General features: G+C 46.1%; 1 protein-coding gene across 2 annotated transcripts; it reads right to left on the reverse strand.

Annotated features, from left to right (window-relative positions):
• Positions 1–332: 332 nt before the first annotated feature.
• Positions 333–116,672, reverse strand: Creb3l2 (cAMP responsive element binding protein 3-like 2). 2 transcript variants are annotated; one of them, NM_001012188.2, is made up of 12 exons: positions 116,092–116,542; positions 51,416–51,632; positions 34,369–34,544; positions 32,651–32,738; positions 29,562–29,746; positions 26,732–26,878; positions 25,808–25,866; positions 24,532–24,600; positions 9,250–9,349; positions 8,872–8,998; positions 7,480–7,699; positions 333–5,707 (listed from the first exon to the last, which is right to left on the reverse strand). In NM_001012188.2, the coding sequence occupies exons 1-12, from the start codon at positions 116,191–116,193 to the stop codon at positions 5,632–5,634; spliced, it is 1,566 nt and encodes a 521-aa protein (NP_001012188.1). In that variant the 5' UTR covers positions 116,194–116,542; the 3' UTR covers positions 333–5,631. The 2 variants fall into 2 exon arrangements, with proteins under 2 accessions (NP_001012188.1, XP_038963708.1); XM_039107780.2 differs by having other exon boundaries at positions 5,577–5,707; positions 7,467–7,699; positions 116,092–116,672.
• Between the last annotated feature and the right edge of the window lie 27,507 nt (positions 116,673–144,179).

A 144,179-nucleotide genomic window follows, 5' to 3' on the forward strand; every position in this document is an offset into this window, starting at 1 on the left:
ACACACACACACTATACATCACATACAGCACACACACACTATACATCACACATACAACACACACACATACACACATGCAATACATCACATACATACAAACACACCCCACACACTCTATTATACACACCACACACACACACACATAGTACATCACATAATCACATACACACACACCACATACACACTATACATCTACACACATACCACACATACACACACACACACACACTTACACATCACACACACACACACACACACACACACACACACACACACACACACAGGCAAATGCCTTTGAAACCAGGTTACCAGGATTTAAAGACTGGGCAACATTTGACTAAGAAAAATATTTATTTGCAAGAAATGGAAATACAAATGCATTACAATTTCATTTTTTCCCCAAACTAAGTACAAGTATACTACAAAGCTTTATTATTTTATTTTTATTTTATTTTTTGGTATTTAATTAGCTATGAAGAAGAAGAAGAAGAAGAAGAAGAAGAAGAAGAAGAAGAAGAAGAAGAAGAAGAAGAAGAAGAAGAAGAAGAAGAAGAAGCAGCAGCAGCAGCAGCAGCAGCAGCCATAAGACAGTTCAGGTCACAGACTTGTGATGCACTTGGATTTAAACAACGCTGACTTTAGCTAGAGTCTTTCAAAAGAGAGCAAAGTCGGTTGCCAGTCTGGGCAAGGAAAGCTCAGTGAAGCCTGCAGCACCTCCCGGGTTCTCTCTGCTCTGCGCTGTGTAGGGAGGGTCACCCACAGGGTGCATGAGTGTTGGTGTTTCCCACAGACTCATCATGGGCTTCATCTGTTGTATGTGCACAAAAGGCCTGTTCCTACCCTGCTGCTGAGAAAAAGACAGAAGCAGAGAAACGGAATCTGAACCTGGGTTCCCTTCACTCAGACACAAGGTCTGTGAACCACGCTCTCAGAAGACAGGATGAGACAGACAGGCAGGGCACATTTCATAGAGGCGAAGAGCTGAGCACAGTCAGTCAGGTCACTGCAGTGGGTAGATCTGTTTCTGCCCAGAGAGCCAGACGGTCTGTGTGTCCTCAGAAAGGACTCCAGAAACTACAGTACCTTCCATGGCATTTCCTTCTCCTGGCAATGAGTCACCCCTGCTTTCCATTTCAATCAGGTTCACAGGCCCAAAACTAACACAGCACAATCCTCAACCCCTTAGAAAAATACCCAGGAAAGCTTTCCTTCCCTTTAGGAACCAACAGAAAGCATGGCGGCTCCGAGTTTTAGGCTGTAACATACAGCACTCATTGTTTTTCTCCTCGTGCACAATGCTGGCCTCTTGGCCCAGAGACACAGAATGTTAATTTTCAAATGGGCTAGTAGTGCCTTTGCATCAAGAAAATGCCCTGTGGTAAGGATTTAGAATACCTTTAATCCTGCCTGGCCACATTTTTATGTGATTGAACTTCTATCTACGAAATGGGATTTTCCTAATGGATATAACCCCATTTCTTTTCCCCTGATGGGCGAATCTAATAGTGGCTCACTTTGAGGGAAACCACCTTTGTGTCTACGGAGAAAGCCCCCACCCCCAACTTCAACCTAATCCTAGACAGTAATATATGACACCTTCCAGGGACAGAGATTCCTGTCACCCTGGATCAGCTACAAGGCACATCGGAGACATAAGTACCAGGGGTTGCGGGGAGAGAAAGGGGAGAGACCTAGCATAGTACTTGGACCCTCTGAATGGCTACTAAAACTGGTTTTCCAAGTCCCTCTTATTCTCTTTCCTCAGGACACCTGTTCTTACTCAGTAAAACTGCAAAAACCTAAGGAGTGAATGAATGAATGAATGAATGAATGAATGAATGAATGAATGAACGAACCAACCAGAATCTGTGTCTGGCTCCCTCCAGCCTCCACCTTACTGCTCTCTCCACTCTCTCCTGTGACTGCCTTTGTGGGGTAGAAGCAGAACTTATCCTGTGGGCCCTGCTAACTGCCTCTGCTGAAGTGTTCTAATGAAGTGGTTCTCGCTAAGACCCCCACTGCTAATGGCTCCACAGGTCCTGCCAGGCCGCAAGTGGGAGTGCCAAGCTCTCATCCAGGTTTCTCAAACACTAGGCTCAGCGGAAACAAATTAGCAACTAAAAGCCTTTTCTCCCATTTCCGCCTCCATGTTGGCAAGGACCAGGCAGATGTCCACTCCTCAGGTGGGGACAAGATGTCTCCATTTCTCCGTGGGGGCTCACGTATACACCTCACAAGGCACAGGAGCTGACTCAGAGGCCCTCAGAATTCTGTTTTGCTTCTTCTGGGCCTGAGCACATGGGACATGAGAGGACATGAAGTGCTGCAAGGAATTTTAACAAGACCTGTGGTTACAAAAGATGGGCACGGAGGGAATCTGTATGGCATGAAGAGGAAGCCGTCGATATCCCTGCTGTGTGTGGACAATGCTCGTAGGGACTTGGGGGGGGGGCTGGTGCTTAGGGGGTATCTATTAACCTGGTGAGTGTAGTTTGTAAGTAATGCGGCCCCAAATCTGTATTCCCAAGGCACAGAATCATTTCTATGAGACGAATGGTTATCTAATTTTGCCTGCACTGATGTTAGATCCCACCCCCACTTTCTGCCAGGAAAGAGCAACTGAGTTCAGCTGTCAGATTTTTATAGAGCACTCTCTTTGCATGAGACACACTGCAGTCCTGACACTTCAGGGGCTCTTCCTCCATGCTGGTTGTGACTCCCCCGTTTACAAGGTCCTCTTCCCAATGTGAAGCTGGGAGCTGTGAAAAGATCCAGGAGGGGCGACTGGGGGAAAAAAAAGCCTTGTTCTCTAAATCTTTGGGAGACATCTCCATCACTGAAGTGATTTTAAATGGTAGGACCTGTTTATAAGGTAGAAAACACAACCAGCCGGATTTGTTCTGGCTTTCTCTAGGTCGAGCAGCCTTCTTCAAAAATTCTCAAAGCTTCAGTCCAAGCTGTTGGGTGTACCACTGTTTACAACCTTCAGACAGAACCGTAAGGTGTTGACTGGTCTGCAGGACAGCTCAGTTGGTGGGGAAGAGCAATATCCTAGCCTTAAACTTGGAACAGAAAGTGAGCACACACACATCCACTAACTACTCGTAATCGTCTTGTCTCATGCAACTCTGCTGGGTCCCTGGACTCCACTGAGCATCCCAGAGAGATCACTGGCTTGGTTCCCTTCACTTGCCGAGCCAGGAGTAAAAGGGCAGGGGTTCTTCTCTTAGAGTGGCAGTGTTGGTTGCTGAGCGCTCCTTTAAAGGGTTGTTTGAGTTCTCTGGCTTGTGTCCCACTTCTCTTGTTACAGATTCTATTCTGGAAGGTTAATTTCCCAGAGACAAAGAGCCCTGCTGTCTGGAGACAGTGACACCCAAAGGAGTAGGTAGAGAAGAAAATAAAGTCCTCAGAGAACTAAGGATGTGGCTAGACATCTCCTCCTCCCCCTCTTCCTCCTCCTCCCCCTCCCCCTCTTCCTCCTCCTCCATAGATGGTGTCTCAACCCAGCTCTCCAGGCACATCACAAACCCAAGGTTCAGCTCAGCAAATGCACGTATCAGTCTAAAACCCCATTTCCGCTCTTTACGGCAAACTCTTCCTCTCGGCAAACCCTTCCTTTCGTCATACAAACACTCCCTAACCCTAAGATTTTCCCTGCTTAGGCTCTCCCCGGCATTTTGTAAGTTTATGACGTATAACTGGCCTCATGAATGGGCCAGGCCCAGCAAGATCACGGGGAGAGAGAAGACAAAAAGGCAAAAGAGGAGGAGTAGGTCACTGGCCACCCTCTTAGTATAACCCATGCTTCTGAGCCTTCCATGTAAGGGAAGGTGACAGCCTCTTAGGCAGGAGGGCTGCTGGGATCACAGTGGCCTTGAGGCAGGTTTCACAGATTACAAAGTGAGCTTGGCCATCTGCCAGCTGGGAACCCACCATGGGAAGGAGGAAGGGAGGGAGGGAGGGAGGGAGGGAGGGAGGGAGGGAGGGAGGGAGGGAGGGAGGGAGCATTCCCTGTGATGCCATGAGCTGCTCATAGGGCATGATGGCAAACACTAATGACATATGTGACATAGAATGCAGGGCCATAATCATCCCCTTCATACAGGCTCTAATATTTCAAAGATGATGATGATGATGATGATGTGAGAGAGAGAGAGAGAGAGAGAGAGAGAGAGAGGCCAAAACTACAGACCTTTTAGCTGCTGCTAAAAATAAAATACAAAGTGTAAGCACATTTCTTACATAAAATCTTTTACAAGCTAGGGTGGAGGTGGGGGGAACACTTTAAAAGAATCTTCTGCCTCATACAATAAAAGAGTAATTTCCATTTCTTATTTGTATAAAAGAGGAAAGGAGTTGTCTTTTTAACTACAATTTCTACTTTTTAATCATAAAAAGAAAATGAGTTTGGGGTTTGGTTATGTCTCTTTGGGTGAGCTGCAAAGTTTCCAAACCTGACTGTAAAAGGTACCACTGTGGATGTACGAAAGGTACCAACTCCAGCCCCGATTAGTTAAGGCGGGTGCATGGAGGGCAGAGGGAAGGAGGAAGGTGAGGGAGCGGGGCAAGTGGGTGTGCAGGACAAGCTAGCAAGGTTGTCAGCAGTGCTTATTGTCCAGGACAGGGCTTCCCTTCTGTGTCACAGGACACAGAGAGAAAGCCATAGAGCCCAGAGCCCAAGCAAGAAGACAGTATTCTACCGTTCTCATGTATTTATCCAACAGGGGACACGTGCCTAAGGGGATTCCCCAATAGCAATTAATTTATAGGTCCCCAATTCTAAAAAAGAAAAGGAGGAAACAAGGCATCAGTTACAAAGGCTGGGGTCCCAGGTCCTGGGGGCTCTCCTGTTCCAAAGGCCAATAGAAGTCTTTGCTGGTTGGAAGGGGAACTCTTTTTCCTACGGTCAGCTGGGAGCTGTTCGGCAAGCTAATAAATACTATTTACAAATGGGGAGGGGAGGCCAGGGAGACAGAGCCACTGTCCTGTGGGGATGCAGGCTGTGCATGGGTGGGTGTGGGATATCCTACAAGCAACACGGTGGGCAGGGTAGCCTAGAGGAGAAGAGCCTGACGCCTTCAGGAATTGCACTTGCGGCCTGAAAATGTGGTGGGAGTCCCGTCTGCCTGTGCAGGCATTCAATAAGGACTCCGGGGTGCAGGGTGGAGAGGAGACTGAAATGACAGTGCAGGCAAGGGTCACACTGGAGTCCTAGGGAGCAAGGGAGCTCAGGAGTCAGTGCCTTGTCTCTCCCTGGCGTGTTTGTGGCTAGTGTCTGGGGTCTCAACTGAGCATGCGTCACGTCTCCTTCAGGAGTTGCTCCTCACAGGGAAGAATCAGGCACTGTCTTCTTGGCACCATTGGTGGAAACAAGCCTGCTCATCCCACCCCTACCTCACCCCTACAATAATTTCCAATGGCAGTAAGAGAAAGGGATGGAGAGGTACTAGCTCCCTTTTGTGGAGAGCCACGGGGACATACAAGCAGAAACCCCTGGTCTGGCCTCTCCTCTCAAGCCATAACACTAAGTCCACATTCTCCTCGAGATCCAGTGGTGAAGGGGGCACTTAAGAGCAGGGCAGGCTGGGGATGCACAAATGGAGCTAGGAGAAGAGGAGGGTGGAGATCTCCTCAGAAGGTGGCGTTCACTCTCCTCTCCAGTTCTACAACCTTGAGTGTTTCGTTCCCCTCTAGTTTGCTGCTGACCCTGTGAAGGCATCAAACGGAGAGAATATTAGTTACCACCTTTTGTTCAAATTCTCAGACACCAAAGCATGACTCAATTGTAGCCCTGAGGGCTGACCCTGGCAGAGTCCTTTAAACACCTAGTGGTGATTCTTTGCTCCCTGGATCTCCCACTAGTCACCTGCTCACTCCTGTATCTGGTCACAGAGGAGACCTGTGGTAGTTTGATGCTGACTTGTTTTAAATGGCTTTCGATGGCTGTTAGCTGTATATCAATGACTCCAGCATTTTAAGTTACAGGGGGGAGAAAGAAGGGAAAGGGCTGACATCTGCTCTAGAATTAAGAATCCAGACAATGACTTTTTAATGAATAACACAGAATATATACCATGAAATAACCACAAGGTCCAATTGTGTATCAGCTCATTAAATCTCCCAGCGCTATGATGGAGGTCAGAGAAGCGTGATTACTTAGGAGACACAGCAGTAAATGGGGATCAGGATGGGCTTCCACCCCGGAGCTGGGAGAGCAGAGTGTGCTGGGAGCCATGGCATCCAGATCCTCTCCCAGGGCTTCCAGACTGCCTCCAGGTTCTCTCCACAATGGGAATAAAATTAAGGCTATTCACCATAGGCTACTTACAGGATTTGTTTTGCTAGCACACTCAGGCATGGTTAGTGCCAGTGTTAAGTATGTGCATGTCACGTAGACATATAAAAGTACGTGTGATTGTGATCTCTGCTGCACAGAGTTGAGAGAGAAGTGAAATGAAGTCTTCGCTACTTATCCTGGAGCAGCCTCACTTCTGAGCCACCTCGGAGCACAGATTAGCTAACTCACCAGCTTCACCACACATTAGAGCTTCCTAGGCTATCAGCGCCCCCCAAGTGTCCCCTACAACAACAGTACCTTAAGATCGCACCAGCCATTATGTCTTAGAAAGGATCCCCTCATCCCCCACTGCTATCTGAGAGGAAAAACTTGTGCAGAATTGGAGACAGATAGTCTTTTCAACGTGAAGGAAAAAAAGTAGTGTGTTTCACCAGGACTGTCCCTCGATATAAGCGTATAAATGTATACAGGCTGAGCACCCCTAATCTCCAGGTTTAAACTCCGAGCTGTTCTAAGAACTAAAACTTTTTTACCTAGCAGATAAATTACATGTTTAGACTTGGGTCTCATTATGTACATGCAAATATTCTAGTACCTGGAAACCATTCCAAACACCTCTGGTCTGAAGCATGTCCAAGGGCCATTTCATCTGCAGTTACAGCTAATTCTTGTGCACTAACATATGAAATCATCAATTGTATTGATACCCAGCATAACATTATTTTACTCTCTAGTTAGAAGGAAATTATAGGATTGGATTGAAGGTACATTTGCAGAACAAGTGCTCTAGGTCACCGGGTAACTGTGACGTGAACTCACTATGAAGCTGAGGCTGGCCTTGAATTGTTGCTTTTCTGGCCTCTTCTTGCCAAGTGCTAGGACTGAAGGTATGTGCTACCACATGTGGCCACTCTGGGGCTGTGAGAGAAAAACGGTGATACTGAGGGGACATCTACTCCTGTTCTCTGAGGCCATTACTGCCAGCTCTGGGCTGATGACATGGAGACTAGACTAGCTCTTCCTAGACCTTCTTCTTGCTAACAGTCACGCACAGACTCTTCCCAGTGCCAGTGCTTAAGGTGAGTCCCGAGAGGGCCTCCAGGAGAGTGTCCACTCGCTCTCCTGCCAGGGCCGACTCACACTCCATCATCAACCACTAGGTCTGTACCTACGGGACTCACAGGTGCTGCTGAAGCTCCAACAGCACTGACTTCTCCAAGCTGGTCTCCTTGGAGATAATGAAATGGGGAAGATCCACCTCGGGCAGGGCCTCCAACCCGGACGACGCCCTGAGCAGAGAGGAGCCTCTGTCCCAGCCCCCGAGCTCTCCAGCCGAGGCTGGGCTGGACGACTCTTCCAGGGAAGAGTGTTCCTCATAGATTAGCAGGTTCCTGGATCTCACTGAAGGAAGAACAGAGCAACGGATGTTAGCAAAATACCACGAGGCCCACACACGTCCTTTACTCAGTGGGCACACTCTCGTCTCCTGGGATGGAGTGACAGCTGGGTTTGGCTTTCTGCAATGGCTTCAGGTTTCAGAGCTCATGCGTTAAAATGATACCAATTCTACAGGCCGGAAGGACACAAAAGTAGATAAATGCAAAGCCAACTCCCACCGTCGCTGTCTTTAGGTAAAACTTCTCTCACCCCTACCCATAACTCTTCCCGGGAAAACAACTCAAGGAAAGTGGGCACAAATATTTGAGGCTGTTAAAACCCAGCCAAATGAGGAGGCATCCCCAGATAGCAGGTCTTAGGATCTGCCGAGACAGCATAAGGCCAATCCAACAAGTCAGATGGAGATGACCACTGTTGCATTGTGGGAGAGTCACATAGACAACCCTGTAGCCATTTTCTTGGATATAGAAACTGCTCCCCTTAACTTACAAAATTGAAAGCTTTTTCTCTAGGGACAGAAAGTCCCCAAGAAGCCACTGAAATTATCTGAAAGGAATGTCATTTTGTCACCTGTCTGGCTTGGATATACCTAACTGCAGAAATCCACAGGCATTTTGAGAATGGCGAAACTGTCCCTTTCTCAAATCCCGTGCCTCCTAACTTAGTGTGTGTTGTTACTAACATAGCTGTGCCACTCAGTTATATGCCCTCCTTGTGACCTCTGTTTGCCAAATACTCAAAGATCATCATTGATCAAGGTGAGATCAGTACGTGCTGTCAAGTCAACACCTGAGCATCCCAAGTCTTGAGCGTAAGACGGACAACTTCTTGAATGTTGTTGCAAACTCTTACTGCAACAGCATTTAATTCCACTCAGACACACTGAGATATCAGGGCAAGCTAAATGTCCTCCTCACTTTCTGGTCTTGCACGATCCACATCAGCCCACCCCCGCCCCAAATCAGAATTCAAAAGTGGGTGTCAGAGCTTATCAGAGAGCAAGTACAGTAGGTACATCTAACAACTCTCGGTGGTGCTCCTGAGAATTCCGGCTGCTACAGAGGGAGTCCTGTGGTCACTCCCAGAACACCCCACCTGAAACAGAGACGCTCCACTTTTACAGTCGGATAAGACTCCTTGCAGAGAGCTTGGAACAAAACAAGGTGGTGACTTACCCACGGAGGCTGTGTATGGCTCCGACAGGGGGTGCTGGCTGGGCAGAGCCATCTTGGTGGCAGAAGGATACAGCCCGTAGCCTTGAAAGAGGCTGCCAAATGCAACCGCAAAGCAAAGCACAACGACCTGGAAGTGAGGAGAGAAGATGGGGAGCTATAGACCCCAGGCTGTGGGGAGCAGACTTTTGAGAACAAGCCACCTGGGAACACGGGACAAGAAAGAACACCGGTCCATCATGCTCTCTCAGTCATGTCCTTGAAATGACACGCCGAAGAGGAAGCCTTTGAACAGGATGCGTGGTCTCTCTGGTTTCATTCATTTTTATCGTTTTCAAGGCAGGGGAGGCTGGAGTTAGGAAGTCCCTTTGGGAAACTCACCATGAGGCAGGTGCCAGTCTGTGTACCAGCTAACTTGCAGGTTCGAGAGACCTTCCCCATCACCAAAGTCTGAAGCTTCTGAAGTTGCTGAAGGAGAGTCCTGCCGGGGTGACACATGAAAGCCAGGAGGGGAGAAGTGAGATCGAGATGCTTTGAATGAGTCTCCTGCAGAAATCATGGCAGCCTCACACCTGTGGCTGAGCAGAGTCTGGAAGTGCTGTTTCCTTAGAGGAAAGGACTACGCCTGCTGGTGCCATCAAGGCAGAACCCCCTGGAGCTTCAGACTCGGCCTTGACAATAGCTCTGCAGCCTGTCCCCCATCTTTAGCTGTTCTGGGCAAGAGAGGAGCCCCCAAATACACCCTGACAGGCAGAAACGTGTCTGTCAGCAAACGTTCAAGTTTCTGTGTCCCCTCTCTCCAAGTTCTTAAGTTCACACCGAAGCTGGAATATATCAGCAGTAGGCAGGGGTTGTGGGGTGAGTAGCCTTGGGAATGGAATTTTAATAACGGACGAGTGCCCATATGAGGGGCTAAAAGTACAGTTCTTCACTTCCACTACATGAGAACACAGCTAGGAGCTACCTTCTTTCTATGCACCAAAAGGCAGCCTCTACCAGACACCGAATCTGCCAGCACCTTCATCATCTTGGCTGTCTCAGCCTCCAGAACAGTAAGAAATAAATGTCTGTTGTTTCCAAGCCACTCCTTTTATGGTATTGTGTTACAGCAGTCTGAACAGACTAGGGCAGTGGTAATTACAAAGAGGCTCTTTTCACCCAGAGCTGAGAGACATTGCTCTAGAAAAAACAAAAACAAGAGAAGGAGGAAAAACAAAGGCCAGAAGAGAACAATCACAGGAGGGGCGGGAAGGTGGTGGCAGGACTGGAAATGGCCAGTCTATCAGTGAGCAACAAGTAAGCGCAGAGCACTCTGCAGAGGAAGGGAGGGAGAAGGAAAGAGGGAGAGAGGAGGGAAAGGGGGATTTTATTCCCAGATAGGACAACCGGGAATGTTCAGAGATGCTCTGTGTGATATCAAGATGTCTGTGAACTTCTCTGCAAACCCTCAGCCCAGTATGGCAGGGCATAGTAGGGATTTGGGAGCACAAACCTCGCCCCCACCCGATTACAGTGTCTCCCGGGAGATGTGACTAACACCAAGCACTGGAACCCTGCCTCATGCTTATTAGCTCTGCCCAAGGCCAGCATCTGTCCACGGAAAGGTTTTAGGAGAAAATACGGTCTCCTGAGTATAAAGATTTTCAGGAAAATGCATACCATGATGTAATGCTTGAGAGCCAGGCAAGAAGAATTCTGGGATTTCCTCACGGCTTGCTTCCCATCACAGCCTATTCCCTGCACATCTTTCCAATGATGAAAACACATGCACGCTTTTCTGAGGTTTGTAATCCTGTACTGGCCAGTGTCAAGAGTTCTCTTAGTTTAGGCAAATCAAGGGCCGGTGGCTTTAAGAATGGCTTTCCTTTCTGCAGGGTCAGTGTCAGTGCAATTGATAAAAGAATTTGAACAGTCCTCAGCACACATAGAGGCTTTCTAAGCTAAAAAATAAAATCTTCCTGTGGTCCTAGCCACTCTGCATTTTTGCCTTGTGCAATAATCATAGGACAGCGAAACGATATTTACTGTGGAAGGCTATTGTACTTAATCATACTTTTCATTTTGGTTATATAAAAGCAGGACCAGATGTATTTAGACACAACCTGTGTTTACTTACCAAAGTAGGATGTGCTTTAAAAGCACACTGTATGTTGCTCGAGGCGAAGAAACGCTGATAGCACAATTATTTCAAATTCCACTTTAAAAGTTCATAACCAGGAGTCCCTGTGCTGCAGCATCTTCTATCACTGAATTTACTTTCCTACAAAACTTCCTCAGAGCGCCTCTGCACTACGCACTGACACAAACCCTACGGTGATTTACTGCCTGGCCACTGGCTGAGTAGAACTCATTCTATAGGCTTGCAATTCTACCATGTGTGGGATAGACTGTCATCTGTAATGCCAACCCTGAGCCCCTCGAGAGGTTCTCCCTCAAGTCCTGGGACATATATACAAGCAAGCCCACAGACAGGACCACATCGTCCAAGGCATCAATCTTACGGTCTTGGCTGCTGCTAACTCCAGCAGGGGCCTCACTGCTTCCAGTGTTGGCTGACGCTTTCACTGGGTGGCTCAAGTCTGCCTTGAGCAGTGTTGAGCCAGGATACAGTCTCAGCTGTGATCCACACAGGGGTGGCTTCTCTCTACCCGGCCTTCAGCTAGAAAGACCCTTCCCAAGCTGTACTAATGACATCTACTTTGCTCATACATCCTCTGGTGTTTTGGAAGTAAAACCATCCTGGTTAATTTTTTTATTTTTTGCCTGTTTACCATCAAACATTCCACACTTCCTCTCTGCCCATCCACGGTCCTTGCCCAGTTCATATTCTCGTGAACTGCTGAGAAAACAGATTCCCCAGGACAGCAGAAATATTCCTCCCTTCCAATTTCTAGTTGAGACCACAGGGATTAGCATCCCCTTCCCTAAGACAAATATTCTCCAAAGGGACTTTTAGCAAGGAAGATGTCCCCGAAGCCCCTTGGTAGAATGAGTGCACAAGTTCCAAGCCAGACCTCCACTCCAACCCTCCCAGTTATAGGTGCCAAATGCTCTAAGGTTGGGAACTGTTGGAAGCCTGGCTGGAGGAAGCCAGGAAGACCAAGCACATTGACTGGAGAGTCTTCACTTGGCATCCGTCAGCTTATTCTTTACAGACTCAAAGGTGATCATACACTGAGTCACACGAAACTGGTTGTTTAATGAGTCCTGATTTCTAACGTAAAGGGCTGGTGTATAACCCAGCCCTTTACAATGAGCAATCATTGTAGTTTCAAACGCACGCTTTCAGTTTGGAATTCTGGCAGAAGGCAACAGATTGATGGCATGCAGTTTGCTGGGGCTTTTTCTGCTGGAGTTGGTGACAGCAGAATGAAATGATGGTGTGCAGGTAGGGGTGTGTGTGTGTGTGTGTGTGTGTGTGTGTGTGTGTGTGCGCACGAGTGTGTGCGTGTACGTGTGTGCACATATGAACAAGCAGCACTCCAAAAGCCCGACCAGTCTGCAACCCTGAAGCATCCTGACAGGGAGAAGCAGACTAACTCATCCGCCTCAAGCATTTGCATAAGGTCCTGTGACCCAATATAGTCTGGGGTATACATGTAGAATCCTACAAAAAAAAAATAAACCATTTGCCACCCCAAGAAAATAAAGAGTGGGTGAGTTCTAGGAACTGACTGTGCCACAACGATGAGTATTGGCCTCAGCCACCATAACTAGTGACCGCTTGGGCCAAGGTATCAACCCAACCCACCCAACTCTATAGTCTACATAACTTCCAATATGTACAACAGAGTCCTATTCAACAGCCTAGTGAAAGTCACAGTAAAAAATAATACAAATGCAATATAAATATAAAAAATAAAAATATAACATAATGGGATATAGACAACAGCCCCGTGGAGTGATATGTGCACCATTAGACACAAAATGTCACTATTACAAATAACCACAGAAGAGAGAACTGTGCCAGGACCCAGGTGACTACCAATCCAATAGCACTGAGGTTTGTACCAGCTAATGTTCAGTATTAATGACACGAATATATACATCAGGATACATGCGTGTATGTGTATGCATGCATGTGATCGTATGCTCATGTGCATTTGTGTGTACATGTGTAAGTGTATACATGTATGATGTGTGTATATGTGGATGTGGATGCATGTAGGTACACATGTATATTTGTATATATGTGTACCTGTTTGTATATGTATATACATGAATATGTATATATCTATGTGCACATATATGGGTATATGTGCATTGTGTCCATGTAGATATATGTATGTGTATATGTGTATGTACATATACAGGCAAGTATGTACATGTACATTTATGCCTGTGTATTTAGTACCTATGTGTATATGTATATATGTATGCCTGTGTGAATATGTGCACCTGTGCATATATGTATGTATCTGTGTGTACATGTATATACATATATGTACATGTTCATAATATATGTATCTATGTGTGTATACCTGTGTATATGTGTATCTGCATATGTGTATTTATATGGGTATATATGTGCATGTGTGTATCTATATATGAGTATGTATATGTGAATGTTTATATGTGCATATGTATATGTATGTAAATGTGTGTATGTATGTGTTTAAGTGCATGTATGTGTGTGATGAAAAGTAGGAAGGGGACCGTGAGAGGGGAGAGAGTGTAATGAATATCGGTGACTGGAAAGCAGAAGGGGACAGAGAACATGGGTTGAAGAGAACAAATAAGAAGCAAGTACAGTGAGGCATGCATGGAAATGATGCCACAGAACCCACTACTTTTCATTGAAAATTCATAAAATGTGCAGCAAAATAAACCCCTTGCGGAACATCTATGGGCGTATTAAAGACAATGCAAGTGGTAGACAGAGAGGCCCAGATGAGCCCTGCACAGCGTGAGGTGTCAGGAAGTCAAACCCAGGATTTATTTAGATAAATGGAAAAGATGAGACCTGTTCCTCTCTCAGGTGCCAACTAGATGGATTGCTTTAGTGATGCTTACTTAGCGGGTGCGTGAATGGCGGATAAGAAGATGGGCTGTGAACACAGAGGAGCCCGAGTTTAGACCTCACCATGACAACTCTGTGCCTCTAATCAAGTTACTTAAGCTGTGTGCTTCAGCAGCTCAGCAAAGCTAAGCAAAGCTTCCTTAGCCACAACAGCTAATGGGATCCTGGAAGAATCACTCTGCCAGGGGAATCTGGTTTGCTGAAGCAAATGCAGCTCTGAAAGGTGCTGCTTCTTCTTCAATGGCTGGTGTGTGAAGAGAGCCTCCTTCTCGGGAAGGCCTGAGAATGGATACATTAGCCTGAGGTGATGCAGGACACTCTGTGAGGTCACAAGGACAGCTGTCACCAAGTGCAGCACTGAAAACTTGGAGGCCAACCAGCCTGCAGGACCTGAGGTAAGGAAAGCTAGCAAGTAAACAGAAATGCTAAAACTATGACACCTTCTCTAAACAGCCCAGTGGTGCCTCCAGAGCTCCACGTGCTGCCCATTGCTGTTGTATTTTGAATTTTCAGTGAGCAGGGACAATTATGGCTTAATGGATTCTTGGACTTCTGGGATCAAGGTCTTAATTTAGAGGGGAGAAACACTCTTAACACACATTTTTATCTAGGCCAAAAGATTTTTCACAACTTGTTAAATCTGAGGGTCCAGCTTGATTGAAAATGTATATTCTTGTCCTAAGGTAAAGCATAAAAATAAAGTCAGTGGCTTATCTTCATATATATCCTGGCAAAACAACAATCAAGGGGAGCTACAGCCTTGACCCAAATAAAGCACCACACAGCACATAAAACCAGACAAACAAACAAACAAACAACACCTGAGAAGGGCATTCAAAAGCTTCAAGAGTATGAGACACACTCTTGCAGGAACTGGAAAATACATCAATGTTATCTTTATATTTGGCTTAATTTTGTTTTCTTCTATATCCTTCATTTCCAAAATAGAGAGGGAGCAATAGAAAGTACAGCAGTGTAGGTAAGCCTTTGAGTAGTCAAGAAGCTCATTTCCCATTGGAGTCAGAAATCAGGAAAATGAATACACTGATAGATCCCAGTTATGGGGTGGGGGAGTCACCCATGCCTTCTCTGTGTACACACGTCCCATTAGATCTCCTAGTGCACCTTAACTCTCTAGGTGAGTCGGCCGGCCTCCTTCAGAAAATGACGAAACCTTTTGTTTACTTATTTATTTATTTATTTATTTATTTATTTATTTATTTATTTTATTGTTTATTTTTAATATCCTTATGAGTACCTGGAGAGATGCCCTCCAGATTCTTAGTAAGACACGAGATCAGTTGGGTTGTGACTGCTGTATCATTTTACAGCAATGAAATCAAACAGAGAATACAGGACAGGGGACAACTGACAGCAACTAACAGTAGTGGATAATACATACACATTAATTAGCTATAGCATATATACATACAAGTTTATGTGTTATGTCTGCCATAGGTGAAGTGGGTTTGGCCTAATGCTATTTGTGCTACGTTAATTTTGGTCTCCAAAACTGTTTACATGAGTGTCTACATTGAGGGACCCTGCCCCGCCCCCATTGGTTCTGATTGGTAAATAAAGATGCCAGCAGCCAATGGTTGGGAAGGGCAGACAGAAGTGGGATTTTTAGGATTCCCGGGCTTGAGATGGGAGAGAAAGAAGGAGGCAGATTCATCATGAGTCAGAAGCAGAGGGATCAGGTTTAGGAGCTACAGAAGAAAAACCACCCAAAATGTAGGTGGAAGGGGAAAGCGGCCCTGGGGTGGGGGGAGCTGCCCAGAAGGTAACAGGGCAACAAAGATAAAAAAAATTAGTAGGTGTTAAGCCAGGAGTACCAGAGGGCTAGCCATGCGAAGGGCTAGTCCTGAGCTAGCCAAGGCATATCAGAGAGAGAGAGAGAGAGAGAGAGATAGATAGATAGAGAGAGAGAGAGAGAGAGAGAGAGAGAGAGAGAGAGAGAGAGATTCATTCTTGAATCCAGACAGCTCTATGGGCAGGTGCAGCACGCACATGACTTGCCAGGAGCTCAGAGTGGGTTACCTAATCCACTGCTATAGATGGCACCCAACATGGGGCAAAAAAAATCACTTTTAAAAATTATTTAGGGATTCTCAGACAAAATACACACATGCCATGTTGTTAGATTAAGATTTGGAGGGAACTGGCTTCTTAATAGGCTAGAAATTTTGCCCAGGCTACATGGAGATTTCTTCCCATGGTTCTAAACTATACAAGATCTTGAGCTCAGAGATGCTGGGAGCCCCTGCTGAACAGAGAGGCTGGCCGCTCAGAGAAAGACAGAGAGAGACAAACAATAGAAGCTGCCTGCCTCCCACAACCAGATAAATAAAGGATAGAGATATATAAAATTTGATTTAATTGTTCTTAATGATAGAAGGGAGTATAATGGTAGATTTACCTCATTATAAATCAAATTATAAAAATAAAGTATAATGGTACTGGAATAGACAAATATGATGGAGTAAATGCTAATTGTATATACTTTACAATTTACATAATCGTTATGGTTATGCTAAATTTATGTCTGAGAGAAGAGTTGTCTCTGCTGTTGTTTTTATTTCTACAGAAAGGGTGAGATGTTGGGAATTGGTCCTAATGCTTTGTCTTAATTCAGCCCCCCAAATTGGGAATCTGTGTGTCCAAAAGCTGAAGGTCCCTGTCCCCAATTAGTTTTTGACTGATCAATAGTCAATGGCCAATGGCTGGGCAGGCTTAAAAAGGTGGGACTTCTAGGTCCCCGGGGAAAGAACAGAGAAAGAGGGGATCCGCCGTGAGGAGTAGGATGGACCACACCAGGGAGGAGGAGGAGGGAGAGACATCTGAAATGTAGTATAAATGGAAAGCAGGCTTTCCCATTTGTGGGGTGGGGGATGGGGGCTGTCCAGAAGGTAAGGGGGCAACAAAGATGAAATGTAAATTTAGAGGGTATTAATCCAGATATACCAGGGGGCAGTGTTTGCTATCCGCCATCGAGCTAACCAAAATTAACTGCCAAATGTGTGTGCCTTTCATTCTTGAATCCAGATAGCTCCTGGGTGGGCACCAGGACTCTTAACCAATTTCCACAACAGAGGTTAATATAAAACATGAAGAGATTTTACAAAGAAAAAGTCTCAGTGTGCATTAACTAGTGAGTGCTCTCTCTCTCTCTCCCCCCCCCCTCTCTCTCGCCCCCCAATGAATCAGCGGCTCATTGGAGCAGATAAACACCCAAGTCTGTTTAGAGCAAACCCACCTGCAGTCATCCAAGTGTTGCTTTCCCCACACGGCCTCTGTCCAGTCATTCAAGGTCTGAGCCCCAGAGAGAGGCCAAAGGCCAAAGCACCTACCCCATTCATTGGGTGAGGAGATGGCAGGACAGAACATTAACAATAGGAACCTGAACTATCTCACTAGTTTAACAACTGCAGCCGATGCTCTTTTTTGGGTATGGATATCTTGCCTCTGTTTATGTTGTGTATCACATATGTGCAGTGCCTGTGAAGGCCAGAAAAGGACATTGGATCACCCGAATCTAGAGTTACAAATAGTTGTGAGCCATCATGTGGGTGCTGGGAATCGAACCTATGTCCTCTAGAAGAGCAGCCACTCTTAACTCCTGAGTCATCTCCCCAGACCTGAGGATTTCTATATTATAAGATATTTGTTTTACAAGTACCAGAGAGCATTTCTGAATTATAATATCACCTACTGCCCTAGGAGCATACAAAAGAGAATTTTAGAATATTTACCAGTTCTATGAGATTTCTAAATTCACCACTAAGGCACAATAAAGCTCCTGTCTGATCTCTCTGGGGGCTCTATAGCAGAGCTCTTAGCAACTCTTTGAAGTCTCAGATATTTCCATATGAAAAGGAAACACAATGCATACAAGGGTGTAGATACTGGAGGAATGAAAAGTGAATTAAACCAAGATGAAAGTCTAGAGAAATGCAACTTAGGTAATTTCTCTGTCCTCAGTGACTCCTCTATATATGGCAGAGGGTGGGCTCGGCCAGTACCTGGTCCAAAAGAGATGAGAGGAACTTAGACACAGAAGGCACAGTAGAGTGCAGGGAGGAAGATCAAAGACAGTACAAACTAACCAGGCTTGTAACCTTAACAGATACCCCAGGAAAGGCAGGACCCAGGCAAACCCTTGCAGATTTAACTGAAAAGACCTGTGATAGGAGTTTCGTTTTGTTTTTCAAGACAGGGTTCCTCTGTGTATCCCTGGCTGTCCTGGAATTCACTCTGTAGACCAGGCTGGCCTTGAACTCAGAGATCTACCTGCCTCTGCTTCCTGGGTACTGGGATTAAACGCTTGAACCATTCAGTTCATGTTAGGGATTCTTACATAGGGTTTTAAAGACCAAGGAAAATAGACGTAGAGGACTTAGGAAAATAGACTTAAAGGAAAGGATAAAGAGTAAAATTGGGTGATTCCCACTGCTGATCAAATACTTATCCCCACCTCCCTTGGCCTGAGGGAAGGGTCCTGCACATCCTGTAAGTCTTAAGGCTTTTTCTTGAACTACTCTCAAGTGGGACAACTCTGTCTGTCAGTGCCTGCCCTTTGTGGTTTTCTCTATACCGTGTGACTTTGGAATTCTTGAACTCCCGTTTGTTACCCCAACATCCTAAACCTAGACCCAAGTGCAGGCTGCTTCCCTTTTCTCTCCACCCTGGACTCTACCCCGCAGCACAGCACCGGGAAAGGACAGTACTCTTCATTATCCTGAAGAGACATTAGGCATATAAGTCATTCTTCAATGCCAACCTGACTAGAGTCACTTAGGAGGCACCTCTAGGGGTGTTGAGAAGTCTTCCCAGAGAGTCTTAACTGAAGTGAACCACCCTGACTGTGGGCGGTACCAGCATGTGAGCTGTCCAAGGCTGAAGGAAAGGGGGAGACGTAGAAGACAGCAAAGAGCCACCTGCCTCACCCTCTTACCACATCTTCTTCCTGTACCACTGCATTGTTTCAGACCATGGGCCAAAATTAAACCTCTTGTCTCAAAATGGTTTCCTCAGATATTTTGTTACAGCCAGGGAAAGTAACTCCTTCAGGAAGGGAACAGATGCTGTTCTCTGGCCATGCCAGGACCAGAAGGTCTATCTGCCATATGGGCCGATTCTCAGGGCAACCTAACAACGGAAGCAATCTCTACCACTGGGCAGAAAAGCAGACTTATTTACTTATTTAAAGAAGGAGGGAATCCTCAAGCCCCATGTCCTTCTTAGCCCTAGGCACTGGGAGGGCAATGCCCACCTGGATCTTTTCTGGAATGCGGTTTCAAAAAGAATTAATACAGATGTGTCGGTGGTCACACCACCTGCTGTGCTGGGCAGAACAAAGTCTTCTTGGACTTGGGAACCTCAGATCTTCTATAGGAAAGTGAAATGAAGTCTCAGGTCTAACACTGAAGGAACAACCCTCAACCTCTCTCCCTTCTCTCCCTGCCCCTCTCGATCCACCCCCTACACCTGCCTCAGCTCCAGTCATACACACACAACCTTCATAAAGATTGGCCTCAGGGGTCACTGGTCCCCTAGTTTACCCATCAGAGAACAGACTTGGGGTAGAAGTCCACACAGACTTGGAAACGGGTTAAGTGAATTCCAAGACCTGGGTACCAGCACATAGTGAAAGCTCTGGGGAGACCGAATCCTTATGGTCTTGCTGACTCTTCAGCCCATGGAGAAGGTGTGGCTAGAGAAGGGAAAAGCAGTCTTCTAAAACAGAGGCCTTCTGGGCCAGATATAAAGTTGCCCCATGATGGGTAGAGGAGAGGGCAGCCCAGCAGCAGGGAGGGGCAGGTAGAGTTCAGGAGGAACGTCAAGTGCCTGAATTCCAGTCCCCTTTCTACTTTCAATTATTTTTATGACTTTAACCTCACTGGACCTTATATTGATTCGCAGGAGAACAGGTTCTCCAAGATGCATTTTAAGACCAAGCTCTTAAGAGTCTAAAATCAGGGCAGGAGGAGAGAGGCTGCATCCCATAGCCTTTTAGAGGTAGAACAAAACAAGCGCTAAATGGTACGAACACCTTCCTGTAACGGGCGGGATGGTAGATGGGCATCACTTAGGCAGAGTGGGGATGAAGAACAGGATGTCTCGGGAGTGAGACAGGGGTGGGCCTTCCTGAGATGGCCTGCATCCTGAGAGCTCACACTGAGAGGTCAGTGACAGCCCAGCGCAGCAGAGGAGGCTCCAGCAGCCCCAGCTTACACCACTAAGAGCAAATACTCTTGCTAACTGAGCTAAGGAGGAAGGGTCCCCTGGGACGCCATCTTACTTCCCTCTTCCTTGATGGCAGGCAATTAGTGGATCATCATAGTGACGGTGTCATGAAGGTGCCTTCCTGCCATGTGTCTGTCAGCTCTGGAACAAGAAGGCACGGGGATCCCTGCCCCGTCTTGAGGTCAGAAACAGGGGTTCTTTCCTCTAGAAACCAATAACAGGAGTCTCTTGCTGTGCAAATGAGTCTAGACTAGTATTCCTTATCTGGGCATCTTGGTTAGGAGAGGTGACTGGTACTTCTTATCTGGGCATCTTGGCCAGGAGAGGCGTTGATCTCCTCCAGTGATGAATACTCACTCACTGTGTCACATTATCTGCAATGAGGTCCCTCTATATCTCCCACCCACATCTTGCAATCCATGTCCCCATCCACATTCGTCATCTATTTTGACTTCTGTCCAGCTGTCTCCGAAGGACAACGGTAGCACAAACACAGCTGTGTGTTCCTTTGGGCTAGGCCTGTGCTCAGTTCAAACACCATGTGATGTGACTACGGGTCCAGAAGCTTCCCCTGTCACCTGCTTTCCTGCAGCTGGTGCTGGGGCACATGGTTAGTGTTTACACCATAGTCGTTTTGGTTACTGTGGGCTTCTAAATAAGGGGAGGCCCTTGCAAGAAACAGAAAAAGGAGGGCAGAAGAGAAGAGATGGGAAGGCAGCACTGCCTCTCCCAGCCCATGCTTCAGCAAGAACAGCTCATTGACACATTTTCCTCCTAAGCCACAAGGCACGAAATATGTGTCCTGGCTATGATGACCAGAGGAGCTCCTGGGTAAAATTATCTGTGGGAAGATTATAAGGAGCCGGGCTCCAGCTATTACCACCATAGGTTATCCCCTAGAAGTTAAGTTTGAACCAGAAGAGGGAAAGAGCACACAGAGGCTTGGAAGGGAACCCATGAGGGAAGGGAACCCTCCTGGCAGGCATGAGGCTCACAAACTGGGAACAACCAGCATGGTTCCCTGTTTTAGAAGTGAAAGAAGCTGGTTAGAGACAAAAGAAAAATACTGTGGCACTGCTTATATACAGAATGACTTTAAAAAGTTCCAACTCAGAAAGATTGCAAAATTGGTTCACAGGGCTGGGGAACTAGGGAAGTAGGGAGATGTTTGTTCCGGGCTTTAAGATGAAAAGGTTTTCTTTCTATGAGCTGACAGTGTACAGCAGGTCACTGCAATTAATGACAGGGCAGTAAGGCTTCTGCTAATCCTTATTTTGATCTAAAGCACTTACACAAGAGGAAGAGAGGTAACCACATGTGGGGGGGGTGATTTACTCGACTCTAGTGATCATTGCACAACGTGCACATATATTAAATGATGGCCCTCAAAAATATACCGCTTTATCTGTCAGTTACACCCAGGTAAAGACATAACAAAAGAAGCAGAAGCCTTTCTCTGCTTTGGCCAATGCCAATATACTAGTCTTGACTGTCTTCATCGACAGTCACTGTCAGGGAAGGGCCAAAACACCAATGTCCTGAGGGAATTATGAAAACGTTTCCGATGAGGAGTCAGAAAACATTTATGGAGGATGGGCCCAGTGCATGTCGTTCAATGAAAAGGTTTTAATTAAGAAATATGCATAATGCAAACACATATGAAGGATCCCAGAAAGTAATGACAGATCCAAATCAAAGAATTTTGAGGTTTACATATGTATTCTATATATGTTGAGTGTGTGTGTGTGTGTGTGTGTGTGTGTGTGTGTGTGTGTGTGTGTAGGCCAGGGGTGTCATCCTCAGAAGATGTCCACCTTGCTTTTTAAGACAAGCTCTCACTGGCCTAAAGCTCATCATTCAGACTAGGCTGACTGGTCAGGGAGCCCAGGGATCCATCTATCTCCTGCTTCCCATCAATGGGAGTATAGACATTCATCACGGCATGGGTTCAAGCCCAGGGGCAAAGGGCTTACTATGCAAGCATGAGGAGCTTGGATAGCTGGTGCTCCTTTAAAAGGCAAGCGTGGCTATATGCTGTGGGTGGCTAAGCACTGGAGTTGGGAGTGATGGTGGATGGAGAAGAGCAGATCTGGGGGACAGCCAGTCTACAGAAATGGCAACTCTACAGGGTCCGTTCAGTAGGACTCAACCCTGTTTCAAAAAACAGGGCAAAGAACAATAGGCAAAGATATGGATTTCAGTGGCTGGCCTCCATTCCTTCCCCAGCCACATGCATATACATGCATAAATCCCCCACAACATTACTAAATATAAATAGCCTGCTAACAAGTGAAGAAGAAATGGAGCCTAAATTCCTTATGTATTGATCTATCTAGGTAATCACTAGAAACTAATGATAACCAGAAAATGAGTGTTTATATTCTCTCTGAGGAGGATGAGAGAACCCAAGGAAGAACTCACAAAACTTGAAAATAAAGCAAGGCATTCCGCAGTAAACACAGGACTGTCTAATAGCACCACAGGCATGGCGGACTTGGAGGCCAGAGGGATGAATAGTACCGACATGGAAGAGAATCTGTATGTTAAAGATAAGAAGGCTCGCAATGGATGCCTTGCCCGTTTGTGTGCATGCCTGCCTGACTGAGGCCAACAAGAAAAAAAAAAAAAAAACCCAAAAAACCAATAACAAACAAACAAACAAAAACAACGCTCCAGTCTGGCTGTGGGGGGTGCACACAGGAACCCCAGCACTTGGGAGGTGGAAACAAAGGAGAAGTTTTTAAATGTTCATGCCAATGAAGGAATAAACAGACAAAGCCACCAGAAGGAGGGGGGAGATCTCCTCCCAGGCCAGGCGGCCTGTGAACCTTCCTCCACAACAGGCTCCTTCTTGGTCCCAGCACAGCCCTACTGAGGCTTTGCTGCACCCGTGTGGCCAACAGGAGGCCTAGCAGCAGAGCCAGGACAGACAGGCCCCAGGACACAGATGACAGAAAGATCAATGCTGATGGGTTTCTTCCCGCCTCTTCCCTAGCTCAGGGCTAAATCTGTTCAGACCCAGAGCATCCATTGCAACAAGGGAAGGGCTGGAGACAGAATGCTAAGGAAGTGGCTGAGAAGTAGGAGTCAGAGAACCAAGAAAGCCTTTAAGTCACCTGTGCTGCTCAGAAGGTGGTCAGAGATGGGGGAGGGGTGGCGAAGAGCAGCCATCGGGATCCTGGGTAATGTCTGCAGCGGGGAGAGGAGAGGACACTCCTGCCTGGAGGTCTGAGGTCACAGCAGTCAGGCAAAGGGCACCTGATCCCCTCCGAAAGTGCCCTTCCAGATTACCAAGAAGGAATCTAGCTGATTCACACAGACAACAGTTCAAGTTCTCAACCTGCTCTTGAAACCATAAGGCACAGAGGCACAGGACTCAGGCTTCAAAGGTAAAGTTGCTGGTGACAGCATGTGACGAGATCTAATCAGACACCCTACGTAGCCTTTGACATGTTATTAGGCTGACTCCCATAACGGCTGATCCGTATTTTCTTAACTCCAAATGAAGTTTTTTCTGCTTAATTTATTGGGCCTATACTTCACCGAACCTGTACTTCGCTAAGGGTGACAGGAGTCTTTGACATTTGGCATTGATGGCATTCTCAGAGCACAGGTGAACTCCACGTGAGCCCATGAACACCCATTCCAAATCCATCCTAACCCCTTACTCCTGAACCAGAGTGAAACCCAATAGGATCCTTCTCTGTTGAAATTCGCATGATTAAACTGGTGAGTGATCCTGGGCAAATCCCCTAACATCTCTGGGTCCCGGGACCTTTTCTGTACAATTGGGATAATCTCATACCATCTCCTGAGAAGGAGTGAGCTAAGATCTACAGCGTGACGGAAGCTGTAACCGACACAGAAAACGCCAAAAGAATTAACTCAGAGCCACAGCTAAGTTTTCAAAGTGGGACCGAAATGTAAGTCACTAATTTTTTTAAAAACGGGCTTACAAAAACACCATCTTTTAAACTAATAAGCAGTCGTGAGTAGGATTAACTAACCCTACATCCCCGTGCCTCCCTGTCCAGCCCTAAACCCTTCATTTTCAGGAGAATCAGACTTAGGGATTTAATTTATTCTGCTCCAAGCCTCCTCTTAAACATTTCTTCACTAATCTGTTTGTTGTGATGGTGAGGATCGAACCCAGGGCTTTGTGCATGTTAGGCAAGCACTTCCTATGACGGAGCCATGCTCCCAGTCCAATCCTTTTCAACTTCCTTAGAATAGTCCTTGCTATGACCATCCTACCTGCCAACCATTAAAGAGTAAGGAACATGCATGTGGCCTGTGTGTGTGTGTGCTTACAGCTGTGTGTATAGGGAAGCCCAGGAAGCAGGAACCGGGGGCGGTGGCCAGCTACTTAAATAACCCCTTCCTCTGGTCTTACCCACCTGTTGGTGTTCTCCAGCACCTCCACCTTCTTCCGAAGCTCCAAGTTCTCGGTTGAACAAGACTCCACTCTGTGGAGAGAGCAGAGAAACATTCGGTTACTCCCCACAGGGTGATGGCTCAACCGGGGGCTTTTGGTGTCACAGAGAAAGGAGTGGCGTGGTCAGTGAGGGAGAGCTGGAGCAGCCCAAATAGATAAGACAGTGAGGGTCCACAGGGACGACACGGCAGGCCGGGGCTCTCTTCAGGAAGTAGTGTGCACTGGACATGCATAAACCCCATCAGGCATCTCAGTCAGGTCCCCCACCTCTTCCTGCTGCTCTCCTCCATCACTAGACCACAGGCTAGAGAGTCACCAGGGAGCTGCACTGCTGCTCAGATCTGATACAAAGCTTGGAGCTTGAGTAAAAGGCAAGCAGGACCAGAACCCAGGGCAGTGAAGTGCTGGTGCACACAAGCCCAGTGAGACAGAGAAGAGAGATCATAGAAAATAACCTTGATGGTGAATACCTTTAGGGCATGATGAAACGCAAGAAAACAGAATGAAGTCCTTAGTGCTACCTTGCCTACTCCTAAACCAGCTCACAGAAGGATGACTTTCTGTAGAAGCTTCTAGAACTAGTTAAAAGCCAGCAAGTACTCTACCTCACTCGTACAAATGAGAAAGACTCATTGGTGGGTCTTCCTAGGGCCTCCTCCGTACCTCAAAATCACACCAACTGGTCAGCTGGAACTACTCTCTAGGGCTGGTAGAGATGGTCCTCAACTCACACAGTTCTCTGAGCCCTCGGGGCATTCCAGGACTTTCAAAAGAACAAAGGTTGCCTTCATGTGTGTGTGGGTTTTTTTGTTTTTTTTTTTTTGTTGTTGTTTTGTTTTTTTGTTTTTTTTTTTTTTTTGCAAAAATTCTGTCTGCCTACAGCATGCATTACAGAGTACAGGAAATACCAGTCTTATTTGTATCATCTGAGGCCAGTAGGGACTGGTTAAACAACACCGCTCCTGTAGGCTGAAGCTGGGCATCCATGTTGAGGGGTTGCCGGAATGTCAAAGTCTAAGGCTTGCTCAAGCAGCCTGGAGGCACTCAAGATCTTGGTCAGTCAGAGAGCCGGGACTCACAGAACATAGTTATAAGCAGTTCCATCCACATGGCCACTAGGGGGCAGGCAAACACTGCCGATGCGCTGGGAGGGGGTTTCACAAAGCCAAAGGGAGACCCTCTCACCCTACTGGGTGAACCCGGCCTAATGAACACAACAGGCCAGTGAGCAGGCTTACTTTTTCTCCAAGCTATCCATGTATTCTTTCTTCTTCCTCCTGCTTTCTTGGGCAGAAATCTGTGAAATAAGGAGGGAAGGGGGATGAATTTCCATTTTTGAAAGAAAAACAGGACTGAATGGAAGGAGCACGGGGCCAGCAACGCCGGCCTCGCTCACGTGGCCAACCCCAATCCCCCCTCTGTTTAAACTGTGGACTCCCCCTTACTTATCACCAGCTCTGCTTCCGGCCCAGACAGATCCTCCCACCCCGCCGACAAACCCCTGGGTCGCAGACTGATGGTTGGAATAGTTCAGAAAAATGATGTCAGCTCCCTGGCCCTCAGCTGTCTCGATTATATAAAACCAGCCAGCTGGGCCTGGATATGTGTAAACTGTCTGCTGGCTCTACATGAGGGCGAAGTGGTGGAACTCTGGCTTTTTCTCATGTCTTCTGCTCTCTCTGCCTTCCTCCCCTGCTCCCTTTGTCTGCCTGCGTCACAGCTCTGGACGCAACAGAGACTTAGGTGGCTTCCTGAAGTTTGTTTTTATCACAGACCACTAACAAAACAAAACAAAACAAAACAAAACAAAACAAAACAAAACAAACCCAAGCTTTTGAGTAACCCCCGCATAAAGCTGTATTTGCTTATAAGTTAACATATAGAACAATGAGAAGAAAATATTATATACGTCATAAAAATGGAAAGACTGAGATTCTTTTTAAGAAAGATAAAGAGAGGTTCCTGTATCTCCTTCTGCCTCTGAGCAGGCTATCATGCAACAAGGAGTATACATGCTGGTGTGAGGTTGAACCTACGGTAGGCAGACAGTGTCTACACTCCTGACCTGACTACAGGAAGTCTCGCTGTGGACCTTGCGGGTTGGGGCTTGAGGGCTCAGTTCTCCTGTCTGCCACAGAAATGCCTAGAGGGGGACAGCTCACCTTATTCTTGATCTTTCTCCGGATTTTCTTCAGGGCCTTCTCCTCAGATTTTGTCAGGGGCAGTTTGGTTGGAATGGGATAGCCCTCGGCAATCAAGGTCCTCTTCTCTTCCTCTGTCAGGACCAGTGGGCCCGACCCCTGCAGTTTCTGTGCAGACCAGGGAGCACAGAAAGGTCAGAGAGGAGTGACTGAAAAACAACCTCAACATGGAGTGTGGAGAATCTCACGGTGCAGAGAAAGGGGGCCTCTTATTCACTGGGTCAGACATAGGTGCTCTGAAGTAAAAGCAAGGATAGAGAAGGTGTGCCCGAGTAGGTGGTCTATCTCTTTATTTACTTGTGTGTGTGTGTGTGTGTGTATGATGAGTACTGTGTGCCATGTATGTGTGTGCATTCATGTGTGTGTATGTATGTATGTATGTATGCACGTATGTATGTACATTCATATGTATTCATGTGTGTATGTATGTGTGTATGTATGCGTGTATGTACATACATATGTATGTATTCATGTGTGCATGTATGTATGTGTGGTGCATACATGTAGGGTACATGTGCATGTGCTTGTGAACATATATGGACACTAGAACAGGATATCAGGCATCTTCTATTTCTCTCTGCCTTTTTAGTGAGGCAGAGTCTCCCACTGAACAAGAAGCCTGTTGTCTTCACCTAGGTTGGCTAACCAGTAGCTCTCGGGATCCACCTGTCCCAACCTCCCAATGCTGGTGTTGCAGATACAGGCCTGGCATTTCTATGTGGGTGCTTGAGATTCCAACTCAGGTCTTCATGCTTGCAGGGCTAGTGTTCTGACCCACTGATCCACCTCCCCAGTATCTCAAAGGCAAAGCTGCAGAGGCCTCCATCCACTGCGTCTCCCAGGGAATGCCCCACTATTCAGCGAACACAAAGTAAGAGTATAGCATTCACACCCCACACCTCTGGAGGCATAGGGTTAATGGGAAAGGGCTTGAAGTCCCTTCCTTGTAGCACACCAGCAGGCATCTTCCACAGAAGTTCAGGCTTCCAAGAGTCCTGCCCATCAGCAATGAAGCTGAGAACCACAGTCCGTTGCCTTTAGCGCAGAACACAGTGACGTGTTTATATTAGTCACACAGGCTGACTCACTAGTGCGTAACCTCCATGCTCCCTGCCACAGAGGACTGAAAACAGACCCTATCTCTGGAGTGGCTTAGGATCGAGATGGTGGGACTGGAGTTTTACCCATGAGACCTTGAGGGCAGTTCAAGGCTAAGCTTCTTGAGATGCTGACTGGGGTGGCATTCAACTTTTAGAGAAAGAGGACCCTTGTGAGTTTATGGGATGAGAGGAGGATCGGAGGAGGAGATGAGACTTGAACGCTGCTTTCTAGAGGGAGGTGCTTGAAAGGACAAGGCAGGTAATGTGAGCAAAAGGTGATGCTGTACTCAGAAGAGTAACTGGAGACGCTCCAGCCCAGAGCAGGTGAGCTCAGGAGGCTGAGATAGCAAAGGGGAAGAAGCTACCTAATACGGGCAGAGGTACTGGGGCTCCAGGGGCCTGCAGACAGCAGGGAGATGCTTACAGGAATATGGGGTGGAGATACAGACACAGAACATGAAACACAATTTTAGCAACCTAAACAGTGAAATCCAGGCTTTGAATTGAGATGGCAGGGATGGGAAGTGGAGGCCTTTGTTCTCAGTAATGGTGGCGTGCTGTTAAAATCTAAAACATATGGGGGCAAGCGAATCTTCTCAAAACTATCCACATTATGCTGATAGTTCCTGTTCCTTCTTAAACTATTCCATTTATATTGGTTAATCCTATACATTGCATGCATGAAATTCTCAAAAAGTAAAATACTCTGTTTAAAATTTCTTACTCATGATAGTATAGTTTAAAAAATCTGCTTGTAATTCTCAAGACTTCGTAGACATCGGATTCCCTCTTTACAACAATAAACTGTGAATGCTCTACCCATCCTCTTTACCTGTGTGTGCAATGATGACCTGGGATTTTGTCACAGAACCCTGGGTTAACATCCCCCAACCCCCGAAACACACACAAAGATTAAACTGCTTTTGAGCTTTTGACATCAAAGAGCTTAATCTCCGAGAGGCTTTCTTTTCAAATTTCACCCAAGAATGCTTATCTAAAAGATGAAAGGCACTTTCTAGCGCCCATTAAGTAAGGATCTCCTACATTAATGGCAAATGTTTGTGTCGTAACTTTGAGGGGGAGAGAACAGAAATGTTATGCCCGAGGCTTCCAGCCCTGGAAAATAAACACGAGGATCAGAATTGTATCTGCATTTGAAAAGGGAATTCCTGAGATCTGTAGGCAGGTCTTTGTAAACGTGTTCTTTAGGGTTCTTACTATACTGCTTGGTCCTATGGCTTGGATCCAGTCTGTCCCCAGCTGGATGCTTGGTCTCCAGGGTGGTACTGTAGAGAGGTGTGGGCATTAATGCCCTTCTGCAGGAGTGAGCTGGGTCGCACAGGACCGACCGGGCTTAGTTACTATGGCAGTGCTGCTACACAACCTCCCTGCCTCCTTTTCATGTGTCCTTCCCACTCCCTGCTTCTTCTTTCTGTTTTTCCGCCACACACAGAGCATCCTCTTCAGAGGCTAAGTAGATGCAGGCACTGAGCTCTTGAGCTTCACCACCTCCTGGACCATGCACCCCAACAAACATCTTTCCTTCCTAACGTACTCAGTCCTGGGTATTTTGTTACAGCCACATAGCACGAACAGAGACATCGAACCATTAAACAAAAATTTCATTACAAGGATGAAAAGTTAGACTGAGAGGATCCCTGGCCTCCCGGAAGGGGTCCCCAGATACTTACATGTGGAGCTGTGAGGAGAGGAGATGTGGACAAGGCAGAGGGGCCCCGGGGCATGGCTCTGCCGGGGCTGTGGGCCTGAGAGAGGCTGAAGGGATGCAGACGTGGGTTGGGGCTCAAGCTGCCCTCAGAGTCACTGCTGTGACTACTGGGTGGTGTGGGTGGTAAGTGCAGCTGGTCCACGGAGGCTGTGGACAAAGAGAGCTCATTTCAGCCACCACAGAAGACTCAGGGGCCGGTTAAACACATAACACATGTCTCCACACTGGGAGCTTTGGGGTAGGTGCAGAGAGTGGGAACTCTCAGGGTGACCTAGAGACTCGCCGTAGTGAGGAGAGGAGAGCCAGGTGCAGAACAGTGGATCTTGTTGTATGGCAAGGGAGAGAGAGAGTGAGCACAGAGTTACACTTACTAGTCCTAGCACAAAACTACCCCGGGCACACATGGGCATGAGACACCAATAAAACAATGACCCCAGGGATAGCCTGGGATGCTGGGAACTCCTGACATGGTGCTGACATGGTTTTTACTGTGTTTATTGTTTTATTTTTTGTAACATATTTTGAGACAGGTTCTATGCATCATCCCAGTCTGGCCTTGAGTTCTGGACAGCTGAGGTTGCCCCTGAACTTCTGGTCGTCTTGCCCCCACCTCTGTGATGCTCAGATTGAATGTGTGTTCCAGCACCGTATCAGGTTTAATACGGTACTGGGGATGGAATGGAAGGCTTCATGCATGTGTGCAAGCACTCGGTCGACTGAGCTATACACGATGTCCCCGCTGCACTCTTTTCAGAGAGTTTACACAGGTTGACATACAAATCATGTTAGTAGTGTGCAGTTGTTTTTTTTTTTTTTAAACAATCTTTTAGGAAACTGCCAACCTGAGAGCTCTTGTGGAATTCTTGGAGAAAAGCCCCCTTTGTTTCTGGAGGAATGTTGCTGGTGGGGCCTGCAGGCAGGCAGGAGGCCAGGCATTCTTTGTTCAGAAACCCTACATCCACCATTAGATAGATAAGTAGTCATGGGAAAAAGAAGTGGGGGTGCAAGATGCTTTCTCCCTGAAAGCCTTTCTTCGGGGCACATTACCAGGGCTGAGCACACCCAGGAGGCATCCAGCTAATACCTCGAGGTGGAATGAGCTTCTAAAGGGAGATCTTCACCTGGGTCCTCCTGCACAAAGTCCCGGTGGGCTCCCTCTCTCTCTTTTCTGAACAAGATCTTTCTGTTCTGTCAGCCACTGTTGCTGAGGGAGATGACATTTGTGGGCCCCTCATCCCAGCTGCATGCGGCATCTCCAGATCTACAGGGCACGTGCATGTTGTACAAGGGTAGCCTGAGAATGCCCCTCTGACACACCTGAATGGCTCAGGGGTAGCCTGAGAATGCCCCTCTGACACACCTGAATGGCTCAGGGGTAGGCTGAGAATGCCCCTCTGACACATCACGCACTTGGCTAGAAAGTTGACATGTCTTAACATATTAGTAGGTTTCCCCTATGCCATGAGTATATGACGCTATGTTAAAACCAAAAATCCAGCAAAAGCAAAAAATTCAAGAATCAGATTTCTCCACTGGGGAGTCCAGCTGAATTCCCATGGACACTGAAAGTTTCTCTGCCTCCAGGCCTGGCACAGACTAAGCTATGCCTTTTTCCTTTCTAAGCAGCCGGTAGCCCACGAGAGAGAAGCAGACAGGAAAAGCCTGCCCTTCCGGCCACAGGTGCCTCAGGATCAGATTTCTAAACATCATTTGCAATGCTGCTCCCAGGCTGCAGAAGGGGCAGGGGACAACAAGCTACTCTGCCCAGAAATTATGATGTACACAAGGATATTCGATGTCTTCATCTGTCTTTATCCAGGATAATGTGTAAGGACTGCCATTCCTCCTCCAAGGACCCTCGATCCTGATGACACTATGGGGATCTACTGTTTGGGTTGTGACACTTTCTGAGCCACATCACAACATACTGGAAAGAACAAGGTACATTTGGTGGTGGTGAGCAGCCACAGAGATGAAAGAAATCGCTTGGAAGCAGACTATAAGACTCAAAGGCATGGATGTGGGCTGCTTAATGCCAAGAAACAAAGGCTCAATGTGGATGCAGATGGAGAATGTTACCTTTTATAGATAGTAAAAGGGCCAACCCTGATTTAATGGTCTCGAATCCAGCCCTGAATCAGGTCCTAAAGGAACGAAGGTAAATTATACTCCATGCTCACACAACGTGTGCGACTTTGCACACTGGCGCATGCGTCCTCTGTAACTGTGTACACTGACTTCTTTGTTGATCATGCAGTAAACTGTACATCTAAACATGTGTTGAACATGTAAATAAAAGGTGTAGCACCAACAGACACAGATTTAAGAAGAGTGGGCTCCAGGTTCTGTATAAATATGATACTGAGAGCTTCCTGTGCCCTCCTAAGGTGCAGAGACTGTGTCCAGTCCCAACTTGGTCTCCCGGGAGAACTCAGATGAAGAAGTCAAAAAAAGTAAAATAAAAGAGATGTGGGGAATGAGCAAAAAGCAAACAACTCCAAGAATGGAGCGATTGGGTTCTAAATGAATGGCAAGGAGCCCAAAGATGTGCATCATCATCAGGGCCATGGATATCACCAAGGAAAGGAGCTCATCACGACTGTCACTCAAACAGAGCAGCTAAGAACACACCCTGGTTGTGCAGACTCATTACAGCTTCATTTGCAGAGGATGGCAACTCAAGTTTCAATTAAGCCAGTGCCACTGTGGACTGCTGTGTAACTGTGGGGTGAGAGTGGGTTCACACTAGGAGGGCGTAAGGACAAGTGAGTCTCACCAACCACACGCGTGTCACAGCACTCAATGATGGATCTAAAGCCCATCCTTGGTAAGCATCAAACCACACTAGTGCTTAGCTGAAAATAAAGGGCAGATAGAGAAATAATTTTATTAGGTAACTCTTCAGAATTCAAAATACTGTTTTGGGATTGAGCGTTTTAAGAAGAGGATCGTTCCATACAGCCTGCTACGTCTATAATCCTGCCCTCTACTGTGTTCCCTTTCCTTTAGAAGGAGCCCCTGGAGTGTGGGAGGGACGGGAGATGAGCTCACCCTCTTTCGGAGAGAAGTTTAAGAATTGATCCACTTCATGCGGCTCCAGCTTAATCTTAGGAATAAGTGTCTGGCATGAGGAGTCTCCCTGGAAAAGGAATTTCAAACGTGAGTCTTGGAAGAGCCTTGATGAGACAGAAGCTAGTTGTCAAATGTGTCTTACTTTAGAGTCAAATGCTGCATCTTCTCACAGCCAAACCTGGGACCTGACACCTCTAGTTAAAATCTAAGGCCTACTATTATTACTGCTGTTGTTGCTGTTGCTGTTATGATAAAGACATTTATGGTAAAATATTCTGGGAAAATTTCAAAGAATCACAGGCCACCTGTTTGTTCTGAAATGAGGCAACGTGCCCCAGGATGCATGATCCAGACTCCTCAGTGACTGATAACGATATCTAACTCTAAAATATCCACCAGGGAAGAGAGAGAAGGGAGCAAGAGGAGAGGATCCTGAACCATTAGTTACATACATACTGCAAAACCAACTGAGGTCTGAAGAGGTGGCTGAGCAGTGAAGAGCACTTGCTGCTCTGACAGACCCGGGTTCAGTTCCCAGCACCGACATAGTAGCTCCCAACTGCCTATAACTCCAGTTCCAGGGAATCCAATACCCTCTTCTGATCTCAGTGATTTCATGTACACATGTGGTAATGTGGTACATTTACACACACGCGCACACACACACACACACACACACACACACACACACACACACATGCACAAGTGAGCCAAAATCTTGTGGTGTAAGAAAACCAATACAGACCTTGAAATTCCTCCCAGGACCCAGAGAGGTTTTGAGAAAGGAATCCAAAGGCCAACTGCAACCCAGATCTCCCTACTGAGGAGACCACTATGTGTTTGTGCCTCTCCCTTTACATTACCTTTTCAGGAGCAGACAGACACTGCATCTTGCTGACAGGAGATGTGACTACATGGATATGTCTGGAGTCACACAAGTGGGGCTCTAAACTTAGAACTGTTAGATATGCAAGCATGATTCTGGTCTGTTACCCATCAGGCACTGAAAACACCCAGGGAGAGGTAGGGTGGTGTTAACTTCTACTTTCCACAGTCATGGGCTTAAATTAAGCAAGGAGAAAACTCCTGCCCTCCTATGATCTCCACCAGTAACACAGCGTGTATGAATCAGCAGGTGGGATATTTCTGGGCTAGGTGAGGATGGCTCATCAGGTGACTGGAAGAGGAAAAGTCTATGTAGAACCAGCATCCGTGGCACCAAATACTATGGACTCTACTATAACCTCAACCATTCCTCTCCCACTGCAATAAAACTCAACCCCACGGACAACCTTTCTCCTTTTACTGTGGCTATGCCTCTGTGTTTTTAATCTCATAGAGGCAATTACAAAAAAAATGAAATCAGGTTTGCTACTGCTTTTTCTACACAATGCCTTTGAAATTTGTCACAGTGTTGATAACAACATAATCTTGATACAGTCACATTTATATACACACATGAATGCATGCATACACATACAGCTATTCTCCCTCAAATTCATGTACCTCCTAGGATAAATTGGAGACCAACGATCTCTACTTCTTTTTTTTTTTTTTTTTTTTTGGTTCTTTTTTTCGGAGCTGGGGACCGAACCCAGGGCCTTGCGCTTCCTAGGTAAGCGCTCTACCACTGAGCTAAATCCCCAGCCCCTCTACTTCTTAATATCTCTATTTATAAGGAAGAAAACTGGATATACCCCAGCACTCATATCCAGAGGGGACTCTTCTTTTTCAAACGGAGTGGAAATGGCTGTGATGGTCAGAGTGACAGAAGGGACAAGTCCTGGGGGCTGCTCCTCTGTGATGGGCTCTGTCTTGATGGTAGCTGAAGGAAACTCTGTAGACAGGTACCATTTCTCACTCTCCACCTCCTCTGTGGGAAAAGGACAAGCCACACGTGAGCACGTTGGGGCATCAGGTATAATTGAGTCATGTGAGCACTGACCACACCTTGAGCAAAGTTCCAGCGAAAGACTACGGAGAGGAGAATGAGTGGAAATGCGTATGCGTGGGTAAGGAATTGAGTGGCAAACACAAAAGCTTCTGTTTGTGCCCACCCGGCATGATGAGCCTGAAGACCTGCCAGAAGAGTTACATGGACAGACAGACAGAAACCCAGTCTGGTGGTTTGCGTGAGAATGTCCTCTACAGCTTGGACATTTGAATACTTGATTTCCGGTTGGTGGGAGTGCTTGGGGCTGAGGACTTGTGGCCTTGCTGGAAGAAGTCTGTCCCTGGGGGTTGGGGGAAGACATGACATTGAGGTTTCAAAAGCACACACCACTCCCAGGGCACTCCTGTCTTCTAGCCTACAGTTCAAGATGTAAGCTTTTAGCTCTCAGCTGTCCCTGCTGCCAAAAAATCTCTGGAACCGTAAGTCTGAGTAGAGCTTTTCTTCTGTAGGTTGTGTTGGTCATGGTGTTTAAAGTATCACAGTAAAGGAACAAGAGCTCGTACCCGGGGCTCCTTGAGCATACCAAGATGGAAACTAAGTAGATGGAGAATATACAGCAGAGGACGGCCTGTTGGGTACCAATGGAAGGAGAAGCCCCTGGTCCTGCCAAGGCTCGATGCCCCAGTACAGGGGAATGTCAGGGTGGGAAGGTGGGAAGGGGAGGATGGGTTGGTGAGCACCCTCACAGAAGCGGGGTGGGAGGGTGGATGGGATAGAGGGTTTATGGATGGGAAACTGGGAAAGGGGATAACCTTTGAAATGTAAATTTTTAAAAATCCATTAAAAAAGATGAAAGGGAAGGTTTTTCAAATGTGTTTTTAAAGGTTTTAAACATGATCCAGGCAGTGGTGGCGCATGCCTTTATTCTCAGCACTCAGGAGGCAGAGGCAGGAGGATCTCTAAGTTTGGGGTCAGCCTAGTCTACAGAGTCAGTTCCAGGATAGCCAGAGCTACACTGAGAAAGCCTGTTTTGAAAGAACAAAACAACAACAACACTTCCAAAAATGTTATTATACTATACTTTTTGGTTTTTAAACCAAGTAAATATGCTATCTAATACTATATAAAAATATAGTCAAAAATACCTCAATCCCTCTCCTCCTCCTCCTCCTCTCCCTCTCCACCCTCCCCTTTCTCTCTCTCTCTCTCTCTCTCTCTCTCTCTCTCTCTCTCTCTCTCTCTCTCTCTCTCTCTAGCATTTCTAATTCCTAGATTTGCCCTTCTGCTTCCCTACCTATGCCTTACAAAACACTAAACATCAGAGACATTGCACAGAGCCCCCGGAAAGTTCTGAGTTTGTTTGGCTAATACTCATCTATGGAGGACGTAGGGTCTTGGTGAGCCCAGGCTCTGTCTTGTTACCAAGGCTTTTTAGATGGGCCTGGGGAGAGCCGACAACGGCTAGGCTAAGCAGTGAGACAGAGCCAGCGGCTCCTCACTGGACACACACTGCCCTGGGGCTTAAACTGCACCAAACAGCAGCAGAGCAAATTACTCAGCCCAGCCCTGCAGGAACAAAACGGGTGGAGTGAGAAGGGAGAGCCAAGAGGCTGGAAACAGGCAGAGGAAAAGGAAGAGCTCTCAGTCAGGACCTCACTGGACACCAGCTTTACTGAGACGGGGCACACACAAAGCACACGTGTTCCCTGCTATCTGAAAACAAGCCCTGCCTGCTCGGTGACCCATAACTGCTTAGGAGTGCAAAGGGAGAACGCGTACTCGGGAATACGACTCCAACTTCCTTATTAATTTTTTTTAAAGGTACCAGAAAAACATCATACAGGAGAGCCGAGGAGGGAAGCGTGGGGAGGGTGGCGAGAAGCAAAAGTTCACAAAGATAAACTTGAGCCCCCATAAACTACTTCCTCTGAGCACAGAAAAGATTAGGTTCCCACTCACAAGGTGGCGGTCTGCTTTCAGAGCGAGCTCCGTACCCTGCTGAGTGTCTGCTGTGATGGGGGGGATTTCCATCACGGGGTGTGGGCGACATCCTGGACCAGGAGGGGCTGGTGGGGGAACAAAGGGCCTTTTAATGGATGCCAGAGGAGGAACACCACACTGTACTTGACACCTCGCTCTGCCGGCCAGATGGGCGCCCTGCTCAGCTTATAGAAACAACTGAACCACAGGTCAAATGACTAAGGCCTCTCTCACAAGGAGGCTCAGAGCTAGAAGACTGTGCACAGCAAGGAAGCCACAGGGAAGACATGCTAGGACAGAATGGGAAGGGAGGGAGAGGCAGAGGGAGGGTGGGGGTCACGTAGGACAGGGTGGAGATGGGGCAGAGAGAGGGTGTGGATCTCTTTATTCACTCGGCAGTGAGGCGCTCGCTCTTCTGTTGGTAGAAATCACACTCACAGCGCAGACTGAGCACTGCCTGCCCGCAGCAGAGGCTAGAAGGGACATAGAAATGACATTTAGCCCTGGGTATAATCAAATAAAGAGGAAGGAGCACCTCTGGGGAAAACGGCCCCGCGCAATGACCAGTAAATCGTGAGGTAAGGTCACACGTCCTGGTATTACAGTCAAAGTGACTGTGATCCAGTTTACCCCACAACAGGCAAAATCAGTGCAGAAAGGACACTTGAACTGGAAGCCCGGAGGAAGATGAAGCTCGTTGTTCTGCTTGAACAAAACCATTCTCAACAGACAGGAGCGGGTAGGAAACAGGAAAGAGCAGTGTTTGCTCTTCATGCTCGGCCCCTGGTCCTATCTGAAGACCAATCACGGCTGCACTGGGAGCAGCGGCTAGAGATCTAGCAATGATAACTAGAAAGGAAGTCGGCTCTCTTGAGGACTACAGAAGTCTTCTGAGTGAAAAGTCCACGGCCCTGCTCCGCCGAGCTCAGAAGAGGACAGGCAACTGGTGTCGCCTCTTGCTTCCAACCCAGGGCTGCAGTGTAGTCCTCCATCTTGAAGGTGTTTTGAGTTAAAATGAAGCTCAGGCTCAAAGGTGTCATTTTTATCAACAAGGAGACTGGTATCTAAGTCTCCTACATTGCCACCTGAGGTCAGACCCTGGGCCGCTGCGTGCCTACCAGCATTCGTGAAGGAAGCAAGTGAAGGCGTCTACCTAAATAAGCTCACCACACTCTGACTTACAAAGGCAAAACACAGGAAACAGCCATCCATGAACGAGGGGAGGAAGATGAGGCGGATTTTGGTCTATCTATACAGTGGAGTATTTACATAGACATCCACATTATATTTACAAAGCCCCTTTGATAACCAAGGAAAGTTCCATAATATACTAAGGAAAACCGAGGTGTAATAGTATACTATTGATGAGGAGAAGAGACAGAGGAAACAGCTTGAACAGCAGATACAGATCAAGACAATCATCCAAAACGCTGTGGCTTTTCTTACTCTTTAACATTTTATAGTATTGTAAAAGCCTGTATTTGAAACTATTAATACAATTGCCAGTTATCACATGCAGCCATGACCTCCTTTGCCTCCTCTGTGGCTTCGGTGGGGGCGGCAGTTAATGCACAGATTCTGTAGTGGCCGAAAGGGCCCATTGCTGACTCCAGATGGCTTCTCTCTCTCTGTACTAGTTGTGACTTGAAATTGACGTGATAAAATATCCCAACCCAAGCAACTTAAGAGGCAGTCACAGTTAGAGGGAAGCCCGGGTGGGGAAGCCATGGTAGTTAGAGTGACGTGGATAGGGACATCATACTCATGAAGCAAGAAGGGATGGGCTAGCACTCAGCCGGCTTTTTCCTTTTTAGGTAGTTGAGGACCCCAACCCAATGGGGGATGGTGCTGCCCATATTTAGAGGAGTATTTTGCCCGAAATAATCAAGAGAATCCCTCACAAGCACGGCCAGAAGCTCCTTTCCTAGGTGAGTCTTACTCTAGTCAAGTTATGTGAATATCAGCCATCGAACCCCCTAATTGTGCCTTTTGCTGTGTGTACTCTCAGTGCCTCCAGCTTGGCCATGTAACTGAACCTAGGCGGTGTGGGTTAGCTTCTCAACATAGTAGAATCTTGAAATGTGTTAGCTGAGATGGGCTTGATGTTCTCACAGTTTTACTGTCGCCTAAGAAGGGTGTGTTGGTATAATCAGTCTCTTGGTCCCAGGGGAAGGAGCACAGCCATACAAATCAAAGGCAAGATAAGCAGAGCCAAGCCAAGTCGTCCAACTCCCTGCTACCCTTAGGGATACGAGTGAACGTAGCTGGAATTAGCAGCCACTTATCTGACCCTCCCCGCCCCCCACTCCCATGTCAATCAGCCAATCCCCCGTAGCGGAGGTGCATGAGCTCAAGTAATAAAACGATTGCTACCTCAAGTACTGACATTTAGAGCTTGGCATTTAATGTAGTTGGTGGAGTATTTACTTAGCATATGCTTGGTCCCTAGTACCACACAAATACCAGTGATCCTAGTGTTCAAACTCTGGAGGTAGGGGCAAGAGGATCCAATGTTCGAAATCATCCTTGACTATATATTAAATTTGACACCACTTCGGAATAGACGTTGCCCCCACAAATACACAAAGCATAGATGAATGAAGGTTTCGGGTAGCATCAAATACAGCACAGCTAGCTAATACAATATGGCTGGTGTTAAGATATGAGAATCTCTTGCAATGAGATAACTGCATTGATTTTCAGAATAATTCATCTAAGACTGGAGATTGTGTCAATAAATATGAGTAGGGGCTGGTGAGATGGATAAGCAGGTTAGAGCACTTCCCTCACTAGCTTGATGACCTGAGTTCAATTCCTAGAACCTACATAACTGTGGAAGGAGAGAACCAACTCCCCCAAAAAGCTGTCCTCTGACTTGCACATGAATGATTAATAAAAATACATAAATATTTGTAGACTGGCCAACCAGACCTGCCAGATACATCACGAAAAAGCTGATTGCAAATGAAAGAAGTGCAGTTAATAAGAAGTTTGATGAGACCAGCATTCCAGTGTGGTTGAAATTCTAGTGTGAGAAGACAGCTTGTATTCCCAACTCTTGGCTGTTGGCCTATTCTGTGGCCGAGGGAAATAAATATCAAGCTGGAGAAAACAAAAAGGTAAGTGTAACCTCTAAGGCAGGAGGTCAACACAGGGTAGGTTGAGAAAAGGAGTAACCTTTGCAACTTGCCCAGGGCTTTAGTCTTGCAGGTGGATTTTATTGGCAAAACACATTTACAGGGCCACCGAGGCTTAGAATCAGAGGCGTCCTCAGCTGTCTATAGATACTATAGATACTATAGTTTCTAACTTTTATAAACCCTGCGGTTTAGACTTTAAATGAAAAGGTGTTCTTCTGAATCACATCTATGTACCTTTGAAGTTTCATTTCAAATGAAAACCACCCTCTCCTAACTTTAATGGTGTATATTCCAGAAGATAGGTGCCCCCCTGTAGCATCAGATTTTATTTACACAGCTTCCTCTCAAAGGTCAAATCCCATAGCTGCGCCTTCTCAGTGGCGCCCTTTGGCTGTCGGCAAAGGTGAAAAGAAGCCACTGTCTCATGATAGCGGGCAAGTCCTGCACACCTGAGCTCAGGATGGAGCAAATGTCAACACCACAGACGCTAAACAGACTAAACCATCAGGCAGCCTTGGAGAGCAGAAGCGTGGATCTGCTTAAAGCCAAGGAAAGGACAGCCTCGGGAGTGCAGTCACAATCATTTCCATATATACCGCCAGGTGACTACAGTGGGAAAAGACCAAACCTGAACTCAGTCTTGTATTTTATAAACACATGTGCACGCATGTGCTTGATCACGTGTATACATACATACACACAACGCAGGAGGAAGCAGACATTGTTAAGAGAAATCACTTGGTCACCATATCGTCTAGTATGTATATATTATCTAATTTATCCTAGTTTCTTATGGTTCCTCCGGACCTCCTTTGCTCTTTGAACATGTTTTTTTAAAAAATTGACAGATCTTACTTTTTTCCCACATAAAAATCTCCTCGCCTAGAGAGATGGCTTGGTGGTTAAGAGCGCTGGCTCTTCTTCCAGAAGACCATGGTTCGATGCCCATATGGCAGCCCGTAAAACCATCCGTAACTCCAGTTACAGGAGGATCTGATGCCCTCTTCGGGCCTCCATGGGTACCAGGTACCCAAAACGTGCCTGCAGGCACAACACCTAGACTAATAAAAACGGAATAACACTATCCTTCAGTAATCCCAAGGTTGAGTTCTGGAAGGCAGAATCCTGTGGGACAAGGATTCTGTGGAACATGGTCAGAACGGTGAAAACTGTGACCCACTGCATGGGAACCAGTGACCCATCTGCCCATGGTGCCCTAAAATAAAGTGAAGAGGTGTCCATGATAGAAAACTCAGCAGCACCATCAGCGTTGCTATGGGCTGGGTACTGTTCTAAGTACTTTGGAAATATTAACTTAGTCCTAAGCATAACCACAGACGTTAATACGACCATTACTCCCATTTGAAACACAAAAATCCTGTGAGATTAAAAACTTACCCAAAAGTGTACAGTTGGTACTTCACAGACCTGGGACTCAGAAAAAGGTTCACATCATAGAAATGAGTCCCATATCCTGGGCTCACTGTCAACTGTGTACACTGCTTTCCAAGGGAGCAATGGTTCAATACAGGCCTAGCCTAGACGTATTCATTTTAATAAATGTTATTTTTGAGCCCATATGTATGCATAGAAAAAACAAAATATGGGTCACTCCTAAACTACAGACCACCAAACCAGTGTTTCTGATATGAACAAACATGGTTTAAGGCCAACCCATAATAGCTAAAACGCATTGTCCTTAGTCTTTGGGTGGACCTCTGAGACCAGCATGGTTTCTGTCTCCCTGTGTTCTTCCCACGCCTGTGTATAGAGATTCCTGTCACTCTTGTCAAGGGCACTTGGTAAATTACCTGCTTGATTATAGAGCAATCCACAGAAGAACAATAATGATAGCAGCGTTCACTTATTCGGTGCTTGCAAAGGGACAGGCACTGTTCTAAGTGCTCAGTAAATATGAACTCAGGGAATCCGTCCTGCGATGTTGTGGGTAAGCATTACGTTTTCATCTTAAAGATCTGTAAGGTCAGAAGAGGACTGAAACAGCTCGCTCAGGATCAAGCCGTTCATAATTTGGGCAGAGCCCAGACCCACAACATGACTCTAGAGATCCATGATGTACCTGAGTCAAGACTGCTTTTAAACTCACAGTTTCTCCTGCAGGGCGTGGTGTTTAGAGCATGAACCACATAAATGTCCACGGGACGAGAGACTGATTTGGAAAGGCTGATTCTGTATGCTGATGTACACAAACCTGTCACATACAGGGTATGTTTCTTCATCGGAGACAGGGAGCTGTCATGAGTGAATAATCAGAGTGGCTTTGCTCAGTAAACAGTCGTCATCTTTGCTGTTTTGCACTATTCTACACTGCGATGTGTTAAGGGAAGCCATGTTACCGTGTTCCCCTGCCTGTCCTACCCAAACACAAGCTGGGGGTTCTCTCGTGGACCCGCCCCCAGCAGAGGGTTCAGTATGGAAGCAGATGAGGAAAACATTATCCTTTTAACCCACTCTGGGATGACGCACGCTGATGCTCTCGACATCAGCTCAGAGGAAATGTGATTAGCTATTTATCTCATCTCGGTGCCTTTTTCTTCTCTGGGTCTCACTTCCTGGGAACACGTCAACACCAAGATCCCGCTAAGGCTACAGAGCCGAAACCTAAGTCACCTATGAGTCACCCTTACCCCCTCCCCCCACACACAACCCTGTGTGAATCCTGCTGCCTATCTCTCTACTCGTTTCAAAAGCCACCCTTTCTGTGCCATCTGTGTAACACAGCTGCCTGCCTCTCTGTAGGCAGCTGTGTGCGTGCACCCCTTCCCTGCTCGAAGCCACGATTCCCTCCTTTGATTCTACAACCAACGCTTCCCTCATTGCTCTAAACCTGCTTCCCAATCATGCCACAGTCCTTCTCCTCCTGCAGCAGCTTATCTCATGAACGCCATGTGACTTCCCACCAGCAACAGCTTCCTCACTGAGGACTCGCTTTCATTTGTAACTGTGAAAACAGCTCCATAAATTCAAGGTGTCCATACTTAGCCCACCCAGCTACCTCCAGCTCCTGTAAGCCTAAGAAGGCCCAATGGATTTATTCATCTGTCTGTGCTCTATAGACATGGGACAAGCAAAGACAGACTTTATTTTATACAGACAGATTTGTAATTTATTTTTATTATTACTTTTAAAATTGTTTGTATAGGTATTGGGGTGTAGGTATGTGCACATGAATGTAGTACCCATGGAGGCCAGAAGAGGGTGCCTGATCCCATGGAGCTGGAATTTACAAGTGGTTGTGAGAGATCTCATACAAATGCTGGGAACCAGACTCTGGACCTCTTCTAGAGCAGAACGCACCCTTAACCACTGAGCCATCTTTTTGATGGCCCCTAGGTACTCTCTTAATCCAGCCTAAATAAGTTACCTTGGCACAAATCCATTATACATCACTTTTGATTAGCCCGCTGATACTGTATAGACTTTAAAACCCCATTCTTACACAACCTCAGAGGACAGAGGCCATACCAAGTTCTCTCTCAGTGCTGCAGGCTAGCACTCTTGAGTTTCTTCTTGGGATAAGCACTGAAACAAAAGAACAGAGTATATGTGTACCTTGCGGTACACTTCCCAGAATGTTCACCTGCAAGTCCCACAACTGAAGGTGGGAATCGGGGCTGGTCAGGTCACCGGAAAAGGCTTCTAAACACGCAATGGACAGAAAGTAACTCAAAATCAAACCCACACTGCATCGGAGGGACTTCTGGCAGAGCTCGCCCTGGGTGGTGCTGAACAACTTTACCGTGGCTTTGGCTCTGAACGCTGCACTGTACAGAACGGCTACACCATGCACCGCCAGTCATTGGCTACACCATGCACCGCCAGTCATTGGCTATACCATGCACCACCAGTCATCGGCTATACCATGCACCACCAGTCATTGGCTATACCATGCACCGCCAGTCATTGGCTCCACCATGCACCGCCAGTCATTGGCTATACCATGCACCACCAGTCATCGGCTACACCATGCACCACCAGCCGTCAGAGCCCAAACCCCTCAGGTCACCCCTCAGGACCACTGCACGTCACGGCCTACAGTGTTTTCAGTGTCCATACAAAATTTCTTGCTCCTATAGAAACGGAATAGTTTAATCATAGAAACCAAGGGCTTTTAGTATCATTCTAAGATGATATCATTTTGGATATCATTCTTCAGCCTGTAAGTATCAAATTATTGCATCTTTGGCGTCCACTGTGTCAGAATGCTTGATTTTAAAAGCTGCCATTGGAGCTTCTAACTTAAGTTTCATTTTTAAAAAAATGTTAAGATGAGTTTGAGTTGGGATTAGGACAGAGTTTCCAACAATTTCTGAAAAGGCCCCAAACATACTCTTGCCATGTTGTAAGTACATGCAAAACAGCATCCTTAGTGCTGGTGATTTTAAAACCAGACTATTAATCCACTCCGAAGACACCGAAGACACACTATACCCTGTAGTATCCAATATTTGTCCAAGGTTAATGCTTTATACAAAAATAAGTGTAGCCATCTGCCTAACTGGATGCTTGCTTTTGCCTTCAACTAACGGTAGAGTTACGCGTATGCCAAAGAACCGTTCTAAAATCCATTTATGATTTCTTATAGTAAATATCTGCTCTATAATCCTATTTTATAGACCTATATACCCAAGGGTCATGCAGAATTTTCTTGAGTAAAGAGGTGTCTTAAGAGGAAAACGTTGAAGAAGCCCAGCTATGGCGTGGGTCTTAAGCATCTTCCAGTATGGTCCCCAGTCCAGCACTCCTGGAAGTGTAAACCTAGATGCAACCTAGTGGGAGGTGTGGAGTCAGTGGGTGTGTCCTTTTCTACTTTCTGAACCCAAGGTGAGCAGCTTTGTTCTACCGTGAACGTCCACTGTGAAGTGTTGCCTCAGCACAGACCCTGTCAGCCATGGAAGACACACCGGACCCTCCAAAGCTGAAGGACAAACGTTCTCTCCTTAGGAGGTGGCAACACCAACATCTGCTATTGGAATAGGAAACTGAATAATACACCCAACATCCCAATTTGATTACAAAGGAGCATGACCCCCAGTAGGCACCAATGGTGCAGACTTCCCTGGACTGACCTTCAAGGTTTGCTCTTTTCAACATAAGCCTGTATTCCTCAGGCCATAAGCATATCCAGGAACATTTCACTGGGCTATTTCTCTTAGCCTCTTCATTTCTCTCCTCTTTTCCCCGTTTTACGTTGTTGGCTGAACAAGCAGCACCCTCAGCATCTTGTCACCAGCCTGTACCTGAGAAGAGGTGGCCGAATGGGGTGGAGACTGACTCCAATGGCTATGAAGGGCAACTACAATCCTGGGCTTGGCGGCCCCCATGGCCTGAGCCCCATAAACCTCTGTGGCTCCAGTGTTTCAGAGACATTTCCAGCTAGTCAGTCTTCAAATGGATGGGTCCTGTGATGTATTAGAGCAGGGTTTCTTAACTTTCCATTTTTAGGTATAGAATCTCCTGTGGAATTAAGAAAAGTTATCGAAGTCCACAGTGTGGCTCGGTGGGTAAGGACACTTGCAGCTAAGCTCAGTAGACCTGGGTTTGATCCTCAGAACCCACGGAGTGGAAGGAGAAAACCAACTTCCACCTCAGCGTTTGTGGAACATGGACATGTGCATACCCTTACATAGACACACACACACACACACAAGAACATGGGCATGCACATAATAAATACATAAACTAACTAAAGAAAGTTATAACACCTCTTACCAGAAAGTTAACAAATGTAGATGGCACCAAATTTTGTTTTTAGGAACCCAGAGTCTACTTGACAGGATGCAAACACACATTTGCTCTGCATGATTACCCTGGGACTTTAGGGGTGGAGGATAAGGGGAAGTGAGGAGGAGCAGGGAAAGCAGAAAGAAGGATTATGGGAGGAGAAAGGAAGGAAGGAAAGTTAGGAGGGATGGAAAGGGAAGATAAAAGGGTTATGGTAGGTAGAAGAGAGGGAGATGAATAAAAAGGAGACTCCTTCTAAACCAAGACTCTACTCAGATGTACGTGTGCGCACGCAGGTGCTGCTTTCTTTCTTTTTTATTTATTTACATTTCAAACGTTATCCCCTTCCCAGTTTCCCCTCCACAAACCCGAGGGTTCTGCTTTCAAGCTGGGGAGCAATTGCCGAAGAACAGAGTTTGCTCCAAGTCAAACTGGACAAGGAGAGCTGAATTACTGGCTTTCCCACGAACTGTGGGAAGCTCGCCATCCACCACTGGAGGTGAGGGCTCGGTACTATTTCAGTTATTGCTTATTAAGAGGTGAGGAATGCTGGGCTTGGTGCAAACGGCTCTTCTTAAACACTCCATGCCTGTGTGCTGTCTAAAGTGAAGTCGTACTTTATTAGGATGGTCATCTGCTCTCAATGCCTGGGCTTGGAGGGACGTAAGGCATGGTTTGAGAGAATGAAACCATACTGTCAAACGTCTCAAACAATCCCTATCCCATATCCATCATCTCCTAGTTATGTACTTGAAAGAAAATCACCAGAACGTCCATGAAGATGGACTGTGGGAAACGCCCTTTGCAAAATCCATCGGAACTCCCTCTGCTTCTTTTCAGCAAATCAGTGGCATAGCCTGTCACACTGTGAGAACTACAAACAGAACGAGGTGCCACCTGGGGGACCCCCAACAGGGTATTCTTTGGTTTTAAGATAGGAAAGCCTTCCTCAATAAGATCTGTTGACTATTCTCCTCATACTGAGGCTTAGCTTGTGTGCACTTACGATCCCTTTAGTCAAAGGAATGTGAGTCAAAGAGGACATAAATGGGACCCTAGTGGTTGTTGTCTTGTAGTCTTTGTGTCTCTTTGTGTGCCTTGAAAGTCTGTAGGCTGAATGTATCTCCTGGTTTTACACCTCCCCCCTCTTTAATTTTATTTGGTTCTTTTGCTTTCTGGGAGTCCCCGAAAGGGATGTCTTCTCCATGACTCATTCCCAAACTACCAATAATCCATAATGAGACCCCAAATTACCAAGACAGCTGAAATGTCCATAGTCCTTCTTTTTACAAGAATTAATGACTAGACAGAAGATGACTTAAATCAGTAGGTGCACTAAAGAAGTCTAGTCCCTCTTCACAAGACAGTCTGCAACGTGAGCGAAATAGTCAACTGGGAGAGGAAGTCCAAATACAGAGAAAAAAGTCATCAAGGAAATTGACACGCTGGAAATGAACCAAGCACAAGTTCTGTAATTGAAAGAATCAATCAGTCAATTAAAAACTACAACAAAAGTGTTGGCACAAGAAAAGACCACAGGGAGGAATAAATTTCAGCCACGGAGGACAAAGTAGAAACAACAATAAACCCAGACGTAGACACAGGAAGACAACTAATGAATGGAAGAGGAAGGAACCCGGAACCTTTGGAAATCTGTTCTGTGAACAATCTTTTCACCAGGGATCTTGTTTTCAAAGCACCGGAGTCCTGGCTCTCTGCTCTCCATCTGTGGCCCTGGAGAAAGCTCCAGGGGGCTGACTCCAGGCAGGGAGCCAAGGCCCAGCTGAAATCCTGCTCTTCCTGACCCCTCAGTGGGTGTGCTCTCTCTCTCTCTCCTGGAAACTCCTACAGTTTAATTTCCTCTTGGAACACTACTCCAGTTCTGCCTGATAGAGTATTAGGTACACTGTTTCCATCAGACTCTGAGTTCCTCAAGGCAGGGTCTACATGTTACTTGGTTCGTAAGTATATAAGCTAGAGTCCGGCACATAGTAGGTGTACAACCAACATGTTGAACTGAAGCAAAGTTAGTCTACTGAATTTCATTAGGCCAAATCCAACTTGTGTGTTGCCCACAGCAAACTGTAAGTGTGAGACATACGCCTGGTTCTTCCCTCTTCCGCTGGTCTCTGTTCATGCCAACTATCCCCATTCAAATTTCAGCCTCTCTCCCCTCCCAGAAGCTCCTCACCCTTTCTGCTTTCCATATCTCACTGACTGGCAATTATAAGGTAAGGGACTAAAAGACAAGACATGAAATTAATTTGAATATGAGCCGTAAAACATTAACAACACACCTCCTGCTCTTTGGCATATTTGATCCTGCAAATGACAGCTGCTATTAGCTAGGCGCTAACACGGGTGAAATCCTGCTTCTGCGGTATGTACGGAGAGGCCATGCACCAAGCAGAGCAATGGTTTCCACGGTTCTGCCCCGCAGGGCAGAGATGGATGCTCCTGTGCTGTCTTTTTAAACAACTGCTCTCTTCAAAGTACCAAGCACAATGCTAACTGCCAGACCTGGAATGGAACTTGCCCTCCCTCAACTGGAAATATAAAAAAAGAGACCCAACAGCTACATGGATACTTGAACATAGAAGGGTAACTAACAATCCCCATGCAAAGAAAAAATATTACATTTATAGTTAATTCCTGTCCCCTAAACAATTATAATCTGGGAACATTCTGTGGACCTAGCTGTTATATAAAATGCAAACGAGGAAAAATAAAATAGCCCGCTAATAAGTTAGACTGCTAAGTACCCACTAAACTCCACTGTTAAACATAGGCTGGTAAATTGAGAGGTCTTGCATAGGAAGATGGCTCATTAGGTAATAGCACTTTCGGCTATACCTGATGACCTGAATTCCATCCCTGGAACCGACATGGTGGGAAGAGAGAACCAACTTCTGCAAATTTTCCTCTGACTTCCACATGTGCATGCTGTACGCACACACTCGTGTCCCTCTAAATAAATAAACGTTAAAATAAGTTTTTTAAAAATCTTCTACAAAGTCTTCCTGAGGGCCCTGTCCTCTTGCAGATCTTAGTCGTACATAGTGACTGTTCTAGAGCCAAGAAGAAGCAGAACCTCTTCTTCTTGGAAGGCAATGAACTCTCTCATCCATCACACTTAATCCTCAAAGGACAATGAACTCTCTCATCCATCACACTTAATCCTCAAAGGACAACATGAGACCTCGTTCTCACCTTAGTTTCGGACCCAGGGAAGCTGGGCCACAAAGGTTAAACGGCCCTCGAGGAGCTGGTCGGTGGTAATGCAGCATTTGGAATGTGTAGGAAGTGTATGAATGCAGAGTGTGTCACTTCTACTCCGGCTGGCACATCACAACGATTCCATAACCAGTCACATACATCTGTAACCCTCCCCTCCTGATAAATCCCGTAGTGCCTTGAAGGTAAGCTTGAGAGCCGCTTGGTGAATAAAGAGAAACAGTGTGGCAAACAAGTAAAGGAACCGACACAAAGAACTCACAGAGTGGCTGTCAGCATCCAAGAGGCCTCCAGCACCAGCGCCTCCTCAGAGCTGCCTTCCTGAGCAATCCCCTCCCACTACTAATCAGTGCTATCCTCTGTGAGCCGGCTGTGCCAGGAAAGATAACTGAGAGCCGCATGGAAAGACCCACACAAAGGGCGACGAACTCACCAGCAGTGGCTTGTTGCTTTTAGGGTAGAGCATCTAACCCTGAGAACGTCTCAGCCAGCATCTGAATCCAATCCCATGGTAAATTATGGACCAAAATTATGTAAGTGAATCGCTTTGGGGCACTAAGGCACAGAACTCATGAGGAAACAAATGGCCACTCTAAGTCATTAATGTTGGCAGGGGTTTTTCCCACACAACGTACTTGGCTAATACAAAACACTGAGGGTGAGTCCACAAATGAAGACGGGCTGGAGAGAGAGACGTCAAAGGAAGCAGGAGGCGAATACAGGCAAAGGAACGACCAGAACAGGAGGGAACCTAGAGTGAAGGTGAGTAGAAGAATCTAACAGTCATTTGTGCAGTCATTCATTGAAGGCTAAAGTTCATTTACAAAACAATTAAACCAACTCAGGGCTTGAAGGAATGTAACCTGAAACCTAGACAACCTACGTCCTCAGGCTGGCCTACACGTGGGGACACAGCAACAACAAACACGTTATCTGTAGTTCGCCTTCCACGGTTTCAGTTATGTACGATCAACCGCAGTCTGACAATCTTACATGGAAATTAGAGAACTGAGTAGCTCATACGTTTCAAATAACGCTTCAATGGTATGTTCTTATAATAACACATCAGATGTAATTAGGCTAAGGGGAGAAGAGGGTGCCGGTCACATCAGAAGTCATCCCCTGCAGCTGATCTCAGGGCATTGCTGAAATGAACTAAAGTTGAAGGAGGGGAAAAGAATTGGGAGTGGAAAATGATTGGCTGAGAAGCTGTGTGGTAGACATTGCTCGGAGATTTTTAAACACCTCGTTTTAAACCCCCAAACACCATTATGTCCTCAAATTAGCTCAGCTCTCTTTTCCTTTCTTTCCCAGAAGGTGAAACACCTCATCCTACTGATCTAAGGCCGGGACAGCCGACAGACTACAGGAAAGGGTTAACTCCTCATGCTCCTAAACTCTCCATAGAAAAAGCAAAGTCAGAATATCTATGTGGCTGAGGCTCTAGCAGGCAGAAAAGACTCCACTAGCAGATTCACAGCACCCTTTTTCCTGAGTATGTAAGAACACACCTTCCTCATGTTGATTAGTGTGCCTCTTCGAAAATTAAAAAAAAAAAAGCCAAAAATCAAAAAAACCCGTATTCTAGAGAAGAGTTCGAATTTTCACACCCACAACATTCTGAGTCCTGAGAGAAGTTAATTATTTTGGAGGCTAGTAATGAATTACCCCGGAGGAGCAGTCACTTCCTTATGTATCTGGATACAGGCGTTGGCCTTTAACCACAGAGAAGCATGAGGAATTATGTTATATGGGAGCAACCTGTAAAAGACACTGCTGTACATACACAGTATGTAAGTAAGGCATGGCAGAAGGGGGCTTAGAGCAAAACCCAAAGGGGTCCATTTTTGACCACTGTGTCAAGGCCATGTTAAAAAAAAAAGTCATATGCTGGAATGAGAATAGAGACCAAGATCTTTAAAGTTTACTCAAAGTACTTAAAATAACTGGCTATCCCTCTAAGAAAATAAAACATAGTTTAATTGTGTGTGTGTGCGCGTGTGTGCGTGTGTGCGTGTGTGTGTGTGTGTCTGTGTGTGTATATACGTGTCTCTGTGTATGTGTATGTGTTTGTGTCTGTGTGTGTTTGTATGTGTGTCTGTGTATGTGTCTGCGTGTGTGTGTGTGTGTGTGTGTGTGTGTGTGTGTGTATGTGTGTGTGTGTGTGTGTGTAGAATTGGGCAGATAGAAAAGACGGCAGACAGACGCTTATATAGAATAATGGTCAAAACACCTCAGCGTCTTAGTTAGAACAGCCCGCCCTTCCACAGTGACACACATCAGTGCTGTTGAGGAGAATGGGTACAAAGGGGAAATCAACAGGAGAGTCCAGTAATGTTCACCAAGAGTGTAGGGTCAGTGTAAAATGCTGGAGAAGTTTTTCTAGATAAAAATGATCATAAAAATCCTTTGTCAGGAAAATGGTTGATGCCTTAAAATAACTGGCCTCACACACCGTCTGGCACCATTAGTTAAGAGGCCAGTGTGATCACAAATGGCTGCTCTGCTGCCCAAGACCCAGTGTTAAAGAGAGCACCACGATTCCGTCACAGGAAGTCCCTGAGAGGTAGCCTAGCATAGGAAACGTTCATGCTGCCCCTCTTGCCATTTACCTCACCACCAGGCCCGCCGGGCAGCGGGTGTGTGGCTAATGTGGATGCTAACAATAATAGAGCCTGCACCATGTCTCCTCACAGAGCTAGAGTCCCAAGGTTCGAGGTCCCCAGCGGTTTCCCTGCTCTCCGCTTTTACCGTCATTGAAGCCATCGCTGGCAGCCACGTGGGTAAATGGTGACTGAGCCCGGGGCTCCTCGCTCAGAGAGTAGCTGTGTTCAGCCTGGATGAGAGGTGCTGGTGATGTGGGAGATGGCTCCACCTCCATGGACACGCTCTTCTCTGAGAGGAAAGGGTCATTCAGGAGCTGACCCAAGACGTTCTGGGAAAACTCATCCAGGAGCTCTGAGAAGTGCTGCAAGAAGAGGAGGGAGAAATCAGCTTCTCTTACTCTGGATACTGGCTCTCCACACACATACCACAAGACAAATAGAGATTCGGTCACTCACGAACCTGTCTCTGTCCACCAAACCACTGCAGTGGGGCTGGAGAGAAGGCTCTGTTGGGAAAATGCTGTGCATGAAGACCCGAGGTTGATCCCCAGTGCACACAGGAAAGCACACACACGGTGGCACACGTCTACAAAGCCAGTGCTGGGTAATCAGAGACAGGTTGACTCCCGGGGCTCAGTGGTCAGGCAGACCTAATCAAGGAACCCCAAAGACCAGGTGAGCATGCCCTAAAAAAGACACCCGAGCTGACCTCTGGCCTGGGCACACGTATACACATGCAAACCCAACCAACATTTACTGGTTTAAAGTAACCATAATTTATCACTCTGTGATTGACTGAGGAACTGACTTTATCTAGGTGCCCTGGTGCAGTCACACAGACCTGCATGCTTGACTAGGGGTTAGGCTAAGCAAGCCAGACACCTGGGCTCTCATTCAGGGAAGCTAGGTGCGGCTCCTCTACAGAATGGTAGAAATCTCCCATCAAGAACAACATGAAAGGTGAATGACCTCAGAATCATACATTACTGTTACACAACATCCCGTCTCCCTGGACTCTCTAGCCATGGCAATGACGGAGAGTCAGCCTAGGGTCACGGTGGCACAATACATCTCTAATTCCAGGGAGGAAAAACAAATGGTAAAATCCACTGCAGGTGACTGTGAGGGAGGATGGTGTGACTCTCTCAGGGCCATCACTGCCATGATCAGCCACATTCTGCACTACTACCGTCCAACCACTACCGTGGGGCTGGAGAGAAGCTATCCTTTATTTCCACAACACGAGAGAGTGGCTATCATAAGGTGCCCGAAATAGAAGTAAAGCTGTTAGCTTGGATCTAGACTGTTGCCCCAAAAGTCTGTATGTCAGAGATAGGGGAACCTTTAAGAGTGTGGGTCCTAGCAGGGGGGCTTCAGGTCATAGAAGAAATGCCCTTAAAGGGGATCCTGGGATCTTTCTTTTCTCCTTTTCACTTTTCAGCCACAAAATGAGCACTTCTGTTCTGCCATGCATCCCTACATAAAGGAATGCTGGCTGGCCCAAAGCAACAGCATCTGCATAAACCAATCAAGCAAAGAGATCAATTATGCAAAGTGGCCAATTATGCAAAGGAATCTCTACAACAGAAGCCAGAGGAAACCTTTTCTCTTTGTAAGTTGACCAGATCAGACAAGCAAGCCTTGCAGTAGTGGTAAGTAACTAACAGCCCACTTCACTCTGTTCTCTCCGGTTGCAGAATAGCTAATCCAACCCCAAGATTGTGTTAATTATTGAAAAAAAATGTTTCTAGTTGTGGTGTAGCTCAGCCTTAGCACACACCGTTAATCCCTCCAGCTGGAATACAGTCACACCCTTAGCACATACTTTAATCCCAAACAATGAAGGTACAGTTAGTTCACAGAAGGAAGCACCCATGTTTGAAAGTGAGTGGCAGACAAAGCGATGAATCAGAGAAAGATTTGGATAGGATAGGGAGGAGAAAGGGAATCTACTTAAGGGACAGTGCAAAGAGAGAGAAAGGGGAGGGGGAGGGAATGGATGAGGAGGAAGCAGTTTTACTGGGACGGTTTTACAGAGACAGGGTGCAGAGAGAGAACAAGCTAGGCACAGGTCAAGACAGAATGGGACAGAGAATGAGCAGGAGATAGAAGATTAGAACATTGCTAGAGTTAGTCTGAGGCCAAGCAGAGCAATTCAGGAGAGGCTGAGAGAGAGAAGCCAGATTAAATTAGTTATCCTGGAGAGGAGTTGAGCCAGGAAAACTGAGTTGACCAGACAGCCAGAGCTCAGAAAGAACCAAGAAGGGATGAGCTTATTCAGCAGTAAGTCACAGAGGCCAAAATCATTCTAGGCCTGGATAACATTAATTGGAGGCTATTCTTTTAGTTCTGGTGTGGAGGCAATGGCAGTGTGTGTGTGTGTGTGTGTGTGTGTGTGTGTGTGTGTGTGTGTGTGTGTGTGTGTGTGTGTAGTTCTGTATGTTATGGAACACTTTACAGCATCCTGAATCTATACTGCCTACATGTCAGAAACACTCCCCCTTGGGTATGACAACCAAAAATTCCTCCCCAACCTGCCCGAGTGTCAAAAGCATCTCCACCTTGAAGCCATCCTCAGCATCTATAATTCTATACACACTTCCATTTTCAACAGGAAGCTGGCTCCACTCCCGCTCACTATCCTGTCGCTTATACCACATTTGTCCTTGGACACCAACAACGTCCTTTGAGAACAAAATTCACAGATTTCGCAGCTACCAAATATCAAACTTGAGGAAGACCCAGGGACATGAAATAAGTAAGACAGAAAAGACCCAGGCCTACCCAAGGCATGGCCACTTACGATAGGGCAAGGATATCTTAAATTTCTTTTTTTTTTTTTTTTTGTTCTTTTTTTTCGGAGCTGGGGACCGAACCCAGGGCCTTGCGCTTCCTAGGCAAGCGCTCTACCACTGAGCTAAATCCCCAGCCCCTTAAATTTCTTCATACACAGGAACTATCTGGAGAAACCGAAGATGGAGATTCTGAATCACACGTCGGCATGGGGACCCAAGAACTCTCTCTGCAACCAGCTGAGTCCAATGGGGAGCAGGGCAGTTGTACGGCTAAGATTTGGACCAGATTTCTAGCTATACAGTAAGCTAAGGTCAGTGGACGGTTGCCTGGGCAACCTACCCTTCTGGCCTGAAGGATGGTGACTATTGGGAGGTGTTTGACGGAGCTCCCTTTGAGGACAAAATCGCAGTAACAGAAAGAAGTAAACATTGCAAAGCTATATACAAAAGTGAGAACTGGATTACGGCCTGACCATTTCCAAACTGCAGTTATGTCCCAAGCTACAAGGTCACCTCCGGCCAGCTAGGCTGGCTCTATTAGACCTCTAGCCTCCAGTTCCATCTGGAAGCCAGGCGAGGCTGCTCAGGCTGGCCTGCTCCGTTGACACTGTGTGTTTTTTCTCTGGAGCAGCACTAATGAATGTTTTCACGAGCATCCTCTCGATAACCAATAATAAACCTCCTAGCTGTGTTTGCCCTCCTCGGGCTCCCCTACTTTGGATGATACGGTAATTATTATGTTATGAAACAATTTAGCCCTAATGACAGGCAGCCCTGAAAAACTCACAGTCATTAACAAGCGCTTCATCATAGCCTCCCCCTCTGGGGAAAGGGAGCTCCTCAGAAGCAAGGACTAACAGTGCCAAGCCACCCACCTTGGAACTTAACAAAGGTAACCACTGAGTGGGGTCAGGGACTGAAGAGATATGCTCCATCAGTCCCACCAGACGCCATCGCTCAGACCAGCAAAATGGCTCTAGGCAGGCCTACTCGCAGCTTTGGTCTTGGGGATACACCAGACAGATCAGCCTCCTCCTGCTGGTACAGGGCTCAGGTCAGAATCAGTGCATCACTAATGTCAGCCAGACAGGGAGGCATTATGGTCTGATGGTCCACTACCAGAGAAAAGAACAGAGTGGTCCTCAAAGAGGGAGTCCTTCTGGACCCTTCAGATACTCTAACAAGTAACTCAACGGTTATGTAAATGTAGTTTGTTTCTGAGAAAATAGCATACCATTTTACCACCCCGCCTATTAATTAACCAAGCTTTACTAGTTTACCTCCATAGCCTGCTCCACGACCATAGCAATCTTGCGACGTTGCCTAGCAACTCATAGTCCAATATCTCATTCATCTGTCACACGAGCTTGAACTAGGGTCCTCTTATTTCCAACTGATGGGACTTTTCCCACCTTGCTCATCCTAGGAAAGAGATATTTGAGTCTCATGGTTGAGATACATGGAAAGTTCCTCAGAGTAGCTTAGGTAGTGTGGTGGGCTTGCCTGAGGAACTGAGTGGTTGACCTATCAGATCTTCTCCTCCAAGAGAGCACACCTCTGGATCAATGAGAAAACTGTGCCTTATGATGCTTAAGTACTTTGTCTAGGGTTGTGCTATTGATGAAGGACGGAACTGAGGTTCAATGCCAAGCTCAAGGGTTTCCACACTCTGTGTACTTTTTATTATGCTGCCTGCTGCAGTGCCTCATGCTAAACAGACAGACTTCACAGACCGACCACCTCCTAATGAGCACATGAAAACTGTACAACTATGCCAAGAGAGTGTTCGGTGGAGCAGTAATGCCTTCGATGGATGGTAAGCAAAGGAGATGGAGACATTTTTGCTCCAGACCTCAGAGTCATCTGAGTCGCAGCTGCTGGGCTAAACCCCACTTCATAACAGGTTGTGTCTCATCCAGCTCAGTGAAGACACCAGGTGACTTCTTTTTAAAGAATTATAAATGGTGTCAACAATAATAAAGGCACACAGAGGGATGGCTTTTTTTTCTGGTCAAGAGGATGAAATCTCTGGCCTGGGTGGAGGCCTAACCTTCTAGCTGGGCAGGTCAATGAGCAGCCTATGAGACCAGCCCTAGGAAGGCAGCCTCACATTAAGTCATACTAAAAACATAGAGTAACGATCGCTTTACAGAGATAATGGACTTACTATTTCTTCTCAGAATTCCAGCCCCCACCTAGCGAAGCAGCTTACAGGGCTGAAGCCCTACGGCTCCTAAAGGTACCCCACTTTTCCGATCTACTCAGAAAAGTACAGTATTTCCCTTTCTTCTTCCTCTCTCTGTTCTAAATAAGCTTCTTCCTCTGGCCCTTCGGGCTTCTTTACTTTCCCTAAAGCTTGCTTTCCAGTCGTGTGGTCACTTGTCTACCATGTAGCTGGAGGACTTCCATGCCAGCTTAACTCAAATGGCATGACTTTTTCGTCCTGCTTCAGATGCAGATACATATGTGCCTAGAGCCTGAGAGCTACAGTAGTGGAGGGAGGGGGATTACTAGGCTTGTTGGCTACCAGCCTAGCTCCAGGGTCAGTGAGGGCTCTTGTCTCAAAGGGATAAGGCAAAGAATTCTATGCACTCAATGTCCTCTTCTGGTCTCCATGCATACACCAGTGTATGTACACACACACACACACACACACACACACACACACACACACACACGGAAGTGGGGGAGCAGGTAAGAAAGGTGACCCGATACTAATAAGGTCTCCTGCTCCAAGATTTGAGGTCATGAGGGCCAGGAGAAAGAAATGAGTTGGGAAGATAATCAAGGGACCCTGAGTTCAAGTAGGTGGTGCTAGGCTTCCTACTGTCTCCCTCAGAGGATTCACCCGTGAGGCCTCTCATCCTATGGGGCTTAAATACAGCTCTCTAGACAAGGCACCATGCCAGGTGAGGGAGGTAGGAAGGAAGGTAGAACTTTCATTGGCACAAAGGGAGCTCTCTGAAGCACATTCTCTGGCCCGTAGTCCTGGGTGCTCATAGCCCAATGAAAAGAAAGCAGGCTGGAACTCTGTAGCTGTCAGCCCGACGCCACATCTGTGTGTGCGTGTTGTATGTGTGTGCGTGGTGTGTGGTGTGTGTGTGTGTGGTGTGTGGTGTGTGTGTGTGTGTTGTGTGGTGTGTGGGGTGTGTTGTGTGTGTGTGTGTGTGTGTGTGTGTGTGTGTGTGTGTGTTTTAAGGAGAGCATGCTTGAGGAACTGTGTAGTGATCATTAGACTCAGTCAGTACTTATCCACCTCGACACACAGGGTGTTATAGGTTAAGAGATGGTAGCGTGGGTGATGATGGACTTGGTCCATACTGAGTATCTTGCTTTGAATCAAAGATTTACTGCACAATCTGGGACATGTTCTGGACCATCCTACCTGAGACACACCGGCAGCCACAGTCACACAAACACTACTTACCCGGGCTTGCCTGCTAGCCTGAAGTCTGTCCCAAATAGGAGAGGGATATTCCATGCTCTGAGGCTAAGCACTGCCAACAAAGATAATAGTAACCAGGCACAAATACTGGCAGGCCATGGTTAGCAGCCTACTCAGCTACGGCACTCTGTAATTTTCTAAAATGATGCAGGCAACATAAAATGAAGCTATACAGGCTTTTCGACTTAGGAGAAGGGAAAGTGCTCTCTTCTGTATTGTGGGTTTGTTTTATTTGACCCTGTGACCTATACCCTGGGGGCAGTGAAGCCGGTATAGCAGGTAAGGAGGCTCAGATAGAAGAACCACTGGGACAGCCACCCAAAACCCCCAATCTGCACTCACTAAGCATTCCATTCTCTGGGTGTGTGGACCAGAAGCTGGGACGGTCTTACCTATGAAAAAGATTACACTTGGACAAAAAAAAGGGGGGGGACAAGAAAAGGGGGGCCTTCGTACTTCAAAAATCAAAACAGATAGCAAGAAGCTAATACGTCTCTCTCTCTCTCTCTCTCTCTCTCACACACACACACACACACACACACACACACACACACACACACACACAGAGGATTTAGAAGACATGCCTCAAATTCACTTTAGAAACAGAGACCTCCTTCCAACAAAGCAGTTCTCCTGTGCTGGGATAGAAGGAGCTGTCCTCAGGCTCTAGAGACCACAGGGCTGCCCTCCCTGGCCCCTCCTCTGGAGGCCTTAGGCCAGAGAGGTTCCCACTCAGGCCTCTGTACACACCCCGCAACCAGAAGGAAGAAGGCGACACTGTCAAAATTATAAACAAACAAACAGGGCTGAAGAGTCAAACCTCATTACTAGAAAATTCCAAGTGTGCCCGATTTGTATCTGGCACTACACGTTAGGTAATTACAGATGTCTCTAAATAAAAATAATAATATTGATAAGGGCCAAGCATTGGACCTCTTTTCATTATAAAAGGAGCTGTGTGGGAGAGGATTCGTTTCATGGGTTTGATTTTTAATTGGCAAATGTAATTTGTTTTATTGAAATCGAACTAGTAGTAACAGAAACTGTCTCAAGTCTTACCCTAAGACACACACACTTTAATATATTGTATCTAAGTGTGCTTTTCTTTATACATAAAACGACATAGTAGAATTATAATCCGATTATAGAGGTGTAGGTAGATTCTATCTAAGACAGCAGGGGCACACCAGGATTGGGGGACAGTTAACTCTGGGCACTGGAGTCATGCTGACTCATGTCCACACTTGTCCACACCCCAGAAGGCTCAACACTGAGTGAAATCTAACATAAATTGCTGACCCTCGTGTGAAGAATGTGTCAGTGCAAACCAACTGTAACACTTGGGTCACTCTGACCCGGAGGTTGATCATGAATATAGCTGTCTGGGAAGTCTTTGGTGTTTCTTGTTCAATTTTGCTGCAAACCTCAAAATGTTCTTCAAGATTTTTTGTTGCCCTTCATTTGCCTATTATTATATAAATGTAAATTTTTACAGATGTTGTTTGCCTGGTGTCGTGCACTAGTACAGATGGCTTTTAAACTACATAACTTTTTGCCATTAAAATAAGAAATTATGAATGCAGCCCAACCCTTAATGGACCGCAGCAGCTCTTCTTTTATTTGCTGTGGGGAAAATGTACTGCTTCCTTTGAAGACTCTCTATTTTGTGTGTGTGTGTGTGTGTGTGTGTGTGTGTGTGTGTGTGTGTGTGTATGCACACACGAGTCTGTGACTTTCAGGTAAGAGTAGCCCATTGGTGGTCCCTGCAACGGGGCTCCAACAGTTTTGCTTAGCTTGCACAAACAAGTTCCATTTGCTTCCTGCTTGCATCATTGAGATCTACAGCTGCAAATGACCTCCAAACATGTATCTGAGTAATTTCTGAAGCCAAACCAGCCTCTAGGCCTGACCAAGAGCCTGTCCTTCTCCTGTTGGAGTAACAAGAAGATATAGTGATGTTTATCTTCCACGTTCAATGTTTGTAGCTTCTCTGAAGATAGAGAGCTCCCATCCCATTACTTTATCTTCCCAAGGCTAGGACAAGCCAGAGGGTGGAGACTACTATCCTCCAAAGGAACCAGGCGGGATTCCTGGTCTCTTACTTGCTTTCTGACACTTACAACAAAATCCCCCACCTCCACAACAGAGAGCTAGGAACTCAGATTCCTAATTTTTGTTTTTTAAAAAATGCTTTTAGACGTTTAACTCGGGGCCCCATCAGCAGGACCATCTCCTTGTGATAACAGAGAGAGCTCCTACGATTCTAGAGCAGCAGAGCCCTGAGAGACTGAGGAGGCCTTTGGGTTTATTTTGAGCCTGTGAGTCCCTTTCTTGCTTCTTCTACCTGAGCAGGCAGTTGAATCTGACCACCATAATGAAAGCCATGCAAAATCCCGAGGGACCTAGCCACTCAATGCCAGAGCTGTATGGAATCTGTAGTTCTAGTCTCCCCAATTATAAAGGGGAGATACACAGACTCGGGGTACGGAGAGCAGCTGTCTTCACAGCCAGCCCCTCCTTCTTCCTTTCTCTCCTTCATGGCAAAGTTAGACGGGAGTGTTGGCAACACAGAGGGGCCCCATGCCTGGTCTGTCCTATAGACCAGAGCCTAGAAAACCTGCATGTTTAACTCTTCCACAGTTAGCAAAAAGTCTCCAACACAGCTCAGTCCAAAGCCAGCTCACCCGCAGGTGGAGTTAAACGGATTAAAATATCTGATGCATCATCTTCTGCTAAATTCCCTTAAGCATCTCTTCCTGGTTGCTATTTGGTACCTTGTTGATATTCCTTCCTGTATTCTTTTAACCCCTTTATATTTTCATGATGTAAGTGAATAGGGAGGGAGTTTTGGTCTAGAAATATCTCCCCCCCCACACACACACACTACAGCTTTTAGGTTCCTCCTACTCTTGAACAGAAAGTGTACCCACACACCTCCACCCCCAGCTTCACCTATTGCTAACCTTTGGGCTTTGCCCCAACATTCCAGGGTGTTCCTGATATACTTCATTGAAGACACAGTTAAGATACTTGTTCTCACTATCTTGAGTCCACTTTAAGGGACTAATGTCTACCATTCCTGAACACCTGTGTATGATTACACAGCCTGGAGGCTGGAGACCAGCGACAATGACGGAAACTCTGAAAACCACAGGCGCCGGCCTGATCATCCCAACCTGAGGAAAACAGAGGCTGCACGTGGTGCCTGAATAAGGGTCCAGGCTGGACCAAACGCAAGGCTCGACAAACAAAAGAGGCCCCCAAAGCCACCCACCCTAAGTCTCCTGCCACCCTGGAATGCTTACATCTTTGCAATGCAATCCGACCTTTAAGTCAAGACCTAATGCCAGATGCCAGGTATGAAAAGGTGAAGGAGTTATGAAGTTTGCACATTCCACAGACTCTGTTTTATTTATGAGCCGACTACGTCAGAGGGCAGGGGTGTGTCAGATGTACAAGGTACATGTCTTGTTTAAGCGCTCGGGGAGTGAGTGGCTCCCTGCCAGGAGCAGCTCCGTCACCACAGATAAGAGCGCCAGGAATCCCACAGCTCTGGCGTGCATCCATGTGTTCTCTTGGTCCATTAGACTCTGCATATGCCACCCTTCCCTCTGGAATGACGGTGGCTACCACACATCAGGGGACCTTAGCCTTGTGGGCTCTCCATCTGCAAACCGGACCAACCGAGGACTGAAGCTGAAAACTATCAAAAGCAAACCAATGACCCAAGCAACCTATTTCTGTACCAAACATCAACAGACTTCTTTTCTTGCCACTGCTCCCTAAACAACACGATGAGCATTTATTTACATAGCATTATTCTGTAGGTTACTTGGAGATAATTTATAATACATGAGACGGGGTGTGTAGGTTTATGCAAATATTAAGGCACTGCGTAAAAGGCTTGGGTGTCTACAGATTTGGTAATCACAGAGGCAGACTGTTACCAGTCCTCCATTAGGTCCTGAGAGGTGGCTGTATTTTAAGATGGCTCTGTTATCCTTAGCATCCGACCTTGGCCAAGTCACTGGTACTTTCTATCTCATCTGAAAGTCAGAAATACAATCTGCCTTTCAGAATTCTGGTGCCAACAAATTCAACACATACGTGTTGCAAGGCATGCTATCGAGCTCCTGCTCTTCCTGACTCCACCTCCTAAGTGCTGGAATTACAGATCTGCATGTGGGGTACTCCCCCCTCCCCCACATACCACACAGAGGGGTCAGACCTACCACTTGTATATGCTATGCATCAAACCCACGACTTTGTGTGTGCTAGGTGAGCACTGCATCAGCTAAGCCACATCCCTGGCTGTCAGTCCATCAGTTTATAGTGGACCTTTTTTCTTTTCCCCTTTCTGCAAAAGGCCCACATCTCGGCTCTCTAATCATCTCTCTCATTCCCTGTGATTGCTTCTCCATAAATTAAATTTAATCACGCCCATTGTATTCCTTGGTTCTCTTCTAGCCAGAAATGATAATGCTATGCAAACCCCACCCACACTTTAAAATACATTTCCCTTTATTTTTACCATATGTACGTATGGGTGTGTGGGTGTTTTGCCTTTCATGTATGTGTACGCATCACATAGGTGCAGTGCCCCCTGGAGGCCAGAAGAGGGCCTTAGATTTCCCTGGGACTGGTGACAGATGGTTGTGAGTTGCCCTGTGGATGCTGGGAATCAAACCTGGGTCCCCTGGAAGAGTAGCCAGTGCTTCTAACTGCTGAACCATCCCTCCAAACTTTTGTGAGGGAACTGGCCAGAGCTAAGCAGCATTGCCAAATTCCTGTTTTGGTGAAACTGTTGACCAAAAAGACCCAGATGACCTGAAGCAACCATTGTGAAGCCTGAGATATACCCCACCCACTGGGTTACTGGGAACTCATGGCATAGCCCTGCACAAAGGACTGAACCACAACGACTTAGTAGAAAGCATCATGACCAACCAAAAGGATCCTGATTCTAAGCAGCAGAGATCACATTCATCTCTTTCCAAGAAAGGACATAAATGGAATCTTGGGAGGTTGTTATAAGAACAACCAACCAGAGGTATTCCATAGAGTCTGTCTGGGAAACATATGTAAGCATCACATGTTAAAACGTTGCCAAACAGTTTCCTTCCTTGAGCCCCTCCCCACCCGCTCCTGCGGAAGACAACCTGAGGTGCTGTTCTGTGTATGGCTCTTGGCTGAACCATGGTGGGGAGCTGCTCGATGCGGAGAGCTGCCTGCTGTTCCTGACACATTCTTCTCCCCCATCCACGCAGCCGATGGCTTTAGGAAGCGCCTGTGGCTTCGATGGGACCATGATGCGATGCCCTGGTGGGAACTCGGGGAAGAACTTAGAAAGGAAGTCAGCAAAGCTTCACTAATAAAGTATGAGGAGTCTGAGCGTGTACTGGGAAGAAGGCTCCATTTGGAATGTGAAGGCCTTTAGTTTTAGGCAAATTGTCACTACCTGCTTCTGTGACCCCAGATGAGTCCTTGGAGCTTTCTAGTCTCTCCCACCCTTGACATTCAGGAGGTGGTGGTGAAGCGGTTGCCCTGCGCTTCCCCTTACACCCGAGGAAATACACATCCTAAAAATAAATCTTTGGTCTGAGTCAGTCCTCCCTGAGAACCCCTCTCCTTGGCCTTTTCTGGGACTCCTGGCAAAGAATTTGCTTCCCTTCGGACAGCTGAGCTAACAGCTGGACAGTACTGACTGATTTCCACAATTCCCACAGCTGGCCTTAGAGACAAACAGCGGGAAAGGCGTTTATCAACAAAACAAAACCGTGACTCAACTTTTACAGGCCAAGTGTGGACAGAGACCTAAAAGCCCTGTACTGCTTCTCCCTGACCTACAATCCCATCCATGGACCACAATCTTCCTAGCCTTGGCTCGGATGAACCTTAGTGGGAAAAAGAGAGGCAAGGCAAATTCCAGGACAGTCCGGGGTCATGGTTTCATGTTTTCTACACCACTCCTCAGAAGAGACCAAAGGATTCTGAAATTGCTAGAATACACAACCAGGCCATGCTGTGAGTGCCCCCCTCAGGACCAGCCTACACACAATGGGCCTCTCATGCCTCAGGACCAGCTTACACACAATTGGGCCTCTGAGCATAAAATGCTATCAGAGTCCCTTTCTCATCAAGATGGCAACCAAAAATATCACCATATGTAGAGAACAGAAAGTCAAAAAAGTATACTGTCAAGATGGAGATTTTATACTGCTCAGTTGGCCGAGTCCTGGGTTTAATCTCCAGCACCACATGAAACCGTGTAGCACCTGAGTGTACTTGTAACCCAGGAGGCAGAGGCAGGAGGATAAAAAAAAAAGTCCAAGGTCATCCTTCCCTAAACATCACTTTAAGGCAAGGCTACGATGCATGGGACCAAGTCTAAAACACAAAACAAAACAAAACAAAAACAAACAAGCAAAAGGAAAAAATAAAAAATGGAGCCTCCGCTGGATGAAGATGTGAGCTGATGACAGTGTGTTCTGCCCTGCCTGAGGCCCCACTAGACTGCACATGCCACATTCCTTGAGGCCCTTCCTTCTCATTGGTAGAGTCAGGCTTTCTGTCTACCCTTTAAAGAAGTGCCACCACGATCTTCTGCTCACCTCTTTCTAACAGTTTTCTGCCCCAGCAGCCCATTCAGAAGGAAACAGGAAAGACAAACCCCCAGTTCATTGAACTGTACACAGAGTCTGTGTGTGGAACCAATGAGCTGCTGGACCACCCCGCCACCTTGTGATGTCTGCCACGCAGGGTCAAACTGGGAGACTGTGGTGGTGTTAATACTCCTGGATTCAACAAAGTGGTTTGTTTACTGGGGCTGCTAACTCACAAAAGAGGCATTTAAAAACTCCGTAAGGAAACTTGGGAACTGGGCAGGGGGAAGGTAAATACCCCGCAGGCGCTTGGCCATTACAAGCAGCAGGCAGACTGCACTGGCGAGCTTTGAGCTCTGGACCAACACACGGGACCTCAGCCACCAAGATGGGTCTCCGAATGGAGCAAATGACCCTGCACTGCCACCGACCTCCTGTGTGAGGTAAAAAATGGCCCAGAGAAGACTTCCTAAATAACTAAAAGGGTACCTAAGTAACTGTTTAAAATGCCACAGCAGAAATCCACTTGCTAACGTATTTTAAAACGCTATCACACACATGTATGCATTGAAAAACATGAATTCTCTGTGGTTTCTCAATGATTAACAAGAACAGGCTACCTATCAAAATGCTGGGAAGTAGGGATGTTCAGACAGGTGGTGAGAGGACAATATCTACAGAGAGAATCAGATGTGTGGTTTTCCTGGTCTATATTTTCTGCAACAAAAACTTTCAAGTTTGTGATAGCAGAGGAAAAAAAACAAACAAACCAACCAAAAAAAAAAAAAAAAAAAAACAACCAAACAAAAAACCGAAAAAATGAAAACCCTACACATTTTCCAGCCTTGCAAAACAGACTCCATTTAAAAGAATTAAGTGAAACCTGGTTTAAATAGTCCTGGGGGACAGAGAACAGTGAGGATACCTGACTAGAAGCAACGTTCTTTCTGTCCAGAGAGCAGAGACTGGATATTCCATCCTTGTTAAATAAGTAAATGAATAGCCCCCTGGGGACTGTGGGCTTAAAACACAGCCAGTCTGCAGAGCACCAATTCCCCAAGCCACTGAGCACCTCTACTCTGACAGGCTGTTAAGTGGACAGAAATTTCCCCCTCTAACTCCTCCCCTCATTAGTAGCAATCACGACTCACACCCTCTGAGCTGTGCTGGGGAAAGTACAGGCTGCAGGCAGCTCCATTTGGTAACTCTGCACACCAGGCTCTCAAGCCCAGCAAGGACCCTTTCCCTCACAGCTCCTCACCAAACAGGCTCTACCAGGGCCCCCAGCACCACTCTACCATGGACTCTCTTTCTTGTGTGAGTCCAAGTCTCCACCCATGGGAAGCTGGTGCTATTGAACTGTACTTGGCAGTAGCTTCTATGTTCTTTTGACTAAAAATTACCTAAAAGCATAGTTTTGATCCTGCAATCCAAATACCCACCCCATTACTGCCAGCTGAGGCACCAGACAGACCCTGGCCACTCACCTTCTCTCGTCTGCTCTGGTGGGCTCAATTCTAAGTGGACCCCCAACTCCCTGCTTTCTGTTCTACATTCTCTGTGTAGTTAGCCCCTTCCCAGGATGTAACCTCTGCAGGAAGAGTAGGGGAGAGACCGGGAGGTTACGATATGAGGGCGATTTTGTAGATGTAATTAAGGTTCTAACTCAGTTGACTAGTTCATTAAATGAGAGACCCTCCTGCCCATGTGTGCTGGCTACCTTTACGTCAACTTGACTCAAGACAGAGTCATTTGAAAGAGAGGGACCCTCAATTGAGATCTAGCTGTAGTGCCTTTCCTCAATTAGAGGACCAGACCCTTGTGAGTGGTGCTCTCCTTGGGTTCTATAAGGAAACAGGCTGAGCAAGCTGTATGAAACAAGCCAGTAAGCAGTGCCCCTCCATGGCTTCTCCATTGGCTCCTGCCTCCAGGTTCCTCCCCTGCTTGAGATCCTGTCCTGACTTTCTTCAGTGATGGACAACAATGCGGAAGGGTAAGCAAATAAACCTGTCCCTCTTCTCCTTGCTTTTGGTCACGGGCGTTTCACCACAGCAGTAATAATCCTAACTAGGACCCTAGGGCTATCCTAACCAGGAGTTCCTCCGAGTAGAGAGACCGTCCTCCTGCTGCTCTAAAAAAGACAGGCCAACTTCCCCAAAGTATACCCAGCTTACAACTGACTAGAGAACCCAAAAGAGGGGTTCTACAGAGGCTGAGGCCCCAGCTGCCACCGGACTGGAAGGTGGTAAAAAGACCGGAAAGGAGGCAGCTAGCCCATGAAATCTGCCCACAAGAAACAAGAAGAGATCAATGTGGTTCTTCTAATTGCTACGTTTGTGGTAACTGTAGTAATGCTAAAGACAAAAATCATCCCACAACTGTATTATCCCACAACCTCATGCTGGATCTCTCCTGCACAATATGGGTGGAAATGGGTCCTTCCGAAGGCTGTTAGGTTTAGATGATGTCACAAGGGAAGGGCCCTCGGGATATGACAAGTTCTCTCCTGAAAAGGAGCAGAAGAAATGCCTCCCCCAACCCCTAAAGTACTTACAGCACAGGTGTGAGGATCTGAATTTCAACGCCCCAAACCAATGTCAAAGTGTGGAAGCTGCTTTTAATCCCAACACTGGAGGGTCAGAGACAAAGGGGTTTCTGGAGCGTCCGGCCTAGCCTAATGGGCAAGATGTAGGGCAACAAAGATAATCCATCTCAAGAAACACGATGGACAGCACCCATGGAACACTCAAGACTGACCTCGGGCTTCCACACACATGCGTACAGCATGCACCCTCCTCCCTCCCACCCCATCTGTCTCTCTCTCTCTCCCGTCTCCTCCTTCTCTTCTTTCTCCTCTGCTTCCTTCTCTCTCTCTTATTCCCTTCCTTCCTTTCCCCTTATATTTCTTATATTTTACATTTCTCAGATGGCTACGTTTCTTCTTTCATTTTGTACGTTTTCTTTGTTTAAACAGTAGGGGTGGGGGCTGGGCGAGCAGGCACACCATGGAGTGCGAGTGGACGGTTTGCTTTCGGCAGCTGGGTCTTTCCTTCCAGCATGTGAATCCCTGCCGGCAGACTCCAGTAGTGGCGAGTGCTTTTACCTGCGAGTCATCTTTCTAGCCCCCTGTCCTTCCTTCTCTGAGAACACATTAGGTATCTATGAGCCAGGAACTGAGCCCTCAACCACATCCAACTACTCTGGCTCCAAGATCTTTCCAGCCTACACGTCTGTGAGAAATCCCCACTCTGAAGTCACCGCTGCTAAGGCGCTTTGCCACATGGAGTATCTCAGGCAGACAACAACATCACGCACCCGTCATCTGGCCTCACGTCTGCCTGCTCCTACACCTATACCCCCTCTTCTTCGTTCACTCCTGAAAACAGTTATGCTAATAAAAGTGAATCCTGCAACAAGGGTGGCAGCCGTGGGAGACTGCGTGCCTCAGACAGCCTCTAGCCTGGCATGGGAGGCCAGGCCTCCCCCTTTTGCAGACCTTCTGAACCTGATGTCTGCCTTCCATCCTGTCACTCACACCTCTGAGAAGTCTGGCTGGAACTTCACCTCTGGCCTCCTAAACGGCAAACCTGCTGTTCTGCCCTGGCCTATGTCTGGGGTTACTGGCGAGTGTCAGAGGAGGAGGGTGTGTCTTTCTCCTAATGGTTCAGGGCAGCAAGAAGTTGAGTTCCTTTAAAAGGAACATTCACAGGAAAAACTGAAGAAAGGAGACATATTTGCATAAGACATTTTGTGTTCTACCTTAAGACAGGTCACAACCCAGTTGACTACTGATGCTTCTGAAGACTGACCTCCACATCCACTCCCTCTCTCTGCCTGTCTTTGCAAGCTGACAGTGCACCAGCGGGTTTGAGCTAGTTCCCTGACTAGCTCTGTAACCTGGCACTTCCTCCATGTAACTGCCCTTCCAGGTCCTTCTGTGCTGGTTCCTGGTTACATGTAGGAACAAGATCCCCATGTGACCTCAACAAGGCCTCCTCTACACCTAATCCCGGGCACCTCTCGAGGCCACACTTGCTTTACTCACTGTCTTCAGGCCTCCACAGTGTGTCACTCTGTTCTCCAACCAGAGAACAGAGTCTTCAATTCAGAGAAGATAAATTCAGGATGTGTTGGGGAAACTAGACTGAGTTCCAGATATACAAAGAAACTGTCTTGCAGCACAAGGCCTACCAGGACACTTGTCCAAAAAATAGCCGCTTGTCCATTATACAGGCTGGTACTCTATTCTGCCCCAAATCCATTCAGGATCCAATTAATTTCCCCTAAGGCTTGATAACAGCCAGAGAAACACTAGGATGGGAACAAAAGTTACCTATAGTTTCTCTATTCCACCATCTCTCTACCTCTTTAAGGCAAAAATAAAATAGGTGTGTTATCGTTTTTGATGTCCCTACTTGGCTCCCACTAGCTAATACCCATTGCAACTACCAGAAGGAAACGTAAGGTTAACTAGCCTTAACCAAGATAAGTATTAAAACTTAAGAATGCTCGCTTTCCTGTTTAAAAGTGTGCCTGGCTCAACACATGAGTTTTCTAGTTTGAATCTTTTGACTGAACTGATTATGGCAGCACGAATACTAGTGAACTACTGAAAAGTAGCCCCATCACAGTAACTTGTTATCCTGTCCATTGCTTTAGACTACAAGATCCTAGACATGTGTAGACGAATTGTCTTGTCTTTGTTCTGTGGACTCCACAAAGCAATAGATGGGTATTAAAGGAATTACAGCACTCAGATCAAACATGGGGTACTGCATATGTCTACATAAGTGTGAAATATAACAGGACACACAAATATAATGGGAGATGTGGTGGGACTGTCACATAACATGGAAAAGAGACCCAATCAGGTCCACAAAGAAGTCCCTCTCCTCCCCCTAGCTGAAAAATTAGTCATCTCACCTCAGGGTCCAGAGACCATCAAGGACCCAGGTTATCTCTAAAGTCAAGCCAACGCAAACAAATGCCAATTTCTCTCCTGCAGTTATCAGCTATCAAAGTTCAGAGAGACAGAGCCACTTAGCATGAGACGATGACCTGTCGTCTTTGTCATTGTTAGGCTGACCTTATGACGTTCTCCAGTAGCTGGTTTCACCTGCTAACTTCACATAGAGCCTTTTTAAAAGAATCTCATACGTTAAAAATGAAGCTCAGTGACAGAGAACTTACCTAGCATACCAAGGCCCTGGGCCCAATCCACAGTACCATAAATAGATTTTTAAAATAAAGTATAAATTCTAGAACATGTCCTTATTAGGTATAAGGTGTAGGTATAAAGAACCATATAGAATCATGTGATTGCAAAATTATCATAAAAGGGGGGAATCGTTATGTCTCTAGTCTAGTGTCACAAAGACTTGGCTATTGGTCGGGATCCTGTGGTTCAAGCCACTCCTGGTAACTACACTTTTCCCTTGGTGAGACAGGTACCATACTGAGCCAGTAGCTGCCCATCCCCTTCATTTGTCTGTCATAGCAAGTGAGTGTTTTTGAACCCCTTAAACAGGGGACACAGAAAACCTGGCAACTCCTCCCTCAAGATTAGAGGGGGAAAACAATCTAAGGGAATCTTCCTCCCTGTTTACTCTAGAACATTTGTGTTTAGAAGGAAGAGAGTAAACAGTGATATCAGGTTAAGGTGTTTACTGATGCAGAAGCCAGAGGACACTATCGATGTGATAATGGTTCGGTTGGGAGTGATCCTCTCCAGGCAGAGCAGCTGGGAGACAAAGGTCACTGTCTGCATGATGACTCATTAGTTTTAAAAGGAAGCCACTGACGAACTAGCTGTCAACAAAGACCTAGCCATGGAGGCATAATGAAAAAGTGGCTAAATGTATTATTTCAATAAATCTTCACAATTGACATATATATGAGTTAAGTGATTTTCCTAGTCAGTTTACCAGTGAGAAAGTGTGAGCCCAGAGAGGATCTACAATGGACCCAAAATTGTGCAGCTCAGAAAGGGGCAGAGACAGAATCAACAGCTACTTCTCTGAGTCTAAGAGCCACGCTTTCCCCACTAGACCATCCTTCAGCGAAAAGTCAGCGTCCACAGCTGATTCATCTCCATGCTGAAGACACAGGAGGAGCATAAACACCATAAGCACACACAGCTTTAAAACAAGCGGAAAGAGAACCGTGCCTGTCTGTGCTGCATGGGCAACATGAGCTATGGTTTTCATGTATATCTATTCTTATTAGATGATAGTGGTCAAAGAAAAGATCAAGATTCACCATCATGGCTTCCAGGAGGTGGGGCAAAATACCTGTCAATTAACTTAGGTAGAGTTAGGCATGATTCCAGTAAACTTATAGCTCTATCGTGTTCTGGGCAACTAGTCCACAACACGGATATTCACACATGATGAAGCCCCTCCTATATGAAAGGCAATATGACTGCCCTCAATCTTTCTAAGATATATGGGGCTGTCTCTCACCTACCTCGGCCTTTTCAGCCTTTTCTTCTCCTCCTTGAGCTTTCAAGACTTGACTCTGTGAATAGAGCCACATTCATGGAAAGCCATTTACCATACTGTCAACCACCTACGACCAGTCAGGACAGTGGGATGCTCTCTACTTTCCTATCCACAGACTCCGTATTTGTGACTCATTTGCTTGCTACGGTTTACTTACCACCCCAAAATGAGTGGGAGTTCCATGGTCTCCTGTGAGTCTGTGCAAAGCAAGGAAAACAGTGGTCATCTGCTACTCAGGCTCCTGGTGCCAGCTGCCTGACTCCACCACCCTCACACCGGAAACAGTGTCCTCTGCAGGGTCTGTCCAGTGTCATGTTTACACATCTTTGTACTGTGGATGAGTATGCTGTTTGAAGCAGCTCCAGGCACCGTTGGGATGTGCCTCACAGAAAACATCCTCGGGACAGATAAGTGCCATTCAAACAAGGTATGGCGCTCTTGGCCATGGTCCAGTGTAAACAAGCCAGTAGCACACAGTGAATGAGGTGTCTCTAAGCAGATGTACACACTATTAAGACTATGTATCAACTGACTGATTAAAATGCTAGCACGAGAGGCTTATGAGAATCTTCACATTTCTCTCCTCTGCTAACTCAATGTCTTTGTCGGACATAACCACTCCAAACAGCAAGAAGCGATTATGAGAAAAATCTACACATCCTTATTATCCATCCTGTGACTAATACCATGCTAGGCTTCCCCCCCCAAAAGTCAATTAAGGCCATCTGGGAAACTTGGAGATGATTTGTTGTGTACGCTCTGCACGTCCTCTGTATCTGGATTTCTATCTCCTCCACAAGGCACCTCCTTCCCCATCTCCTGGCTGCTGATTCCAAATCCTTCCCAGGCCCTCAGCTGCCCATATCAAAAGTCAGCTCCAAAAGATGGTACCCATGCCTCCACTGGGGTCCCCAAACCCTGTTTTAGTATCCACCTTTGCTCTTGTCATTATCTGAAATTAATGTTTATCTGTTCTGGACTTTCTTATGTGACTCCTACTTTGTTGACTGATTGACAGTGACGCTACCCCACCTATAAAGGGAAATCCTCCACGTAGGAGGTGCTCAGTAAATATTTGCTGACGTTACCAACACTATGGTTTCCTGGCATCTCTTTCTCCTTTGACCCCAGGTCCGGCCACAGTCATTTATTTCCCTGCCCAGGAGCTTAAGAATCCTTCAGTCGTTTCAGACTTTTAAAAGTGTGCCCATTGGTGTCTCCTGACTCCATCATGATTTTTTCCTGGGAAGTAGCAGAATTCAGGGCTAGGGAGTTTGTCCCTCTAAGTCACTGTAATTGCTTTTAAAAGAGGACCAGCTCCTAGCATTGCCCTGCTGAAAACCTGCACATCACTGGGCTGATTAATGGCCACTCCACATAACACATTCCTGCACCATGACCAACTTGGGGCACCCGCCTTCTCTCTTCACACACACTCCAGCCTGGCTGAGCTCCGAGTAACTGGAGGATGAATAATGGTGTCTGAAATTTTTCTGTTGGTTTTGCTAATGTTCTTTAAAAAGGCCATTTACAACACAGAGTCTCCACGAAGGGAAGGTAATATGGGGTTGCGGAGGAGAAAGATTTGGGTCATCCATGACCACCCTGGAATGTTGACAACAGGCACAAGGGTGTATCCCATGTATGGGGTTCTGGCTTGACTTCCATGTACCTTAAGGCCAGGATATATACAATGAGCTACTTCTAACACCAACCTTAAATCAGAATGTACCTGTGATAGGAAGGAAGGAAGGAAGGAAGGAAGGAAGGAAGGAAGGAAGGAAGGAAGGAGAGAAGGAAGGAAGGAAGGAAGGAAGGAAGGAAGGAAGGAAGGAAGGAAGGAGAGAAGGAAGGAAGGAAAAGCCTTTATCCAAGCCTGTTTTCACATGGTGTCTAGGCAACTGTTGATGCAGACTAGCTCATAAACAGCTGGAGGTCAGACAACCAAGGAAAGGAGAGGTCTTCACTGGTAGTCAACAAAGAGGACCTTTGCAGAGTGGAAAAACATCATCAAGACTTTTCACACCAGCCAGAGATATCACACAGACATGCAACCTCATCAGGAGGAAAAACAGAGGTAGGTGTGTGTGTGTGTGTGTGTGTGTGTGTGTGTGTGTGTGTGTGTCTGTACGCAGGCAGAAAGAGAAAACAAAGCTGTTCTGGAGAGCCATGGGGTAAAAAAACAGAGAGAGAAGATCCCATCCAAGAGGCCTCTGCTGGGGCTTCTGCTATTTTCAGCCTCCACAGGATAACCAGGCGTTTGCCCTTTGACCCTGAGGTGCTAAACAGTATCTGTTATATTTACATAGAATGGATAAGCAAGATGATGGTTGAAATGGAGCCACAGTGTTGAATGATTCTAGGAGTTGGCACTTAGCGACACCTTGTCCTAACTGTGTATTATTTTTCCTAAAAAGAAAAGGCTACACAGCACTGAGGATATAACTGGCCGACTACAGATAACCTTCAGGCCTGCAGAAAGTCAACAGCTGCCCAGTAGAAGCAGCAGTGGCGGCAGGCAGGGATCATCTCTCCGGAGCCTGCTCTCCCTGAAAGGTCTTCAGCTCACTGCTTTCAGGAAACTCAGCAGGTGGGAAGGTTTTACACGGAGGAGCCAGGTGCAGCCCTCAGGCTGTCACGTTCCCACAGGTGCCTCACCTACATCCAAAGGTCGGAGGAGCACCCCTAGTTTTAAAGTGGAGGAGCACCCCTAGTTTTAAAGTGGATCGTTTAGTGCCTGTAACGCTGCACTCACAAACCTGTCCCACATTTGTTGGATCTCCAGCACCACAGATTGAAACAGACAGAGGGAGATGGAGAGAAGACAAGGACTGGGGCGGGGGGGCGGGGGGGAACAGAGATACAGAGACACAGAGAAAGATAGAGAGAAAGAGAGAGCTTTCTCAAAAAAGATCGTTTGGTTTGAACGAGCTCTGCAGGTCTCTCAGGGGTGAACGTTATTCTTAAACCTGAGAAAGGAGCCTGGAATGTTTCTGCCTTCTTTGGCCATGAGTGAGGGGAGAGGCAGGGAGGCTGGGGAGTTGGGTGATCCATTGCCCCGGTTTGCCCTCTACTTTCCTGGTACGCCCCACAGTCCCAGATGCCCAGGAGGAGACAGGCTGCAGATTACCTCAGCACCAGCACTTGGCCCTCCTCTGTCAGCAGATCCCAGAGGCAGGATGCTCTGCTCCAGAGGGACCCTGCTCTGAAATACAGCCTCACTCGACCCCTCTCCAGGGACCCGGGAGGCTGGGATCTTATTTGGCATTAAACAAAATTCTCCAGCTTTCCTATGGTCTTCACACCTTTTTTGAGGCAACTTTTCTTGTGTCGAAGGCTGGCCCTTAAACGTCCTATGCAGCTGGAGGCAACCTCGAATTTCTGTTCTTTCTGCCTCCATCTCCCAAATTCTGGGACAGGGTGTTAACCCCCGCCCTGTTTTGTACGTGGTACTGGGATCAAACCTGGGGTCTCTTGCCTGTTGGAGAGGCACTGTAACTGAAGTGCACACCTAGTCCCATTTAAACACACTTGAGGGCTGGAGAGATGGCCCAGTGGTTAAGAGCACTGACTGTTCTTCTAGAGGTCCTGAGTTCAATTCCCAGCAACCACATGGTGGCTCACAGCCATCTCTAATGGGATCCAATGTAGCTGTCTTCAGATAAATTAAAATAAATAAATCTTAAAAAAAAGTTTCAGTGTCTCGGATTGTGCACTAAGGTCTTTGATGGAAACACACACACACACACACACACACACACACACACACACACACACTTGAAAGATAATCAAGATAATCAATGGCTGTAATCAAGCAATATTCCCCTGACCTGACCTTTCAGATTTCCACCTGCCTTTTGTAAGTGGTTAAACACACAGTCACTAGACTCTATGTTGAAATTCTTGCTCACTTCCACTTTTGTGGTATATAGAGTAAGAAGCCACCAAATAGTTGCAGGAAGAGTCTATGTTCACTGGCATTTGCTACAACCAGTACTGACTGGCTGGTGGAGGGAAGCATCAATGACTATGCTGTGATTAACCCTTTAACGCTACCTCCTCATCGCCCTGTGAGCCCTGCCACCCAAACTAACGTGCTCAAAATTACTCAGAGCCTTAGAAATATGTGTGAGGGTACCTGGCCTTTTCATTTCCAACTGGGGTTAAAATCCATGCATTTTAATATTTAAGAAATTATTTAAAGTTCCCGGAACACAAGATTATCCACAGGCAGTGGGGGAAGTGCCTTCTCTTCTGTCTCTTTTGCCTCAATGGGAGAAGCAAGATGCCGAAAGGAATGTCGTGGTTTGGAGAGCAAAGATGTGCTGCTGTGACTCTGAGGCCGACCATTTGTGGCACGTGTGCCTGCCCTGCCAAGTGCAAGAGAAAGTACCACTGGGGCACCGAGACTGAGATAAAACACTACGGGGACTGGGCGGATGAGGCACCCCAAATTGCCCGTACCAGATTCCAATGTGCATTCCTCAAAGGAACACCTAAGCCCATGAGGGCCAGCAATTGCACCATGAAGTTCATCTTTCAACCAGCCATAAAATAAATGATCTCATTTCAAAAACTAAAAGGAAAGGAAGGAAGAGAAGAAAAAATAAAGCCAGAATAGTCAAGAAGCCAGAAAAGAAGGAAGAAAGAGAAAAAACAAAAAACAGTATTTCAGGGGGAATAATTAACAAATAACTTCACTCAGGTTTTTAATATATAACTCTGTTCTCTTATCTTTACATTTTTAGGGGAAAAAAAACCCTGAATTATTGCAACTTCTGAAAGACCCTGTTCAAAGAGGAGGAGAAATGTCCCCCAGGCCATCTGGAGGGCACAGCCAGATTCCAGCTGTCCTTGCTGTGTGGATGATTTATCTTCTTACCTGGCAGACCTTCAAGCCCCTTGAAATGATCACCAGTTTGATATTTAAACACTAGCCAAGCCCCAAGAGTTTAGGACTCAGATTTTACTGCCACCCTATACTAACAGGCACAAGACAAAGCAGTCGCCCAAAGGCCTTGTGAGTATTCACAAATGCGTTACCAGATCGGTGGAAATTAAGTTAAAAGATGGCAACTGGAAGTAAAGACAATCTTAGTACAGTATGGTTTTGATATTTGAACCTTTGTTTTCATTATAAAACATCTTCAAGTAACTTGTCTGGCTTGTGACATTTTCTTGGGGCAGCATCTGGCTGTCACTCCAACTAGCACATGTGTGTGTGTGTGTGTGTGTGTGTGTGTGTGTGCATGTGTGTAAAACCTCAAGTGTCATTCCTTAGGCACTTTGAGTGTAGATCTCTTACTGGTTACTCCAGCTCACCAAGTAGGCTCAGCTGCTGGCCAGTGAACCCAGAAACACCTACTTCCAACCCTCGAGTGCCGAGATTAAAAGCACACATCAACACACCTGGTTAAATAAATAAATAAATAAATAAATAAATAAATAAATAAATAGTAAATAAGATAATTTTAGGGTAGGTTCTAGGGGTCAAACTCAGGTCCTCCTGCTCACAAGAGAAAGTACTGTGCCAATTGAGTTATCTCCTCGGCCCTCCAAAGGCCACTTTTACCAAGGGAAGCAACTGTGGCCTCTGGCTTTGTGTGATGCACCTAATTCCCCAGGAACTTTTGCTCTGAATGTCAGCTGCGTTCTCTCTTTTCACAAAGTTCTTGCTCCGACCTCACCTCCTTTCTCACAGCTCTTTCTCCACACAACTCCTCACCCACAGAGAGTGCCATGCTGAAGAGCCAAGAAGCCATAGCTAAGACACTGAAGCAGCACAAAAGAACCACAATGTTTAGTTTAGTTTGCACTTCATTGTCCAGACTCCAAATCCTTTGGCCCCACACAGAACACAATGCTTCCTGTAAGAAGTTACTGCACTAGGGCAGGTGAAACTGTTCCCATATGGAAGTCGATGTGTTCGACTTTTACTAGGAGGCAAAAAAAAAAAAGTGGTGTGTGTGTGTGTGTGTGTGTGTGTGTGTGTGTGTGTGTGTGTGTTCATCCCCAGCCCTCCTGACATGAAGATTCTCCTGACGTTTGCCTCTGTTTCTTCCCATCTCCCAACTCTACTCCACTCTGGCCTGATGGAGAGATTCAGGGGTCACCAAATCTCCCTGCTGTGGACACATCCTGGAATAATTTTCCTCCTTTCATCTCCTGCAAAACATCTCTAAGTTTCACAACACTGCCTTTCCCCATTCATGATGCTGTGCACCCAACGTGTTCCCAAAAGTCACCTTTCTTCCTCTTCTTCCTCCTAACCCGCCTCTCCTCCTCCAGTTACCTGTGCATTGCTACCCATTTCCCCTCTTCATGGATGTGGCCACTGATCATGTTACCCATAGCCTTATCATGGGAAAGCCTTCAGTTACAGTGCTAGCCGGGCAGAAGGCAAACAAATGCTTGATAAATTAATGAATGGCATGACCTTATTGTTTTCCTTGCCCTTTTGGGCCACATCCTGGCCACCCGCAGAGCTGCCTGCTTCTATAACCCCAGAGCCACCTTTCACACTATAATCACCACTCAGGCTTGACTTCTTTCAATGGGTGTGTACATGGGGTGGGGGTGTGGCAAGGGGAGGTCGTTTCAGACTTAAAACGACCAGACCAGGGCCTCAACTAGTAATGAACCTTTAAGCTCAAGGGAATGTGGACTTTTTTTTTTTTTTAAAGAAAAGATTGCCCAGGTGTGGTAGTACATGCCTTTAATCCCAGCACTCAGAAGGCAGAGGCCGGCAGATTTCTATGAGTCCGAGACCAGCCTGGTCTAGAAAGCGAGTCCAGGACAACCAGGGCTATGACACAGAAAAATCCTGTCTCAAAAAAAAAAAAAAAGATAAAAGAAAAAATGAAAATGAAGACTATTTTGGAAACCCCAATAACTCCTACTCCCTGCTCCCTGCATTTCAATTCACCCATTTCACAAGTTTTTCTCAAAGAGCACACCTGGAAGAAAGCTGGGGTCATATGACAAGTAGGACATATGACAAGTAGGTGACATTTATCTCTGCCCTCTGCCAAGGCATAAAGAGAACAGTAAGCAAGAACACATTAGATGAGCTTGTGCTTTCTTCGTTTGCAACTCTGAGTCAAAGGCTTTTTGTTCCTGAGGAGGGAACAGTCACACAACAGGACCTCTTCTCCACAGAGTCTGCCGTACTTGGTACCCTGAAGTCCTGAGAAGCCATTAAACCAGGTCAGTCACTGGGTAGTATTTCCCTGTAGATGTTCCCTAAAATCATCACCATCCCAAGCTTCTGTGGTCCCTAAGTAGGTACCTCTGCTTGCTTGTACAAGTGCCTACAAGGGACCCTCAGAGAAAACAAAGTTAAGTTTGTGAGCCAGGAGGTGATGGAGAATTCCCTGAGAATATGGAAGATCAAAGGTTTGTGTAACAAAGAGCGTTTGTGTGGTTTACCATTGGTCCCATCCTTCCTAACACCACGACTCTTTAACAGTTCCTCATGTTGTGGTCACCCCCCAAAAATCATTTTTGTTGCTACTTCATAATTGTAATTTTGTATTGCTATGGATCATAACGTAAATGTCTGACATTTCTGATGGTCTTAGATGACCTGTGAAAGGGTCATCTGAACCCCCAAAGGGGTCAAGACCCACAGGCTGAGAGCTGTTGCTTTATACTGACTGTCAATATTCACCCCGGGGCTGGGATCTAGAATCACCTACGAGATAAGCTCGGGACGCGCCTGTGAGGGGTTTTCTAATCAGTTCATTGGGGCAGGAAGAGCCACCTTAACTGTGGGCAGTGCCGTTTCCCAGGCTGGAGTCCCACAACTGAATAAAAAGGAGGCAGCAAGCTGAGGACTAGCGTTCACTGTCCTCTGCTTCCTGACTGGACCCAGTGTGAGTCACCACCTTGTGCTCCTGCCTCCCAGAGCTCCCCCGCCATGACGGGCTGTGTCCCCCGGAGTGGTAGATGCCAATAAACACCTCCTAAAGTTGCCTTTTCCCCCAGGTATTTTAGCACAACAGAGAACCAGAAGTAATGCCATGGCCTGGCACAAATTAGAACTCTAAGGTAAAAATACGTGTTAAAAATAACTCCCATCAAGTGTGAGACTTCAAGGCTAATCACTGAGGTCCTGTAGTGGTTTGAATGAGAAATATCGCCCATTCTCTTAGGTATTTGAACATTTTTGGTCCCTAGTTGGTGGCGCTGTTTTAGAAGGCTTAGGAAGCATGTAACTTGGGGAAGAGCTTTCAGAGCTCAAGGCCTTACACTACTTGCAATTTGCTCCCTTTCCTGTATGTTCTCTCTCCCTCTCTCTGTGTCTCTGTCTGCCTCTCCCCCCAACCCCTTCTCTGTTTCTTTGATGTTTGTGGTTCAAGATATTATCCCGTTTCCTGATCCTGTTCTCGAGCTGTCCATGCCATCATGGCCTCTAAATCTCTTATCTGTAAGCTCAAATGAACTTTTCCATAAATTGCCTTGGCCATAGTGTTTTATCACAGTGACAGAACAGTGACTAATACAGATGCTAAATCTTGTGTCTGGGGGAAACGATCAGAATTTCTCCTCCTTACAAAGAATCAGAAAATGAATTCTTAGCTACTTCAAGCCAACCCAAAGGCTTAAGATCATCTGATGGTTAAAGAGAGCTTAATTTCAAGGAACTCAATTATGTGTCCAGCATCTACGGCAATGCACTGTCACTGTCCCAAGAGATCCTGTAGTTCAAATGGAGCCTGTTTACTCATGCATACACATCGCCTGCATCAAAGACAGTAACCAAGCTGTTCCTGAGCCAGAGAACCTGGGCAGCCTCCAGAGAGGTCACCCAGCTGACCTCTCAGCTCTTCCGGCCACCACACAAGAACACATAAGATCATCTTGTCAGGGTGGATGTCCAGGAAAGGGCAGTGGGGTCAGACCCAATTCTCCAGCACTAGCACTTAACGAACTTGAGATGACACCGCATGGGAAGGGAGATGGAATACCCATTTTGTTAGATTTCAGTTGCTAATGACAAAATGCCTGAGATATTCAGCTAAAGAAGATTTATCTTGGCTCATGGTTCCAATGGGCCTCTTGGCCCCGTTGTTCTTAGGCCAGTGTCAAGGCAATACACCATAGGGGAAACCTGTGGCAGGGGGAGCCATTCACCTCAAGGCAGCTAGAAAAGAGAAGAGACAGGTGATGGAACCCCAATGTCCCCTTTAAGGAGATGCTCCCAGCTATCTAACTTCCTTATGCTAGGTTCCACTTCCTAAATGTTCTCCCCCTTCCCAATAATGGAGTCTGGAAACTAAATCTTTAGCATGTGAGTAACATTTTAAGATCCAAAGCATGAAATCAAGGCATAAAACAGAAGGACTAAAATAAAGTAGAAGATATCACAGAGGCCTTTAGGAAAAATAACAACACAAACAATCCTGGACTTCAAGGGATGACAACTGATTGGTCAATAGGTCTGCAGAATCCCTGTTGGAAGAAAGGATTACAAAAATGACTAATGCTTTGAGCTGTTCCCCTGGAGAGGGGTGTCCTCTCACTGCTCCCTAAGTCTAGGGGGACATTTTAAATTGCTTGGGCTACTGGGACATGCTGTTTAACTCCTAAAACTGGGCCTCCAAAGTCCTTGGCATTTCCAGTCTTTCTCTTGAGAGTCCGAGCTGCCCTTGGAACAAGCCAGGGCTAGTAGTCTGTTGGGTGATGAGAGGCTAACCTCTACCACTCCCTTCCTCTGTCTCCCAAGCTGATAAACTGATAGTCAACCCTAGAAGCACAGCAGGAGGCCCACCCCAGCTGACTCACGTGAGGAGCCAGCTGAGACCAGCAAAAGACCAGTGCATGTGAGTGTGCCCAGTCCGAGACACCGGTGCAGAATCTTGGGTTAAATTACTTATGGTTATTTTAGGCCAGAAAGATGTGGTGTGATTTGTTATACCAGAAAGAAAGAGAGAGAAGCCATATACCATATTCAAAAGCAGAAGAAATGTATAATGTATGTATGTGAATAACATTCAACTCTTCAGAGATGGGGAACCAAAGCAAGGATTCCTCACACCCTGCAACGTGGGGTGATGGACATCAGTTATGAAGTCCAGATTAAATTATCCTGGCTGAACCACATCCTTTGGCATCTAGCGAGGAGAGTAAATGAGCTGTCTAGAAAGCATGAACTGAGTTAATGAGCAGTTTCCGGGCACAGTGGAAAGCACAGTGCTAAAATATGCCCCTCGATTACTTCTTGCCTTCATGATCTCTCCTCGATTTCTCTTCCATGTTGCTTCTCCCTGGCTTTTATAAGGTTCATACTTGACATTCCCATTATAACCCTCAAACAAAACAACAGTAAAAGCATTTTACTGGGTGCTTTTAACATCTAGTTAAATATATAGTGAATTTACTGTGGATTCTCACAACTACCTCATTAGGTAAATATGATCAGACCCATTTTGTACCACAGTAAACCAAGACTTGGGTTAACACCCCATTGGAATGTGTGGGAGCTAGAATTTAAACCGCTAAGATGTCTGATTACACGGTTAATAAATTTTACATTGCATAATACTGCCCCTAAAGAATAACAAGAGCTGAGCTTATAAAACTGGCCACAGGGATGCAAGCTTAAAAGACAGTGACCACAAATAAATACAGAACTAAACAGACATGTGCACATGCATAGACACAGAGGTAGGGCAGCAACAGTGCCCAGCTCTCACACACTTGCTCCTGACAGTCACAACCCCTCCCTGCACATTTCCATATCTGGCCACCATCCCCCCTTTCTTTAAGGGGTTGGTGGTCTCTGGAGAACTGAAGCTTCTAGATTGTTGTACTGTGTGTGTGTGTGTGTGTGTGTGTGTGTGTGTGTGTGTGTGTGTGTGTGTGTGTAGGTCAGTTCTTTCCTTCCAGCTTATTTCTAAGACAGGGTCTCTTGTTTCCGTGCTGCATACTCTAGGCTGGCTAACCAGAAAGGCGGTCTGATTCCCTCGTCCCCATCTTGCTATAAGCTGGAATTACAGATGCATTCCTAAGTCAGGTCATCACGTTTGAACAGCAAAGCACTGGTCCATCCTGATTCTCCTTGGCCTTTTAAAAACAATCTTGCAGGGTATAATCCAAGCTGAACCAGAAGTGCAAGTGATCCTCCTGCCTCGGCTTCCTCAGAAGGTAGGACTTAACAACCATGCACACCAAACCTAGACGAAGCGTTTGGAAAACCATTGGTTTGCACACTGTGGTGGCTACAGAACCCAAGGCTTCAAGCACACTGGGTAAGCATCTAACTATTCAGCTGCATTTCTAGCCCACTGAGGCTCCTTCTCTTGCCAGGGACTCCTCAGAAGCCTTCCAGTCTTGGCCATGGCCACTCATTTCTGCATTCTGTCCCCAGAAAATCTCAGGCTCATTCTTTTGTGTTTCCTGACAGATATAGATGATCTCAGCATCTGCCCGGTGTCCCCTGATCTCAAGAGTCACACTGCCGGAATGTACCACTGTTCTGTGTCTTTACAGTTGTCCCTTAACCTTTGTAATCTATAGGATTCCTCTCCTAGGAAGTACCCTAAGACTGAAATAACCCTAAAAAATCCATCAACCCCAGGTCTCCACCTGACCTTCCCGCCTACCCACCTAATGTCAGGCCTGAAGTCAGGAGCTTTCAGTGAACAGCTGGCTGAGAGGGGCCTAAGAGGTTTTCAGTTGACAAGCCCAGAATGTTGAACTCATGAGGCAGCTCAGAACACTGGGACAACCTGACACAAAGCTTCACCCTGTCGGGGTGTCATGAGTATCTCACATCTGTTTTCTGCAAAAATACATTCCTCAAAGCTCTAAACAGACCTCTCATCCCTTTAAAAATCACCATGGTACAAAAAGCCCCACTTGAGTGGAGGACACTGTGAGCACAGGACCTGCAGAATCAACTAAGCAGGGATCATAGAGGCTCACAGAGACTGAGGACAGCCATGGACCCTGTATGGCCCTGAGGTAGTCTTCTGCATATATGTTATGGTCTTGTAGCTTGGTGTCCCTGTGGGGCCTGTAACAGTGCAAGTTGGGGGTGTCTCTGACTGCTTTGCGTGCACTTGGGAACTTTTTCCTCCTATGGGTTGCCTCAAAAGTAGCCATCCTGGATATGAAAGTCTGTGCCTAGCCTGTAATTTGTTATGCTGTGTTCGGTTGATATCTCTGGAAGGCCTGATCTCCAGTTTTAGTTTTAGTTTTTTTCCATGAAGGGAAATGGAGGAGTGGATCTAGGGGGAAGGGGAAGCAGGGCCAGAGTGGAGGTAGGGGAAACTGTGGTCAGGACGTAACTTATGTAAAGCATACAAATAAAAATAAAATAATAAAAGAGGAAGCCTCACTTTACCCAGCAGAACATCTCTGGCTTCCAACACAATCCAGATCTATTCTGACAGGGAAAAATTATTTTCCTGTGTGGTAACCCTTTCATGTTATCAGTACAGAGAATGAAGCATTTGAGGCTCCCGACATACCAAATCTAAACATTTTAACCGACTTCAAAAACCCAGGTCATTCCTGAAGAGGCTGGCTTTGTACAGCATCACCCCATCCCACCCCCCTCCCCACCCCTGTTCCTGTCCCTAGCAATCCCACCCCAGAGGCAGGATAGGAGCTGATGTAATAGAACAGGAAACCCAATACTGAATGTTCTGGAAACACTACTTGCAAATTCATTAAATTCTACCCTTTCTTTAGATTACAGAATTGCAAACCAGTACTGACAAAAATCTCCTTCTGTTAAGAGATTAACCTACTTAGGGGAGTGAGTTAGATAAGGAAAGGACTCATACTGGAACTCTGAAAGCAACCACCCCTTATCCAGATAGCAAAGGGCAAGACAGTGAACTGTCCCCAATCTCCAAGCACCACTCCTTCCTCAGATAACAGACATTTTTCCAGTAAGCAAATGCAGTCTGTCTGCCTACCTTTTGTCATTCAAACACAAAGCATGCCGGCATCTACACACAAATATACTTACATTCATTTAAGATGGGAACACTAAAGCTGAAAAAGAATAAAACAAGACGGAAACACAAGGAATGCTACTAATTTAGGCATTCGATTCCTCCCAGAGAATAATTAAATGGAAGCAATGGCAAAGCCCTTGACTTTGAGACTTGGGAACCCCTTATGAGATACTGGATGTTGCTAACATTAATATGTTAAGAGAGTCCATGAGTGATTGGGTCAATGCTATTAGGTCTTCTAGAATATTTCCTTGTACCACCTTTCAAAGATCCCTAGTGTCAGAAAGTACTGACGAGGCCTCTAAGAAGTAGGCACGGCCCACGTTCATGACAAAGGACTAAGAACAAAGAAACCTTCAGTGCCCGAGGGAATGCCACCACCATCAGCATCCGTTGACACAGGTCATAAATTCTCATCTACACTGAATCGACCAGGGGACTGTCACTCAATATCGCACTCTATTTAAACTGGTTTGATGTTTGAAGGTGGCCAAAACAAAACACTGTCAGTTGTGACAGCACAGTCAATAAGGAGATAAATATCTACCCGACTCTATCTAGTCTGATGCAGGAAATCTTAACCGTTTGGATACATCAGCACCAACCAGAATACCCACTAAGGCATGGACACCATGTCTCATACCAGTTTCTAATTTCTTGGGTCTGTGAGGGGCCCAGAGTTCTGCCCTTCTAACAAGTTCTCATTGCTGTCTTTAGTTCACAGAACACCCAGGAAGAGCCACTGGTCACAGAGAAGCCCGATGTTCACCTCCAGGATGAGGGACTTAGGCGAGCAGAGATTGATAGGAGAGTGATATATGACATTGGTTAGAGAAAAGAGATTCATGTTGAGCAGTCATTGAAGTTCTTGTAGAAACGGGAGAGATTAGAACCAACTGCATCTTATATCCTAACCGACAATGCTATGTGATCCACTCATCGTGTGGTCTTTGGATTGTATGACTTGCTTAAATACTTCTTTAGAACGATATTCTGATAAGTTGGGATGCTAATAGGATGCTCTTTCAGAAAGCACGTGAAAGAAAAAAAAATAAAAATTCTGCCCACAAAGAACTCTGGAAATGCTGGTTGTATTGGACCCGGACACTTCAGAATCATATGTTGATTTTAGCCATAGTTCAGTGGGAAGAGGTGCAGCTTAAAACAATGGACTTTATTGAAGAGAGGTGGGGGGAAAGCTTTACTTTGGGGCTACAAAAAGTTCAGTTTGGAGGTCTGACAGAGAATAAGCAATAGCATTTTGCCTTGGGTTCACGTCTGGAATAACGAACAGCATAAATAGGAATGTGTACGAGGCAGAAAGGAAGGGGCCATGTGGTGTGGTGCTCTCTTGAAATCCCCTGTAAAAGCCATTTTGTTAGAACTGTAGTTCCATATCATGTCCCTGCCTCCACACCCCACACACAATACACGGCAAGGTAACTGTTTCCACTGAATATGGATTCCCAAGGGATAGGCCATGGAAGGAAGGGATAATGGAACCCTCAGAACTTGTATGTTAAAACCCCAGTCTGCAATGTGATGCTATTTGAAAGAGAGGCCTCGAAAGGTGCTTGTGTTTAGGTCAAGTCCTGAAGCCCAGGGTCCTCATGATGGATTAGTGCTCTTATAAAAAGAGACCAGAGAGCACGAGCTGCATGCTCTCCTTACCCTCTGTCACTTCCTCCTCCCTCCCTCCCTTCGACTGCCCTGTGAGGACACAGCTTGGAGAAGTCACATGCAAGTCAGAAGGTGGCTCTCACTAGATCTGCTCTATGTTGGCATGCTGACCTTGGACCTTCAGCCTCCAGAATGATTGTTCCAACCGTATCATCCATGGGGCTTTGCTCCTACAGCCTGTGCTGATAGAAGCAGCAAAGCAGATAATTTTAGGCCGGTTCAGAAGTTTGACAGTGAGTTCCTAATGGAAGTCCCATCAACAGCCTAGTGCCAACTGTCTACCATTAGACCAAACACTCGGGAAGAGAAGCTCCTCTGGCGTACAACCATGATCATTCTGTCACTAGCAGTTCTAAAATGGAAATCAATGCCGGCTTTTGTTTGAGAGCCAGCCCCCTCCCACAGCAGCTCCCTGCCCCTCCAGTTCATTCCCAGTGTGAGGCTCAAACAAGAGGTGCTCCTAATAGCTAGTCTCCTTTGCCATTCACAGTGCCACGCACTGGGACAGTTGGCTCTGAGTCTCAGGCTGTGTTCCAGGTATCAGGTGCTGTGCTTTACGATGGGAGCTTAGCTTCTGTTTCTGCTTCTGAGAGCAGCACCTGCCTTTCAAATTTCCATCCACCCCAAACTCCATCCCAAAGGTCAGTCTCATTTGAGCCAACCTCGTGACCAGCCAGCTCTTCACTTGAGTCTTCTCTGGAGCAAACACTAGCAGGGACATCATGTACATAATGGTCACCAATATCTGAGCTCAGCTGTATGGCAGGATCTTTGCTCTGGAGTATTTTTCCTAATCTCTAACAGCACCACAAGAGAAGACAGGACTCTTCCCACTGTGAGAGAAGAGCACGTGGAGTTAAGTAATACAATAGATCATACAATAGATCATACAGTAGACCACTCCGTAAAGACTTGCTAGTCTAACATCTTCATGTGGCTTTTAAAAGCCCATACGTTCCCCAGTGCATCACAGTGCCACTTCTACTTGGGTCTTGGCACACAAGATACCCTCCTGCCTTCCACTGATGCTGTCTCCCTGGACAAGAGCTGACAACCTTTATGTTTTCTCAGTCTTTTCGGCACGCAAGGACATAGAAGTCTATGTGCGTTGTGATAGGTTAGTGAAAGGAGGGGGGAAGAGAGAGAGAGAGAAGAGGAAAGGAGGAAAGAAAAAAGGAAGGCAGAGAAAAGAGTAGAAGAGAGAAGAAAATGCAAAAGACATGGAGCCCAGTGAGACAACAAGCAACATGTAAGGCCGCTGTGCAGTCAAAGGGATGGGTGCCCCAGTCTGCAGTCCCAGCAGGACCTGCAGTCTTCAGACAAGCAAAAGAAAATGGTTCCTGGCTGGAGACGGAGACGCCCAGAATATCAAGTCTGTAAATCATATAGCAACATTTGATCCGTGTATTGAATCAAACAAGAAGCATCTATAAAGGACATTTTGGGGACAACTTGGGCAATCTGATCAAGGACATAAAAGGTAAATAGAGTACAAATTCATGAGCAATACGACTTTGAGATCATTTAAGGAAATGTGTTGGATCTTCAAAGACACTCGCGAAGCATTCTGGGGAGGGATGTCACCGAGTCTCAATGAGCTTTCAAAGGGCCATTAAACAAAACAAGCAAACAAACAAAATCCTGAGTAACCACCCCTCCCCCATCCTCCCGCAACCCCAGTTATGCATCCTTAACGCAATCCCTAAAGGCTCAGCGAAAATCACGGATAAGGAGACTAAAAGATTGTAGGAGCCGGAAGACCAGGAAGGCGGCTGCCAGTTAGTGTCCTCAAGACTTGACAGGAAAGCTGCACCGAAGACTTCTCAACAACATAGCTGCCTAAAGGAGGCCTGCACAGCAACAACAGTGGTAGACATGCCAAAGGGGATGGGGACATTCCACAAGGCCTCGCTGCTAGATGAAGCGCTGTACACTTGTGATGGCTCATGGGAGAAGAAGCAGTTTCCTCCAGAGATGAGACTCCACATAGCCTATCCAATCTCACGTGGACAAAATAATCCAAGCAATTATAAATACCCTCACTCAGTAGTGTGTGTGTGTGTGTGTGTGTGTGTGTGTGTGTGTGTGTGTGTGTGTGTGTACCTGTATGTATGTACGTGTATGTATGTTGAAAGAGACCTATCTTTGTGGCACTGGGCTTTTATTTGTTTACTTTTAGATTTTAGACTACGTCTACTTGTTTATGTGGGGGTTGGGGGAAAAGTGTGCTACGGTGCACATGTAGAGATTGGGGGACAAATGGAAGGGTGACAGTTCTCTCCTTCTGCCATGTATTTCCCAGGACGCAGCCTCGGGTTGTTAGGCATCGGTACCTCTACCTCCTGGTCCTGCTGCTCTGTTTATATGACTTCCCTCAGGCTTGAACTTATTCAGGACAAAAAACTTAAAGAGGGCTGGAGAGATGGTTTAGTGATTAAGAGCACTTGCCTGTCTTGTAGAGGAGCCGAGTTCCTAGTGCCCACATGGTGGTCACAAGCATCTGCAACTCCACTTGGGTGCCTGGAGCTGCCCCTCACCGCTCTCCACATCTGAGCCATTTCTCCAGCTTCTCTGTCTGTCACAGCCTTTAGCTCAGAATGGGTTGATGTATCTCAACTGAAGTTTACATACATTCTTAGAAGCGTTGTCTTCTGTTTTACATTCTGAGGAAAACCCACGTAAGGAAGGAACCACGAGGAAGAAAAACAACAACAAACGACCAAACAAAAAAGCCCCCAAGTCTCCACAGGTAAGTGGACAGCCTCTGGAATGAGGGGGGTGGCCTAGGGTGAAACCCAGTTTTCCCAACAGATTACTCTTTAGAGCAAGGGCATGGGCCAAGGGCTGAGAGAGTAGGAGAGCGGGCTTCAGACCTCTCTAAGTCAGGGCCTGGCTGGCTGGGAGTGTAGTCCAGACAGAGCACATTCCACAGGTCTGGAGGGTGGGCCAGGGGCCAGCGGCCTGTTAAACACCACTTGTCTGGAACCGACAGCATGCGCCTTGTTCTAAGAACAGCTTTCTCCTTGAGCCATGCCTCCAGCACACAGGAGCTCCCTTAACACCGTGCGTACACACCTAGCCCCAGTCATTTTAGAACTGTGTGCCCCACTGTGAGATTCTGGGAATACCCACACTTCTAAAAGGCCTGGAGGGTGGCAGGCTTCCAACCCCAGCATGATCTGACTCCCTAAAAAGTTAGCGTGATTTCTGAGAGTTAAACACAAATCAGAATGAAAATAATCAAGCTTGCGTAGCTACTGGCATAGCTCGCCTATTCTAAGAGTTTGAGTTACATCAAAAATAGAGGGGGCTATGTGGGATTTGAAGGTTTGTGGAAGGTCAGTCAAGCAGAACTCCTGTTTATGTGTGACAATGAGCTAGTGTGCACAGAACCCATGGCCTCAGCGCAGGCATGACTGCCTGAGTCACCTTCCCGGTGGTCAGCTGCCTGGACTTAGCCCTGGGCTTCCCATGGAGTCTCAGAAAAGCTACCAAGCACTTCCACTTCATATCTGGGCAGTTCTCACCCTCCGAAATTATTAGTTAAAGACAAAGACAATGGGTTTCCAAAAGCAAAATATAGGAAACAGCCAAACATTGCGTGGTTATTAACTAAGAAACTACAAAGCTTACATACAAAGGATGGACCCAGCCACTAAAAGTGATAGGTCAGTATTAAGTAGGGAAGTTTCTATTACTGAACAGAAGGCATCGAATCCCAGCAGCCATATAACAGACCATAACCCTGTCAGACTTTCATAGGAAGCGGTGGCTGATGGTCTGTCAGAATAAGCATCAAATGGGGAAGTGGATAATGAGTTTTTTGAGGGATGCAGGGCTTTTGGTTTCTACAGAAAGGCAATACTTTTTTATATAATGAACAAAATGACAAATAAATGCTTTTAGGTTTCTATAGCGAGGTAATGCTTTTTTATGACGAACGAAAATGACAAAAAAATTTTTTTTCTATCTAAGAAAATGGGAAAACCATGAATCTAGGATGAGGAGATCTCTTATTTTGAATTCCATGCATAACCAAAGGACACCATGAACATCAAAGTCGCTGTGATATTCACGGGCAAATACTTGTGCTTTCCTGAGAGCAGGTGCCCAGATGGACACCCTGGCAACAGAGTCCTCCTTGATTTGGGGACTGTCCTCAATCCCAGTGCAGATGGGAAGAAGGTTCACTCTCTCATTCTCTCACCATCCTCCTTTCTCCCCCTCTCCCTTCCATCCCTCTGTGCACCACCTCCTTCAGAGACTTAAAACAGCAGAGCTGGAGTGAAAATCTGAACACCTTCAGCTAATGTTTGTCTGAGTGCTGCAGACAGACCAGTTTTCTCATTGGTTTGCCTCACACAGAAGACCTGGACCCACCAAGGAATCCATAAGCTCAAAGTAACTCTGGCTTAGAAGTGGTGAGCTGTTAGGAGTTAGTCTGATACTGCAGCAAGGCACGCTGGACAAACCAGGGGTACCTAGTCTCTTTGAAGAACACAAGGGAAAGCCAAACAGCCCTGGGGAGCTGGAGGAACAACCTCACAGTAAGTCATAGCCTATTGTACTCCTCAGAAGAAGCAAGCAGCAAACAGCACTTGGAGATGCCCCCACACTGAGCACACACAGACCTAGCTACACAGATGAGTGATTTTTCCCAGACTTACTCAGGAGATCTGAGATGATGCAGGTGCCAAGGGCCATATGGGAAAACACAGGAGTGGAGAGAGGGGGCCGCCGCCAGCCTTACAAGTCAGTCTTTAATCTTGCCTCTTACAAGCCTCCCTGCATTGTGGCACCAGTGATGGTGACCAAGCATCTAACCAATGACTGCCCAAAAGTTTACTCTGTGAGTTCCATATCATTTCTAGCTATCAGAGATCATTGTGTAAAATAGTGCCGTGCACTCTGAGGAACAATTCCGAAGCCAATGATTATGCATCACTAACTCTGATGGGCAGAATCCTTCAGTCAACAAATCTTTCTGAGAGCTGGGACGGGGGAGGGGCAGCAGTGGTGCAAAGGAAAGAGATCCCTCTCACATTGGCAGGAGACAAGATGGCAATCAAATAATCAGGAGTGGGCCAGAAAGAGATCAGGTTAGAAACTCTTTTCTTAGGGAAGAGCAGCGAGCATTTGTTTATGCCTTGGGTAGACCAGAGGGACAAGCAACTGCTAACTGATCAAAGCAAAAGGAAGAAGTGTTTACACCAAGGCATGGGTGCAAAAGCCCAACGCAATAAGGAACATATTTAACAAGCTTTAAGAAGGGGAACGGGGGAGGGGGGCTGGAGGGACAGATGGCTCAGTGGTCAAGAGCACTTGCTGCTCTCACAGAGGACTTCAGTTTGGTTCCCAGCACCCATACGGCAGCTGCTCGCAAGTGCCTGTAATTCCCGGAGCTTCAACACCCTCTTCAGAACTCTTTGGGCACTGCAAGCGTGTAGTGCATGTACATACAAGCAGAACAACATTAATGAGCATAAAATACATTTAAAAAGAAATAAAGGAAAGGGAAGGGAAGGGAAGGAAGGAAGGAAGGAAGGAAGGAAGGAAGGAAGGAAGGAAGGAAGAGAGGGAGCTCTTATGTATGAGAAGAGACCTAATCAGAGACCTAGCTATACAGAGGTCAAACCAAAGAGGATGCTGTAGGCCCCTCTGACTGGGTGTTGTGTTTCTATCCCCACAACCACGTAAAAGCCATTGTGGAGTTATGGAGTAACAGTGACATAACCAGAGCTGCACTCTGAAGGATTTCTTACCAATCTGAGGGAGACAAGAAGCAGAGAGGACACACAGCACGTTCCAGGAGACTCCGCTAGAGAAAACAGGGCTCACCTTGTCCTAACAAGGAGGCTAAAGGAACAGAAGAAGGGCGTGGAGTAGAATTCAGGAAGGAAGGCGCAGGCCTGTGTGAACAGCTGGATTGGAGGGGGAGACGACGGAGCTGCTAGATGCTGCTGTGCGTGTGGAGAGATGACCTCACTGTTCATTCAGGTGGGGAACACAGCACAAATTTAGGCAGGAGGGAATTAGTTGAGGAGTCTTTGGGATACACTGGAAACTTGATGATCAGACCTTGTAGAGAGTCCCAGGCTAAAGAGGTAATGAGGTTTCCATCACCTACAGACAGATGATACCCAGAGCCACAAAAGTGACAGTGAGAAGAGACATGTCACCATCCGTTATCTGGGCTCTCTAAGAAGGCTGTATGAATTGAAAGACATAATGTTAATGGGCGTGTTTTATAAACAGTACGGCGTTTTTTAAAACACCAGTGACTCCAGCAACTGAAAAGACCTGGCCTCTCTCTGTGTTTCCTAGATCAGGCGCTGATAAGGTTGCAAGTCAGGCTCCCAAGGACATTCGCCACATAAACTCAGACCGAGTTTAACTTATAACAGAGCTCCAAAAAGCCGAGGGAGGGAACAGCCTGAGCTCCCTGGGGGCTCTGAGGAGGCTCCAGGATGGGGGGGCGCTGAAAAATTCCACAGCTGCGGCAGAGGGGTTCTTTTCCAGAAGCCACAAGTGAGCCCCATACTTAGGCCTCAGCAACAAGCTGACTGCAGCTCGGCAGCCCCCACGGACACACTGTAACCTCACATCTGCAGTCCTCTGGTCTGTCTCCGTCTCTTAAAGGGCCTTTGTCATTTGTTCTGCAGCCTCCCCGGCAGGACAGAAGGGCCTTTGCTTCTGCACTCCATAGAAGCAGAAGTCAGGGGAGCTGGGGAGCTGCAAGGAGATGGCTGGGTTGGGGAAGGGTTGAGGAGCTGACAAGGAGAGCGAAGGACATAGGACATAGCTCTCCTTAGGGTGCTGTTCCTCCTACAGACTCTCCACACCCCGATATAGGAGAGCAGGAAGAAGGCCATTGGGTGTTATGTAAGACAGGCTTGGAGACACATCTGCTGGAGTTAGAAGTGGCTTCATTCTCAGAATTGTACCCTGGAGTCACTCTGCCCAGCTGTGTAAACCGAGTGTAGTTCACTGAGAGAGACACTGAGTGGGAGGCTGGGCCAAATGGCCCTCTGCTTCCTACTGCTGAGCGCTCTACTCCCACATGTGAGAACCAGATGTTCCCCAGACACCACCTCTGATGGAGTCAGCCTCGTCCAAAACATCCCTTCTCTCTCTGAGAATATGTGAATTCGTGATACTCAGAGCTCTGACTGAGCAAGCTTTGGTTTTAACAGGGCTATGTGAGCAACCGAGTTTTCCCTTTCCTATCTAGGGATTTCTGAGGTTCCTTCTCCAAATGGAACGCCACCCCGCCTACGCCCACGGCCATCACGCATGCGCTCAGAGCTGCCGCTCCCATACTCCTTCTCCGTAAAGCCCACCGACGCAGTCTCTGCCTGCTCATCTCAACGTCAAGCTTTGGAGGAATCGGCCCCAGATATCATGCCCTAAATGTCTCATAGCCACGGTCACCATTTCACACTTCAGTGCTCACACTTCAGTGCCGGGATAGTCCTCTGTGGAGGTGTGCTGTGTCCCCCCCCCCCCCCGCCCGCCTTTCACACTGGGAAAAAAATGTAAATCACGGAGAAGTTGAAAAAAAATGTTACAACACTGCATGCCTATGGGCTATCAATAGCATTCCATTATTCTTACCTGTCACAAATCTGTATATTCTACAGGAGCCAAGCAGCCTGGAGCCTCCAGGTTTCATCAAATGCATAATCACTACCACAAACAAAGCAAGGAAGTCTGCTTACTAGACTAGAGGATCCTAGCCCAAGATGCTTTGAAGTGACAGGAGCTACAGCCCAGTCCCGTCCTCTCAGAGACCCAGAACACGCTGAGGAGAGGGAGCTCCAGCAGTACAGTGGCTGCAGGCACACAAGAAGGGGTGGGTATATTCACGAGGGCTCAGAAAAGATGAGAAGCTGTGACTTGGAGTGGGGCACTTCATAGAATCTGTGAGGCATCTGACTGAAGCATTAGACTAGTTTCAGGATGTCCTGGTCCTGGACAATATCATGAAGGTGATAAATGGTGGTTATGATTGGTAGATCGGTAGAGATAGAGACAAGAAAGTGATAGATGATAATTGATTGATGATAAATAGGTGGATGATTGATAGATGATAGAAGAAAGAAAAGAAAACCAGGTAAAACACATGCCTTATGTCTGTGAATTTTCCAACATCCCTGTCTTACCCTGGATGGTCTGCCTCTAAGACATGCATGGCTTGGCCTTCTCTCAAATTTGTTGGCCTACCATGGGAGGCAGGTAGGGCAACTTTTAGGAAGTAATTTTTTTACATCCCCCAAACCTATACTTTGTTTCCTGATCATCTGGCATCTCAGGGTTCAAATGCTGATAAGGAGTCATGAGAGCTGAGGGGCCACTGCTCCCTATGAACGGATCCTAAGCTCTCCATCCTTCTGAGCTCCTGGGCACCCTTCCTCTGTGTCTGCTAGGTTCATGAGAGTTGTCTGTGGGAACCAGAGAGGGAAGGAATAAATGCCAGGGCCCTGTACCTGTCACCCATGTGCACCTATCACAGCTCTCAAAAGCTTTGTCTGTTTCCTTTTTAATACTGTTCCGCCTGAGTTTCCTGCTTCTACCTCGGAGATCAAGACAGGGCAAACTCTACCAGGCAGGTTGAACAACACAGAGCCAGGTGAGGCCATTGGTTCAAACTATCAAAAAGCACAAGCTGTACAAAGTCCTGTCTGACTGATTTCAAAAGAACAATGACTAGATCCTTGCCTTGACACATGCTGGGGCTTCTGAGTGGACCGATGCATGAAGTACTGGTCAGGAAGGGAAGGTGGTAAGATCCCGACGCAGATCAAGAGCTGACCCCGAGGATGGACTTCTCAGTTTGCTCAACTCCCTCTAGCTTCCCCTCATACACTGAAGAATGTTGAGGGTCCAGGAAGCCACATACCAGGGTGATCAGACATTCGAGCGGCTTAGCCAGTAGTTCTCAGATTTTATAAGCACAGACTCACAGATAAACGTAACTCTCACCCTTCAGAACGTCTCTTTGCAACAGACGGAGACCATTACCAAAGACCCCACACAAGTTATCAAAAGACAGAGAATAAGTAGTCGTGGGGTACCCTGCCCCAACCGATGCATTGATAATACAACTCCTGCACCTAAGACTCAGCGAACGAAGCAGAACAAGGGCTGGAAAGACTGGAAAAGCCGGCAAGACTCCACCTTCTAGAAAGGTCTGAAGCTACATTCAGGAAATGTCAAGAACATGGCTGCCCTAAAGGAGCTCTAAACAAGCATGATACCAACACACATGCTAACAGGGAAGGGGGAAATCTCACCCCTAGACAAAGAACTACAGGCAACCAAGGAGAGCTGGAAAAATACATCTTCCGGGAAGGAGCCCCACAACTGTTTATCCAATAACCTAGTCATCAGCCCTGAAACTACACACATACACACACACACACACACACACACACACACACACACACACACACGCACGCACACGAACGCACACGCACGCACACGCACGCACACGCACACGCACACGCACACGCACATGCACACACGCACATACACTGACTATATATTTATTGGAGTAAATAACAAAGAAAAGGAGGCCACAAATTTGAGAGAGAACAAGATGGGTTGAGGGAGGAAATAGGGAAAGGAAAATAAGACAATTATACTTTAATAAAAACTATTTCCAAGTACCAAAACACAGTGACCAGAACATGGGGAAACTTTACTAAACTTAATCTACCTATGTTGCCAAAGAACGCAGTATCTAATTATTATTTGTTATTTGTGTATATTTATCTGCAGTAATTCAACATTTTTTTCTGTTTCAATGTCTACATGTAGACACTGCTTTGTAATAATTTGTATGTACTAGTGTATCTGAAGATGGCCGGCTCTTCAAACTTGGACTCTGGAAGAGAATCTGAACTCCTGTATGAAGGATAAACTCCCGTGTGTTGCTGATGTTTGCCCATCCGTGGACTAGTCTTGAGTGTCAAGGCTCAAAGCCAGGTAGTACTCAAACTCATTTTGGAATTACCAGGAAAGACTGGAAAACCTGTGGCATCCTGATCTTACCCCAAAACCTACTGAACATAAATCTGAGGCTGGGACACCAATATCACTGCTTTCTAAGCTCCAAGGTCATTGTGACCAGCATCCAAGACAGAGCACCATTGCCATAGACAGTGGAGGTATCACAACAGGGCTTTCACAGCTCCAAAACTGTTGAAGTCAGTCAAGGAAGTGACCAGAGGTCTAATTAAGAAGGTGGCACACCGGCAGAGTGCCTCCTAGGCCTAGGAAACTTCAGCTGGGGAAAATGGAGGGTAGCAAATGCCAGCTACCCTCCAAGGCTTGCACTAAGCTTCCAGACATCTGTAAACAGCAGCTCAGTTTCACGTGTCTCCGTCCTGCAAGTCCAGCTCTGAAAATACAGAGCAGAGATTTCTAAACTTGGGTTGAAGAACGGGTAGGGCTACAGAACCAGTATTTCAAATAAACAGAGTGAGGGACAGGAAAGGCAAAATGGGAAGAAATTATCTGCCCAACCGGAAACCAGACTCCTCATCCATCTCTAATTCCAAGAGCGCCTAGCCCCTGTCCTTGCTGTACCCAATGTTTATTCACTAGTTCATGGTTTAGCACAATGGGACTCCTCCTCTGGCCCTAGCTGTCCCATAGGTCTGGGACTAAAATCATGCAGTTTTCATACACCAGAGAGAAATACACTCCAAACAGGTAGGGATACATGTCTTGTAGTGGATACCCTCCAAAACACCGTGGCTATCAACTCCTCGTAATGAAAGAGGTCACCCTAGTTCAAGGCTACTAGAAGCTAAAACAAGGGGAGAAGGGGGAAGACAGACCCAAGAACAAGGGAGAGGAATGCAACAGCACAGAGAGAGAGAGAGAGAGAGAGAGAGAGAGAGAGAGAGAGAGAGAGAGAGAGATGGGGGAGAAGGGAGGGGAGGGGGGAAGGAGAGAGCAGAGCAGTGGCCACATGGGAAATGCAGGCAGGGGCGGTGGCAAATGCCTTCTGCATGCTTCAGGGACTATGGAGTGAGTGAGTGGACTGTGGTCAGGAGTGGCTTAGCCCTCAGTCAGGCTCTGAATCTACACTCTTCAAGTGCATTCTTGTTGGCCAGGTCTTGAAAGGCTTTTAAGCAACTTAAAGGAAACTTAACAATTTGAGGTCAAATAAAATTCAAAACGGGTGTAGAAAAGAATCGGCCATGCCAAGAACAAGGAAAGAAGAAAAGGAAGCACGGGGCTGGAAAACACTCTTGTTTGTACCCCCAACCAACTCAGAAAGGTCCACTAGTGCTCCAAATCAGAGAGCCTGCCACAGCCAGGCAGCCAGGGTAAGTGGAGGGGAAATGGTGGCTCAACTCAGGGACCTATGAGCCCACCACTGATGGTCAGAAAGGTCACTTTCGACCTGTGTCTTCTCCAAGTTAGAATCCTGAGAATGTGTTAAGAGGCCTTGAATTAGCAGCACAATGTAACACAGCTGTTTTTCTTTTTTCACTTCTTTTTAAAAAACAATCACCCCGCCCCCCCAAAAAAGCCAAGTCTAAGGATTAGGTTCTGGGTGCAGCTGTTGAGTGCACAGCACAACTTGCTGATGTGCAATTCTCTTTGGTCCTCAGGCCATCAGCTCTCACCTGTCAATAGCCAGGATCTAATGGAGTCCTGGAGGCAACAGGAAGCAGAGCTTATTGAAAATGCTTCCAGGACAGGAACAGCCACAACAGGGCCTACACACACATACAGAACATGGCTGGTGCCTCACCCTGCAATTTAAGCCGACGACATGTAGCACTGCTTGGCTCCTACTTACTTTCCTTGGCATTTCATGAGAGGTGACAATACACAGTATACATCCAACGTCCTAGAGAGCATTCCGGAGGGTTCCATTCCAGTTTGAGAGCCACCTATAGTCACCGGGGTACTCTAACACCCCTAAGCACTGGCGGCTCAGGCTGCTCTTGCAGGGAAAACACACCGGGTTTCTGACTGGTGACAGCACTATTTCCAACAAAACTGCTTACTGTCAAAGCAGATTTCCATCCACCATCCAGGAGAGCTTCACAAATGCCTCTTCCAAATCAGCTCCCCCAGAGCCAACATCTGGCCCTGGCTACTCTGACTCCATGGCTTTTCCTTCTTCCCCCATTCACCTCCTTGGTGCCTCTTCCCTGCAACTGTGGCTTGTAGGCCCTCCTAGCCTGCGCTCCTCAAGGGCAGGGCTGAGTCTTACAACGGTTTCTGCTTTGCGATCATTCCAGAAGGCCAGATTCCAGGCCCTGCACTCAGAGGCGGCCCCTTAATTATTGTTGGCCGGCCGCTTTTCCTGGGAAAGCATAATAAGGCCTTTTGGTTCCTACACACAACACTGACTGTTCCCTGTTACCCACATCACCAGTGGAAGGGAACCGCACAGTCCACACATGTTCCAGCCACAGTTAACAGATCAGAAGAGAAGTACCCACCCAGAAGTATCAAAAGGACCGCTGAGGATTCCCTCCTCCTCCCCTGAGAAACAAGAGAAGAAAAGGAAGCAGCTCCTTCATCTATGGGGGAAGGGATTGTGATCAGCTCACAGCTCATCTTTAGTCCAATGACTGCATAAGCCTGGTCAAATGGGACTCCGATGCCACAAAAGACACTGCTGCCTGGCCCTGGAGTAACTGCCTTTCCCATCCAGCGCTTGCCCTGGACAGAAAGGCACTCAGCTATGAGAAGGCCTTCTTTCTAGTGGCTCTTTCGGGAGAGGCGGTCAAGGAAAGGCAAATGGCCTTCTGTTGAAGGTGTGGGTGGAATCGCTGGCTTCACAAGTCAGGCCTTCCTGCTTCGCCTTTCCCTTCCTTCCCAGTGTAAGGACGGGCTACAAGTGAAGCAGCTGGCTTTGCAGTCATAAAAACAAAGGTCTCTGTGCTAGAGATGGAAGAATAAATGTACAGGAAAATTCCAGGCTCCGTGAACTTGGGCCAGTAGCTACACGAGTCCTAGAGGACCTAGCTCAAACACTTTGGGTTCATGGCATAAGTATGTTCTTACCTGTTTAAATTGCTGGGTTTTCAAGACATTGCCCAATGTGCTTGTGAATTTTATAGTTTTAAATTGTGACTGGTGTGGGGTTGTCTTTTTTTTTTTTTTTTTTTTGGTTTGTGTGTGTGTTTGTTTTATTTTTCTAAAGGCAAGTTGGCCAAAGTGAGTTTCTTAAATGAACAGTAAAAAAGGAAAGTCTCTCAACCAGGGGATTTCTCTTTCAGTTGACAAAGACCATTTCATGAAAGACCAAAGACACCAGAAAGCCTCTGAAATTATAAAATGTCTTGCTGTACTGGAGTTCCACAAAGAACTGTTGGGTAACTGCTTAGAACGTGTCAGCTGCATGGCCAAGGACTTGCTCTTCCACATCAACACCATGATCCGCAGTGACGTTTTCGTGAAAATAAAAACTGTAACTTCCAGGGGAGGTGGAAATTTAGACACGTGTTTCTAGAAGCTTCTTCCTGGAGCTATGTTGCCTGTACCACAGTCATAAGACACCATGGGAAAGGGTCCATCCACAGGGAGGGAGCCTCTGTGGATTTCTGTTGTATGATGGGGGCTGACAGGTCCACATGAAAGGAAAGACAGATAACGTCTTAGAATGCAGGTCTCAGGAGGCTCTCTGAGGAAGAGAATAACTCAACTTCCATGGATACGTACCAATTATTTTTGACAGGATGTAACTCTGGCTGACCTCAAAATTGTGATGCCCCTCTATCCCTGACTTCTACGTGTTTAGATTACAGGTGTGGAAGACTGCAGGCTACTTTTATGACCTTCTTCAGAAAACCTAAGTAAGGCTGGATGCAGCCCACACCAGAGGGACTCCATGTGACTTCCTTGTCCTCAGTTCTGTTTCTCAGTGGCATGGTAGAGCTGCTCTGCTGGGAAGCTGGGGGTAGTGAAGTAGTGTCATAAATTGGAGGAGCTATGAGCTCTGTGAAGCCATGGGTTGTAACCTCACCTGGGCCACTCAATCACAGTTATGGGTCCCCCTCCTCCACTCTCCTCATGCTGACAGATTCCTTTAAATAGCGATGAAGGCTGTTTACATAAGGAAAACATGAAGTTGGTCATCTCAATGTCTAGTAATGCTGCAGAGGCTGGCAGGTATCTTGTCCCCTCTTGTCAAGCCCCTAGGTAGTGGTACTGTTAGGAAATGTGGCCTTGTTGGAGGAAGTGTGTCACTGTGGGGGTGGGCACTGGAGGTCTCCTCCTATGCGTAGGCTCCACCAATTGCAGGAGAGAGCTTCCTCCAAGCTGCCTGAGGATGTCAGTCTCTCCTGGTTGCTTTCAAATCAAGATATAGATAGAACTCTCAACTCCTTCTCCAGCACCATGTCTGCCTGCATGCTGCCATGCTTCCTGCCATGATGAAAATGGACTGAACCTCAGAACCTGTGAGCCAGCCCCAATTACATATTGTCCTTTATAAGAGCTGCTTTGGTTGTGGTGTCTCTTCACGGCAATGGAAACCATAAGACTAACTTCAAGGATATAAACACCTGCCTCAACCCTCCCCCATCAAAACTCACAGAGAATTTCAGTTCCTCAGGGGCAGGTGCCTGAAAAATTGAAGTGTGAACTCAGCCATGCAAATCACCAAAGGGCCTGGAGCCCAAGGTCACTCTGTAGGGAGCCAAGGAAACTTCTAGTAACCCTATTCTCTCAACATCTTTTCACAGCTGAGCCAGAATACACCCAGACCCCCTGTTCTGCTCATTGAACTTTTCATCGTAAGTTCATGATCCAACACATTTTCTTCCTATGTCTCTCTGAAGTTACGGAAACAGAAAACTAGGGCAAAGGAAGTAAGTAGCTTGGCACCAGGCACAACAGTAGACACCTATGCCGTGTCCTCCTTTCTCTCTCAAAGCTTAGTGAAATAGTCTCAGAGAGACACTTGGGGTTTAGACAGACAGAACCACACTCCTTTAGGCTTTACCCATCATCCATCAACCATTTTATTGGATAACTGCAAAGTGTCCAAGACTCTTCTGGAAGTTAAGGTCCCCGACAGTGGTTAACCACAGGAAGATCTGCTTTTACGGTGTTTATTCTTTACTGGAGGAAATACTGGACAACTAGAATTCTCAGGGCTTTCCAACAAGTGTGCCACAGAGCAACCCGGCTCCATTCATGTAGCTGTGGAACCTAGAACCTGGATCCACTTGGGGTGGATCACACCTGCATTCATCTGAGACTCCAGGGACCATCATTTTCTCTGTGTGCCATGTCAGCACAGTTTATACACACTCAACAGTTTGTTGGTGGCAATCAGAGCCATGGAGATGTGTGGAAGCCACGCTCCCACCTCTCTCCCCCATAGAATGAACGGAATCCCACAACAGAATCAGGATGAGATAGAACAAGAAAGCCCAAACATCTCCCTTCTTGGTTCACGTGACCTTTCTGCTGATCCAGTGTCTTCCCAAAGTCAAAGGCAACACCAAAGAACTTCATGCTCCTCCCAAAGGATCTGCTGGCAGCTATGTCTACCTCTCTCACCATGCAAGAAAATTGTGCGCCTCCAGACCATCAAGGTCACTGGTTATGTTTACACAGCCCCTGATGACCTGGACCCAAGGGAAGCCAGGCTCTTTCCATCTGGGTTTGGTCATGGCCTTACCCCTTGGGCCCCTGCTTTCTAGGGGCTCTCAAATGTCAATCACAGGCTGCAGCAAGAATCCTGGAAAGAAAACTCACAAACCCAGAACAGAACCAGAAAAACAACTTCACACAGTACCTGCACCTCCCCAGTGAGTGCATGGCCAGCTGAAAGTTAGAGTCACAAAAGTTGGCATGGGAAGTCTTTGGTTTTTACATAAATATCCCTCACTAGAATTTTATATAAAGTCTTTGGTGGATTCCAGCCCCCTCTGAAAGGATGGCGTACAGTGACTAAGTCATGAGAACATTCTACTGTTTCAGCTGCGCTCTGCTGAAGTACACCTGGGTGTTTGAATAAGCCCTTGTCAACATGAAGAGAAAACAGCAAGCGCATGCCAACAGGTTTAAGGCTCTTGTAGGCTATTCCGGATTCTTGCTGGTTGTATGGGGGGAAAGTCATTACGACTGAACTTAAGATACAAAAGTAAAGTGAAACACTGCCACAGGCAACCAAAGCTGATGAAGCCATAGTCCACAGTGTGACAGTGGGGTGAACAAAGGATTTGTATGTCCGGGGCAGGGGTTCCAGGAACTTTCTGTGTCTGTGCTATGTTTTGCTCTGTACCTAAAAATGCTTCAAAAATTAGAATCAGGGGCTGGAGAGATGGCTCAGAGGTTAAGAGCACTTGCTGCTCTTGTAGAAAATATGTTATGTGCCCAGCACCCACACTGCAGCTCACATTATCTGTAACTCCAGGTCCAGAGGTTCCAATGACCTCTTCTGGTTACCTCAGGCACCAGGCATGTATTTACATACATGCCACATTTACATACATGCTGAAAAAGCATTCTTAGACATAAAACAAAATAATGTTTTTAAGGTCATTTTTTTTTTTTTAGAAAATGTTTCTTTACAGGTGCTTCAAATTTACAAGACATTTCTTATTGAAAGAATGAGAAAGGTTGGGAAGTGGTTCCCTTGGCAGAGCGCTCACCTAGCATGCACATATATCTCCTAGGTTCAATGCCAAGCAACTTGTAAACCAGGTGTGGCAGCACATCCCTGGGATCTGAGTTAAGAAATTCAGGGTCATTGCTGGCCAAAGGAGAATTTGAAGCCGGTGCTGGAAAGAACACTTGCTACTCTTCTCAGGACCAGAGTTCTAGCCCCACTACTGAAGTTGGTGCACAACTGCTCGACTCCAGCTCCAGAGGATCTGAAACTTGTACTGGTCTCTCTGAAACCCACACGCACGTGTACACACTCAAAAGAGACACATACACATATTTTTTTAAACTTTAAAACAGACCCAAAAAAGTGTTTAAAAGACCAGCCTGCATTATGTGAGACCCAGTCACAAACATAAACAAAATGGAATGAAATAAAATAAACTTCAGGACCCAAAGGCTGAGACAGAATTCTTTGTGTCCTAGTTAAGACACTAGAAACTAGCTAGAGAGATGGCTCAGTGGTTAGGAGCACACTGTCTGCTCTTCCAAAGAATTCGGGTTCAATGCCCAGCACCCACATGGCAGCTTACAACCGTCTGTAACTCCAGTTCCAAGGCATCTGATACCCTCACACTAATGTGCACAAAATAAAATTAATAATTAAAAAAAGACATCAGAAATTTGCCCCCAAACGAAACTGTAGTGTGAATTCCGGCTCCTCCACGAAGCCCAGAAACTAACCTTTTCTCTACAGCCACATGTATCTACAGTCCCCATGTGCCCACCTCCTCACATCTCTGGGAGGCCTGAGGGCCTGAAAACGACATCCGGCAAGGTTGGCCGTATCCTTCTCTGGTGAGTTTGGAACTGCTCATTTTCTTGAACGTTATTTATTTTAGTCTCTCCTACAGTCTGACCACACTACAACGCCATCTGTCCTCACCTGCCCTGTTACTATTTCCTACAAGACTGGAGCCAATTTGTTTGAAGAAGCTTTTTTCCCTCTATTTTTCTTTCTTTTTTCTCCTCTTCTACCCACCCCTCTCTCTCGTTGAAGTAACTCTTGAATAAAGCCCAGGCTGGGCCCAAACTCAGCCCAAACTCCCTCTGTAGTTGAGTTTTGCTTTGAACTCCTGCCCCTTGCCTAGCAAGCACAAGGCCCTGGGTTTGGTCCTCAGCTCTGAAAAAAAAAAAAAAAGAAAAGAAAAATGAACTCCTGCTCCTTGTGCCTGTCCCGTCCACATGCTGGGATTCCCAGGCATAGGCTACCACACCTGGCTTTCTCTCATTTCTCTACAGTGTGGACACTGGTGTTCCAAGCCCTTCTTAGTGAACGGATCAGAAGTAACAAGGGGAAATGGAGTGGCAAACACCAGCACTTAAGTATTATGAAGGCCGTGGCCAGCCATCTTTTCTGTGGATCCCAAAGCACATGTGGTTCATTGGCAAATCTCATACACACACACATACACACACACATACACACACACACACACACACACACACACACACACAGACAAACTCTTTCTCACACACACACACACACAGACAGACAAACTCTTTCTCACACACACACACATGCACACACACAAACTCTCTTTCTCACATACACACACATGCACACGCACACACATACACACACACACACACACATGCACACACACACAAAAAAAAACTATGCTGACAAGAAGGACATCCAGGGACAGATGGGCTCACCATGGACAGAATAAAAGACCACAGAGGTACCCAAATGCTGCCAGTTTTGAGAACTGGGATTAATCCTTTTAGAAACCAAAGCAGTCCTGTGTACAGTGCACCCCACTCATTGGCTCCCCCTTTTCCTGCAGTCTGCACTCTCAGCAGACAGCTCTTCCCAGAGGGAGTCACATGCCCTGCACAAAGGCTCTGTCACCACAGAAGACCCATGGCTGCAGAGACACTGAAACAACCCTGGACTAACAGGCAAATCCACCCCTCCAAGGCTGGGCAGTCAGCTGAACGTGCACACAGTCTTCTCCTTGACCAGCATCTCGCCCCTCTTCAGGATCCTGTAAAGGAGGCGTACTCACTTTCTGAACTCTCTCTGCCCATTCTCTCTGAGTTCCACTAGCGTGCCTCTGCCTTGACAGTGTTCCTGCATCCCGACTCCGTCCTCTTCCTACTGCTCCGATTCCTCTCACCATTCCTCTCACTGTGTATAGGGGTTATATGAACCCCTAGCTTCACTACAAAACACCAGATTCCCAACACCCCAATTTAAGTCCCCAGTCGGAACCTCTCTCCAGAACTCCACACACAATTTTCCAACTGCTTTTTTAACATCATTCCCGGATGTCCCACAGATCTGTCTGTCACCAAGTCTTACAATGAGCTCACTATCTTCCCATCAAACTCATTTGCTCTCTAAACATTTCCATTCTAGGTCACTGGCAACTCAGCCAGCCTACGCAGGGGACGGGAAGTCTCCCCTAAGGCCACCAAGTCCTCGGATCTGGCTTCTAGTCCTCTCACATACGTTGCTCCTTCCTGTGGTCTCAGGCCTCATATGCTTCTGCTCCAGGATGAACTTGCCGGGGCCAGCAGACCATTGTGTCACCATCAACTCCAGCCGTTCTAACTTATCTCTTTTAGCCACTTTCTAAGTTTCCTTCCTCGAATACATTCATTCCGACGTCGGTCCTTCTCTTATCATCAGCCTTCCCGTCCACAGGAAGAATGTGCAAACCTTTCACCATCTTGGACTGGCTCCCAACGCTCCCCAACAGAGCCCCTTTCCTTAAAACTGCGGTGTGTGGGGGAAGGTGACAGTGTGTGTCTGTAATTCGAGAACTTGGGGGATGGAGGCAGAAAGATCTGAAGTTTGAAGCCCCTTTCTAAACCAAACTACTTAGGATTCCCAGATTCAACGTTAGCTTTTTTGTATCGCCCTGTGTTGTATGCTCTGCTCCGAAGGCTGGGGAACTTCTGTTTATCCTCGGTATGCCACACTCTCTGTAAAGAGCCCTTCCGCACTTTCATTTTGTCATTCCATTCTCCTCTCTGCAAAAAGAGTCCGAACACAGCTCTGCTGCAAAACACATTCCGGGTATTTAAGACCTGTAACTCGATGACCTCCTTGCCTGTCTCTCTTGCCACTACTGGGAGAGCGCAAGGTCAAAACAGGTATAGCCTGCAGGGACAGGCTTCGAGAAAACAAGCGAGGGAGGTAGGGAGGGAGGGAAGCAGGGAGGGAGGGGGAGGGAGCAGACAGAGAGACAGTGTGAGTCAGAGACGGACAGAAGCAGAGACAGCTATCCTGAGATTGGAGGAAGAGCCAGTTAAGAGTGTTATTTCCCCAGGATGTGTGAGCAGGAAGCAAGGAAGGCCTTGAGGTTGGGGACTCTTGCAAAGCTCTGATTGGCTGCCTTAACTGTCCGTTAACAGGACTGACCAGTGAGGGGGCTCTGCCACCACAAATCCCATTTTCCTCCTCTTGTCTAAAAACACCATCCTATCAGTTTGAATCCGGCTGGCTTGCTTTCTCTCAGCCAAAAGGAATTTCCCTTCACACAAAAACTATTCAGACATTTCCAAGGCACAAAATGCTACAAACCAGGATTTTCCACTCAGACAACTTGGAAACTGTGGATTGTTTCTCCCCAGGCACTTCTTATTGGCCAAGAAGTCTGAAAGGCCTTTTCTCCTTAGTATGAAAAAAAAAAAGTCTCCTACCCCCGTTTTTTTTTCCACTTTTTATTTTGTCTAGGTTTCACTGAAGCCAACTTTTAAACCAGAAAGCAGATTTCCACATTATAAAATACAAATTAGCCAGTCGGTGTAGCAAGCACGTGGAATGCCAGCACCCAGGGGGGTGAGGCGAGAGGACCATGACTCTAAGACTAGCCTAGACTGCACAGGGAGACTCTGTCTCAAAGAATAACAACAAAAACAAACACAACTGTACTCATAAACCAGGTTGTCCCAATGAAATAGTCCAACCAATTTAATATCCTCATTGTTGTTATTTTTAATAACCCATTTAATTAAAGTTTGTGGTAGTTTTTTTTTTCTTTATTATATTGTTAAGTTAGTATGCAAAGTGGCATTAAGTAGCCTGTTTTGGTTTTTAGGCAGGAGACTTTTAGCCTGGTGTGGTGACTAACATCTGTAATTCTAAATCTCTGAGGAGCTCAGCAGGAAGATTTGGTGTTGGCTACTCAGTGAGTTTGGGGCCAGGCTGAACTAGAGAGTTCAGTATCACACAGACACACAGACACACAGACACACAGACACACAGACACACACACACACACACAGACACAGACACAGACACACACACACACACACACACACACACACACACACGCGCGCGCACACACACACAACAACAACAATAACCCAAAACCAAAAACCAACTACACAGCTTTCAATGGTAGGTACCCAAGACATAAAGTACAAAACAGAACTCAGCCTATTTAACACAAACACAGACCTTCGATTGGGGCAAATTGCATACAATGAGTTCCCACATCAACATGCCCCAGATGCCAGCTGAGGGTTACCAACCATAGGTGCAGCTACAAGTGGAGTAGCCATAGAGATTTGAGCAGTTCAGAGGGACCCATCTCAACTCTTCACCTCCACCACCACCACCTCCACCATCACCACCTCCACCACCTCCACCATCACCACCACCTCCACCATCACCACCTCCACCACCTCCATCACCACCACCTCCATCACCACCACTACCACCACCAAAGCTCTTCTATGATGCCAGTTAGGTTTAGATAAATAAATTACATCAGGGGAAAACAACCCCAAGGCAGGCGATTTAACATGAACCGATTGTAACTCACCCAAACAACACGGGGATGCAAGGGACATAATCTAAGGTCTGACTTTTGCCCTGACCTTCCAAACAATCAAACAGCTCTACATACCACCACCACTCCAAGTTCATGGTTTCCCTAGCCGAAGTGTATCAGAAGCCCAGACAAAACACAGCCTTTATCTGGTGTGTGACATTGAATCCAGAAGCGGCTGTCCCAGGAATGGCCCATGAGAACGCTGCATTGGTTTATACTTGGAACTACTGAGTCACCAAGCATCCCTGAGATAAGGAAGGGGAGGCACCTGATAACAGGAGTCAAAGTAGCCTCAGTTCTCCTTAGTTAGAGAACACATTATGAAGGGTTAGCCAGCCTGAGCTATTCTGCAGCTAAGGTGGACCCAGAAGAATCTTAGGTCACACTCCAAAGATCTCTTGCTCTCCATCCACAAATGAGACATGTGAAGAATTAGTTCCATTGCAGCTGACAGAGGAGGTGGGGAGGACAGAAAAAGAGATGACAGCCAAGGACCAAATGCTCAATGTTTAAGATTAACAACTCAGGGAAAGAGGAAAAATGCTAAGCCCATCACCCTGACACCTCAGTGTTGGGGAAACTCAGGCAAATGCCCCTGATAGTCAGACACGACAGCACGTGCCTATAAAATCAGTACTTACGAGGCTGCTGCCAAAAGATAGTGAGTTTGTGGCCAGCCTGAGCTACAGAGAGAATCAAAGCCAGCCTGTGCTACAGTGCAAGACCCTGTCTCAAAGAAAAGAGTTACAAGGTAAACCGATGGTCAATATTATCAAATATTTCCACAAGGTCTAGCAGAGAAACACAGGGAAAAGATGGTTGGACTTGCAGTTAGAGAGAGGCTGGTGAACCCTACAATCAGTGATAGGAAACAGAACACGTTGGGTGGGTGGGTGGGTGGGTTCTAGACAGCAATGAAAACTGAAGAAACGGAGGCTGTAGCTGATAACTACTTGTGTGGGAAAAAAAGAAAAAAACCTGACCATAAACAAGACAGACAGAAACATGCCCCGAGAAGGGGCAGCTAGCAAGCGTGTGTTGATGGCAGAAACCTGTGTTTATAGCTGAAGATAGAAGCTGGCAAGAGAAGAATTGAGATGCACAAGAGAAAATAATTGCATGCCCTTCTGCATTCCAAATGACATCAGATTCTCTTGGCTGGGACAGCTCATCTGCAAACTGAAGACACATGGAGGACAGGGTCAAAATGAATGCCTCTATTACAGGCAAAGAAACAAATCCAACTAGCACACCCAAGGTAACCAGCAACCTGGATCAAAGACACACCCACTGCACAATACAACCCCCACTCCCACCCCTAGTGAAAGTGGGAGCTCTTACATACCTGCTCCACCCTCATTGTAGTCCCTGAACAAAAAGAGAGAGATGGATGCCAAGTGGTTAGGTCAACCTGACACAAGCTACTTACCTGAAAGTAGGGAACCCTGACAGAGAAAGTGCCTCCATAAGATCTAACTGTAAGGCACTCAATTAGTGATTGACGGGAAGGGCCCAGCCTGTTGTCGGTGGTGCCATCCCCGGGCTGGTGGCCCTGGGTTCTATAAGAAAGCAAGCTGAGCAAGCCATGGGGACAAGCCAGTAAGCAGCAACCCTTCAAGGATTGGCCCTCCATGTCCTGACTTCATCCAGTAATACACAGTGATATGGACGAGTAAGCCAAATAAGCCCTTTCTTCCCCAAGTTGCCTTGATCGTGGTGTTTCCTCACAGCGAAAGAAATTCTAGCTAAGACACTGCCTTATCAAACTAAACGTGCATATCTTAAAAAGCCCTCATGACTATGCAGATTTAAAATGTATATACATATGTGCGTGTACTGATACATTGTTCTCTATCAACAAAAGAGGCCAGAATCACTCAGTTTCTCCATTTCCTAGGAAGACTGTGTACCATGGAACAATAACGGATTGATTAACATTTCATGCCTGACCTTAGCAAAGAGAAGAGTACAGAAAAACTGAAGGCACATCTGACCTCAAGAAGTCTGTCTTCTGGGGGGGGACAAATTCCTTTAGGACTCCAAATCTCAGACTATCCATATAAAACCCACTCTGTACGCCACACCTATGGCATACAATTCCATCCAGGGAAAAACCAAGGTCACTTGGAACTTTTATTTGGAAGAACATCATCTGAGCAGGAAGGAACTGGCTCAAGGTTAACGCAAAGATGGTAAGGTGACAGGTCTCGTTATTTCCTTTCAGTTCTCAGGCAGGAAACAGAGGCATTCACTGGGGCCCTACAGTCATAGGCTCAACCCCGGCAAGGCCTCAGGACCATTCCCACAGAAGTCAGCGGAGAGGCCAGGCTGTGGCAGGAGGTCCAGGTTGTGGAGAGACACAGGATGCCTCATCAATATTTCAATAGCCCCATGCAAGTAGGAAAACAGCCTTGAAATTGGCCCTTGGCTTTCACCCTGCTGTGGCCCTGGAAAGGAAGGAGTCTCTCTTGCCTCCATGCCCTGCTGCCTACCTCTAGCCCTGGTATTGGGCTCTGATGCTGAGAGTCTGGATAATGTAGTTAATTCTGCATGTCCCAGGCAATGAGCCAGGACACTCCCTCCTGGTCCATCGCCAACCGTACCTCCGTGATCAAGCATTGTATGTAGCCCAGGATGTTTTTTTCTCTACCACTGTAAGGGTCCTTCCTTGGATACTTACGGCACGCCTAAACAATCCTCAGACTTTGCAAGTGGCACAGACTCCGGGCTTGTTCTTTTGTTCTCATAGCTAATAATTATCCATTTAAAACATTTTTCTAGTTGCTGTCCCACCTCTGAGAGATAGCGGGCACACCTTTGTTTGCTAATCAAACAAAACTTTTGACAGACTATTATACCAACCATCACACCTGGTCTCTAGTATCTCTTTCATCCCAAAATGATTAATCTAAGCCAGTGTTTTCAATCCTACGCTGGCTGTTGGGGGTTGGTGTGGTGCTGCTATGTATTCAAATGCTAAGTTCTGAACCCCAGGGTCTGGCTGCCCCCAGACTGGTGAATTCTCACACACATCGGACTTTGCTGTGGAAACACTGCTCCCCAATTTAAAGCTATTGGTTAATGAAAGGCTAGAGTTGTGATTGGGCAGTAGAGCGAGAAAGGCTGGACCTGAGAATCTATCTAGTGAGGGGTCTTAAGAGAGACCACAGGAGAAGAAGAAGGAAACCGAGAGAGGAGGAGGCCACCATGAGGTCACATGGATCATAAACACATGGCCAGAAGTGCACCCTGGGGACCGGATGATGGAATGGAATCAGCCCCGGGCAAGACTCAAACGGCAGGTAACACGGGGCCTGCGGATTGGGTGTCAGTTAGAATAGCTCAGAACCTGTCCATTCTAGGTTTACAGCTTGTCAAATACCAGGTTTTTGTGTCATTTATATGGGTTAGCTAGAATATATAATTCTTTTAAACTAAACCCTTCTTTAGTTGTGCATTTAGAAATGACCGTGTATGACCCAATCCTAAACATAAACTAACTCTGGAAAGTTGTTAAGAAAATTTTGGGGGGTGCTGGAGAGATGGCTCTTGCAGCAGACCAGGGTTTGATTCCCAGCACCCATGCTGGGTGGCTCGTAAACACCTGTAACTCCAGCTTCGGAGGACCTGACGTCCTCTTTTGGTCTCTGTAGGCCACATACATGTGCAGCACACACACTACCCATACATATGCGCATGAACACACCCGTGCACACAATCAATCAATCATTGTGGAAAGCAAACAAACCCCTTTGTAAAGAAAAGTCTCCTCCAACTCAGAAAAGGGCCATATGAAAGAAACCACCTCTCTTCTTAGTCTGCATACTGTCACCGTGGGTATAATATCCAAAACCACTGTGCCCACCAGGAATCCCACATGGATGGGTGGAACCGAAGTCCACTGGGACACTGGGGAGCTAGTGAATCATTCAAACACAGAGCTACATTTCTTAGCCCCTTGCGATATGAGAAATACTGCAGACCAATTAATACCACCCCCATCTGGGAAACAACAAGAATAAGGGGTTAGGGATATTTACAGAGACGTTGGGAATCTTTAAGTCCTGCTTAAATTAGCCACACATGAGCAAGAGAGGCTGTCCTTCAAGGGCCCTATGTGTGGCATAACAGAGCAGTTGAGACTCACCCTGCCCTCCATTCCCCAAGTGCTCTGCCATACTCCCCGGCTACTGCCTCAGGTATGTACAGAGCTGACATTTTGCTCTAAAGTAATGATGGCTCGATATGGACGCACTCGAAATTTTAATATTAGCAGAAGTGAACATGAAGTAAAGAGACGGGCTGGGGAGAGGACATCAAAGCGATAATACTTGGGGCCCGGGAAAGAGGGAAAATTTGAAAAGGAAAACGATGTAGGAAGATCAGACAAGGGCCTGGAAGACAAATTATACTTCTATGTCCTGCTAGATCTCTAGGCCTATTCAACAAGCGAAGGCCAGGTGACCCGAAACAGTGACATTCTCAGCCAACGAAGACCCAGATTCCTCACCAGCACTTTGCAGGAGGTGACAACAGGAAATGACATCCAAGTGAGAATGTCCAGCCAAAGGCTTCACTGCCCATCAGAACCCCCCTAGTATCTGGGCCTGCTGGCAGGAAGACCAAACCCTTCAGCGTAGGAGGTGGACTCCTCTCAGCAGACAACGAGAAAGCCAAATGTTTCCCTCAGGATACCATCAGCTTCCCTCCCAAGCACCGACACCAGCCATTTCACCTCAGAAACTGACCACATGGAAAATTGGAGTAGCATAACCCCCCAACTCGTTGTACTATACACTAAAGACACACAGAACATCTGTGGCCGCCTTGGCCAAGACTAGTTTCTACCTACTCCATTTTAAGTAAATAGAATTGTTCAGAAAAAAAAAAAAACCTAACAGAATCTTTGTTTGCCAGATAGAATAGAAAAGGAAAAGTAGCCAAGATGACGACGTTTATTCAACCTGGGAATCCCATTCCACCAAGCATCCCGCTCTCTGGTGTCTTCACCAAAGCCTGTGCTACGTGAGTACTGAGCTTTAATGGAGAACTGGTGAATCTGTCCTTTATACTGCAAAAGCCCACAGAGAATTGCCAGGGATATAATTTGTATAGAACCTTACAGGTTCATATAACCTCAGAACATCCAGGCATGCCAGCAAGGTTTCTCAGCCCTGAGAGACAAGTCCTAGGTTCTGTAGCAGCCTTGGGGCTGAACACTCGTTCAGCTTTGATCAGTCTGGAAGCAGCAGAGTTCATAGAAAAACTATTTACTGAACTAAAAGGCCATACCTCACCTTAATCACGACTTTTCACTTCAGTGGTAGTGCTGGAAACCTGACTCACACCTCTAGCTCAGAAGGTTTTATTATACAAGCCTTGAGAGGAAGCCCAAAGCTTTAGTAATTCGGGATCCGCTGAGCAAGTCCACATCCACCCTATTCAAGGGTTTCATCATTCTGTTGACCATCTCCCTTAAGCCTTGAGCCTTCAAGACCCAGAAGTCTTCACCGCTAGCCAAAGGAGAAAAAAAGCATAGCTCTTCATGGCTCACAAGACACAATTGAAAAAGAAAAAATCCCAACCTCGGGCAACTTGGATATTTTCTCCTTTTGAAAGTGAGCATGTTAAAAGTTTGTTTAAAAAGAGCCTTTGAGATCAGATATGTCGTTCGCTAAATCCCGCCTTAGAGCAATGAACCTGACTACAGAAGACACTGGCAGCTCCAGTTAAACGTTGGCTGCTTTGGGACTCAGCAGTTTCTATAACCCTATCATTCTCTCCCAGCCTTCTAATCAGATACTTCTCGTTAAGTCGGGATTTTTCAACCTATAGTGGTGAAAAGGGTTTTGGAGTCAGGCAGATCTGGATTTGCATCCAGTTAGGGGCGAGGCCCAGGTCCCACAGCGTTCTCCAGTGCACTAAGCCGTAGTTTTCTTAAACTAAAAGAAGATGGGCTTAAACCGCAAGACGGCTTAGCAGATCAAGGGACTTAACTGCACAAGCCTGAAGACCCGAGTTTGAAGCCCTGGGACCCACGGCAAAAAAATGGACAAAGAAGGGGCGCTCTCACTGGGTCATGAAAGAGGGGAAACTGCATGATTTTAGTAAAGTATTCGACATTAGTAGGGCACCAGCATAATTTGGGGGAACCCTTGCAAAATAAAAGTCTAGAGCTCCTACCCCAAAAATAACTGAGATTTTTAAGATGGTGACAGTAGTGCTGGAGAGATCTGGTGATCAGGCCAGAATGCGCTTGCCTGGCAAGCCCAAGGACTGAAGTTCAAACCCTAGAGCCATAGTTAAAAACACGAAACAAAAACAAAACAAGAACAGGCCTGCTATCTCAGGCTTGTAATCCCAGCACTGGGGAAGTAGAGAAGGGTGGATCTCTCGGGTTCATTGACCATACACCCTAGCCTATAGGACAAGTTACAGGCCACTGGGAGACCCTGTCCCAAACAAGAAACGACATGGGTGGTACCTGGGGAGTAACATCCAAGATTGTATTGGATTCTACGGGCACACATGCAGCACACATGCATCATAGATAGTCAAAAGATGGTTAAACAACAACAACAACAACAAAAAGAGCATCCAACCAAGGGTGGGGCCTGGGAGACTGCAGCAGGGCACAGGCACACAAAGAAAGAAGCCCTTTCTGTAAAGTGGGGACTGTAACTATGATCTCTCTTAGAACTTTTTCCAAAGACAGTCTCTCTTCTGATTCCTACCCCAAACGTTCTCCTCTCACCACACTCAACTTAGAAAAGGTACCCGGGTCATTCCAAAACCAGGCACCAGCATCTTGGAAGTGGCCCACATTTACATAGAAAATGTCTCACCGAGACACAGAACATGATGTTACCGACACAGAACATGGCTGAGGTTCCCTACCTCTGACAGCCAGCCTGAGCCTAGGCTTTTCCAAGGGGTTAACACTCCCCTCTTCAGACCCTTGCACAGATACTATCCTAGCCTCTGTCCTTGAGGTCTCTACCCTGGGGTAGACAACAGGGGTGACACCAGTCTGCTTTTACTTCTTCCTCTGCACTTAAAATGTCAACCGTTCTATACTGCGCGCCTCTTTTATGCTTGCCGTTTCTTGTTTATTTTTTCCTACAAACATGCAAAAAAAAAAACCCATCAACTTCTCAGAGTGGTGTGCTTTGGTCTATTTTGGTTCATTATGGATCCCAAGTGCTTGGAATAGTGTTTGGCACGTGGAAATTACTGGATAAATATGAAGGGAAAGAATGTCTTTGAGTGAAAACAAAATAAAAACTGGTCCACACTGGGGATTCAGCCTTGTGCCATCAGGGATGAAGAGCACTGACGACCGCTCGGAACAGAGACATCTGAGTTTGAGCGCTAGCAGGGGGAAAAAAAATACAGATTTATAAATCTTTTCCAAACTTGCCCCAGTTCAGAGGCCTAGGATCCAGCCATCTATGTTTCTTTTGTTAGTAATCCATGCACACATACTAATGACTGACAGCCACCATGAGTGGCATGTTGTGTATGTGAGCTGTTCAGAAGTAAGACACTTGTCTGGAGACCATATAATAGTTGTTGAGAAGCAGAGGGTTGTCAGAAAAAAAAACAAAAACAAAAACAAAAACCAACTCTACAACACTGCCTTTCACAGGACACCTAAGTTGTTAATATCAAAAGGAATGCAAGGTCTTCAGCCCTGAATCTGTAAGGATGGTAGGCAGCTGGAGCCAAGCCAAGCTTTTGTCCTACAGCTCCTGCGAGTCCCAGGTAGAGACTTATCTCAAAGCCCGGCATGGGATCTCTCAGGATCCAGCAATGTGGCTGTCTGCACATTTTATCCAACCCACTGAAAGATGGCCTGACGCTGTGGCCTTGTGGCTGCATGCGTAAGGCATTTTGGTGAGAGCTGTTGCTGAAAACAAGGGGAGAGCTGTCTCTCCACTCGTGGCAAGCTGCAGCTCATGTCAGTGCAAACATCTGGAGTCCCCAAAGTTAAAAAAAAAAAGGCTATGGTCTGAAATGCTCAGGCTCTTTCTGAAGCCCATGAAGCACACCTAGGCTCCCAACCTGAAGGTTTCATCGGGATAGACAGTGGGCAAAGGCCGGATGATCAGAATCACACTCAACATCTGGCTTTTGCTCCAGTGTGAACCACCACTCCCTCTCCAGCCTACACATGGCTTCTTTTTTTAACCAAACCTTCTCAGCCACCACAAATGCTCTGGTGGGAAGCAGCAGGGAGGCCCCATCCCTTTTCCCAAAATACAGTCAGCCAGCAGCAAAGGCCAAAGAGGTGGAGCCTGACTGGCCGTTTTGCAAAAGTTTCAAATATCCTAGTACTGACCCCATTAACAGCAGTAAGACAGAAATGCAGCCAAGCCTGTCCTTACCTCAGTGAGTCTCTCAGTCTCTGTCTCTCTGTCTCTGTCTCTGTCTCTGTCTCTCTCTGTCTCTCTCTCTGTCTCTCTCTCTGTCTCTCTCTCTGTCTCTCTCTCTGTCTCTCTCTCTCTGTCTCTCTCTCTCTCTGTCTCTCTCTCTCTCTCTCTCTCTCTCTTTCTCTCTCTCTCTCTCTCCTTCTAAGAGGTCTGAACAAAGCCACATTACAAGCACTGGCTATTACAAACAGGATTTTCTCTTGCAAAAAAAGCTAAAAGTGACATCTTTAAAAGATTCACGCTTCTGACAGCTGAGTCTCCAAAGAGGTCTCTGCAGGAAAGAACTCGTGAGCTGTCCCATCTTTCCCCAGAGCCTCTCAGAAACATGCCTCAGATTTTCCAAACTTCTCAGAGATCTTTCTCCTGAAAAGGGGGGTAGGAGTTCGCGGCTACACAGACTAAGCAGCCAAGTGAGGCAGCCGCCTTCCAGTGTGGGGAAGAAAGGCTTTTAAGACTCACGAACATTTTAAAGATATAAACAAGAAAGTAAAGAAACTGGGTGGGGTGGGGATAAAAAACCATATGGGAAGAAAATATTACATTAGCTTGTCCAAATTTTGGTGTGTGTGTGTGTGTGTGTGTGTGTGTGTGTGTGTGTGTGTTAGTTACAAACCTTAGCATACCCCCCCCCCAAAATCAATGTAACTGGGTGGAGGCATTATTCTCAAAACGCGTCCCTTCCCAGCGTTGCTGTACCGTTAGCAATAGGAAATGGTGCGACTGATAGGAAAACACTATAAACTGCTTTGGAATACAAAGGGTGATTTATTCGGAAGAAAGTTTAAAGGTCCCAGCTGTGCACCTTCAAGTGTTCATAGAAGAAAACTCCTTTCACCAGACCTCTAGTTATGGCCATGCCCCTTCCCAAACGCTGCCTCCCAGGACCCAGCTGGTGACAAAATCCACTTTTCTCCTCACCCCCGCCCCCCTTTGCCCGGACCACGGGTCCTCACCGTGTGGTACATGAGAGCCTCAGTCTCTCCGGGTTCTGACAGCTCGCTCAGCTTGCGGTCCCACTGCAGGACACTCTGCTCCCCGCTCTCCAGCACCTCCATGGCGGTGGGCACCGCGCAGGGCCGAGGATGCTGAGGCAGGAAGGGACCACGCAGAGCCGCCGCGGGCGGGTGAGACGCCTCTCTCCGCGGGTACTTGCGTGTGCGCGAGTGGAACTTATGCACTGGAGCAGGAACCCGCGAGAGCCCTGCCGAAGGCTCCACGACCCGTGTCCTCGGAGATCTGTGAATCCCCGGGGAGGACAAAACTGCTGGGATCGGGCGGGAAGTGCAGGGGTTAAATCGGGCTGTGCATCCAAAAGGAAGGCAAGAAGGCAGCTTTCATCCCAAGAAAGTCCTCCCGCAACAAGCCCACTCCCCACTAGTGTTCCAGACAAACTTTGAGACTCCCTTGGGCTTTTGAGCTCTGCCCCTGGATCCAGAGGCGACCCCACCTCCTTCCAGGCCAGTGACCAATCGGACGCGCGTCTTGCCATCTATACCGTATCAAAAGTCCCTCTCTCATCCATGTCCCGCCCCCAGAGACAGAGTCGAGGGAAGTCTCCGCCTAGACCTCGGAATGTGGGCGGAGAGGCTCTTTTACGTCATCGAGGAACGCCTCCTGCCGGAGCGTCGAAACGGACCAATAGGGTGCTTGGGTCTAGAAATGATAGACTGGAACATAGATCAATGAACGAGGGGGACCTGGCGGAGCCAACCAATCAAATAGCGACAAGAATACATTTTTATAAGAGAGGGCGTGCGCGTCCAGTGTGCTCCCTAAGAGTCTCCGCTTAAAGGAGTTTTGTTTCGCGAGTTTATTTCCTCAGAGAAACCAAGCAGATTGAAGCGCTGTCCACATTTCAAACTGTTTAGGTCGCCTGACTCTGGATTTTAAAAAATGCACTACATATATGAAAAGGCGCACGTGCACAGAATTCTGAATTATCACAGTTCTAGCACACTCGTTGCCTGCTTTTTATGTAGTTTTATGGGCTTTATTAAACAGATATTAACCAATGACACACTTTGCCAAGTCCTAAATCAGTGGCCTGATTTTTTTTTTAATTCATAGAGTTTTGTTGATTTGTTCTGTTTTTGAGATAAGGTAGAATGTAGGTAGCCCAGGCTGTCCTCAACCTTGCTGTGCAGCTGAGGCTGGCCTTAAACTCCTGATCTCCCTGCCTCGCTTCCCGGAGAGCTGGGAGGGACTACAGGGTTATGCTACTAGTGCCTGGTTCACAGATCTTTTATTCCCAGTGGAATGTCAGGCAAAAAATGAGAGAATGGGCAGGTGGATACTATTTCAGATACTGGTCAGGGAGGTGACATTTGTGTGGCATGTGGATGAAGTGGGGCTTAGAGGAAAGCAAGTGTTTTAATGCACCCCAAAGTGAGTGGTGGGAAAGAGTTCTAAGCCTTGACCCCATTAGAGAAGAAAGGGCCCATTCTGTGGAATTTCCCCCAACATGATTTTTCTTTTTCCTTTTTGATGATTCCTTTTATAGAAACAGCCCTAGTCTGCTATAGCTTAGCCATTTTACATACAAGGGAAATGCTGTGGTTCCAGGTGGTTCTTACAGGGAACAGTCAGGTATCAGGTCTACAGAGTATAGTGTCTTCCTTAAAGCATGGCTTTGCTGTATGGGGACACTCAAAAGTCTCAGAACTTTACACTGTCTTTGAGCAACATTTCATCTTCATGTAAATGAGTCTGTCTAGCCTAGGACATTTTGAGACTTTTAATATTTGAATACAGACCTGTCTTTCTTTGTTTTTTTTTTATTTTATATCTATCTATCTATCTATCTATCTATCTATCTATCTATCTATCTATCTATCTATCTATGTTTGAGATAGTGTTTCTCAGTATAGTCCTGGATGTTCTGGAACTCACTCTGTAGACCAGGCTGGCCTCGAACTCAGAGATCCACCAGCCTCTGCCTCCAGCATGTTGAAATTAAAGGTGAGTACCACCACTGCCCAGCCACACATTTCTTATACAATAGTTTTCTCAACTTTTCTGTAAGCCTTAGGTCCTTCTTTTCTTACCTGTTAGTCCCCTTCACCGCATCTCTTTTGCAAATCCCTCTTTCAGCGTTTAAAGCCCTATTTCCTTTTAACACAGAATTTATCATGAGCAAGTAAGGTTAGAAATGTTCGTTCTCCTAAACATAAGGGCCCAAGCATTTCTCTGCCCAGCATATCTGCATCTGACAAAGATTGATTCTAGTAATGCCCCAGTGGTAGGCAGCTTCCACAATGCCCTCCAGGTGTCAGCACCTTTGGGTGTATCCCTCCTCTCCAGAGGGGGCAAAAATGAGGAGACAATAAAAAGATTCTGACTGACCCTCTTGCTCTCTCCTCTTCTCTCTTGCCTGTTTGCTCCAAGGAAAGCCAGCCACCATGTAATCTTCCCCGTGGAGAGACAGATACATCCAAGGAACAGAAGTGCTTAGTTACCAGCTGAGCAACAGTCCATGATCAACTGAGTCTGCTAATAGCTGTGGAAGAAGGTTCTCTCCCATGTGGCCCTTCAGATGGCTACAGCTTGTGAGAAAACTGGAGTCACAGATTGCGGCTGAGTTACACAGATTCCTGACCCACAGGTTCTGTGCTAAAAGGCTTTAAGCCACCAAGTCTTTCCTTTGGTAAGTAAGGAGGAGGTTTGAGTAATGTTAGGTTGATCCTAAAGATGCCAGTGTGGTCCATGGATTTCTTCAGCCTCCTGTCTCATACGTATTTTTCCCAACAACTACACACAAGACCCCTTGCTAGTACATCCTCCTGTTTCCCATCTTGAATGCTAAAGTCATCCATTCCCTTTCCCCGGCACTCTTAGGGTTTGACAATGTAGCTCACTGTTTCCCCAGCTTCTTGGCATCGTGCCCCTGTCCCTTCTCTATTATCAACAGTGTGGCTAGACACCATGCTTCCTTAAACCAAATTCAGACACATACATGACGAGCCAGCCAGATGCTCTCCTGACTTCCCCTGATGTTTGTTTTCCTGTGTCAGCCTCTTTACAAATTTGCTCTCCATGCTTGTTTTCCCCTCATCTCTGTCATTGTCCCTATCTGGAATCGACACTTGACAGACTCTCGCATCAGGAGAGCAGAATCCAACTTCTATATTAACCTGGCCCCGTTCATTGGCGCACTCTGTATTTGATTAACCAGCAAATATTAATTTGTTGAATTTCCCTTTTTCTTTTTCTTAAAGATTTATTTATTATATATATATGAGTACACTGTAGCTGTCTTCAGACACACTAGAAGAGGGCATCAGATCCCATTACAGATGGTTGTGAGCCACCTTGTGGTTGCTGGAAATAGAACTCAGGAGCATTGGAGGAGTAGTAAATGCTCTTAACCTCTGCACCATCTATCTCTCCAGCCCATGAATTTCACCTTTTCACATCCAAGACTTTTAGTTTCTCCGAAAGAGCTAGCTAAATATCTGGAAAACTCCAGACAGCATTTTGTGCACATTTATCTGGGTATAAATTATACTGGAGTAAATTTGGTCTATCGTTCACCTGTTTCTGACCTCACTCTTACAGAAAGAAAAAAAAGGTCATATTCAGTCTGAGCGTGAAGATGTGGAAGCCATCAGGGGGAAGATGCATTCCAGCATGGTGTTTCCCAAGCATTCCCTGGGTTTATAACTGACCTCTGAAGACTTAGCTAAAGAGACTGGAGTTAACGATGGTCAGAAAGATACTTTCCTCTTCTTTCTTCCATAGCTGTATTTGTTTTTAGAACAAGGTCGTGTATTTACTTATTGTGCATGTATCTGGAGTGAGAAGACTTGAATGTGCCGCAAGGAGCATTGAAAGGTCCCAGGACAGTGTACGTCCTGGGGATTCAACTAAGTTGGTGGCCAGCGCTGTTACCCACCCAGCCTTCTCTTCGGCTCCTCGGTTGTCATCATGCTTACATAATTCAGTCTAGATAGTCATAAATGGAGAGGAAAGTAAGCCAGACCAAGTCAGTATGTGGTGCAAAGTGTAAGAACTGCACACCCCGATGCGACTTCTGAGCATGTACCATTCCTGCTGGGCGCTTTTCTCTCCTAGTTTAGCAAACTCCATCACCTCTCTCAACACTGTTTCTATGAATTCTGACCAGCACTGGCTTTGCACCTCAGTTATCCCTGCTTCCTGCCATCTTTTGAAAATCTCCTTTCTGTGTTAGCACCGTTCTTTGAAAGGGGAGTAAACTGTGACTAGGTTCACCTTGCCCTCTTTTCATTCTTCCTGCTTTAACACTCTTGGGCTGTTTGCTTTAGTCTCACTGATAGAGTCCTGCTAAGTCACCCGGTTCAGAACACTTGGTCTCAGATGGTCCTCCTGAGCATCTGGGTCTATGGGCACACAACACCATACCTAACATCTGACATCTGTCAGTGGGACACATTTCCTAGACTGGTGGAATGAATAATCGAGGAATTATTACAATTATGATAACATAATCAGAAAAGAGCTCCTCCTCCTCCACTTTTTAGTTTTTATTCTTTTGTGCACAGAGGCATGACATCTGGGAGAAACTGTAGCCTTTCCCTAAGAAGTCCGAGACACTGGGGTAACCCACATGAGAACAGCAGGAGGCACATGACCAACCACTGAGGACTCAGCTGTCACATAGAGTCCTATTTTAAAGGCTGTGCTGGTTTTATTAAGGAACCATATACTGTACTTAGGGGTAGTTAATGAGTTTAAAGGAGTGGGGGGGGAAGGATGTGGTTAACTTGGAACTCATGTGGTAAAGTTGGTGGGGACACAGGTAGGTGCCATTAATTGGAGTCTCTCCCTCCCATTCTCCAGGAAGGGCTAAGAGGCTGCTGACCTCTGAAACACTCCCTGTGAGGAAGGGCCAAAGGCACGCACACCTACGCCTCAGTGGGGAATCACAGTGGAGAGAAAATAGCAGAGGGCTCTTCGGTGCAGCCACTCTGCCTGTAGCAGAGAAGAAAGTCCCTATCTCTCAGTCTCTGAATATTGGACTATGAAAGTCCTGAGCAGAGGACGCCCTTTGGAAATCTAACAGAGATCTGTGCAGAGACCTCCACCAGTCTTGACAAGTTCATGTGGAGGCAAGTGGGACAACAGAGACAGGCTGGGAGGAGAGAGCAGCAAGCACATACACTGTCCTGCCTCCTGTGTTGCCCTAACTCCTAACTTTTTTAAGCATCTCAGTGTGGAATGCTACTCACAGGAATTCACCCTTGAGATAGAGCCCACTAATGCACTATGGCACCTCCAAAACTCCGAGTAAATTGGCTAGCTGGTTTTATAATTTTTGTTATTTTGGAGACAGACTTTCACAAAGCCCAGGCTGGCCTCGAACTCACTACATAGCCAGTGTGTCTTTAAACTCCTGACCCTCCTGTTGCCACTTCCCAAATGCTGTAGTTATAGGCACATAGGACCATGCTGGCCTAAAAGTAAATTTTAGAGATGGTGACATCCACTATAATCCCAACATTCAGAAGACTAAAACTAGCCTGGGCTACAGAGCAAATCCCAGGCTAGGCTGGGCTACGTAATAAAATTTTGTCTTAAAAAAACAACAGGATTTTTTTTAACTCAAACTCCTACCTTACCACATGCATTCTAAATCTTCAGGTAGACTAAGAATACAAACGTCAAACAAAACAAGCATAAAGGGAAACTAAATAAAAAATATTCATAATTTTGAGTGGTCAGGGCGTGGGCATAATTGAGAACATGGGAAACATATGGCTCAGGATAAATTTACATGGATGCGAACACTGAATATTAAATGAAAGTGGAAGTGAGGTTGTCTAGAGACTGTATTGGTTACTTTTCTATTGCTCTGGTAGACTGCCATAGCCAAGGCCATTTGGAAGAAAGGGGTTATTGGGCTTGCAGCTCCGTGTGTGTGTGTGTGTGTGTGTGTGTGTGTGTGTGTGTGTGAGAGAGAGAGAGAGAGAGAGAGAGAGAGAGAGAGAGAGAGAGAGAGAGAGATGACTCTATCGTGGTAGAGAGTGTGGCAGTAGACAACTAGAGATACTGATGTGGTGGTGGGAACAGCCGAGAGCTCACGTCTTGAACCATAGTCAGGAAGCAGAGAGATCAAACTGAGAATGAGAAAAAGCTTCAGGATGTCAAGGCCACCCCCAGTGACACGTTTCTCCAGCAAAACCATACTAGACCTACCCACCAGTTGGGGACCAAGTATTGAAATGCCAGAGACTGTAATGGGCACCTCATTTAAACATCCATAAGAAAGAGGAGGGGTGAGAAAAGGGAGGGGAGATAGGGTAGAGGGTAGACATGCTCAACACATACTGTATAGTTGTAAGAAAGATAATTAATTTTAAAAAGAGGACGCCGTTGAGAGTGTCACAGGAACAAAGGCAGGAAGGAGGAGGGAAAGCACAACCCCACCGCTAAGCAAATGCCAGAGACGTCATCTCTACAACACTGCCACCCTGTGGTTGTAATAGAACACTCAGAGACGTCATCTCTACAACACTGCCACCCTGTGGTTGTAATAGAACACTGCACCCAGTTAGCCCAAATGGTCTCTCTGAAACCAAGTCTCTCTCACCCTTGTTTTTAACCGCCAACTCTCAGGTGAAAATGCAGAACCTTCCCTCATAGAACGTCCTTATGATATTATCCATTCAGTACTCCCCTGGAGGCCATTGCTATTCTGATGGTCAAAGGCTGGAACCGCCAGGTTTTTTAAACAGAACATGAATGGAATTCCTATTGAGTATTATGATACATGTATGTTACATGTACGGTTGATTCTCATTAGTCACAGTAACTGTGGCCTGTAAACTCACAACAAACACAGAAAGGAACAATACTGAACCATTGCTCCTGGGGTGAAGTTAGGTTTTTTTTTCCCCTGTGAGTATCTGATGACAACAGTCTCATCATCTGGTCAATTCACATAAAACAAACAAACAAACAAACAAAAACAAACCAGTGTGTGTGTTTGTGTATCTCTGTTTGAGAGTGTTTGTGAGTGTGTGGATGTGAGTGTGTGTGAATGTAGGTGACTATCAGTACATGTAAACCAACAAAGCCATAATTGGTGTGTTCTTGTCATTTAATAATCTTCATACCACAGCCTTCTTGCAGTGGGCACCACATGGCTCTTGGCACTCCACTTGGGGATCATTTTAAACAGCAAAGTGGACAACAAAAAGCACTAAATGTGAGCAACGTGGCATTAAATGAACAATGAAGCCAACACACTTACAGCATGAGAGGTGGAGTGAGAAGATGTCACAGGGCTTCGGTCACCGGTCACCTTCATTGGAACTGCATGCAACTGGTGACTACAAATGTTTGTCCGTCCACGCATGTCCACGAATCACAGAAGCATCATGGATGTTCGCTTTTCAGTTACAAACACATTTCAACACATGGGTAGAATCCCATGGAGAACGGCGACTGGATTCTTTCTTCTTCTCTATTGCTGAGAGATACCCCACTGTCTGCACGTATTAACTTATAGACAGAAGGGGTTGCTTACACCCTACAGCACTAGGCTGCTGAAGCTCTCCAAAAACACCCTTTTTGTGGTGAAAATAGACACATCCCTCTTGGATGTATGACCGAGGTACAGAGTTGCTATGCACTCTTGGAAGCTCGGATTCCCAGAGAGCTGATGCAGTCATGCTCTCCTCAACACCACAGGAGCCCCACCTGCTCTCCCCTCTTCAGGATCACCCGCCACAGGGGTTGGTTGTCCATGTGTTTGATCAGATGGGGTGTGTGCTTTTGGTCTTAATTTGTGTTCACCTCATGATGAGTGGTATTGCACACTTGCCCATAGATATCCTGACCATTTGGACACAGTTTTTCCTTTGTGAATGTGTATATATGTGGTGCATGCATATGGTACACATAAGTGTATGAATGCATTGACCTGTGCATGCACATGTGAGGGCCAGAGGTCAACACTAACCATCTTTCTCTGTTGCTCCCATTTTACTTTTTTGAGACAGGGTCTTTTTGTGAACCTGGAGCTCATTGTTCCAGGCTGGCTGGAGTGAACCCATGGCTTCCTCTTTCTCTGGCCCCTAGAGCTGGGGTTTTGGATATATGTCACCATGACCAGCTTTTACATGGATGCTGGGAACTTATATCATCTTTCCAGCCCCTGGATATATGTCTTTTTGGTTATGTTTCCAACTCTCTTGAATGATTTAATTCAAGTTTTAATTATACTATTTATCCTTTTCATTACTGAGCGCTTCATATATACATGAGTCCTTGTCAAATAAGCACATACACTGTGGGTGTGACAGTTGTCTACCTGGAAGTGGCTTGTCTTTTCACTTTCTTACCTGTAGCTTTTTAAAAATTGATATCAATTCTAAGCTGTCAAGTATATTCATTTATGGTTATTGATTTTGGCTTCCTATGAAATCTTTGCTTATCCCTAGATATTGAAATCAGGGTCTTGCTCCTGTTAGATAAAAGCTTTACAATTTTACCTGTCACATTTTGCTCTATGTCCATGTCAAATTCCATTTTCTGCATAATATGCATTGAGTTAGAAATGATTATTTTTGGCACAGCTATCGAGTTGCTCTAGCGCCAGAAGACCCTTCCTCTTTGAAATGATGGACGTTGACATGTCAACTTGATTGACACTGATGTGTTGAGTTGGCGAGGTCTCACAACCACAAGTCCGCTCATCATGTCTGAGAAGAAGGTATTTTAAGACGAAATTAATATTTAGGTCAGTGTACTTTGAATAGAGTGTATTAAGCTGCCAAGTTTACATGTACCTCATATCAATCAAAGGCCTCAGGAAAGTGGCTAAGCTCCCTCAATATAATGGGAACCTTCTAGTGTTCTCAGACTCTGGTCACGGCATCAACTCTTCCCCATGTCTCCAACCTGCAGGCCACCAAAGAGCTGAACCCCACTGGCTCATCTTTCAACTCTGTCTTATCCACTCATTTATCTGTTCTTATACCCTAAGAATATATTCTATTTCATACCTGCAGTCTTAATCGCTGTTTCACAGTTTGCCTTGGAATATGGTAACGTACGACTCCTTTCTTCTTTTCCAAGATTGTTCAGGTTATCCAGGTCTTTTACTCTTCCACACGAACTGTACTGTCATCCATCCACACATTTAAAATTCTGAAGAAAATCTCTTTGAACTTCTAAGTAAACTTAGGGGTAATTGTTATCGTAAAGATAATGAGTTTTCCAAGTTTTAATGGTCAAGAGACCACTATTCATTGGATCTGTTTTCCATCCGCTCAGCGACATTTTGTAGTTTTCAAAATATTAAATCTTCCGTTTTAAATTAAGATTTAAATGTCCGTACTTACATCTCAAACTGATCCCTAATGCTCGCCCTGGTTAGGACATGGTTCCTTTCTCAATTTCTTTTTCTGATTGTTAGCATCAATAGAAATGCAAAGAACTTTGTCCCTCTGCAGCCTCATCAATTCACATATCCCTTTCCACTCTCTTATGCTCTCCGTGTGTTTAACCCTGTGTGTGTGTGTGTGTGTGTGTGTGTGTGTGCGTGCAAACTGCATCACTTCCTTCTCTCAAACCCTCTTACCATTGCTATGACCTGAACCTTTGTGTCTCCCCAGATTTACATGTTGAAATCCTAAGTCCAGTGTCACGGTGTTTGAAGACTCAGACCTTCAAAGGTAATGAAGACATGGAAGTGGTCCCCGCAGTGGGGATAGTGCTCCAAAAGAACAGGAGAGAGCCTGCTGCCTCTCCCCCGACATCTGCAGGGAACATCTTCAGGGAACGCTGTCTGCACCTAGGATGCGGACCCTCAGCAGGCATGAGATCCTGTGATCTTAGACTGGCTGCTTCCAAAGCCATGAGAAATTATGCAGGCTGTTTGAACCTCCCAGTCCATGGCATCCTACTATAAGAGCCAAAAATAAGACAACTTGAATTTTTTCCTTGTCCTAATGCACTGACGTATGCCTTCACAACATTACCAAAATGGTAAGAATAAACATTCTCTTGTTTCCAGTCTTGGGTGAACAATGCTCAATATTTGCTCTACAAGCTGGCATTTGTTGCTGGTTTTATTTATCTGTGTTGTAGGTGGAATGGTCCCTTCTGCAGTTGATGTCATTATGCAGCTCAGATCTCCCCAACCCCACACCCAGGCTGTTGTAGCAGCTAACAGCTCTCGGTTGAGCCTTTTCCAGAATTTGAGCTTGACTGAAGTCTTTTTCCCAAGTTCATACCTCAGCTTAAGAGACAACCCTCATCCAGTGAATGGAGAGATTAGAGACCCAGTTCTTGTCACTTAATTTGGAACACATCTGGACAGGTAGCAACCTGAACCCTGTGGGATCAGCAGAGGTGTTTGTTCAGATTACATAATCCATCAGTTTTCTTGTCCACTCCCGTCTACATTCGGCTACAGGGAATGTTTTTGCAAGCCTTTCCCAGTAACCTCTCTCTGGCTGGCAAAGAAAGGCACTGGGGTCTAAGGCAGCCCTTTTAAGTAGGAGCCAGACCAGCTGAGGAGGATTCTGGTGGAGAATATACCCTTCCCTTTCTGCAGGTTCAACCAAATGAGGATCGGAGACACCCAGTAGTCAATCTTGCTCACCCGTGGGCTCTGCCTTCCTGGTTTTAAGCATTTTACATCTTGGACTGTGTTCCACTCCTGAAATTCCAGCACTTAGGATGCTGAGGCAGGAATTTCAAGAGTTGAGGCCAGCCTGGAGTTATAGAGAGAGATCCTGTCAGAGTGAAGAAGAGAGAGGGGAGAGAGGAGACAGAGGAGAGAGGAAAGGAGCAAGAAAGGACTCGGAAAATGGTGAGTCTGTTTTGTTTTTTTTTTCAAAGTATTCTTTTTTTTTTTTTTTTGGTTCTTTTTTTTTTTTTTCCGGAGCTGGGGACCGAACCCAGGGCCTTGCGTTTCCTAGGCAAGCGCTCTGCCACTGAGCCAAATCCCCAACCCCGGTGAGTCTGTTTTGACTCAGATTTTTTTTTCTTACTAATCCCCAAACAATAGAATATAATGACTATTTACACAGCACTGACATTATATTATGTATCATGTATAACTTAGACGTCATTTAAGAAAGTCAGGAAAATTGCAAAGGTTATGTGCAAGTATCTTTTCCTCTAAGGGACTTGGGCTTCTGGAGATGTTAGGGTTTGGGGAATTTCAGGGCAGACATTACACACACGTAAATCTGTGAAGGAATCTTTGTTTTCATTATGAGCAAGTGATTAATGTGTTCAAATGCTTTTTTCTCCTTCTGGGTTGAGTTGTGTAAACAAATTCTTACTTTGTTGGGATTGTCCTTGTATATGCTGGCTTTGTTGAAGTATAATGGAAATACAGTAGACTGAGAATCTTTGAACTATACGTTAACTATCTTTTATGAACGTTGGCTCCTATGCAACTATTAAAAACAAAACAAAATAAACAAACAAAACCAATGAAACAAACATTTCCTTAACTCTTAAATTTTCCTAGTTCCTGTAATGTCCTTCGTGACCCCTCCTGGGGGCTGTTGGTCACTGGTGGGGCGTGAGCAGGGTTCTGATGTTGTGAGTACTGAACAATAGATAGACTTCCAGGATCAGCTTTAGTGACTCAACTCAACTTTATTCAGGGTGAACAGGGACTACATAGATCTTGGGGAATGGGTAGGGATTCCCAGAGTGATTATTGGCTAGGTTGGGAATGCTTCATTTACATGAAGAGGAAATCCAAGAATCTGTGTGGCAGGTTCTTATAGGGAGAGAGGAAGTTGAGCCTGTAATCTGGCCATCCTCAGAGGATTTGGGGGGGGTTACAGGTAGAAGGGCTGTTGATTGGTCAAAACATAGAACCTAATTATCAAATGGGGAGAAGGGTTGAGCTGAGAGGGATTTACATGCTGAATCATGCAGCATCTGTAGGACGATCTGTGCTGGGTCATCCTGGAGATAAGGTTAGGCACCGGTGCTTAGAGATATGCTCCAGATAAGATCTGGCCGAGAAAAGGAAGTCCCACTGAGAAATTGAGTCCTTCATTTTGTACCACACTCGGAGAGCTTCTCCGAGTTGCCGACTGCAACCTTAGCAGCAGGGCCTTTCATCAGACCTGCATTTCTCCCTTCATTCTGTGCATGGCTTCAATACCTGACTCTTGCCAAAAGACGGGTCATCCAGACAAAAGATAAACAGAGAAATGCAGACATTATAAAACAAATGAACTAACAGACATTATAAAACAAATGAACTCAATAAATATTTATAGAATGTTTCATCCAAACACAATATATATACCTTCTCAGCATCTCACTGAACTTTCTCCAACATTGACCACATATTCAGACTCAAAGCCAGGCTCAACGGATAAAAGAAATTGAAATAACATACTGCATACTACGTGACCACCATGGATTAAAGCTGCTATCAACAACAGAAACAACAGAAAGCTTACAAACTCACAGAAGCTGAACAACCCACTACTAAATGAAAAATGGGTCAGGACAGACATTAATAGAAAGAAATTAAGAACTTCCTAGAATTGAATGAAAGTGAAAACACAACATACCCAAATTTATGGGATACAATGATGGTGGTTCTTACACTCAGATTCATAGGATTACGTGCCTACATTTAAAAAATTGGAGTGATCTTATACTGGTAACTTAACAGGACACCTGAAGGATCTAGTACACAAAGAAGAAGTAATACTCAAAAGGAGTAGGTGGCAAGAAATAACCGAAAGAGGGGGAGGGTCTAGAATGAGAGGATCAAATGAGGAAAGGGAGGAAAGAGGGGAGAAGAAACAGAGGAAGGAAAAGCTAAAATATAAGGTCCATTTAAGGGGTCATATGGAAACGTAATACAGTAGAAAGTTCCTCAGATATACACATATATGAAAGTGATCTAAATGAAACAGACAAAGGGCATAGAAGGTGGAGCCCCAACTGAATATTTTTTATCACCAAACGAAGCTTCCAGTACTAGGAATGGCCTACATCTTGTCGAGCAATTGGCCAAAGGGGTCCCATGGGAATCCCCAAAGAACCCAGACCATTGGCAAGCCAATTGGTTGCCCTTTACCAACTGACTGCAAAGCTCTATTGCAACATCTACATAACTCATTGAACACAGAGAAGTTGAGCCAAATAGAGCCTTCACCCCTCCGTACTAGTTAGTGTTTATGGTACTGGGAGGTACCAGGCATGATACCAAAAGAGAAAGGTAAACACCACCCAGCTACAAACCCTTGTATCTACAACCATGACCTGCCTCCAAGATACACAATAGTGACTCAAAGGTTGTGGGCGTAACCACCTAATATCTGATTAAGTCAAGGCCCACCTCGTGAGGTAGAACTCATGCTCAGCACTGCTTGGGTGCCCAAGGACCTCATACAGGATAGGTCAGGGACCTAAGGGAGAACCAAATACTAAAGAAGTGTTTCTCAACCTGTGGGTCACAGCCCTTTGAGGGGATCAAATGACCCTTTCACAGGGGTCACATGTCAGGTATCCTGCGTGTCAGATATTTATATTATATTTCATTACAGCAGCAAAATTACAGTTATGAAATAGCAACGAAAATAACTGTATGGTCACCACACACAACATGAGGAAGTCTATTAAAGGGTCACAGCTTTAGGGAGGTCGAGAACCACTGTGCTGAAGGAACACAGCAATAAAACGAGTCCCAGTGACATTCTGCTATACTCATGGAGCGGCGCACCCTGCTCAGCCCTCATCAGAGAAGCGTCCTCCCGCGGTAGATGGGATCGAATACAGAGACCCACGTCCAGACAATATGCAGAGAGTGAGCCACCTCAGAGCTCTCAGCCCTAAACGGGATTCTCCTTCAAATCCTTCCCTTCAGGAATCTGGGAACCCTAGAGAATAGGAGGTGGGAAGCCTATAAGAGCCAGGCGGGATGGAGGAAACCAAGGAAACGCAGCGGGACTCATGCACATATGAACTCAGAGACTGTGGCCACACACAGATCCTGCACGGGTCTGCACCAGATGGGGTCCTAGAGCCGAAGGAAGCAGACAGATGGCCCCTCCCAAACCCAGAAGCTGTCTACAATTGACAGCCACTTGCAAATAAAAACTTTGTTTTCTCTAAGGGAAACAAACCACTGTTAAGGAATGTATCAGGATATGTTTGTTTGTTTATTATTTATTATGTTACAGGTCCTTTCCATATACATTGTGGCTTTCAGTTTTGTGTTTTTAAAGGATTCCTGCATGTGCAAAAATACGTCCTGAGTCTACATTTGTTTCTTGTGCTTTTTCTTTGGCTCTTCTGCTCTGTTTTGTTTCTTTTTGGTTCTTTTTAATCATATTTTGTTTAAAAACCTGTTTGTTTTCTAACAAGAGACAGAAGTAGAGTGGCTCTAGACTAGGACGGTGGGAAGAACTGGAATAGGTAGGAGGAGGAGAACCACAGAATATATTATATGAAAAAGATCTACTTTTGATTTTATAAAAGGGAAAAATATTTTGAAAAATGAAAATGACCCAAACATCCACAGCCATTTTTTTCTTGCCATTACTTCTTTTTAAATATACTTTTATTTGGCTTGTTGTTGTTGTTGTTGTCGTCGTCATCATCATCATCATCATCATCATCATCATCATCATCATCATCATCATTATTATTATTATTACTATTATAATTACTGCTACTACTACTATTGTGTATGTTTAGGGCTCACATATGCCAAGACCCGCATGTGGAGATCAGAGGACAACTTTCCTTCCACTGTGAGCTCCAGGAATCAAACTCAGACTGCTGGGCACGTACAGCTAGCCCAGCTAGCTCCTGCCAAGTAATTCCCTGGCTCAGGTAGCCATCACTCCCTAAATGATCCAGTGCTCATAACTATTTCCATGGCATCACACTGTATCACTAGTAATCTAGAGATGAGGTAAAGTCTACACAGGATACATGTAAGTTCTATGCAAATGCTACATCATTTCATCGAAGGAAGTTGAGCATCTCCGGATTTTGATAGCTCTGTGGGTCTTGAAGCCTGTTCCCCACAAATGCAGAGAACTGTCACATGCAAACGTGTGTGTGTGTGTGTGTGTGTGTGTGCACATGCGTGCCCACAGGCACTGCTATTATCACCCCCCCACACACACACTACTATTTTATTTTATTTTTACTATTAGTTTTGTTTTGTTTTTTGTCTGTTTGGGTTCTGGTTTTCCTTTTTGAGACAGGGTTGCACTGTGTAGACAAGGTAATGTGTTTCCCAGTTGAGTTTATATCGATGGTCAATTCCAACCCAGTGTGAGGCAGCATTACTTGGTAGCTGTTTCCCACTGTACATCTTGGTTCTAAGTAGCTCTGAGATACATCTCCTTTGCTGGACAATGAAGATAAAGTGCTCTCAGCACTGCCATGCCCGTACTAGTGAGGCAGAGCCACCTCTCTATTTGTAGGTGATAAAGAAGAAAGACCCACCATCAGATCTGCCGGATGCTCGCATGCGCTGCAGTGCAAACGGAAGCTGGGGGGTAAAGGAAGGTAAAGGGTTAAAAGGGCAGAGCGTGGAGAGCTGAGGAAAATGAATAAAAGGGGTCTTATCTGGATATGACTAGCCAAGCTAACCAGAAGAGGAAGGGTGGTGGGGCTCTGAGCCAGTGACAGCACACCTGCCATCCCTCCCGTCACACCGTTGAGACACTTGTATAAGGACTGTTGTCTTTTCATGTATTCTGGCTTCTAATACATCCAACCATGCAGACTTAATTATAAGTAAGGATGGCTTCTAATAAGACCTTCCACCTAGAAGTTCACTTTAGAGCACCCTATAGACAAGGAATATGAAGGGACCAAGGAGGGCTTAGTTATATGCTGGTGACTAACTTTCTGCCATGGTAAAGAGACGGACTGACCATGAACATGTGAGAACAAAGAGAGTTTAGTGTAATTAACCACACTCCAGCACGGTCAGAGCGTGGGCGGTAACACTGGCCAAGAGACGAACTGCTAGCAGACAGCCAAGGTCAAAGCTGGTGAACTCCTCTAACTGGGTGAGTGGTGTGTAGACAGTCCCCAGTCCCCCTGTAGTTCAGGAGCACATGCCTATATCATAGGAGCCCTCCTATAGCTCTGCCCAGGATAGCCCAGAGAATTAACCTGTCTCACCAGAGATCTCAGTCTTTGTCCAGAGACTGCCTTCACTCATAAAACTTCTAAACAGTGGAAATTTATCAGCTTTCTCTTCTCTTGGAAACCCCACCACTCCTGGGAGTTTCTTCTCCTTCTTTGATTTCTTACTTTTAATTTTTGCTTTTCTTTAATAATTTTTTGGTCTGTCTTGTATTTTCTTTTCTTCTTTTTTTATTGGATTTTTAAAATTTACATTTCAAATGTTATTTCCTTTCCCAGTTTCCTGGCCATAAGCCCCCTATCCTCTCCTCCTCCCCCTTCTTCTATGAGGGTGTTCCCCCTTCCCAACCATCCCTCCTTCCTGCCCTGACATCCCCCTACACTGGGGAAGGGGCGTCCAGCCTTGGCAGGACCAAGGGCTTCTCCTCCCACTGGTGCCCAACAAGGCCATCCTCTGCTACATATGAGCTGGAGCCATGGGTCTGTCCCATGGTAGTGGTTTAGTTCTTGTCTTTAATAATTCTTAATAAAGACTGTTTCTGCTTTGCACACACCCATAAAAGGGTGTGTGGCACTCTAGCTCCTCCTGTTATGCACAACCGGCCCTGGAAGTTCCTGTGACTTTAAAGATTACCACTAAAACTGCATCATCGCCACTATAACGAAGTAGTGGTGGAAGGGACCCGTCTGCCTGTAGCTCTTGTTGACTGTAGAGCATTTAGTCTGTGTCTTACCTAAGGACGCTCAGAATCGTGTCTGAAGGTCATTTAGGAAATTATTTTGTCTCTGAGATTGTGTGGGAGGGAATCCCCTATTCCAAGCACAGAGCTCTTGAATAGCTTACAAATAGGAGAATCTTGTTCTAGTATTTTCTTGGACTCTGGTTTCCTGTCACAGACTCCCAAAAACTTAATCTATTTCCAAGGACTGGGAGCATCTAACACAAAGTTCCTAAATCCTGTGGAATTTACCAAGTGACCGCAGCAGCCTTTCTTCCAATGAGTTGAGTCTTGGTGGGCTCTTTGGTGAATGCCAATCACCAGAAAACCTGTTGAAAGTTCAGTGTTTGCTGTTGGTGTGGTGCCATGTATCCTGAAACCCAGATCATGGGAGGTGGAAGCTGGAGGATCAGGAGTTGAAAAAAGGAAGGAAGGAAGGAAGGAAAGAAGGAAGGAAGGAAGGAAGGAAGGAAGGAAGGAAAGAAGGAAAGAAGGAAAGAAGGAAAGAAGGGAGGAAGGAAGGAATACAGAAAGGTTAGAAGTTTGGACCTTTTGGGCTCATCTGCCCTGGTTTAGGGTGGGGAGAAGCAGTTAATAAAAGTTGGTGCCTACATGATTCATCTATAGTAATCTCTAGACAGCATGGCTCCCAGCTTCAGGTCTGAACACATCTCCAGGCGAGAACAGAGCCGGGCCAATTCCATGCATCCAGATGCTCACAGGGACTGTTCAAGACCTTGCCCCAATGTGCTTTTTCATCTGGCTATTCATTCACTTATTTAGTCTATAAAAAACCAGAAAATATGTTTGTGTGGGTTGTTTGAACAATTTTTTTAAATGACAGCAACCAAGGTTGGAGGGTCACAGGACTGTGTACTGTGTTGCAAGTACAAACACAAGTTTAACGGGACACTTTGCAAAACATCTGTGGGATCCGTGCACAGATCATGCAGTATCATGTCGAATTGAATTATAGGACTCCAAGTCGTCCCCCCACAGTGACCTGCAGGATTACTTGATGTGGAAAAATTACCCTCTGGTGTCAGAAATAACCATCAGGGGTCGGCTGGGCAGCATGGAAAGTTGAGCACGTGAAAGAAGGCTGTATCTCCCCAGCTTGACAAACAGTTTTGTTCAGTTCTCCCCGGTGTTCTCTACCTCAGGGATCCTACTTTTGTAATCCAATTTTGTTTTTTTAAAAATATGTACTTCTAATGTGTGAAGAACGAAAAACACAAATGATTCTTTAAGCTTTAAGCCACCAGGGCATTCCCTCCCATCACAGCCACTAGGGGGAGCTGTTTTTATTAGTTTCTACCTTTTCCGTCCAGAGTTATTCCTCAAATTGCATCTCACAATCCATGGAGTATAATATAGCCATCCCACAGTCCCATGGACACTGGTTCCAGTAACCCTTACAGATATTAAAATCTGTTCTAGTCCCTTATATGAAACGACACCTATCCCCTTTATTCTTGAAATGAGTTGTATACTGCCCATACAATCAACCAGAACAGGAAAAGCATTTACTTGTTAGTTCTTTTTCTTTGTGTGTGCACGATGCACTTGCGTGTAGTGGATACGTGGGTGTGTGCTAGCACACACTCATGCAGAGGCCACAGTAGGATCTCAAGAGCCTTTCTAATCACTCTTAGCTTATTTCCTTGAGACAAAGTCTCTCACCGAACCATCTCAGCTAGGCTGGCGAGCCAGCAAGCTCTCAGAAGAATCCTTCTTCTCTCTTCCTTCATGGAGTGGTTACAGGCATGTGCAGCCATGTCCAGACTTGCTATGAGTGCTGGGGATTCAAATACAGGACTTCACGCTTACAAAGCAAGCACTCTTACTCGCTGAGCTATCTCTGCAGCCCCTGTGAATAGGTTTTATACCAGACTTAAAGGAGGATTGTGACAAGAACAGAGGACAGGTCCTCTATACACTTACAAACATTGGAGACCTAAGTATCCATTCCACTCTATAGGGCTATGCCATAGATGTGACACCCACAGATAACAAGCACCTACTGTGTCTTTGCCTCAGCAAGATAAATATTGAGACATGTTTGACCTTTATAGGAAGGATGTTTTGTTATATATTCCTTTCTCTACTGATTTTTCTTAGTGTCATGGGTGAAACTTGTGCACACTGTTCTGGAAAACCATTGTTTGCCCATTTCCCCCTTGACATACTTTTCCATTGTATGAATATGTTTCAAATCACCTATCTTCCTGCCCCTTGAGTCCTATCCTTTACAGAGTCTTTCTCCACATATTAACTAAGTGTTTCAGAGAAACACTGTTATGTTTTCTCATGCACGTGTAAGCATTTCATTTACTGAGACATGGGATTGGTTAGAGGAAAGGAGTGTCGTGATCTACTATGGTAAAAAACCTTGGGGAAACTTCCAGTTTCTGGCCCAGCGTGTAAAGAACGTCAATGTCATCATTCATATCAATAAGAACAAAAGCAGAGTGCAGTGAGGATCAGTGTCTTTTAGGTGTTTTGGAGAGCTGTGTTCACAGGCACAGCCCTGTCCGTGTGTTGGAGAGCGTTTGGACAGACGGAATCACAGCAAGTGGAGGAACCACAGAGGCTGGAGTTGGTCCTGGTGCAGGATAACAGCCGATTGCCAATGCAGGGAGGAGACTGTGGCATTGATAGCAATACTTAGCCTATCACCTCCCCTTTCTTCCTTTATCATCCTCATCTCTCCTCCCCTGTTCTCCCCTCACTTCTCCCCTCCTGTCCTCTCCTTTCCTTTCCTCCCCTCTGCCCTCCACTCCCCTCCTCTCCTCTGCCACTCTCTCCCTCTTTTCCCCTCTTCTTCCCTTCTCTTCCCTTTTCTCTCCTCCTCTCCTTTCCTCTGCCCATGGCTCTACTGCACTCTTCTCCTCTGCCCTTCTCTCCTCCACTTTACTCCTCTTCTCTAGCATTCCCTCTCCCCTCCTCTCCCCTTCCTTCCCCTCCCCCTCCTTTCCTCTCCTCTCCTCACTTCTCACTTCTCTCTACTCACAAATGTGATACCCCTACAACAAGGGCAGACAGGCAAGAAAAAAGAGTATTTTGTTTGATCAGAGGTTTACATGACAGCACATGTGTTTAAAACTCTACCCAGACTCGGTGCAGATGAGGAGCCATGTGGAGATGAGACTGGGCATGGCGTGCTTCAACAGGCTCCTGTGGAGAAATGAAGCAAAGTACTCCTTCCTCCTGGTTATAGGACAGGAGAATGAAGGTCTTCAGCCTACTGTACATCCCTACTCATGCAAGGGTGGTTTTCTGAGTCTGCCACTGCTTTGGGAGAACTCTGGCTTCTACTTCTTACTTTGTAAGAGACCCTGTTTGGAGGTGACTCTGATGCCGTCAGTATACAGGAGTTCAAGAGCTCTCTGTACCATAGCACTATACTCGGAGTGTCCTTGGCTGAGTATCAACACTAAGAAGTCTGAGAGTGCATCGTCTCACAGGCTGCACAGTCTCTGGGGAGTTACCATTTTCCCCCTTTACTTTGAACCTTCCAAGTTCTCATGGTGAGAATGGGAGGACATCCTTCTGAAAAAGAGACAGATGGTCCATTTTAAATGAGAGGTCCTACTGTTAACTAGGTGTGACCACAGAAAACTTAAGAAACTGTCTCCATTGCATGGACCACAGGTTCCACTGGTGTCTAACCTTACAGAAATAAGGAGACCATCTGAACTCTACTTCTCTAGCATTTCCAGATCACCCCAGGTGCTCAGGGGTGACACGGATCCATCCCTAGCTCTGAGTCACAGTTCAATGGCCTACAGACCAAAACCTGTTAATTCAACTGTAGAAACTGCAATAGTCGACTCTACTATTCATCACTGAAAACCGCAACCCCATTCTACTCGTAATTGGCAGGTTCAGAGGGTAGAACATTGTGAAAGACACAGTTGAACTGAATGACATCATCAGCCAACTGGGTACAACTGGAACCTGTACGGTATGACATCCAACAATAGAAAAAGATTTATTTCAAACTCATCCAAAACAATCAGCATTGCAAGTCATGTCCTGGACCACACAAACACACTGGAAATATCCTAAATAGGGATGGAGAGATGCCTCAGTGGATAACTGCACTGGCTGTTCTTTCTAGGCTAGTTTTCCAGCACCCACATGGTGGCTCACAACCACTTCTAACTCTATTCCAGGGGATCTGACATTCTCTTCGGCCTTTGTGGGCACCAGGCACACGTGTGGTATACATACATACAAACATGCAGGCAAACACTCATATGTAAACAGTCATAGATAGAAATAAGTAAAAAAGGTTTTTTGGAAACAGGGTCTCATTCTTTGTGGCTCTGGTTTATGTGGAGCTCAGAATGTAGTTCAGGCTAGCCTCAAACTCACAGAGACCCTCTGTGTCCTTAGTGCTGGGACTAAAGGCCTGCACTGCTACGCTTAAATAAAAATTATACAAAGTTCACAAATGGCAGTGAGATTAAACTAGAAAACAAGAAGGGAAAACTGAAAAACTCCATAGAAATACTTGAGATTAAAGGATATATTTCTGAGTGAACATGGATCAATGAGGTCACAAGAGAGATAACCATAACTCACCAATATTTACGTAATACAAACCAGGCATGGTGACACTTGTCCATAGTCCTAGCACTCAGCAGGCTGAGCCAGGAGGATCAATTCAAGGCCAAGGCTGTTGGGTATCAGGAACTACTCTTGCCTCCAGCAGTGATTTCACCTGGTTACCTGTGCATTGGCTTTGTTGCCATGGCAATGGCCATACATTCCCAGCATACATTTGGTTCAGCTCCCACCTTTATCTGGGAGCAGTTCAAATAGAAGGTAGGTTCTTTCTGCTCCCATCCTCTTTTTCTCTTTTCTCTCTTCTCTTTCTTCATTTCTCTTCTCTTTCTCTCTCTTCTCCCTCTCTTACCCGCTTCTTGTCTCCTTCATCCCAGTAAACCTCTTCCACATGGAACGGTGTTGACCTGGTGTGGTTTGTCTAGACTCGAGCCACGATTTCTATCCCAATAAAGGCTTGTCAAAGAACAAACAAACAAAAACCCAAGAACTAAGGGTTGGTTTCCTTCATTACCCACCAGAACTAGATGGCAAGACCTTATTGCTGAAGACATCAGATATTCTGGTGACAGGACATGGAGAAATCAAGCTAGAGCTGGGCTGAAAGTTCCCTCCCTACTGGAGAGCCTTAATGATGCTAGACAGAGCTGAACACACTTCAGGAGGAAAGCAGCATCAATGCTCTAACTCAGCTGTAGATGGAGCCTGCATGCAGCAATGGTGACCAGCCACTCAAGATGTGCTCAGTGGAACAGTAGCGACTTCACAGTTAGGGAGGATTACAAGCGCTTTCAGGTTGGCCCAGTCTTCATCTGGTACTCTAAGCCTGGTCAAAAGTCCATGGCTGAGAAGGTCAGAGGCCATAGTATAGAAGCTTTTTGTCCCCCTAAATGGACATGGTGTGTTCATCAAATGTCTTCTACACAATTGTATTTCTATCCATAGATAAGTGCAGCTGTCAGCTTTGGTGAGAGAAACTACCTTTTGCAGTAGGTTACTTGTAATGTCAGCACTCAGGAGAAGGAGGTAGGAGGATCAAGAGCTCAAGGACAGGTCAGGTGGGAGCAGAACAAGCCTATGATCCCAGCACTTGGGAGGCAGATGCAGGTGGATCTCTGTGAGTTCAAGGCCAGCTTGATCTACAAAGCAAGCTCCAAGAACAGGCAGGGCTGGTATACAGAGACACCCTGTCTCAAAAGCAATCAAGTAAACAAACACAAGCAAGAAAACAAAAAGAGTTCAAGGACAGCCTTAGCTATATAACAGATTCAAAGCTAATCTAAATGACACCCTGTCTCAAACAACAATAAAACCAACCAACTAGCCAACAAAAGAACCAAACTAGAACCCAGTTTTTTAAAAGTGAGGGATACAGTAAAAGCAGTGCTGTGAAAAAAATGTATAGCATCAAAGCATATACAAAGAAAATGAGAAAGATGAAAAAAATAAATCTAAGATTTCACTTTAAGAAACTGAAAAACAGGGCTGAAGAGATGGTTCCACTGATAAAGTACATGCATGCAAGCCTGGTGGCTTGAGTCAGAACCCCAGAACCCGAGGAAAGAAGGACAGCACAGTGATGTGGATGCCTCTTGTTGCAACAGTGGGCAGGCAGGACAAGCAGGTCCTGGGATACTCAGTCTGTTGATGAGCTCCAGACCAGCAAGAAAGACTGTCTCCCATGTATGTGGGCACATGTGTGCACACACACTAGCACATACATGTGTATTCACAAATGAACCTACACACACACACACACACACACACACACACCACACATAACATAAACACACACTACACACACACAAACATGCACCACATACATACCACACATAACATACACACACATACCACACACACATACCACACACACACCACACATACACACACAGACACATACCACACACACCACACATACCACACACACATACCACACACACATACCACACACACCACACATACACACACAGACACATACCACACACACCACACATACCACACACACATACCACACATAACATACACACATACATACACACACATACCACACACACCACACATACCACACACACATACCACACATACACACACAGACACATACCACACACACCACACATACCACACACACATACCACACATAACATACACACATACATACACACCCACACACACCACATACATACCACACATAATATACACACACACCACACACACACAAACATACACCACACACCACATACATACCACACATAACATACACACACATACCACACACACATATCACACACACACACACACCACACATACACACACAGACACATACCACACATACCACACATACCACACACACATACCACACATAACATACATACATACACACATAATATACACACACACCACACATCACACACATACCGTACACCACACACACATCACACATAACATACACATCACACACACCACAGAGAGAGAGAGAGAGAGAGAGAGAGAGAGAGAGAGAGAGAGAGAGTAAAACTGAGTCTATCTCAGCAGTAGAGAACTTACACAGTATGTGAAAGGCCCTGAGTTTGGTTTTCAGAACTGCAAGAAAAGAAAGGAGGGAGGGGAGAGACAGAAAGACCGATGGAGGAATAGAGGGACAAAAGGACAGAAGAGGAAGAGAAATGGGAGGGAAGGAAAATAGAACGGAAGGGGAGGGGAAAGAGAAGGGAAATGAAGGGAAGAGGGAGGGGAGGGAAAGGTAGGAAGGAAGGCCGTTATGACTAGTCTGTGCCTACGTATGTGGAAACCTAAATGAATCCCCGCCTGCAGGAACAACCTGAGTAGGTCCTTCTCTGTTACAGAAAGGGAATCAGCAGTGAACACATTTGTAAAGCAGAAAGTACAGGACCAGATGTTTAACAGCTGCAGTCTACCAAACAAAGAAGAAACTGTACCAGCTTTCTGCAGCCTCTTAAACAGAGCCAGAGAGGAAACCTCCTAACGAATACTAGGAGCTCTGCATTACCATAATGTGCAAATCAGACAAGATTACCAGAAAGGAATTCTACAGACCAGTGTGTGTCTCACATAAATTCTCAACAAAATGTTACCCAGTCCTACTATGCATTTAAAATGGACATACCACAGGGTCTTATCTAGGGTTTTATTGCTCTGACAAAATACCATGACTGAAGAGCAATCTGGGGAGAAAAATGTTTATTTGGCTTATCATAGCCCATCAGTGGAGGAAGTCAGGGCAGGAACTCAAGCAGGGCTGCAACATGGAGGCAGGAGCTGATGCAGAGGCTATGGAAGGGTGCTGCTTACTGGCTTGCTTCCCTTGACTTGCTCAGCCTGCTTTCTTGTAGAACCTAGGACCACCAGCCCAGGGATGGCACAACCTACCATTGGCTGGACCCTCTCCCATTGAATACTAATTGAGCAAATGCCTTACTGCTGAATTTCATGGAGGCATTTCCTCAACTGAGGCTCCCTTCTTTCTGATGACTCTAGTTTGTGTCAAGTTGACACACAAAACCAGCCAGTATACACAGTTAAGTGATATTTATTCTAGGTATAAAAAGATGATTCATCACTTGTAAACAATTACCTCAATCCATCACCTCCACACATAAAGAATAAAAAACATAGAAAAAGATCAACAAGTTTCTTAAAACTGATAAGCAATTATAACAAAATTATATGAGGAAAGAAAGGTTGATACACACACACACACACACACACACACACTCACACACACACACACCACTATCTGCCTTTTCTTCACTCCCTTCTCTTATTCTTTCTATCTTTTAAAAATTATTATTATTATTATTATTACTATTATTATTATTATTATTATTACTACTACTACTACTATATTCTGTGTGTGTGCATGCACGTGTGTGCACACACACACCCTGGCATGAATACATGATGGGGAGATGTACCACAGCACATTTGTGGAGATCAGAGGACAACATTGTGGAGTTAATTCTCTTCTTTTACCTTTATGTAGGTTCTGGGATCAAACTCCGGTTACCAGGCTGGAGCAGCAAGTGCCTTCACCTGTTAAGCCATCTCAAAGGTCCTCTTTTTTACATTTAGTTTTAAACAATCTTGCTATGTAGGGCTGGACACATGGCTCAACTGTTAAAAGCTATCTCATGACCAAGAAGATAATAATCTTGCTATGTAGCACAGATTAGTCTTGAACTCATAGTTCTCTTGCCTCAGATTCCAGGATGTTGGGACTGTAAGTATGTACCACTGTGCCTAGTTACATACCAGTATGTAGGGAGCCATATTGGATTTGGGCCTAGCCGCTTTTTGACTGCATGGCTCAAAGTGGCTAGGTGACTCTGGGCTGTTTGGCCACAGATATTCACCCCTAAGATGACTGTCAGAAGTCTTAAGATTGTTGGACAGAGGCCTCTCCCTTGAATTTACAGCACAGGAAGATAACATTCAAGAGATGCCTCAGCTCGAGCAGATACCAGTTATCTCCTGAGTCAACACCCGGTGTCTACCACCTGACCTCTTTGCCTCCAGCTATCACTGCCTATATCCTCATCTCCTCCTCCTCCTCTGTGTTTCACAAAGGACACTCCCCCTACCTGAAAGCCTTAAAAGCTGTAACGTTCACCCCAATAAACAAGACCTTGGCAATAGAATCTTGCTTGGTCTCCTTCTTCTCTTGCCCCCCATTAGGCCCAAGGGTAGCGCCCCTTCGGAACCCTGAATAACTGAGTCCCCGCTGGCAGGGACACCAGTACTGAGCAACGCAATGTATTTGAATACCAATACTATACATCTGATAATATATGTATATATATGAAGCACATATATATGATCTACCTTAAAAAATGTAAAACTGTGAAATAAAAGACGACCTAAACAGATGGAGATGTTTTCTATGAACACAGGAGAAAGCTGCAACAATGTCAAGACATGCGTTAAATCCAGAATCATGTATAGATTCAATGCAATCCCAATCAAAGGCTCAACTTATTTTTTGAAAATCGACAAAGTAATTCTAAGGTTTACATGGAAAGCAAAAAAACCTCAAATAGCCAACACCAACTTGAAGGAGAGAATGAATGTCAGAGGGCTAACACTACACAATTCCAGGACTTGCTATAGATACAGACAGTTCATAAAAAAGTGGGTGTGCTATCCAGAAAAGCACCTAGCAACAGACCCACACACACTCAACTCAGCCTTGATGAAGGAGCTAAGGCAAGCCCAAAATTAGATGATGACATTTCTTGTTTTTAGGATTTATTTATTTTTATTTTATGTATATGAATATTTTACCCTTCAGGTATGTATATGCCCCAAACATGCATGTAGTACCTACAAAGGCCAGAAATTCCCTTAGTGCTGGAGTTACAGATGGTTGCAAATTACCATGTGGGTGCTTGGAATTGGACCTAGGTCCTTGGCAAGAGCAGACAGTGCTCTTAACCTCTAAGCCATGTTTCTAGCCTAAGGCTAACCTTTCAATAAATCACACTGAAGTAGAAAAGCACAGCAACAACAATCCTGAGTACCCAAGTGAAAAATATTAAGGAGGAGAAAAACACAAAGGAAAGAGGATCTAAGTAGACCTAAATGGATCTTGAATGAGGGCCCACAACCCCTACTTTATTAAACCAGAATATCCTTTACTACATTCTAAATATTTGTCCTTATACCCACAGAAAAACATGGCTCTTATCAAGGAAAATTCTCTTTGCAACACACAGAGACCATTACAGAAAACCACAACCAATAAAAACACAAAGTTGTGGAGCCCAGTCCCAGTGGATACACATACAGAACTCCTACACCTAAGGCACAGGGAACACTAGAAGTCAGGGAGGAAAGACTGAAAAAGCCATAGGATCAGGGTGTCTGCTGTGGGACTGTGTCTCCCAGTGATGCCACAAGCTACAGTCACAAAGTCATCAACATGACTGCCTGTACATGAGCTGAACAAAGATGACACTGATAGCCAAGATGGATGGGGTAAAGACTGTGAGGCCTCAACCCTATACAACGAACTCTAGGCAACTAAGGAATGCTAAGAAGGAGAAATAGTGTTCCTCAGAGAAGAACACACCAGTTGGTTATTCAAAACCAAATTAGAAAATAGACATATCATTAATAGTATTGTGCCATAGGGAGTGGCACTATTAGGAGGTATGGACTTGTTCTGGTGTGCCTAGAAAGAAAGTAACATGGTGAGAAAGGGTGTAAATCTTGGAAATTAAAAAAGACTGTATTTATTGTCTTTCCAGAATGGATTTGTTGATTGATAGAAGTTTTGTCTAACTTAAGAAAGCCCATGGGCAGATCATCACCTCTCTCTCTCTCTCTCTCTCTCTCTCTCTCTCTCTCTCTCCCTCTCCCTCTCCCTCTCCCTCTCCCTCTCCCTCTCCCTCTCCCTCTCCCTCTCCCCCTCCCCCTCTCCCTCTCCCTCTCTCTCTCTCTCTCTCTCTCTCTCTCTCTCTCTCTCTCTCTCTCTCTCCCTTGTGATGCTATGTCTGAGTCCACCACATTATGTGAACCCAAAATGCTGGTATTCTTTTAAGAGTGTTGGGTGCCAGTCACAAAAGAACACATGGTATGCCCTCACTGATAAGCAGATATTAGTCCAAAAGCTTGGAATACCCAAGATATAATTCACAAACCACATG

The sequence above is a fragment of the Rattus norvegicus genome, chromosome 4, assembly GCF_036323735.1.
Source record: "Rattus norvegicus strain BN/NHsdMcwi chromosome 4, GRCr8, whole genome shotgun sequence".
Lineage (NCBI taxonomy): Eukaryota > Metazoa > Chordata > Mammalia > Rodentia > Muridae > Rattus > Rattus norvegicus.

Excerpts from the sequence above, each read along its gene's own strand:
- Creb3l2 (NM_001012188.2), bottom strand. The coding sequence starts at position 116,193 with ATGGAGGTGCTGGAGAGCGGGGAGCAGAGTGTCCTGCAGTGGGACCGC. Across the intron at positions 24,601-25,807 it reads ATGGATAGCTTGGAGAAAAA|AGTGGAGTCTTGTTCAACCG; the intron begins GTAAGCCTGCTC and ends CTCTCTCCACAG. Across the intron at positions 9,350-24,531 it reads GTGCTGGAGAACACCAACAG|GACTCTCCTTCAGCAACTTC; the intron begins GTGGGTAAGACC and ends TCACCCCGGCAG.